Below are 144,179 nucleotides of genomic sequence, written 5' to 3'. Positions count from 1 at the left end.
TCCTGGGCTGGGATTGGAGTTGTATTGTAAAGATATGTTTAACTTTATGAGAAACTACCACACAGATTTGCAAAGTGATCATACCATTCTACATTCCTACCTACAATGTATGAGCCTTCAGATTGATTCACATCCTCACCAACATTATTAGCAATTATTTGGATTCCAGCCATTTCAATGGATGTGATCTCTCATTGTGATTTTAATCCACATTTCCCTAATGGCTAATGACATTGAGCACATTTTTATGCATTTATTGGCCAATCTTATATCTTTTTTTGTGAGGTGTCTGTTTAAGTCTTTTGATCCTTTTTGGTATTGGGTTCTTTCTCTTTTGATCACTGATTTGTAGGCGTTCTTTCTATATTCTGGGTACAAGTCCTTTATCATATATTTGTGGATATTTTTGTGTCGATATTATTGTGGATATTTTATATTTGTGGATATTGTGGATATTTTTTCCTAACTCTTGGCTTGCCATTTCATTTCCCTAGATTTTGTATTTAATTTTATTTCCCACTTCGTTTGTATATTTCAGCATGTTCCTTCAGTTGCCAACCCAAGCTCAAAGTAGAACATACCATTTATTGAGGACTTACTGTAGGTCCTCTCCTGCGCTAAGCTCTTGAATAGAGACTGTTGACCTCGCCTGCTACTCACCACAATTGTGGGAAGTAAATAACATCCACCGCATTGAATCAGTGCAAAAACTGAGGTTAAGTCTCCCAGTATTGCCCAGCCAGCAAATGGCAGGCAGGCTTTAAAGCAGTGCTGTTCAGTGCTGGCTGCTTAGTGAACTACCTGAACGGAGGTAGAATAAAAATGACTGACGCCCAGGTCTCAGCCTCAGGGATCCTGATTTAATTGGTCTGGGGAGGAGCTCGGCATGGGTATGCTTTAAAAGCTCCCCAAGTGACTCTAACATACAGAGCCTCTGATTTCAAATGTGGTCCGTGTTCCCTGCTGACGCTCAGAGCTTGGCTCCTGAAGATTGGCCTGCCCACCGGTGCAAAAAGAGTTAAGTGATAAGGCCTCCCCGGGGCCATCTCTCCGCATCATTTAGGGGCTGTGCGAAGAGAAAGCACGCCTGGCTGAGGCAGTGCTCACTGTGCAGACTGGAGATGATTTGGGTTTTAATTTAGGGAACTCTTTAAAATCTGTTTTCTCCTCCATCCCCTCCCCCTCAGGAGGCAGCATCCAGACATCAGCTCACAAAACCACGTCCAATTTTGGAGGCTGCAGCAATCTGGGAACCATCCAAGGTGTCCTTACAGACAGGCAGTCACAAGTCGGAAATGACGACTGCACAGGGGTTTTAATGTTGCATGCAAATCGTCTCTCTCCTGACAGTTTTCAACTTGCTGTCATTTAATGAGGCTTCCCGCTCTCTGAGGAAAGCTGGTACCAAGTGGGGGAGGATACTGCTTTTCTTTTCAGCATTCTACTTAGCTCTACATAGCTCCGTACTGCTATGGCTTTCAGAAGCTGAGCTGGGGTTCCTGAAAAGCCAACATCTCCGTTAAGTGGGAAAAGAGAGAGAGCCAGGGAGAGATAGGCTTCTCTAAAATAAGATCCATCTTGGTTTTTTTCTCCCTGTGATGTTTATAGCTCATAGCAATAAGCCCAGAAAATCCTTATGTGTTCTGGAATCAGAACCTCAGTGTCACTCAGTTGAGGCTAAGTCAGAGGAGAAATTTAAATGTAATACTTTTGTGGAGCTTTGAAAATTACCATCATCATTTGGGTGTCAAAAACACACCGAGTGTGCAATACAGCATTGGATATTTTTTTTCCTGGCCCACAAGCTTTCACAGAGAGAATATGTAAGACTTGCTGAAGGGAAACAAAATGATCCACATCAGGACAGAATCTCTCCCCAGAGAGCTCAGGGGCCAAGCTCTGCAAAACAGGTTCACGTAAATTTCAGGAGTGGACACTAGGGTCATGGCCACCTCAGGTGGTGGCTGATGCCTAAAGCACTGCATCTAAAGCAGTGGTTTTCAAAGTGTGGTCCCAGGGCCAACAGCACAGACATCACCTGGGATCAACACGGTAGAAACGCAAATTCCTCCGTCCCGTCCCAGATCTACAGTGCCAGAAACTCTGGGGCTGGAGCCCAGTGATCTGTGGTTTAATGAGCCCTCCAGTGATTCTGATGTCCCTTAAAGCTTAAGAACCAGTGATCTAGTCTAGACTCTCAAGAATCATTCTTGGAAAACTTGAGCCCTACTGAATTACAGGCAGGAGGCAGGCTAGAGAGGGCCTGCCTCAAGCATTTGAAGCATTTCCTCCTTGGTGTCAGTGGGAAAGGGGTTGGGTGGATGGTGAGAACTCCACCCAGAAGCAGAAGAAGCAGACTGAGCAAGCAGAGGAGCATCTTTTCTGGGGCTTGGGCCACCTTCTTGCGGATTCTCCCTGCGGAAGGACACATTACAGTGCAATAACAAAGCAGTTCCATAAGTGGGTTCCCACCTTCCGTTTCAGGGATACAAGGTCTGCAACCTATCTAGAAGGGCGCCATGATGGGTTGGCGTTAGGGAGATGGGATGGTGGGAAGGAGGAACAGTATTTCCAGCCCAGAGAAAGGGGCCGCCTCTAGATCCACATGGGGCCAGCTGGATATCAGCCCTAATTGATTGTTGGATACAACCTGCACAACTAGATACAGCGGGACTGCTCAGGAAATAGCTGAACCAAGCAGAAACTTTCTTCTCAGAACAAAGAAGAGATAAGGAGGAGGATGCCAGGGTTGGGGAGGAGGTGGATGAAAGGTGGATGAGCCCCAGAAGAGGGTAGTTTAAAGGTACCAAGATTGGTTTAAATCAGGTTAAGACATACAATCGCGGAAATGACCGTCACGAAGTTTGCTGTACTCACAGTCCGCTAGAAGCAGGAGGAGGGCCGCACCGTGCAAGGGGCCACAGCCAGAAGCACTGGAGACGGTCAGGGAGCAGACGGAAGAGCAAACGTGGACAAGGAACAGCCGTGGCCAGTCCAGCAGGCTTAGGATTGGCTAGTTTGAGTCGTTTCAGGGGGCCCCAGGGCACAGGGATGTCCCTAGCTGTCTGGATCCTGGTAGGTGATTACGGCAGATAAGTAGTGGCCCGGAATGTGAGAGCCCCTCGGAGGAGGTGGTTGGGTGTGGACTCTGGATTGGTTGGATTGTCTAGGAAAGGCACACTTTCAGCGAGGAGTTCGTTGTTTGTTACCTTTGGGAATTGGGAGGGGCAATCCCTCGGGGCTCAAAGCAGAAGAATACAGAGAATAAAAGATGTGGCTGATACACAGGGACAACTGAAGTAAGATCCGCAAAACTTGGCTGCTTAACTGAGCTACCACTCTGTTCCCAATCGTCTCTGACTGTGCTGTGCCGCCCGGCTGCCCCTGGCTCCGCATGGCTATCGAGCACTTGAAATGGGGTCAGTGTGACTGAAGAATTGCATTTTACTTTTTAATTAAATTTTAATCAATATGAATGTTAAAAACTAAAGCAGTATAAAATACTCTCCCCTTAAACAGGCGTAATGTGAGTGTCACATAGCTCAGTTATTTGTGTATTGATCCCGTGTTAAAATGACAAGATTTTGGATATATCGGGTTAAATAAAATACACATTTAAAATGAATTCCACCTGTTTCTTCACATTTTTAAATGTGGCTACTGGGAAATTTAAACTTACAGATGTGGTTTGTGCTGTATTTTTGTTGGACGGTACTCGCCTATACACTTAGCAGTGACTGAAAGCAAAGTCAGTTCTAAACAGCAATAAAAGACTGGGCTGCCCGACAGGTGGGTGGTAACGAAGTAAACAACTGAGTGTGCCTTCCTCTTGCTGGGGGATGCCGCTCTGTGTACTGGGATTGGCATACGCTCATCAGGATGCAGGAGAAAGTGGTGGGGTAGCCGGAGATGTCGATGTGCCTGAAAAAGATTCATGCCCAAGCAATTTCTTGAGAGAGAGAAAACGACCTTCGTGCCTGCAGTCCTACAATATCCATAGGGCCCAGAAGCACTTTGCAGTATTTCCTGGCTGCTGCAGTGCATAAGGGCTGCCAAAGTCCTCCCAAGACCCCCCGCTCCTCTCTCCTGCCTCAACTGACATTCCCTGGACGGTCAGGTCTGGCAGAGGCAAGGAACAGCAAAAAAGGATATGTAGAAGGACCAGATAAAGGCTTCTAAACAGCCTAGTGCCCACTGTGCTGAGTCCCTGCTCCCAAGCAGCCCTCCACCCTGGGTGTTCTTGTGTGGCTGCCAGCCCTGGGAAGGTTCATGACTCACAGATATCCTCAAGGTTAGAATTTGGGGCGTTGTGGTTATAAATTAGTACAAGAGGTTTCTTGGCACTGCATCCAGGAGCGCTGGCTCTGTGTCAACTGCAGGCAATCCTCTCGGCTAATGGGAGGGGGGTGGTGGTTTGGATGGTGGGGATATAAGGGCCAAGGCTTCCTGGGTCAAGGACAGAGGCAGCAAAGGTGCCACGAGGGTCACTAATGGGAATCCAGACCGGCTGGGCAGCAGGCGTGGGGCCACATAGGAAAGGGTGACCTGGCATAACTCCAGAGGGTGAAATACCACAGCTGGTAGCCATCTGAACCCACACATTTTTTCAAGGGGAGAGGAGTACTGGTTCCATGCGTATATCATCTGAAGTTCTGGGTCACATCCTTTATTGAGCTGGGGGTGGGACCCCTTTGTGGGGGGGCTCTCTTAAGATGGGAAAAGAGAGTTCTCTACATGGTCCAGAAGAAGGACTGTTTTGAAAAGGGGAACAACCTTCTTTTTCCCACTGGTAGAAGCAATCCAATTCATTCAGTCCAACAAGTTATATTTTTGTGTCTAATATGTGCCAGGCACTGGCATACAAGGCACTTGAGGTCCCTCCCTGCCCTCTAGTAGCTTAGAAGCAGATGAGGTAACTGTGTAATGATTAAAGTGCAACTGTTGTGGGGTATCTGGCTGGCTCAATCATTAGAGCAATGTGACTCTTGATCTTGAGGTCATGAGTTCAAGCCCCATGTTGGCTGTAGAGATTACTAAAAAAATAAAATAAACTTTAAGAAAGAAGGAAAGAAAGCAAGAAAGTAAAGGAAAGACAAGAAAGAAAGAAAGAAAGAAAGAAAGAAAGAAAGAAAGAAAAAGAAAGAAAAGAAGGAAAGAAAGCAAGGAAGGAAAGCAAGGAAGGAAAGGAAAGAGAAAGAAAGAAGAAAGAAAGCAAGCAAGGAAGGAAAGGAAAGAGAAAGAAAGAAAGAAAGAAAGAAAGAAAGAAAGAAAGAAAGAAATGGAAAGAAAGAAACGAAGGAAGGAAGGAAGAAGGAGCAGGCAAGTGTTGTGAAAAGGAAGTAAAGAAAAGGTAGTCTCACTGGAGAGCCTCATCAGAGAAGGCCTCCTTGAGGAGTGTAAATGTTAACAACCCAAGGGGGAGCTTAGGGCAGAGGACAGTTTTTCTAGCTGAGAGATTTGCACACACAAATGTCTAGATGCAGGAGAGGTCCTGGCCTGCCGTGGATTCAACACATTCAGCTCTAATGTGTGGATTTATTAGCCACACTAGAGCCAGATGTGTTTTGGGCATGATTGTACCATCTTGATCTGCCCCAGAAGTTACAAAGACAATTACAAGCAATAGTTCTCATTTGTTTATTCATATAGCATTCATGGGGCATCCACAGTGTGTCAGGCACAGGACCTTCTGCCTCATAGAAGGCAGCAAAGAGCCAGAGAACCCAAGGGATGGATGTAGGTGCAGAACAGGACAGAGCTGGGAGAGCTGTGGGAAGGAGAGGGAATCGAGGGAGAGGGTGTTCACTTCTGAGACTGTGGCCTTCCTGCCTTGAGAGCATGAAGTGGCAAGCAAAAGGCCCTTGGCAAACAACCCCAAGAGTCTGGAGGAGGAAGATCATAGTATCTCTCCTTTTCTTGCTTCCTACACTTCACCATTTGTCATGTGCTAGAAATGCTGCTTCCTTATCATCTCGTGTCTTGACCCCATCTCCACTGTCAGCTCAGAGTCCCATTAATACCTGACTAGACTAAAACCAAAGCCTAAAGCAGCTTATTAAAACACAAGGATCAGAAGAGACCAAGAAGTATAACCTTGGTCTTGAAAACAGACTGGTTAGTGTGATCACTGCCCAGCAAGGACAGGATGAATGGTTGGTGTGATGGGGCAGATGGTGCCCATGGCATTTAGTTGGCTGAGCTACACTGGAGGAAGGTGGAGGCAACCACTTCGAAGTAAGTGCAGAGAGGAGCACGGAGAGCTTAGGGTAGAGGTGAGGGTAAAGGAAAAGTGAGGGCATCTGTTGGTGTTATGGGAAAAAAAAAAGCAATAAATTAATGAAGAAATCATGGTTTTACAAGTAATTTACAATAGCAACAAAAACCATACCTGGTGATAAGACAAAGAATAAATATGTGAAGATATTTATGGGTAAATTCCATCCAATTGATCCAAGATTCGATACAATTCCAAGCAAATCACCTACAGAGGTTTTCTTAAAAAAACACTGATTCTGAAGTTCATCTGGAAAGAAAAGTTGCAAGAATAACCAAGGTTACTTAGAAAATGCTTTCTTGAATCTACTAAATACCAACAAGTATTAAAAACTATAATTTAAAAAAAAGGTGGGAAGAGGGATTAAAGTTATGTGTTCCAACAATGTTTAAATAATAAAACTAGCAAAGATGGGAAACAGCTGGGAACAAAGGACATCGTGTACAGTAACATAAGCTTAAGTACTTTTAGTATAAAAGGGTAAAAGCAAAGAAGTGAATTACTGACTAAATTGGGTGACGGAGAACAGAGGGTCAGTAGGGCAAGGAAGACACAAGCTAATTAAATTGTATTCATAGTAGGGAACCAATAGGCATTGATTAAAGAAAGAAGGAACTAAGCCTATTATATAAAGACACACATGCAAAGGGAACCACCAAAACAAGAAATGGAAGCCTTACTAAACACAAAGAGAACCACAACAAAAAGAACCAAAAAAAAAGACCACATAATGAAACAAACATATACATGCACAGACATCCATAAACATTCATACAAACATTAAACATAAAATAATATAAAATAACTAAGACAAAACATCTCTCTCATATTAAAACATGTAAATGGACTCAAATTACTCAAAAGCAACGCACAACTCTATGCTGTGGCAAGAGACATACCCAAAACAACGTGAATGATAACGATCGTGAATAAAGAGGTGGGCAAAGCTGAGCTGCCACATGTCAGTGGAAATTGTGAGTGGACAGCTCCAAGGACCCATTCCTCCTTAGAAATGCCAGAAAATTAAGGGAAAATTTTTAGAATCAACCTCGTCAACTATGGAAAACAAAGATTTGCAGGATCCAAGCGAAACTTGTATCAAAGGAAAGGCAACCTAGGTGGCTCAGTCGGTTAAGCATCTGACTCCTGATTTGGGCTCAGGAGATGATCTCACAGTTTGTGAGTTCGAGCCCACGTCAGTCTCTGTGCTGACAACATGGAGCCTTCTTGGGATTGTCTCTCTCTCTCTGCCCCTCCCCTGCTCACACACTCTCTCTCTCAAAATAAATACACTTTAAAAAAGAAAAGAAAAAGGCAACCTAAAATTGGTAGAAAAGCTTTGTGATGTTTTCATTTGCCCTTGTCCCACCCACCTCTGTGGTATATCTATGGACTTGAAGATGGTATGTCGTGTTCCCAGTGTAGGACTCTGGTACCCGGTTCCAGAAGTAGAGCAAATCTTACTTGCAAAGAATTATGTTTGTCTAACCTGTCTGAAGGACTGACACAAGGTGTTTGTTTTGCCTAACTTGCAACTTGCTCAGGGTTGGAAGGGCTGTGGACATTTCTTGAAAATGTCATAACGCAAATCAGTTACCTGCACTGATATGGGGCAAACGATTATGGTTGAAGTATGCAATACAGGGTCAAAAGTCTGGGGTGGACAAGCTGGGGAGAGACTTTCTTTGGGAAATTAAGGGCATTCAAAAGGATCCTTGCATACCAAGGAATTTAGAAAGCCATGTGCATGCCCAAGGCAGAACACATGCCAGAAAAGACCTGAGAAGAACCTAAGTTTTCACCTCTGGCTGATCTCTTGGTTTAGTGAAAAGAGGAAGTGAAGACTTAAAGCAGAGATGTAAATGGACTGGCTAAACTTCAATACCTTATAACAGAACACCTAGACAGAATAAGGGAATAGAGGACTGTAACATTCTATAAATACACTAGACTTACCAGACACCTATAGAACACTCCCCCAACAGCCGAATACACACTTTTCTCAAGTCCACAGGGAACATACACCATAAGAAACCACATATTAAGCCACAAAACACATTTTAATAAGTTCAAAAAGAGTTAAATTGTACAGTGTTTTCTCTGACAACAGTTGAGTAAAACCAGAAATCAGTAACGGAAGGAAAACTGAAAAATTAACCAGGACTTGGAAATTGAACAACACACTTTGGAACACGATAAAACTTTAGCTATGTTGACAAAGAAAACATAGAGAAGACACTAACTAAAATTAGAAATGAAGGGGTGCCTGGGTGGCTCAGTTGGTTAAGCAACCAACTCTTGATTTTGGCCCATGTCATGATCTCACAGTGGTCGGATTGAGCCCTTTGTTGGGTTCCACGCTAAGCGTGGATCTTGTTTGGGATTCTCTCCATCCCTCTCTTTGTCCCTACCTCGCTTGTGTGTGCTCTCTCTCTTCCTCAAAATAAATAAACAAACTTAAAAAAATTAGAAATGAGATAGGACATTACTATTCATCTCACAGAAATCAAAAGGAATGTAAGAAAATACTACAAACAATAGTATACCAACAAATTAGATAACCTACATGAAATGGACAAATTTTTTTGAAAACATTTATTTATTTATTTTGAGAGAGAGAGAGAGAGAGAGAAGGGGAAGGGCAGAGAGATGAAGAGAGAATCCCAAGCAAGCTACATGCTCAGTGCAGAGCCCAACACAGGCTCAATCTTACAACCATGAGATCACTACCTGCACCGAAATCAAGAGCTGGAGGTTCAAGTGACTGAGCCACCCAGGCGCCAGGGACTAATTCTTACAAACACATAAAGTACCAAAATTGACACAAGAAGAAATTAAAAATCTGGACAGATCAGAACAAGTAAGGAGATTGAATCAGTAATAGAAAAGTCTCCCAAAAAAGAAAAGTCCAGGACTACACAGTGTCATTGGTGAATTCTACCAAACATCTGAAAAAGAATTAACACAGCTTTTTTCAACTTCTTCCCCAAACTGGAAGATAGAACACTTCCTAATTCATTCTATAAAGGTATTATTAACCTGCTACCAAAGCTAGACAAAGATACCTCAAGAAAACTGTAAACCAATATACCTTGTGAGTATAGATGCAAAAATTCTCAACAAAGTGTTAGGAAACCCAATTCAACAGTATGTTAAAATGATTGTATAGCATGACCAAGTGGATTTATTTCAATACAAGGGTGGCTCGGCATAAGAAATTCAGTCAACATAATAAACAACATTAATAAAATTACGGGGGGGGGGGAATCTCAACATACGATTATCTCAGTTCACACAGAAAAGGCATTTGACAAACGCCAACACCCTTTCATGATAGAAACACTCAGAAAACTAGGAGTAAGAGGGAACTTCATCAATATCATAAAGGGCATTTATGGAAAACCTACAGCTAATACCACACTCAGTGCTGAAAGACTGAAAGTGTTCCTTTTAAGATCAGGAACAAGATAAAGATGCCCACTTTCTGTTATTCAGCATTGCACTGGAAATTCCAGCCAGACGTAAGTAGGCAAGGAAAAGGAATACAAGGAATTACTTCAATTGGAAGGGAGAAGTAAAACTATCTTTATTCATAGATGACATTATCCTAAATATCGAAAATCTCAAAGAATCTACAAAAATAACTACTAGAGCTAATAAAAAAAATTCAGCAAAGTTACAGGATCTAAAATCAACATGCAGAATCAATTATATTTCTACACGCCAGCAATGAACAACCCATAAAGGAAATTAAGAAAATTCCTATTATAATAGCATTCAAAAGAATAAAATACCTAGGAATAAATTTAACCAAGAAAATGAAAGACTTGAATACTGAAAACTACAAAACATTGTGAAAGAAATTAAACACGTAAGTAAGTGGGAAGACAATCTATGTTCATGGACTGGAAAACTTGATGTTGTTAAGACTGTAATAGTAGCCAAAGAAATCTCCAGGTTCAGTGCAGTTCTTATAAAAATTCCATCACTGTTTTTGCAGATTTGCAAAAGCCAATCCTCAAATCCTCAATTATGGAATTGCAAGGGCCTCAAATAGCCAAAACAATCTTGAAAAAGGAGAACAAAATTGGAAAACTCATTTCCTAATTTCAAAACACATTGCAAAGAAATGTTAATGAAGACATTCTGGTAGTTGTACAAAAGTATATCTATCTATCACCTACCTATATAGATCAGTGGAATAGAACAGAGAATCCAGAAATTAACCCATACATCTATGGCCAGTTGATTTCTACAAGAATGCCAAGACCACTCACCAGGGAAAGAAGAGTTTTTTTAATGAATGGGGACAGGGATAAGTGGATATCACGTGCAAAAGAATTAGGTTTGCCCCTTAACTCACTGCTTACATAAAATTTAACTCAAAATGGATCAATCATCGAAGTATAAGAGCTCAAAACCAAAACCTCGTATTAAAAACACAGGAGTAAATCTTCATGACCTTGGATTTGGCAATGAATTTTTAGATAATACTAAAGGTACAAATAACAAAAGAAAAAATAGATAAATTGGACTTTGTCAAAATTAAAAGCTTTGTGCATCAAAAAATGTTATTAGGAAAATGAAAAGATAAGCTATAACACTAGAGAAAATCTTTGCATATCGTATAAGAGTTTACCATCCAAAATGTATTAAGAATTCTTAACATCTGGGGCACCTGGGTGGCTTAGTCGGTTAAGCATCTGACTCGATTTTGGCTTGGGTCATAATCCCAGGGTCCTGGGATCGATCACCACCTTGGGCTCTGCGCTGATAGTATGGAGCCTACTTGGGATCCTTTTTCCCTCTCTCTCTGTCCCTCCCCCACTCACATGCACATGCTTTCTCTCTCTCTAAAAATAAATAAACAAATAAATAAATAAGAACGCCTACAACACAAAAGGACAAACAACCCAATTTAAAAATGAGGAAAGGACTTGAACAGACATTTCTCCAGAGAAGATATACAAATGGCTGACAGGCACACGAAAAGATGTTTAGTTTCATTAGTCATTAGCAAAATGCAAAATCAAAACAGTGAGATACCATTTCACAAATACTGGGATGGGATTTTTTTTTTTTTTTTTTTTAAGGAAACTAAAGTGTTTGCGAGGATGCGGAGAAATTGAAACTCTTGTACTCACAAAGTTCCACACCGAGTTACCGTATGATGCAGCAATTCCACTCTTAGTTGTACACTCAAAAGCACTGAAAATACGTTCTTGGGGCACCTGGGTAGCTCAGTCGGTTAAGCGTCTGACTTTGGCTCAGATCGGGTTCATGAGTTGGAGCCCCACATCAAGCTCTCTGCTGTCAATGCAGAGCTCACTTTGGATCCTCTGTTCCCCTCTCTCTCTGTCCTTTCCCCACTGTTCTCTCTGTCTCTCAAAAATAAATAAAGATTAAAAAAAATAGGTTCTTAAACCAATACATGTACACACATGTTCACGGCAGCTTTATTCATAGTAGTCCGAAGATGGGAAAAGCCCAAAATAAATACATCAGCAAATGAATGGATAAGTAAATTGTGGTACATACAATGCAATACTGTGCAGCTATAAGAAGGAATGAAGTACTGGTATATATACAACATAGATAACTTTAAAAACATGCTAAGTGAAAGAAGTCAAGCACAAAAGGTCATATATGGTTTCATTTATTTGAAATATCCAGAAAAGGAAAACCACAGAGACAGAAAACAGATAGATGGTTGCCAGGGGCTGGAGGTGGCTTCTTAATGGCTATGGGGGTTTCTTTTGGGGGTGTTGACATGTTTTGAAGCTACATAGAGGTGGTGGTGGCACAAGACTGTGAATTGTGTACTAAATACCACTGAAACACTCACATTATTTATTGTGTAAGTTTTTTAACGTTTATTCATCCTGAGAAAGAGAGATACAGCGTGAGCAGGGGAGGGGCAGGGAGGGAGGAAGAGAGAATCCCAAGCAGGATCCACATTCAGGGTGGAGCCCCATGCGGGGCTCAATCCCATGAACCCACAGACCACGACCTCAGCTGAAATCAAGAGTCAGACACTCAACCGACTGAGCCACCCAGGTGCCCTATGTGAATGTCATCTTAATTTTTTTTTTTTAATTTTTAAAAAATGTTTTTATTTATTTTTGAAGGAAAGAGAGAGATAGAGCATGAGCGGGGGGAGAGGCAGAAAGAGAGAGGGAGACACATAATCAGAAGCAGGATCCAGGTTTTGCGCTGTCAGCACAGAGCCCGACGGGGGGCTTGAACTCACGAACCATGAGATCATGACCTGAGCCGAAGCCAGATGCTCAACTGGCTGAGCCACCAAGGTGCCCCAATCTTAATTTTTTAAAAAGTATGTCTGTAAAATTAAAATGTAAAGAAAGAAGGGGTCACTGCATTAATATTGGTGAGAGAGAATTAAGACCAAAACCACTAAACATGATAAAGAAGGGTACTTTTTTTTTAAATGTTTATTTATTTTTGACAGGGAGAGAGAGAGAGACAGAGCATGAGTGGGGGGAGGGGCAGAGAGAGAGGGAGACACAGAATCCAAAGCAGGCTCCAGGCTCCGAGCTGTCAGCACAGAGCCTGATGCTGGGCTTGAACTCATAGACCACGAGATCATGACCTGAGCCAAAGCTGGACGCTCAACCGACTGAGGCACCCAGGCGCCCTAAGAAGGGTACTTTAAATAGGATGACTTAAAGTTGACTTTGAAAAATAAAACAGAAAAAATATAGGCAGAATAACTCTGAAATAAAAGGAGAGCAATTATAGAAAACTAACTCTATCAGATATTTAAAACACTAATGACACCTGAGTATTAAAACAATAAGATATTGGCAACATGAATAGATAACACCAGTGGAACAGAAACAAACAGAAATAGACCCAAAGAATTTAGAATATGATAAAGGCAGTATATCATCAATGAAGAAAAAAATATCCTTTTTTTTAAAAGATTTTTTTCAAAAGAAATCTCTACACCCAGCATGGGGCTTGAACCCATAACCCAGAGATGAAGCGTCCCAAACTCCACTGACTGAGCCAGCCAGGCATCCCCCCCAAAAATGTACTTATTAACAAAAGTTTGATACAATCTTAGGTAAAGTTGAATTTGTACCTCATATCATTTGCCAGGATAAACTGCAACTGAATCAATATTTAAGTATACAAAAAATGAAATGATTCAAGTTTTGGAAGATAAGAAGGGAGTACATCCTTTATAACTTTTGAGGAAAAGTTGGAAAAAGCCTAAGCATGACTTAATAACCAAAGGCAATAAATATTTGATATATCTGCCTATGTAAATTAAAAAAAAAAAACACCCAAACTCGCATGCTAAAAATTTATAATAAGCCATCATAAGACATATATACTTGTAACTCCTATCATAGAGAAAGGGCTAATTTTTCTGGTTTATAAAGTGAAAAAGACCAATAATCCAACAGAAAAATTGGTGAAGGGACAACATAAAAGTGGCCCTTAAATATATGAAAAGATATTCAATCTCTTTCATTATAAGAGAATTCTAAACTAAACTTACACTGACATACCATTTTTCACCTTTCAGATAGACAAAAATCTTTCTTTTTTTATAGGTAGGCTGTACACCCCTCGTGGGACTCAAACTCATGACTCTGAGATCAAGACCTGAATGTTCTACCCACTGAGCCAGCCAGGAGCCCCAGGAAGAGCTTGCTAATAAAGCAGTCAGAGCAGAAATAGACTGTATTGGGGGCTGAAAGAACCCAAGTCATCACTTGATATTAGCACACTGGGCCTTAAATCTGGGTATAAGTAACAACTGGGGGCGGAGTGGGGGCAGGATTTAAAACCAGATTCTTAGGACTCCTCACAAAACCCCTGGAGGTATAGCCCACAAGTTTGTTTGTTTTTACAGCTTCTCAAGAAATCCTGGCGTAATCAGACTAGCACTGATCATTCACTTATTTATTTGGGAACTACGCACTGAGCCCTTACTACATTCCAGGCTGCTGTGCGAGGTGATGAGGACAGGGCCAGGAATAAGACAGGCATTGCTTCAGCTCTAATGAGACTGACAGTCTAGAGGAGGAGAAAGAGGCAACAAGTAAAGGGACAAACACACAATTCAGGTGGTAATACATGCTATGATGAAAATAAAATAGGGAGAAGTGATGGAGAGTTTAAATTTAGAGTGTAGAACAGGTGGCTGGGAAAGGCCCCTCCCCGCTGAGGAGGCACTTCAGCTGGGAACTATTAGGAAGGAGCTCAAGTCATGCAACTAAGAATGCTCCAGACAAAGGGAGCAGAGCGCAAAGGTTCTGTGGCCACAGGAGAGGACACGGATAAATCAGATCTAAGAGGTGGGCAGGGAGCAGGTCAAGAAGGGCCATGTAGACCAGGGTAGGGAGCTCGATTTTTATTTTAAGAGGATTGTGAAGCCCTGGAGTTTGGGAACCATGTTAAGGGGATTGAAACATCCCATCTGGCAGAATTGGCAGTTGGAACCAAGACCCGGGTCAGCCGATGTCTGTTCCCTCCCTCCTCCAATGGTATAAGTGTGTGTCTTTTTTCCCAGAGGGCCCAAGACTCTTAAAATTTCATATCCCCAACAGCGCCCTAGGGTGTTTTAAATACAGTGAGTGGTCAATGGTTGCTGAATAAAGTGGTAAATTCAGATATTCTGAACAATCGGTAAATAAAATCAAAAGAAGACATCTTGTCCAGATTCCCATACAATCTCCAGTGGATTTCTTGAATGCCATTAGCAGGAGCTCACTACCCTAGTGATTTGCCACTTTCCAGTGAAATTGCTGGTTTGAAATATATATCTAATTTTAATACATGCAAATAATTATCCTTATAAACCAATACAATTAGGCCAAATTAGTGAATTTATGCAAAACTTCTGAAAAGTTGGCTTGCAATTAAAATTTTTTTTAATGCTTATTTATTTTTGAGGGAGAGAGAGAGAGAGAGAGAGACAGAATGTGAGCAGAGGAGGGGCAGAGAGAGAAGGACACGAAATCTGAAGCAGACTCCAGGTTCTGAGCTGTCAGCACAGAGCCCGACATGGGGCTTGACGTGAGATCATGACCTGAGCTGAAGTCAGATGCTTAACTGACTGAGCCACCCAGGCATCCCCATTGGCTTGCAATTTTTAAAAAACTTGTGTAATTTAATGAACTTCTACTTATCTGTAATAATCTTAAGTATTACCTTAAATGCAAAAGGACATTTAGAATACTAATTCCGCAGCATGCCATTTTTAAGGGTCCCTAACCTGTACAATGTGTTATGATGAACCATTTAAATGTTCGTTAGTAACATGGCTATCTAACACTTTCAAACTTAGAACTTATATAAATGAGGTGAAAACCACTGAAACAAGCATTCGGTGGACTAAGGTCATGGATGTTCCAAAGTACACCGGAGTTGGCAAGCTTGTAGGGTCAGTTCCAGATCGGGCACCATCTAGCTGTGGACAGGCTTCTTCACCTGTCTGGGTCCTAGTTTCTTCATATGGAAAATGAGAGGGCTGGACAAGATAATCTGTAGGACTTTTTAGTTATAGAATTAATCCATGCAATATATTCCCCAAGACAAACTGGAAGAAGGTAAAGCCCTTGAGACAAGGATTGTTCATCATTCATAAACACAGAAGCAAATTTCACCTGCAGTATTGGAAGTTGGGGGAGAACAGTACTTTCTAAAGCAGCCGGGACAGAAGGGTTTACAGATGAAAAAGTAACCCCAAGGCAAACCACATCTGGAGGAGAACTGGTGTCATAGGTTAACAGTTGGGTACAAGTGTTACTTGCAAACATCTGATGTGGCTTTGGGGTGAGCAAGCATCCTCCCTCCAAAATAGCTTAAGTGGAAAGCTTTAATAATTCATTACATTCCTGGTAAGTGTGTTGAAATTTGATTTTTTGATAAAAACATACCCAGAAAGCATAATGCATAAGGAAACATTGATTAGTCACAAAACCCAGATATGAGTCTGACAGTAATCAGTAATGAAATATTTCCAGCTCACAAACACAATGACAAAAGCAGCCACTATGCAGTCTGCTCCCGGATTTTCTTATACTTGAGCATGACTGCTAATTTTATATAAATATAAGTAGAAAAATAGCTTTTGGGAATCTTAAATCAAAGCCTATTTTCTGCCACTATCCACCTACAACCATCTGCTGGACTATGGATTAAAGAATATGACAGCAACCCTCTAAGGAAGCTGCACAAAGAAAACCAGTTTCAGAAGCTATAGGTCCATCATTTTAAGCATAATTAAACTATTCAAACCAAACAAGTCTGTTTGGTTAATAAGTCCAAGAGAAATGAAACTATGTATAGTGATCACCACTGCTTGGTTTAAAATAACCAGAAAATTATAAAAAATAAAAAGGAAGTCTCTTGATTCTGTTTGATAGCACTAATTGTTATTCATTCACTTATTTGTTCAACAAATATTTCAACAACTACCACGTACTAGGCTCTGTGCCAAGTGCAGGAGACAAAACTGAGAGCAAGTCCCTGCCACCGTGAGGCTCATGAGGCAGATGAAGGGACTGGTCAGCAGACAAATAATATAATTAAAAATATTTCTTTCATATCATTCGTAGAGAAGGAACTGGGACAGAGAACAACAGAGGATGGCCAGAGAGCATCTCTCTGAGGAGGGGACCCTCGAAGCCTAAAAGATGAGAATAGGCAGAGAGGTGTATTTTATTTAAATTTTTTTTTCAACTTTTTATTTATTTTTGGGACAGAGAGAGACAGAGCATGAACGGGGGAGGGGCAGAGAGAGAGGGAGACACAGAATCGGAAACAGGCTCCAGGCTCTGAGCCATCAGCCCAGAGCCTGACGCGGGGCTCGAACCCACGGACCGCGAGATCGTGACCTGGCTGAAGTCGGACGCTTAACCGACTGCGCCACCCAGGCGCCCCGAGAGGTGTATTTTAGACAGGAGTGTCCGTGTACAAAGACACTGAGGCAGGAAATCATTTATTAAAGTCAGGATTGGATCCACCAGTGGAGCTCAAGTGTGGTGCCGTGAGGAAGTAATACAGGAGGAGTCTGGAGAGTTTGGAGAAGGCAGAACCAGACACGGGAGGGCACCTGGGTGGCTGAGTCGGTCAAGCTTCCAATGCTCAATTTTTGGTTCAGGTCATGATCTCACAGTTCACGGGATGGAACCCTGAGTCGGGCTCTGTGCTGACAGCACGGAGCCTGTTTGGGATTAGAGAATCCCAATTCCGTTCTCTCTCTCTCTCTCTCTGTCCCTCCCCCACTTATGGGTGCATGCGCTCTCTCTTTCTCTCTCTCTCAAAATAAACATTAAAAAATTTATCACCTTCACAGTTTAAAAAAACGAGCAAGACACGGATTATCTTACAGTCCTGGGAGGTATTTGGATTTTAAGTGTAATGGGAAGAAATGGGGAAGGATTTTCGAAGACAACCGAGATAATCTGATGTTTAAAGGATCATATTTGCTACCATGTGAACTGATGGGGAATGAGCAAGGATGGGAGTGGGGAGAAGAGTCATAAGGCTGCGGCAATGCAAGAGATGGCAGTGCTCTGACCAAGGCAGGGGGTGGGGGGGGGGCGGGGAAAGCATGGGCTGCGTACATATTGTTGGAGCTCACGTCAAAAGACTTGTGGATGGATTCTAACAAGGGTCGGGGGAGGAGAGGGAGGAATCAAAATGACTAGGTGCATGAAGGAGCCAGAGCTGAGATGGTGGAGATGGGGTGTGTGGAGGTGGGGGTGGAGAGGTGGTGGAAACCGATCCGGTGGAACCGATGCAGGCAAGACCGTTTGCACACAGTATATACGTGTGGGCATGTCAATGAGACTCGCAAGTGCTGGTGTCAACAAAGCATCGGATGAAGAATGGAATTCGGTGCAGAGTTCTGTGCTAAAAATTAAAATTTTGAAGCCACCAGGATAAAAATATTCAAATCCATGGCAGAAGGGAGTACCGAGAAGCAAAGAGGTCCTGGGAAAGAGAAGCTCCCATGCGGTGGAAATGTCATGCAAGCAAAATTCTCCGAAACAGCTTCTTGAAGACAGTAACTTTGTCCTTGTAGTCAAATACCACAGTAGCAAGATACAGTTGGAAAGGGGATACTGACAGTTGAGGTCTAGAGAGCCTGAAGACCTTTAAAACTGGAATAAATAAACCTTTGAAAAGTTGTTATTAGACCATCACGGGGGAACAATTGTCTCTGAGCACAATGATGTTCTGGGGGCGATTAGCACTTTGCCTGAAATGGGAAAGTGTGAGGTATATTTACAAATCGCTGTAGAGATTTTAAATAACCACAATTTTAATTCATGAACTGTAAGAATTATTTTTTTAGAACATACAATCTCAAAATCTTAAAGTAGGGAAATGCCTTTGTTATAAGGAATTCTTCATTTTCAGCAGTATTTTTTTAAAAAAAATATTTGTTTATTTTTGGTAGAGCACAGGCAGGGAAGGGGCAGAAAGAGGGAGACAGAGATGTGAAGCAGGCTCTGTGCTGACAGGTGGACAGCAGTGAGCCCGATGTGGGGCCTCAACTCATAAACTGCAAGATCATGACCTGAGTCGAAGTCAGACACTCAACCGACTGAGCCACCCAGGTGACCCAGCAGTATTTCTAGTGGCCATGGAGCTTGCTCAGTGAGAGGCATTCTTCGGAGCTAATGAAACTAGGGATTCTTTAACTCTTCTTATTTGACAGCTAAGGAAATCTGTTCTGAGCTTTTCGGCAGTTACTTGTCCATGGTTACAAGTAGTAAACAAAAGATTAGCCTAGATATTCCCAACCTTACCTCTAACCAACAAACACCGTCTGTTGAACTTACAAAAAAATGAACGAACTAACCAATCACATGAACAAAGAGACAAAAGAACTTAAAAAATACTGGTATCTCTACCCACTTTTTGGAGATCTTGATTCAACCAGCCTGGGATGAGATCCCACACATCTATACTTTTCAAAACTCTCCAAAGTGCTTGTGATGGCCAGAAGTGCTGGATAGGACTTGAACTCAGGCTGACTTTTTACCTCACTGCTAAACTCTCATCACCTCTTATTTCCTTACCAACCAAATCACTCATGTCTACCCACTTTCACTCTCTGTATGTTCTTCTGAAGGAAATTAGAAGCCCTTCGATCACCAGCTGCTCCTCCATGATTGCCACCCAAGTCCCTTCTGCCCTCCTCCCCTCTCCTGGCCACATGGGACACTAAGGTTCGGCTGCTCACGTGACTGCTTTTCCTTCTCTTTCTCTACCTAATCTCATCCACTGCAGTGCCACAAGGCTTTCATGCTGCTGCTGATGGCCAGCCATATGGCCAGGCTGGACCTGACCTCCTGCCTATCACCCAGGGTTGTGAAATTTATGATTTATAAAATAACAAAATGTGTGCAACAAGACCACCTTACATTTTATCTATAAAAAATACGTTGTTCTATTGAAGTTATTCCAAGGTACTGAGATGGGGGAAGACTGAGGTGAGTGGTAAGTGGGACAGAGCTAATCCGATCACAGAGGTGTGGCAGACACACCTAAGGCGGCCCTATAATTCCCATCTCCTAGGATCCAGGTCTTCGTGTAATTCCCTCGAATGTGGGCAAGACCTGTAACTTGCTTCTAACTGGAGTAGAGCAAGTGAAAGGATTTTACAGATGTGATTAAGGTCCTTAATCAGTTGACTAAGTTAAAGCAGATCAGGCTGCTTGGGCCTGAGCTAATCAGATGAGCCCTCCAAGAAGACCTAGGCTTCTCTGAGACAAGAGACTTCACATGGCAGAAACAGTCTTCCATTGCCCATGAAGCAGCAAATTGCTATGAATTCTACAGCCATAAGGAAGTGAATTCTGTCTAGTCTGAGGGAACTTAGAAGCGGATCCTTCCCTACTTGAGCTTCCAGATGAGAACACAGAACCATTGCCACCTTGATTTCAGTTTAGTGCTACACTCCTAACCCACACATATGGGTTGTTTGTAATAGTTTATTCCTCAGCAGATTGCACAGAGGTCATGTTGAAAGCTGAAATCCTACATCTTGGCTACCCCTAATTTGGGCTCACGTGGTCACTGACCTAAAGCTACTTATACTTATGGCAGTGAGAAGAGCACACGAGACAGGCATCAGTAAGACAGGAGCCATGTGTGCTCATGACCTCCAGTGGCCCTGGCATCGAGCAGAGGAAGAACACAGTGTTCTTCTACACGCTAATGGTTAGGTTTTCAAATTTGGCAAAAGGAAAATGTCATTGTTGTAGAATATGCTATCGATCAAATCAATAGTTTGTATACTGAAGATGGAGTAAGTTTCTTTTTGTGATTGGAGTCAATCTCTTTTGTTGTAACAATAAAGATAATTGCAGAACCCGGGGCTTTCCTGAGGATAATGTTCACTCTGAGGGAGGGTCAATATTCAGAGACATTTTATCATCTTGACTTGCAATATGATTCTAACCAGTTGGTCAGTGAAACACGGGTTTTGTTCAAAGATGCAATGATCTTATGAGGGAGATTTTATGAGAGTAACACAATATCTCAAGTACACACAGAACTCTTAATAGGACACAGAAGACCTCATTCAGAAGTCGTCCAAGCCTAAAATGTGGTACCAAATAAGTCATTGCTGGAGAAATATGTGGTTTAGTGTTACCTTCTTCTTCCCTGTGTTAAAATTTCAAGCTTTGAAGTAAGCCACAGCTAAAAACGCTTACAGTCCATGTTTGAAATAAGAAACAGTTCCCCTTCTGATAATAGGAAAAGGAAAAGGCATGGTAGGAAGGCATATAGGGTCTGATGTTACTGATCCTTATGAATGGTGCTGGTAAGTTAAGGGATAGTGACAATAGCAGGGAAAGTGACTCTTCTGGAAAGTAAGTGAATCATCTAAGGAAGTGGGAGATTTGATTCCTGCAGTATCAGAGCTGGGGGAGATGTTTACAGGCTAATTTTACCATTTGTCCTATGATCCAAGTTCAGAGATATGAAGATGATGAAATCATCTGCCAATTAAATGGAGAAGGGATTAAAACCACACTCAAGAAATTCTGACATTCTACTGTACTTATCATCTGTCTTGTTTCCTCCATTGACACCTCTGAAAAATACAGAATTCTTGGGACTTTGTCACTGTAGTTGTTTAGAATTGTTTCCATGCAAGTTCAGCTGCATTATACGATAGAATACAACTGTCGTTATGCCGCATGTTAATGATTTAACAAAAAGCAGCTCTGGACTAACTGTATGCTCAGCCTTAGCTCCCACATAATTTACTTCCTTGGTGACAAACCACTGACACACGGGCCACACTTAATCCTTCACCATGCCTGTCACCGGCCTCCCTTCTGGAGTTTTAGGAACTTGCTCATTTTACAGATGGGGAAACCAAGGTCCAGCAAGGGCTAAACTCCACCCCATGTTGGGCCCAGATCCAGCTTCCGCTCGCATGTGCTGATTGAGAGCTTTAAGCACTTACTAGGGAGTCTGGCAGACAGAGGAGGAAAATCTGACTGGCTTGGGCTTCCTTGTCGGATGGCTAGAAGCCAAAGTTGGATCTAATGCACTCAATCTGGGAAACAGAAAACAAAATATTAATTGCCTGGCGGTGTTAAGAGTGGGGGAGGTTGTTTCCTAATTAAGTTTTAGACTCGGCTTGCTACAGATGCTGCCAGTAAGTGGACTGAGAAGTACAGCAAGTTCTCCTTTGAAGGGCACTTCTTCCACTTTAAGGATGGGAGGCAGTGGTTAGAAGTGTGGGGACTACCTAAGTCTAATTCCTGGCTCAGTAACTTTGCAACTAGGTGGCATAGGGCAAGTTATCTAATTTCTCTAAGTTTCATTTTCCTGATCCGTAAAATGGGGAGAATACTGGTACATTACATGGTTGTTAGGACTAAATGAAAAAGTCACTAAGAAAACTACATGCTCCATGAGGTTAGCCATGAGTACACTGCAATTAATAACGAGAAAAAAAAAAAAAAAACCAACCCTCGTCCTACATGATAGAATAGTGAATTATTTGAAATACACTTAACGTTTTGAAATTTAAGTTTGCCAAATTAATTAAAGAATGAAACATTTCTGTTAAAAGTGTACTATTAATGAAAAAAAAAAGTGTCCGAAGTATAGCATTAAATTCAAATATAGCAGTATATACTAGGGATAAGTTTCTGAAATATTAGTCCTCCTTCTTGCTCTTCCCCCCACAAAAAACCACCTTGGTAATAAACACTAAGCACGGGTGCAAATACTGTATTCCCTATTTTTTAAAAAGACAGGATGTGTGTGGGGGTATGAGTGTGTGTGACATATATATTTTTTTTACATCTGCCCTCCAGACAGATTTATTTTTCCTTTGGTCTTTTGCAAAAGAAAGATATGCACCACATCCTCAAATACCTTTAGAGCTACATCACAGTAACTGGTCCTGAACATGATCTTGAATTACTAGGAAAGGCAGGCAGAAAAATGGTTTATAAATATTTCTAACTATATCGAATTACAAGATACCACAGGACATGAGTAGCCCTTTTGCTTAAAACAAAACAAAACAACCCCCCCCCCCCCCCGCCCCACCGAACCCAACCAAACAACCAACCTACTCATCCCATCAAAAAAACCCACATTCTCCAAGAACTCTGGAAGCTTAGTGAACTACAACATCAACATTAGTTTCCTCAGAAAACCAAGATAGGGTGGTACTGCCCAGTGGGGGGCCAGCGCAAAAACAAACTGTTCTTAAAGGTGAAAGGTAAGTCTCTCATCACTTGAAAGGTTTTGAAAAGCACTGGAAAAATGTGTGTGCAAGTAACTGAAATGCCACCTGTGAGACAGTTACAACCACCAAAATAAGGAAGGACTTAGTTTTCTATTTTACTTCGAAAGGAACAAATAAATTGGTCACCAGTCTTTGATAAGGTCTGGGTTTGCCACATCTCCAGAAACTGTACAAATGGATAGTTCTTTTGTTTTACTTAAATTATTTATAACATGTATATCACATAAGGCAAGTTCACTTCATGCTTTACTTAGTAAAATGGAAAAAAAAGCTTTCTCCAAAATTGGCACTAAAGTTAAGTTCTTAATAGCAAGGAGATACATCACTATAAGCAGAATGAACACAGTCATAATACATATCGAATCAAAATTATTTCCTTTATATCATCAGCAGTGAGTTAACTCCAGAGGTAGTATGGCAGAAACGAGCATGGATCCTATCAGGTCACAACCGATGAAGAAATTAAATTTATTTTTCTCTGTGGTTTTGACCATAAATTGCTTTACACATTTAGGACCTGAATAAAAACCACTCTCAGCAGAAATCTTGGCCCATTAATTCAACTGACATATCAATTTTACAACTTTCAGGACTGCAGATATAAAAAATGTAAAGTATAAAATTATGTAAGTTTGAAATGGTTTTAATCATATTCATTAAAAATATTTACATTTCCCGGTACTTACTTGACAAAACCCCCTTGCAATATAATTCTACTCTAAACTTTTATTTATAAAATGAGGCTCATTTATGAGATTTCAGTGAATGTTATACTGCAAATTACTTACATTCCGTAAACTATTTTAAGAACTTTTCATATCAAAGGTAGTTTATATTGGATTATCTGAAACCCAATAGTGCCCACAGATGAGCTTCTTACAAATCTTTTCATTAATGCTTGGAAAGCACTGTGAAAATGAAAAGTGCTGTTAAGTGCTATCGTCTCCCTTAAATTCTCACTTACGCTGTGTGCACATTGTGAAATAAACACATATGCAGCATGTCCATGTTTTGATATGTATTTTTATTTCCCTGCAGTTTTCACTTATCAAGAACAAGTAACAGGGAAAGTTGTCTGAACTAGTGCATAAACAAACATTCTGAAACACCACTACACGTATCTAATTTACAAGAACCGTATAAAAAAAGTCACTAAAACACTACACTATGAAGGTGTCCAACGCTTACAGTCAGACTTTTTCCAACCCGTTACTTGCCTTGTAGCCACAGGAAAACTCTCCAAAATTGAAAAGACAGTCTTGCCACAACCCTCCCCCCCTCCCAACACCTGGGATGGCTCGATATCTAGACTTCCAATAATTATTGCAATGATATGATGCAATACATACCTGGTAAAATATCCTTTATGTGGTGTGTTACAGTTTTAAAGCCAGTTAAAATATGCAGTCTTCAGATAAAATGTAATCCTTGAAAAATTTTCTTATCTGCACAGTTTAAATGTGCTAGATGCATAATTTTTCCTAGTCCGTTTTTCCTGTGTAATTATTTTTTATAAACTGGTATTATAAATAGAAATATACATTCAAAATATATGGAAAAGTGAGTTACTACATTAAATTTGCATGTATCGATCCATCCCTTTCCCCTGCACAGTAATAGAAAATACTATTTTGCCTTGAACTTCATATTTGACAGTGAAATGCCACTAGTATTTACCAAAAAGTCCATCTAGTCAAATTGTGAAACAAAATGAACCAAGTGAAAACTTTACAGTTTCTTTAGAAAAAAATTACAAGAATTTCATTTCCTAGCTATGAATCTTTAACTTTTTAGACACAAAGTTGGATTTATTTTTACAAGATACAAAATGTAAACATGGCAAAATAAATAGTTAAAACAAGTGATGCAGGATCCCATTTCATGCTCATGATCCCATTAAAGAATTATTTTTTAAAATCCATTCAGTTGCAAATTCAAGTGCAAAAGCATGATGATGAATATCTACTATTCAAGTAACAGAAATAATATTGATGATACAAATAAACTATTTTACAAGGTAGTGATTTTCCCAATTTTACAAAATATACATCATATATCGATTTCATATCCGATATACTGTAGTCCATTTAGGTCCATTGTTACGCTCTGTGATCCACAGAGTGTCGCCTTTTGCATTCAGCTGGAATATGAATGACTGCACACCATCAGCACAGGTCAAAGCCACACGTTTTAGGTTATGTCACTTCCATAGCTACTGTTGTCTCTGCTATTCCATTTAAACCCAATCTTTCTGGTTCATGGTTCTCTCTATAATAAGGCAAAGAGTAAAATAAACATTAATACTCTCCAGAATATGATATTATCACTCAGTATTTACAGATACGGTTTTACGTAACTACAACTAAACATGTACTTCACAAGAACATTTCCTACTTTTACAATTGCTATACAGGAATGAGGAAAAGTTTTGTGTATCTAAGAAATTCTATTATTTCCTAATTACTTGATTATAATTGTTTACTTAGGAAACACAGTAATTTAACATAATATTTCGGGGGAAGCCAATGATAAACTACTTATGAAAATATGTAACACAGGACAATCCAAGTTTTTTACAATAGATGAAGCATATGATGCTCAAAAAGAATAATCATCAGGGGTGCCTGGGTGGCTCAGTCGGTTGAGCGTCCGACTTCGGCTCAGGTCATGATCTCACAGTCCGTGAGTTCAAGCCCCACGTTGGGCTCTGGGCTGACAGCTCAGAGCCGGGAGCCTGCTTCAGATTCTGTGTCTCCCTCTCTCTGACCCTCCCCCGTTCATGCTCTGTCTCTCTCTGTCTCAAAAATAAACATTAAAAAAAAAATGATCATCAGAAGCACAACAGTACTTAGATTACTTTCCACTACAGTTTAATTTTATAGGTTTAAGGTCATGCAGTAAGTTATTAACTCATGCACGTCAAGTTTTTTTCTGATTCGTTGCTCTCATGTACTAGTATCACAGAAATATAAAAACATACCCTGAAATACATGATCACAGATTTAGCTAATCCCAGAAGAGTCTCAATTTTAATATATACATAGAATAATTTACTTTCTTCTTATAATGTTGAAGAAAACACAAATTTTGATTTGAAAATTAAAGCTCTGACGTGGGAATCAGTAACAACTCTAACCTCCCCAACTGTCTAAGCTACAAAAAAACAGTAGAAGACTCAAGCTTCTAAAATATCCTTTGATTTATTTTTTGGGCTTGATGGTTCCCAATTTGATGTGCTTTTCCCCCTTGTTTTTTATGCTTCTGGTTGGCACATAAACATCCCACTATTGACCTCAAACAAATAATCTAAGTCACAGAGCTTTACCCTGAGTAGAACTCAGTATGTGTTAAAAGCAAGTCAATCAATAGACATCTACTGCAGTAAAAAATGTCTTTTTCTTCCCATAGGACAGCCAGCAGAAAGGGACAGGATGGTACCAGAAATACACACACACACACACACACACACACACACACACACACACCTTGCTATGCTGCTGATGGCACTGCTGGGAGTAACCTTTGGCACTCTGTCCATACTGGCAGCAACCGTGGCAAGTTTTAAGGCTGTTGGCGATGGTGCTGAAGTCCGTGTATTGATATGCACATTGACTGGAGAAACAACACTGACGTTATTGAGGTGCACTGCATTTGTCAGGCAGGAATTGTTCATGGGAAGTGTTTGAGGACTGCTTGTGCACAATGCTGGGATTAAGTGGTTTGTAGTGGTGTGGCCAACTGTCCTTACAAGTTGTACAGCTGAAATCCCTGGGCTGGATGATAAAGCCATATTGGTGGAGTATAACGTTTTAGAGGTTCCTGGAGGAGAAAAATAACATCATTTAATTCGTATCATGAGACATTAATTAAACTCTCAGAAAATCAGAGTTTAATAAAAATCCGTGCAAACATTTGTATTCTAATTACATACCAAATTAACTTTCCACATAATGGCCTCTCCAAAGAGAGTTCCTGATCACAACATACTTACCTGTTACAACCCAAAGACACATTTTTCTACTAGCCTGCATAAAAGTCTACATTTGGAAAGTAGGAAACAACAGGGCAGAGAGGTCCTCTCTGGAGGTTGAGACCATGTGGCAAAGACAGTCGGATTCCATCACAATTCACGCATGCAAGGAATCAGTAAGGCGGGGTAATCAGGATCATGGGTGTATCTAAAAGCAAGTGGAAAAACCCTAGGGTCTGAGTAGTAGCTGAAGGCTGATAGGAACAGCAAGTCTTTGAGGACTCAGGGTGGTAAGAAGCAGACAAGGTTTCAGAGTAATACTGTATTTCAAGAGGAGGAGTCAGAGAAAGCAGTCCCATGAGTATGTGCCAGTGGGAAGGTAAACCCAATTTCAAACTTACTGACAGACCAACCTGGATTATATTTTGCCTATCAATGCATGGATAATTCCAGCGTGATGGTTAGCGATTAGCTCAGTATGTTTCCTAAGATGTGAGGCAACTGACAGTATGTGGATAAAACCAGGCAGGATGGAGAGTTACACAGGAAGGTATCTAGTGGGAGCAGGAGGAAACAGGGAGCAGGCTCTCCGTGATTTCCAGAAAATATGCAGCTATTCCGCCACACCTATCCTCAGAAATTCTGGAGTCCTGACTTCTTGTACGATTTTTTCCCCTTGTATTTAAAACAAACACCATATCTCCAATCAGTAAGTTACAACCTCGAGCTAGTAAGTATCACATGAAACCACAGGCTTACCTGAAGGCTGGACAACACCGTTTATGTTGTTGTGGCCAGTGTTCTGTTCCTTGGCTACCTCACTGCGACTTGGAACAGGTGCACTGACTACTGCAGATGCAGCAAAGTGGGCGCTGGCTGAGTCAAGTGTTTTAGACATACAGTCAGAGGTGCTTGAGCCCTATAAAATGAACAAAATTAAACTCTCAATTTTTCAAATGTGATTTCATGAATGTGAATATTAAGAAATGGGCAAACCCAAAAGGTGGTTTCCTTTTTCATCTTGAACAGGTGTAAGTGCTAAGATTAAGAGATCCAAGGCTCCACAGACTATTTTTGGCATTTTTAAGCAGGGAGTGACTAAAAATTGGGAAGCAACTATTTCTGAGAAAGAACTAGGGGATTAAAAAACCTCAAACCTTTTATGCTCTATTAATTTTTCCAGTAAGTGTTAAAGAATGCCTTTAAAAATACTTGACAATCTAGATAGTAGGGACAAAATGAAATTTAACCATCCTTTTTGTCACAATGTAAAAACATGTCTTGCCTAACTAACCTCGCAAGTAGGCTAGTTACCCGAGAGATTCAGAAAAAGCAAACAAAGGCAAGTTTAATGGCCATTCCTCTTGATTCTGCATGAAACAGGTCAGCCAATAGCTCCAGAATGCAGGCTAGTCCCAAATCCACCCGGATGCTAGAGGAGTGCTGAGGGCTCCTGGTGTCACTGAGATTTTCATGTTGCTGGATTCAGGATTTCCAAGGTCAGTGTTATTTAGTGACCCTCTGAGAATGAACTGACCTACTATCAGCAGACGCTGGCCTGAGAGCTCACAGAATACAACAAAGATTGAGTTAATCTCAGTTATTACTTCAGAGTTACTTTTGGAATTATGAAGTAACAAAACTTAAGACCTAAAGTATTAGATTTATTTCTTTCAGATGGCTCAAATTTCAAACAAACTTTTCAATTACACTTTTATTTTTAGTGGCTTAACAACAGAAATTTATTCTCATACAGTTTTGGATGCCACAACTTCAAAATAAGTGTTCTAGGGCTCATATCAAGGTGTTTGCAGGGTTTCTTTCTTCCGGCAATTGCAATTTTAGAAAGTATTTTTGTTCTTAACCCCTAACATATTCGTCTAATGGTGCCAATGGAAAACGTCACCTAGTGGCAATTTTTTTCTTCAGGGAAATGTGATTCAAAGAGGCAAGGGACTATGTTGTTTGGATTTAGTGGACAATTCAAGAAAATTACCTCCTAAGTCATGGGGCACACCCAAATGGCACTTAAAAACACAGTTTAGGAAGGGGTTAAGATTGGGGGAAAAAAGTTTTGGAGGCAGAGTAGGGGTGGGGATGATAATTCTAAGAGTATCTAATTCCTTCCACAAATTCTCAATACCCCTCTAAAACAATGTGGTTTCTTTCCTAAATTACAAATACCATATTTGACTCTAGTATTCTCCTCATTAAATATACATTAGTTTATCAAGGTTATCTTTGACTTGACAAAATTGTACAAAACTATGTAATTAAAGAAGAAAAAGGAAACAACCACGATTAAAAGACAGGTTCACCTGTGCTTTTGGGTGCGTCTGTTGCGAGGAATGCTGAGATTGCTGTTTCTGCTGAAGCTGAGCAAGCTGCTGCCTTTGCATTTGAACTAACTGCTGTTGATGTGTCTGAAACTGCTCTTCTGTGATACCCCCTGTTACTGGCAAAGGACATTCAGTTCAGAAGTATGTTTTAAAGTACTTTGCACAACACAAATAGAATACAATATAAAATTATTGCACAATTAAGATAAAAAGCAAGTGCAAATCATACATCAGCAAGAAACTCAATAAAAAGCAAAAGTGGTTTATGTTAATATCCACGATCTTCTAAAATCACATGCCAAAAGAAGTTCCTACATGCAGTGTTTATACTGTACAAAATAGTCCTAATATGAGGATTCTATTACTTATTCAGACTTCGTGTCTTTGGGATCATTCTTAGCTCTCTACATTGTGGAAGTATATAATGAGAAAAGTGATTTATTAATACAAATAATAATGATGATGACTAACTGATAGCCTTATTAAGAAAGCAGGACCATCTGCAGAACTATAAAGGATTCTTACTGCTGGTTCTCATCTAGGACATTTTCCCTGGTTACAAATCAGAGTAGAGGACAAAGGTGTTCACCTTGCACAATCAGTAACTGTAGTTCAAGCCAACAGATTTGATGCTAAAATAAGTCTTATCTATAGAAATATGGGTTAGAAATCAGAGAACTCTTCAGAAAACTAAAGACAGAATATATCCTCAGATGCAATCAAGGGGTGACCAACTGTGTTAACAGTAGATTTCAAGTAAAAATGAGACATCTAAGGGGCGCCTGGGTGGCGCAGTCGGTTAGGCGTCCGACTTCAGCCAGGTCACGATCTCGCGGTCCGGGAGTTCGAGCCCCGCGTCAGGCTCTGGGCTGATGGCTCAGAGCCTGGAGCCTGTTTCCAATTCTGTGTCTCCCTCTCTCTCTGCCCCTCCCCCATTCATGCTCTGTCTCTCTCTGTCCCAAAAATAAATAAACGTTGAAAAAAAAAAAAATGGAAAAAAAAAAAATGAGACATCTAAAACGTTTGTTTATAAGATTAGCCAAGAAAAAGTTGTAAGAGGAAAGCATTTTTCTCAAAGAAATGTAAAAAATTTTCATTAATTTTCAAGTAAATCACTGATAAACTGACTTAGAGGACATAAGCTATTTCCATAGAAGTCAGTACATTATCAAAATCAAGAAGTATTAAATCAGATCAGAATACATGTACTACTAGAGTAAATTTGCTCTATTTTTCTTCATTGCTTTCTTTCTTCTCTCCTATCTCTTTCAGTCAATCAGTATTTACTATTTACGATGATGAAGAGTGCTACATTAAGAGTTAAGTGAATACATGGCAAAATAAAAGGCAAAAGGAGGGTCCCAGCTATAAAGTCCAAAAGTGTAGTTGGAAAGAAAAGATACATATAAAGGAATAGCAACTAATATGAGCCAACCTTTAAATGCAAGTGAGCAATCTCATCAATTGGACCTAAAGTGTCATTAACAGGACCTAAAGGAATTTAGCTAGAAGAGGACACAGCCTGAACCTAGGTTACTCTTGACTACTCCCCCAAGTTTTCCATTTACTACAAAGGAGAAATTTAAAAAAATGTGATGGTAAATTAGACATATAACAAGCTATGAATAAATACAGTCTATTTTCTATTAAAAGGGAGTTAGGTCCCAGAGATGGACAAAACATTAAATATGCCTTCATTTCTGTTCGACAACGTTATCATTTAAAGTTTGTATTGGGCTATGAAGGAAAAAAAGTTCTTAGATAGCAATTTTATTTTTAGAAGATTCAAAGACCTGGGGCTATGATAGTGTGCACTCTAAAATTTTAATATTACCTGCATTTTTGAAGTACACATTAGTTATCTTACTGAATTACCAACAAAATCAAATGTTTTTCTTTGTTTGCACATGTTAAATTCACTGCAAGTGTTCTATTTTTAAATGTAAAAAACATTTTTAATTCTAAATTTACAATCTTCAAAATCAAATGAAAATGTGAAGTATTCATAAATTTCCAGTTGTTTGAAAACCTTGGGAAAGAGATGAAAAATAGTTTATTAGATAAAAGGCAGGAAGGAAAACTCTTAAGTTAAACCCAAATAAATATGTTTAATAAGTCTTATGTGTATAAAGGATTGTGCCAATTCAAATTAAATGAACTTGGTTGGAATCTGGTGTTAGCATGGTCTAGTCCCTCAAATCCAGTGTTAAGTTTATCTGGAGCTAAGTTTTTTGTTGTGGTGAAAAGGTGGGAGTCACAGTGATTAATTTTAAATGAGGAAGAAAATTAAGTGAATACAGTTTTAACAGCTACTTCAAAATTGAGAGAGAAATGAGAACAATGAGAATCTTCTTCTCTAAAATCTTTTAAGCCAGAAAATCATAAAATCTCACTAATTCAGAATAAGTATGTACTTAAATTAGTAGAAAGAACAAATAGCATTCTTTTAATTAAAAAATTGCTTTTGGGGGTGTCTGGGTGGCTCAGACGGTTGAGCACCCAACTTTGGCTCAGGTCATGATCTCATGGTTTGTGAGTTCGAGCCCTGCCTGCATCTGTCCTGCTCTGTGCTGACAGTTCAGAGCCTGAAGCCTGCTTTGGCTTCTGTGTCTCCCTTTCTCTCTCTGCCCATCCCCACTTGCACTCTGTCTCTCTCAAAAATAAACAAACATTAAACATTTTTTTTCAAAAATTAAAAAAATTACTTTTGGTTGGTAGTCCATGAGTAACAAAGTGTTGCCAACTATAGATGGTTCTGCTTGTTTTTTATGAATGGATGATCATTTACGTATATATTAAAAAGGAATGCTGATAAAATTGCCTGTTTTGGGGTGGGGTTATATCTGTTTATTGCCCTGTCTTGTTGAGACCATTAATTTGCTCAGGAACCCCATCTTTTTTCCCCATCAGAAATGCATTAAGGGGCACCTGGGTGGCTCAGTTGGTTGAGCATCTGACTTTGGCTCAGGTCACGATCTCATGGTCTATGAGTTTGAGCCCTGCGTCAGGCTCTGTGCTGACAGCTCGGAGCCTGGAGCCTGCTTCAGATTCTGGGTCTCCCTCTCTCTCTGCCCCTCCCCCGCTCATGCTCTAATAAACATTAAAAAAAAAAAAAAAAAAAAAAAAAAAGAAAAGCATTAAAATCCTAACCAATCAAGGCTCAATCCAAATTATTCAAATTAATGGTCACTGTTTCCTAACCTTTTTAAACCCTGGCTGATTTTAATAATAAAAATGTCACCCCTGATCCCATTACTGGTTAAGAATTACTAATATAGGGGCGCCTGAGTGGCTCAGTCGGTTAAGCGTCCGACTTCGGCTCAGGTCACTATCTCATGGTCTGTGAGTTCGAGCCCCGCGTCGGGCTCTGTGCTGACAGCTCAGAGCCTGGAGCCTGCTTCGGATTCTGTGTGTGTCTCTCTCTCTCTGCTTCTCCCCCGTTCATGCTCTGTCTCTGTCTCAAAAATAAATAAACATTAAAAAAAAAAAGCATTAAAAAAAAAAGAATTACTAATATAAACTCAATTTAACTCTATAATATGGATATGCCTTAAAAAATGACATTTATTTTTTTCTCCTCCCCGTTACTTCAAGCTCAGCATGTTATATCCATTCTTGACCTCTAGCTCTTTCTTTACTATAAAGTTCCTCATTCGGAATTTTCTAGAGCATTATTTCATATCATTTTCAACTCTTTAGACAAAAAGAGCAATTAGTAATCATGACACAGAATTGGAACACATACAAAACACCCTTTCTAACTGACCTCTTTCCTTTTGTTAGGTGGAAAGCAGTAAGAAATGTATGATTTTAATAGCACAGACACAGTACTGAATTATCATTCTTAGAGTTGACCTAATGGTAGGTGGAGACAGGTGTCTGATGGAAAGTACCTTTCCTACTAATTATGTTTCCTTTCATAAATTACTTAAATATTTCCACAAGAAATTTATTTCTTACGTTGACTTACAATCATCAAGAGGCAAAAGTTAAAACAGGTCAGAAAAAGTCATAGTTATAGTGTGAAGAAGACTGTTTAGAAATTAGGGGCCCAGCTTTGAGGTGGGGGGGGGGGGGGTGGTGGTGCGTGTAGTGGCAAAAGGGCAACTGGGAATATGCAAGAAAGAAGCCTTACCTGCTTCTCTTGCTTAGGGCCAAGCCAAGCTCTTTCTACTAGTTGCTTACACGTTGCTAGCTTAAAAGTAAAATTTATGCTGGTCATAATCTACCCTACCCCATGCCCTCCAATTCCTGCCAGTTTAAAAGTAACCACAAAACTGATTGTTTTGTGAAGGTAGCAATATTTCCTTAAAATCCAGATGGATGGAAGTGTCTTTGTACCTGAGTAACTTCCAAATTTCTGTAGTTAACACATGCTGATAGGTATACATATTACTGAATTTTCCTTATTATATATGCAAATATGCCATTCTATACATTAGTGGCATATCTGCATTTCTAAATATTTTGTGTATATAACCAAAACTCTGTTTTTCAGTAAGCCCCTAACCTTCCTGGCTATCTTCTTTATACCTGGCTTATTACCTATCTTAGATTTATCAGTTGCTTTATTTACCAGATGAATCCATGTGGTTTTTGTGAGAATACTTGTTACCATCCTTGGAATGTTGATTTTACTTTCAAAAGTCCTAGGTATTCTTCATGTCATCTTTTACCTTTCAAGGATGTGATTCCTATATGGTGGTCTGCTAGGTTGACCCCTTATCAGCTTTCCCTCCCGTATTTTGACAGATCCACTAAAAATATACTCAAGGTATCTCCCCTAGACTTTATGCTGGTTTCTTAACCTTGGGCCCACAGAGATATTCTTCAGTATGTGTGAAATCTTTACAAGTATTTGCTAACTTTGTATAGTTTTGTTGATTAACTAAAAAGAAAAATCTAATAGAAATACATTCTGGAACTTTTGGATGACCATCTCATAACAGGGTATGAACATATGGTTTTTGTCCTTGTGTGTGCCTTTTTATTTTTTTAATTTTTATTTGAGAGAGAGGGCACCTGTGTGTGTGGGAGCAGGAAAAAGGCAGAGGGAGGGAGGGAGGGAGGGAGGGAGGGAGGGAGGGAGAGAGAGAGAGAGAGAAACCCAAGCAGGCTCTGCACTGCCACCGCAGAGCCCGACTTGGGGCTGGATCTCACCAATGAGACCACCACCCAAGCCAAAATCATGAACTGTCAGCAGAGCATGACAGATGTAGAGGTCGAACTCAAGAACCATGAGATCACAACCTGAGCCAAAGTTGGATGCTCAACCTACTGAGCCATCCAGGTGCCCCTGCGTGTGTGCCTTTTCAAAATTCTCTTTTAACACAGTATTTCTCCAAGTGGGCTAATACAGTGTATTCTTGGGAAGCTATGAACTTTTTAAAACACTAGTCTAGACCAAGTTTTCATAGCTTAATGAAGAACATCTAATATGGTAATAAAGATCTAAAAGTCAAGATGAATATATTATCCATTATTCTCCATCTACAAGGTAGGTCTTTGTTAGAAAAGTCTTAATATACGCTTTATTAAGCAAAGCTGACTATATGCATTTTTGTTTGTCTGTTTTAAAAGACAGATTTGGGGCTGATGGGGGTGGGGGAAGATGGACAACCTATTTTATTTAAAAAAATTTTTTTTAATGTTTATATTTATTTTTGAGACAGAGAGAGACAGAACATGGGCAGGGGAGGGAGACAGAGAGGGAGACACAGAATCTGAAGCAGGCTCCAGGCTCTGAGCTGTCAGCACAGAGGCTAACACGGGGTTCGAACCCATGAACTGTGAGATCGTGACCTGAGCCAAAGTCAGATGCTCAATTGACTGAGCTGCCCAGGCGTCTCTGGACAACCTATTTTAAACCTTGTATGTCTTAGCGAGGAGTCAGGTGAAAGTTCACATAAGCCACTCTGAGCTACTCTGAGGACAAATGCTTCAATCCTTGAAAGTTGACATTGTGTGTCTAGGACTATACACATCCTGTAATGTAACTGTCACAGTTAAAGGCAAACTCATGAATAAACTGCAAAACTGTGGGTAGAAAGGGTGAAGATGGGAGGCGAGGTCAGGAGTGAAGGGTGAGGGGGATAAGGAATAAGGAACAAATGAAATGTGAAAATAAAAAAAATAAAGACCCATTTAAGGGGCACCTGGCTGGCTAAGTTGATGGAATGTGTAACTCTAGATCTTGCGGTTGTAGGTTTGAGCCCCACGCTGGTATAGAGATTTAAAAAAAATAAAATCTTTTTTTTATTTTTTAATTTTTTTTTTAACATTTATTTATTTTTGAGAGACAGGGAGAGACAGAGCATAAGCAGGGGGAGGGGCAGAGAAAGAGGGAGACACAGAATCTGAAGCAGGCTCTAAGCTATCAGCACAGAGCCTGATGTGGGGCTCAAACTCACAAACCATGAGATCATGACCTGAGCCGAAGTCGGACGCTTAACCGACTGAGCCACCCACCCAGGCGCCCCCAAAGATGAAATCTTCAAAGACGCATTTAAACTTCTGACACCCAACCTAAATAGTTACAACTGAAATTTGAATATTATTTCCTTTAGCAATCAAACTAAAATCTTTTTAATTTCTGAAATCTGAATCTATTTCTCACCTTTGGAAGCAATCCTAACTCAAAAAATAAATCCTTGTGAATACCTTAGCTCATTGTTAAAATGTAGTTCTATCTACTGAAGAACTTTTTATACTTGCAAACATTTTATGGTAATTTAAGAAAGAATGGTGGGGGGCATGTGGGTGATTCAGTCAGTTAAGTGTCCAACTCTTGATCTCAGCTCAGGTTGTGATCTCAGGATTCCTGAGTTTGAGCCCTGCATGGGGCTCCACACTGACAGTGCAGAGCCTGCTTGGGATTCTCTGTTTGTCTCCCTCTCTCTCTGCCCTTTCCCCACTCACTTGCATGGAGCTGTGCTCTCTCAAAAACAAATAAACATTAAAAAAAAAAAAAAAAAAAAAGAAAAAATGGAAAAAGAAACAAAAAATCAGGAATTTCTGTTGGAACACTGTTCAAATTGATGTTCTTACAAATTGGTAATGGTAAGATATTTGAAGCTGATCAAAAAGGGTGCTGGTACCTACTCAGTACACTAAGATGAGGAAAAAAAGCATTCATTTGCAACCATGCATTAGTCAAAACCAAGACTGAATGTAAACTAATCCATCTCTTCAAATCTGAACAAAGCTTGCTTCATTCATTCATTCATTCATTCATTCATTCATTTTTAAAGTAATCTCTATGCCCAACATGGGGCTTGCACTCATGACCTCAAGATCAAGTCACATGCTCTACCGACTGAACCAGCCAGGTGCCCCAAGCAAAGCTACTGTTAGATGTGAAATACAATTTCATTTCGGAGTTTGGGATTTAAGAACAATATCTCAAAAAAAAGAGCTAAATAATAGTGCAGTTTCAAATGACTAAAAACTTTGATCTATTTATATAAAGAATGTAATACTTGCCCTGTGCTGTAAGCTCCTTGAAGGTAGGGATTATTGTCTTACAAAATCTCGCAACTTTTAAACACTTAACACAGTGCTTTCCATATAATAATTCTAAATCATTATCTATCCTTGGTTATTCACTTGCCATGTTCAGCACAATCCATCTTTCCTTTCTCTGTCCTACTTCTATTCTTTGAAAAGAGTTTTTCAATTAAGAAAACAGATCTTTATTTTACTTAATAGTTAATAAGATATGTCTTTGCTTTAAAATGAAGTCTTTAGTTCTAGTTCTAATACCTAGGACATACATTTTAATTTGTTTTAAGTCCTTTAAGTATGATATCAAAAATAACAATTAGATATTCTTTAGGACACAGGAATTATGACTTGAAAAAAAATTTTTTTAGATGTGTATTTATTTTTGAGAGAGAGTGTGTGCAAGTGAGTGGAGGAGGGGCAGAGAGGGGGAGAGAGGATCCAAAGTAGGCTCTGTGTTGACAGCAGAGAGCCAGATGTGGGCTCGAATTCACAAACCATGAGATCATGACCTGAGCCACAGTCAGATGCTCAATGACTGAGCCACCCAGGTGCCCCAGGACTTGAAAAATATTAACTGGGTTATTAACAGCATAAAAGTAGGAATATTCTTCGCCACTAGCTCTCAAGTTCAAGTTTTTTTTTCTAAAAACTAAGAAACTTGGGATATAAATAAATATTATGGTCAAAGGTATAGAGTTTATATTTCTTTTTTTTTTTTGAGAGAGAGGAAGAGAGAATCTTTTTTTTTTTTTTTTAACTTTTATTTATTATTGAGAGACAGAGAAAGACAGAGCATGAGCATGGGAGAGGCAGACAGAAGGAGACACAGAATCTGAAGCGGGCTCCAGGCTCTGAGCTGTCAGCACAGAGACTGACATGGGGCTCGAACTCACAAGCCGCGAGATCATGACTTGAGCCGAAGTCAGACGCTTAACCAACTGAGCCACCCAGGTGCCCCAAGAGAGGAAGAGAGAATCTTAAGCAGGCTTCACACCCAGCCCAGAGCCCAATGCAGGGCTCGATCTCACAACCTTGAGATCATGACCCTGAGCCAAAATCAAGAGTAGGACTCTTAACCAACTGAGCAACCCAGGCAGCCGCAGTTTCTACTTCTGATTAAACCCTTTATTTGTTGAGATTTCCCAGCTGTGAAACAGAAAATTCAGTACTTTTAATTGCCAAGATCAGTGACATACTCTGCAACATAAAAATATGGTCCTGTGTCAGTTTTGTTAAACTCTTAAAGACACACATGCTCTCATGACCAGGTCCATTAAGAAGAAGCAGAAGGCAACAGTATTAATAAAGACAAAGATTAAAAGAAATCAAATCTACAAAGATTCAATTCTTTTGTCTCTGTCCATCAAGTATAAAAATGTAACTTTTTAAAAACTCCTACATCCTTCTCTTTAGATAGATGAAAGAATTCTTATCAAAATTTACTGAATTGTAATGGAATACACTGGTGCAAATGGGTACCTAAAATTGTCAGAGCTTTTCAACTTTTTACAAAAATGCTGTTAAAAGACTTGTTCCATTATGCATTTATATACCTGTTCCTAATATTTTGAAACCTAACATATTTATTGAAAACAAAACAAAAACCTTGTGGCCTCCATGACTAGATGGTCACAGCAGAGAAGGAAAATTTCAAACAAAATCCTTTACTCTAGTAACAGATTTAAACATATATTTGACAAATTCTACTTAAAAACACTGACTCTATGTAGCTTAGCTGTTGCTTAAGCCTTGAGATTTGTCAAAGAAAGAAGGAAATGGTACTCTGTTGAGAATACTAAAAAATGTAAGGCAGGAAAAATTAATACAGACCAAAAAGAACACTTTTTTTTTTAATGGTAGGGGAAAGGCAAAAAAAAAAAACCTTACTGTCTATGATGTTAACATCACGTATTTGTCACTTAAGTTACCTAAAAAGTGCACGTATGCCTAAGATACTTTAAAGCTTATTTATTTTGAGAGAGAGAGGGACGGAGAATCCCAAGCAGGCTCCGTGCTGTCAGCACTGAGCCTGACTTGGGGCTCAATCCCACAAACTGTGAGATCATGACCTGAGCTGAAATCAAGAGTTGGAGGCTTAAACAAATGAGTCACCCAGGCATCGCATGCCTAAGATACTTTAAATGCTTATTTTATGCTGATGTATGGTAGTGTCACAAAATTCTACAGGTAGCTATTATGGAATTATTTAAGTTATATTAAGTTGTATTCTGGATCAATACATACAGAGTATTGATGATACTGTAACATACACAACCATACATATTTTCTGGACAAGAGTCAAGTCAAATCCTTCTGGAGTATGTTGGCAATGTACAGCAGAAAGTTGCAAATATCTGGCTATGTTCAAGTTGAGATGAAACAAAATCATTATTTTGCTATGGTACACATTATTAGAGAAGAAACTCAATCCACTGTCAAATCTAATTATAAATGCCTATTTTTAGATGTTTTATTTTTTAAATGTTTATTTTGAGAGAGAGTGAGTGAGCACATGAATGGGGGAGGGGCAGAGAGTGAGGGAAAGAGAGAATCCCAAGCAGGCTCTATGTTGTCAGCATACAGCCCAACGCAGGGCTCGATCTCATGAACCACGAATTCATGACCTGAGCTGAAATCAAGAGTTGGATACTTAAGTGAATGAACCACATAGGAGCTCCAAGATGTTTTTAAACTCCTCTTTTGGCAAAAATTATTTTGAGTAATTTTTGATACAGGAGTTCTAGTTCAGTTAAATAATTTGAACATGGTCTTGGAGTCGGCAGAAATAAAATCTGACCTAATATTCATGAACTTCCTACTACCTTTAGATTTCTAAGAAGCCTGCCACCACAAATCATATTAGGTATTTATTTCGGCTTTGAAAGCTTATTAAACTTCGCAAACTTGTGAACCTTATATAACAGGATGCCATTTTCCTTACCTAAGTTTAAGAGAAAATTAACCAACTAATTTGGAGAAATGACATGTCAACTTCCAATCATTCAAACAAATCCAATTTTCCATTATAATCTTTGAACAGATATATGTCTAGGTCAAGTCTGAAAATAAGCAGTCCAGTAACTAAAAATGACTGAACACTACTGAGACCAAATAAAATGCTTTAAAATCACTTTAAGGAGGTTCAACATAATTTCACTTAGTAAAATGTACATCCAGGAAAGAATTTAGAAATATTCACGTTTTACAAGAAGAAAGGATATCAACAGTGTGAGTCAAGTCACATTTAGTTTTGACTCTGGATACCACGCAGTGTTTGTATATATCATAAGGATATTCAAAATTATACCTACTTATATATGTGATAAAGAGAAGACTATCCACAGATAAAAACAAATCAAAATTACATTTTAGATTTTCTAGATACTATACATTATTTACAATGTACATGTCATAAAAATATTAAATTGAGCACAGTGTTTCTTAAAATGAAAAATGCTTTCTAGTCTCAATCAGAGGTTAGCTACCAGACAAAATTACAACTATTCATAGGGAGACTCTTAAAAAATCATTTTTCAGAAAGAAAGCTTTCAATGGTACTCTGGAGGAGCAATGCCTACATTTGAGCAAAGTTAATATACACAAAAATGAAACTTTTCTTTAACAAATGCACACTATGGTTATGATACTCTGGTAGCAGCTTATAACCACTTTATCCATAGGGAACTCCTATGCATTCTGCCTACACATTCACCATACCACGCCCACACACTCAAAATATAAGTCTGGTTTAATAGGTATCATGACATTGGTTAAAATGTGAACCACAATACTAGGGTTTAGTTTCTTAGGCTGGAAAACAAAAATATAATAGGTTAAGATAAAATTCTTTTCCATGATGGGATTATGAAAATAAACCTTCAAAATTTACCCTGAGCCCTTATTTATTTATTTATTTATTTATTTATTTATTTATTTATTTATTTCAATATATGAAGTTTATTGTCAAATTGGTTTCCATACAACACCCAGTGTCCTGAGCCCTTATTTAGTGGATAACGAAAATTAAGTCGGAAAAAAGAGCAGGATATATTTTTAACAAAGTGACAGCTTACCTGATATGCCATTCTTGCTGGTGTTCAATAAAGCTACAGATGCTGCAGAAACTCTTTTATTGTTCACAGTCTGCCCTGATTTTCTTGAGGTACATTCTTCACTATCACTGTCCTGTAAATTTAGTAGCCTTGGCTGGAAACACTGTAGTCGACATGATCTGATATTGCTTAATATTTCAGAAAGGGACAGTCTGTTTTCACAATGTTTACTGGAAGCATTGGTCCGAGTGAAATTAGAAGAGAAGTCTATAGTTTGGGAAGAGCTTGAAAAACCATTCAGCATTTCAGGGTCTATCTGTTTCAGGACTGGGTCATGTTCTGTGGATATTCGGTCCATTATGACCCTGAAAAGCAATATAAAACCAAATATTATCTGGAAGAATTAGTTCCCTTCTACCTTGTAAAACAAAAATCAGGTCAAGACAAATAGTATACCTTCCACCTCTGCCAATTCGCCTCCTTGCAAATCCTATACATCTTCTTGGGACTGTGAGTGTTGTAAGGCAATGCCTGTATCTCAACTTATCCAAATCTGCCAATTCTGAATTTTCAAAGGAGTGGTTAGCTTGGTCCAAACGAGGCTGCAAAGAAAGAAAAAAAAGAAAATCAAAACCCACAGAATAAATCTGAAAAGAAAAAAGGTTAAATCATGATAAAAATAAAATTCAGCATTAACAGAACAATTAAAATTTAGATATAAAACTGTAAAATTGTTTTATCTGTAAAAAACCAGATAAAATTTTACAAAACTGAATCAAAAGTTCACTCACCAAAGTAACTCAAAGTGTATTTAATATTTTAGGGTATATTTTAAAAGAAATATATCTTTAAAGAATAATATGGCTTTTAACACCTATGGCAGAAAAAGTAGAGATAGGAAAGTTAGTAATTTACAAGCTTCCTATTGAGATATACCAGAAAGAAATGTTTTTTTGGACCAAAAATTGTACTTCAAGCATGTATGGGTCAGGCTGACACTTCTTACTTTTAAGAACATACGGTTCATTTCTCTGCCTTCCTATTCCCTTTATTATTCTATTTTTCTGGGTCTTAACACTTCTCTATCCTTTCATAATATTTTTTTCTTTCTCTCATTAGCGTAACTTGTGAAAAACTTTCTACCTCTTCTACACTACTCTTACACACACACACACATCCTAAATAAGTTGGAAGTGTAGATGTTTACCATAATGCAACACGGCAAATGGTCTCCACAAGCCATACCTCATTTACTCTATAGTTACACTTTATTTGAAAATCTGAGCATCTGGGAATCAGGGTCCCTCCTGATAGAATGTTGCACCAAAACTTAATAACACAAAGCAATTTCTAAGTGTGTCAAAAAGTTATGAATATAATTATTAGATAAAATATTGCCATGAGGAGAGTTTAAAGATGATTCTTTTATGTTTGATACTTACTTGGTATGTACATACAGGATGCGCTTGCTTAAAATAAATTTTAATGAACAGCAACTATCAAAACTTCAATTAGAGATTCTGGGCTTACCTAACTCTAGCAGTGACAGTAAATTTTCATAACTGCTAAACTACAGTTAAAGCCCAAAGTAAAACTAAATTTTTAAAATTTAGAATTCTAAATTATCAATTTCCAAGTAAAGGATTATGAGATTTTTGGATATCCTCTGAAAGGACTAAGTACCTTTTAGCATCTTTTACTGGTATGTGTATAGGCAATATTAAATAAAAAATGTTGATGGACTTCCCATTTTTAGATCAAGACTAAGTTACCCTGACAAGAGTTACCTATGAACATCTGGTTCACAAAAACACTACAAAAAAATAAAATTCTTACAGCGTAATACTGGCATCCTGCTCGCCTCCTGAAAGCACAGGGACCATCAGGATCATTTTCTTCTTCAGGTTCTGATACTGGGGATGGTACCTAAAAAAAAAAGAGGCATGAGACATTCCATTTAGGAGTTATCAGAAGTCAACAGATCAATCTTTGTAATAATCTAAAATCAGAATCTGATCACAAACAGTATGCCTACGTTACATATAGTAGGCAGTAAATTCCCCCCAAACAGCTAAAGGCTAGCAATGATCTTCTATGGTTAAAAATGATTATTTTGAAAGGATTAGTTCTTGCAGGTACGTTAACACAGTATTGTGTAATTGCTTCTGAACACGTTAAGTACTTAAAAAGAATTAGTACAGTTTTTATATATCCCACTTATATTTGCTAAATAATGGATGCGGCCATAAATATTTTTATTTTGACAGTTATGGTTCACCTATATAGGCAGATGTATTTTTCTCCAATAACTTTCTTTCCCTGTAATAAAAGTCAAAAACTAGGAAGTAAAAAAGGTTTATGAATAGTGCCCCCTCCAAGGCCATAAAAGGTCATACGTTTTTCTCAAAGGGAGTCCCTACTCACTTTTTTAAAAACACTTTTTTAGTTTTTAGTTATTTAAATTCCAGTTAACATATAATGTAGTATTTCAGGTGTACAGTTTAGTGAAATCACGTTTTAAACTTGGCAGATGATAAGCAGAAAAATTAGAAAAGGACAGAAGGCTTGCTAAAGGTAAGCAGACTGGTTGCAAAGAGAAATGATAAGCCCATAGCCTGACAGCAAAAGAAAAAAATAAAGACTTTCAAGAAGTCGTCACATAATTAAAATGCACTCTGCCTGGGAACCATGTGATCTTAGGTGAACTATCCCTATAAAACTTGAGTGGACCCCTGGGCAACACTGATACTTTGGAGCAAACTTTGTAAGTGTCATCAAAAACGGAGTAAATTATATACAAATTACTCTAATACAGCAGAGAAATAATATGGTTTAGATAAATTTCTACCCATAATGCTTAAAATTAAAAAAAAAAAAGTTTTGGTACTTAAGTTTCAGTAGTCTCGCAATTTCACTTTGGAGTACATCTCTTTTTCTGACAACGCTGGCTCAACCAAATTTACTTGCAAATTTTGAACCTCACAAATCCCTCTCTTCCTATTTTGAGAGGAAAAATGTGTTCTCCACATTATTTCCAAACTGTGGTAATTACCACTGAGCAGGGTCATCCAGGGGAGAAAGGCATTTGGTGAGGTTCCAATATACCTCCACCAACCCTATGGGGGAGACACAGAAACAGTAAGCTGGGGCTGATTCTTCTTCCCGTGGAACCAAGCCCCAAACCTGAAATTTGAAAGGAAATCCCCAATGTGAATTTTATACTTTGGTTCCTTTGCAAATCCTCTACCTCTTCTAAAATACACACAGGGGAAGTGTCACAAAATCTCAGAAATTCTTTGCATAAAATATACCACCCCTTCCTCCCGACCACCATTCTTCAGGAGTGGATTCGAGGACTTAGTCTGAGACACAGGAAGAGAGAGCTGACATTAGAAGAATCAGAAATGTGATTAAGAAAAGACAGGGCTTTAATTCTGCTCTGTTGCAAATCAGTTGGAGAAGTCTGGTTAAAATGTCTGTTCTCTTAAGTCTCCCTATTCTCTTTTTCCTTGTTTACTGGACAAAGCAGCAGCACATCATTATTTTACAGATCTTTTTAGCAATAAAATCCTGATTTTGTAAGAGTTCCAGCCTAAATAGCTGCCTCACTGAGTAATATCCAACTGTATAGGTAAATACTTATTCTTCAGTGACAGGGGATACCATTATAAAAATTGATGAGAGTTGTCAAAGACCCAGTAAAAGGACTCAAGAGGAACTTAAAAGTTTCAAAATATAATTTGAAATTTTGATGTGGGTTTGAAGGTTGGGGACTATATGAATAAACACAAGAATTTAGAATAGAAACAAAAGCCCCCTAATGCGAGAGGAATATATGACTAATATGTAAGTGTGTCCCACTATCAGGAGGATGGACTGATTCCAGCACTAAAGGAAAAGTTTCCATAGGTCATAATATCCCCTGGTGTCATTCTTAAGAGCTGGGAGTGTACAGCAAAACTTTAAAGGCTCTCTTCAGTACCACCAATATAAGGCTATTATTAATATATACTGAAACCATGTCATCTTCTTACTTAAGATTCTTTAATAATGTTCTAGTGTGTATAATGGTAGATAGAAGTCATCTGCCACCTGGCTACTACTGCAAGCATCATTCTGTTCAACCTCTCTTCCCCTTTGCATTTTATGCTCCAGTAATGCCAAACTGCAAGCAATTCTCACTTACATGCTGTTTCCTCTGCCTAGAAGCCCTCCCTACACTTTCTATCAGAAAACTACTATGTGTTCGGACATTATTTTCCTCATTCCTCCAAAATGGCCACCTAATTAATATCCCATGGCTCTTTAATGCACTGAGTCTAACTGGATGATCCTTTGACAAAAGTAATCAATTATTTCATTAAGTGCTTTTCAAGCGCGTACTAAATTAAAACCTGTATTTGTGCATTTTACAATACATACGAATGCTAAAATATCTGGGATAGAAAAACTAAATTAGTGATAAAAGAGTAAAAAAAACACATAGTCTAGTCAAAGGGAATACATTTTACAATTCTACATTTTAAATAGTTACAACCATAAAGTGTTTTATAAAAGTTTGTTTCCAAATGTCTGTAATGTTGGTTAGAATTTTTTTTTCTCTTAAAGCAATGAAATAAAAATGTTAAAATATAATAAAATGTATTTGTTATAGCATTCTCTTTACATTGACTATACCATATAGACAAGAAAAAAGAGGGTGTTGCCAGACCAGGTGCTAAACTATAAATATGTATTTATCTTTTAAAATTCATCCTTTGATACATAAAGGTCTTTTAAAAACAGCACTTGTGAAAGTGAAATTAAGAATTTAAAATTGCAGGGGCACCTGGGTGGCTTAATTGGTTAAGCAACTTCAGGTCAGGCCACGGTCTTGTGGTTTCATGAGTTTGAGCCCCATACTGGGTGGGCTCTGTGCTGATGGGCGCAGAGCCTGCTTATCATTCTCTCTCTTTGCCCCTCCTATGCTCTCTCTCAAAATAAATGTAAAAACTTAAAAAAAGATTTTTAAAATTGCAAACATCTTGCTATAAACTGTTGCAATATAAATCAAAGAATTATCTTCATGATTTACAATTTGCATTAGTTCTTTGGAATCTTTATAATTAAATGATTATTGCCAGGGGCGCCAGGGTGGCTCAGTCAGTTAGATGTCCAACTCCTGATATCGGCTCAGGTCGTGATCTTGAGCCCTTCATCAGGCTGCATGCTGAGTGTGGAGCCTGCTTCAGACTCTCTCCCTCTCTCTTTAGATAAATAAATAAACATTAAAAAAATATAAATGGTTATTGCCCAAACAAAGTTTACATTAAAAATTGTAAAACAAAATGCTAAAAAATTGTTAAAAAAATTATTGTTGGTTATTGTTGGTGAATATTTACAATTATGTATTAAGTATCTTAAAATATTGATAATCTTTGGGTTCAGTAATTCTACTTTTTTTTTTAAGTTTATTTATTTATTTTGTGAGAGAGTAAGCATAGAGAGAGAGGGAGAGAGAATCTCAAGTAGGCTCTACATTGTCAGTGCGGAGCCTGAAGCAGGGCTCAAACTCATCAACTATTAGATCATGACCTGAACTGAAACCAAGAGTTGGACTCTTAACTAAGCCACCTAGATGCCCCTCAGTAATTCCATTTTTTTTTTTTTTTAACGTGTACTTATTTTTGACAGCCAGAGGGAGGGAGAGTGAGAGAGAGAGCATGCATGTGAATGTGAATGGGGGAGACGCAGAGAGAGAGAGAGAGAGAGAGAGAGAGAGAGAGAGAGAGAGAGAAACAAAAATACCAAAGCAGGCTCTGCTGAGACAGCAGAAAGCCTGATGTGGGGCTCGAACTCATGAACCGTTGAGATCATGACCTGAAGTTGGCCGCTCAACCAACTGAGCCACCAGGTGTCCCAGCAATTTCATTTCTAATAATCCACTTTAAATACAGACGGAAAAAATAGAAACATTCATTTTTATAAAAAGGAACACTGAAAACCACCTAAATATTCCAGAGAATAAATTCTATCCAACTGAGAGAATATAATGGAAAGTAAATACCACATGAGTGGCTACATAAATAATGTGGAAAATGTTTATGCTATACAACATTAGGTGAAGAAAGTAAGAATCAAAACTAAGAGGTCAATTATGTTTTAAAATATAGCAATATAAAAGACTAGAAGGAAATGTCTTTAAAATAGTTTTAAAACAAGCACCTGTGGAAATTCATCTTCATCTGAGCTGTGAAAGTCATATTGCTTAATGTCACTCTTATTGATCACAGGCAATGTCTCAGGAGTGGGTTGCTGAGATGTTATCAAAGCCTCTGCTTTAGGCTTCTTTGGGTACTTCTTCTTTTGACGAACCACATCAGAAGCCTCTTCTTTCAAAGACAAATGATGAGGGTGCTGTTTACATGACGATTTTTCCCCCAAAAGGAAGAAATGAAAATCATTTTAGAAATCATGAAAAACTATACTGCTCTTTGAAAAACATACATTTTTACCCAGGAGGTGATTTTATTTACTGTTTTTAGTATGCAAAAATTGTGGTCATAAATTGAAAAATGTTTTACTTTTTTCAAGTTGTGATTAAAAATAATAATGGTACCTAAATTTGCTTTTTATAGTTATTTATACTTTAACTATGATGTTAGTGATTTTAAAAAAATTACTCTATTATTATGCAATCCAGCATTTAAAAGCACTTACATTTAATTTTAATTTTATTTAAATCCACTGTATTAATGATGATTAATAAATTTATTTGAAAAATAACTTGAATTAGATTATAAATTCATTAATTTGTTTCTACACTTACTTTCAATTTTTAAAAATGTCTATGGCTGGTAATCTTTTTGAGGAAAATGAGTTTATGAACTAGAAAAAAATTCACTTTTTTAGAATTACTGCCTCAACTGAACAGTAATCAAACTGTTCTGAAGTACCCTAGAGTTCTGTGATAGCACTTTAGAGGTCATCTGGCAACCAGACTGACATATGGGGTGGGTTTCCAGCGCCCCCTGCTTTCCACCCCTCAGCAGAGAAGCTCTGTTACTATCTGTTTTGACATACAGAGTGGTATTCCTCTTTAATAAATAGGGTTCTACTACTTAAAAAGTTTGGAAATGATTGTTCTAATAGAGCACCAAAGTACAAGCAATATTGAAGTGAAAAAATATTTAAGAGGTTCTACATTTTCCCGTGTAGTCCACATTTTTGTTAAAACTACTGCAGGGTCAAAAATGGTACATACAATGAAAATGTTGCTTAAATGGCAAATTATTTAGTGATATAGCTAGGTTTCCTACAATGGTTAAATCTATGGCACCAAAAAGAGAACCTCACCCTCTTCGAAACTACCTATATTTTAAGGTGGGATGTGTGACAAGGTAAATAAAGTTAGCTATGTGTAATGGGGTGGATCAACAATGAATGAGCAACCGTATCTCTAACACTAGTAAACATTCTGAGTGTTTTTCCTACAGATGATCTAAAATAAAAACCTAAAATATAGGAAAGGCTGATTCTGTCAGTAATTTCAGGTTGAGATTTTCATCTTCTCTACCAATCATATACTTGGAAAAAGCATTGGTTTATATAAAATGGACTTTAAAAATAACTTAGAAAATAACATTTATTGCACTGATAACATTTTTGGCTATAGAGGCAAGTGTGTTTTAAAAAGAATCAAGTAGGTGGGCTAGATGCCTGTGATTAATAAGAAAGAACTTTTGTGTTTGAATTGACATCAGCTGATTAAAGGAGGAGTCTTCCTGCTCCACATTCTTCTTTGACCTTTAACAACGAACCCAGGAAAAGAATTGTGTACATTTTTAAAAGATGAATTTTCCACAAACACCCTATGTTGCTTTTTAAATCTTGCTATATACAAAGTTCCACTGTCTAAATGCTCAGTCAATACCTATTTCTTAGTTAAATCTAAGCTCCTTAAAGGTTTTATTAATGAATACTCTAATTAATGTACCAAGTGAATACTGAATAAATACAATTTCTTGAAGTCTAAAAGACTTAAATAATCACTGAATCTGGCTCTTTATTAGCGAAGAAAATAGCATCTGGAAGTTACAGGACTTCTTCAAATCACTCAAAGTAGATAGCAGTTGATTCTGGAAGTGATAATGAAACTAAGAATAACTTTCAATAATAAATAGTCTCAATGAAGAAAGCTTTAATCTTAGATTTTGATGCCTGCCACTACAACGCAGGATTTGCTAAGGCTAGTGATAACAACTCAACTTTAATTACCCATATTCTCTAGAGAAGCAGATAGCACAGTGAAAAACACATGGTTTTTGGTGTTAGACCTAGACCTAAATCTCGAATCAGCCACTTATTAGCTATATAATCTAGAAGTCACTCAGAGATAAAATCTGTGTCAATGGGCTGCTATAATGATTAATGAGTTAATATGTATGTAAAAATTCCTAGCAAAGTGCTTGGCTAATAGTAAAAACTAACGCATGTTAATTACTTTCTTCTTTAACCAAACTATACTAAGACAGCTGATGAAACCCCTAATTGTCTAAACAATATTATCATATGTGCTTCTCCCCAGAGGATATTCACCTTAGTTTTACATTCTTGGACTTTGTGATGATTTCCATTATGAAGAGTTGCTGGAGTGGCATATAACTCTTTTTCTGATCTATTGATTTTCACTTCATTAAGGATTTCACCGCCATAGTCTCCCAAATGATATCTTGAAAAGGTCACAAAATATAAGAAAATGTTTTGTAGTTGAAAAATAAATTAGAAAAAAAAAAAAAAAAAACCCAATGATATCGCAATTAACTAGAACACAACTAATTAATTAGTCAGATTATTCTTTTAAAAAAAGATTATTCTTGAAAGAAAATTTACAGGAATAAAGAAGTTCATATTCGGGATATAGTAAGACAAAAACCAAAAACCCTCTAAGGTATACAGAAGACAAATTTCTCATATATTTAATATTTTCAAACAGTGGGAAATGATGTTTAGAATGCTTACCTCAGGAATCACATAAAATTCTGTCAGGTGTAGTTTAGTCTATTTAGTTATGCAGGAAAAGGACTACTGCATTAGAGACACATTTTTAAAATGCGTTGAAACAAAAAATGTTTTCTACCTAGTTAGAAAATAAAATCATTTAAACATTCATTTCCCTCAAATTTTAATAGAAACTTTAATAAAAAGGATGGACAAAATGATCTCTAGATTCTTTTCTAAATAAAACTAAAGGATTCTGAAAAAAAATTAAGTGTATTAGAGGATCTACACATAATACACACAAAAATATACCCCAAATTCGCAATCCAAACTGATAATCTAACTAAAAAAAAACTAGCAATACCCCGATTCTTCAAAAAATGTAGATTTCATTTAAGAATCCATTTTAACTGTTTTAAAGCATGGCAAAAAATAAAACAAATCATTTGGTTATATTCTGACCATCATTTAGCTAAAGCTACCATTAGTATACAACAGCAGCAAGGTTACCTTTTTTCCACAACTTCTAAGGTTAAGTGCAATAATTCTCGTTTTGTTTTCTCTCTTCTCTTAATCATTTCCAAAATTGTTATGGCTCTACTAAACTCTCGTCTCAGTTTCAACATCTTTTCATAAGAGGCTTCATCATTCTTACGATTCTGTTGAAAACAATTTTAGAAGAATAAACAATCCAATCATCATTCCATTTTCATTCAACAAAATCTTATGAGATCCAAAACTGTTTCATAAAGCAAAATGTTAAAAAAGTATTAAATATAAAAATGTTAAAAATCATCTTAAACAGCAACTACATAAGAGAACCTATTTAACTCTGAAAACAGAAGTACAAGCAAGTATCTCTCAAATATTAAAAAAAAAAAAATGCTGCCCACTGTTGAAAAGATGGAATGATAGAAGGGATAATTCCAACGTACACACATTTTTAGAAGACTGCCTGAAACAAAACCTAGTGTATCAATCAGAAAATGCAGTCCACTGAAATTGATGCAAGGCATTTTCCAGTGACAGAAACAGTTCTGTTAAATCAAGGTTACCTACCAAAAAAAAAAAAAAAAAGCCAAAATGGGTCTCTATCATTCACCTCTGTAACTGCTGGTTGGAAGGTTCAATATACCACAATGTAAACACTCACAATGACAATGACAAGCAAAACTTCCTATCAGAAACTCAGATATAAAACTGAAAGTAGGATATAAAGTATCTCAAAGAACTGGACTGTCATGTTTCAAAGTAATAACACCTCACTGCAGGGCAGAAAACAAGTGAAAACTCTAAATTTCAGAGTGTTGTTAAGAAGGTCCCACTGTGAAGCCTGAGATTTAATTTGAACAACTCCAAATCAAAGTCCTGCTTAATAATGAAAGAAGGCTCAGTTGTAATTAGCAACTATTTGCATAAAAGTTACTGTTAATATAAAATATTGTGTTTAATCAAATAATCATAGAATATTTATAGTAGGCATGGAACTATTTGTTTAAAAACAGACCATTACCACCTCTCATTCTATGTATCCAGACACTGCACTTAAGCAATCTTCCCATCCTTGAGTTAATAATACAATGACATTAGAAAGAACCTGAAGCCAGGTTTCATATTGGAGGATTATAAAACAGAAAATAAAACTTAAAGATTCAAAGTTTTACTTTTTTCTTTAATGTATAGTTTCTTGTATTTGAAACTTAATCATCACCTATAAAACATAACCTAAACTAAATCTCATTAAGGTACTGCGTACCAAGTATTTTAAATGTTATATTAGTCATTCTTTTATTTCATCAAAAGGAAATTAATTTTTTTACCCCTTCAGTACTATGTGACAAAAGGCAAAATCTACAGCATGGTTTTAAGCAAGAAAACTAGGCAAGCAGGCAGAAATACCTCCCAATTGAAAAAAAAAAATTAACATTACCAAGAGCAAATATTAAAGTGTCCCCCTGTACAGAGTACTGCACATGTCCCCTATCCTCAAAAGGCTTACAGTCTAGTAAGAATGAGACATACAGATTCAAAAGACGAGTAATAATATAAGGCTACATGCCAGCTGAACAATATTCAAAAGTGCACCAGAACCTTTTAAGATCACCCCCCTCTTCACTAAGTGTTTTTTGTGGACTATATGCTTCTGCCCTATCTTAACCATTCATTTTCTGCTCTCTTTAGGCCCAAATTAACTACCCTTACTAATTTTTCCTTTCTCTAGTCCTCTCTGTTTTTTTACTTTTTATTTTGAAATAATTTCATATTTACATAAAGTTAAAAAAATAGTATGAACAATTCTTCTGTATTTTCATCCAGATTGCTCAAATGTTATTTATTATTTTACATTTGTTTTATCTCTGTCTCTGTATGTATTTATTTAGTCTATGTTGTGAGGAACTAAAATGTTTGTGTCCTCTGAAAATTCATTTTGAAACTCCAAGGCCCCAATGTGATGGTATTTAGAGGTAGGGCCTTTGGGAGGTGATTAGGTCATGAGGGATGAGTCCTCACAAATGAATTTGCGCTCTTATAAAAGAGACCTCAAAGAGCTCTTTCTCTTGCTCCTTCCACCATGTGAGGACACAGTAAGATGATCACTTCTGAATCAGCAAGCAGGCCCTCACCAGACACTGAATCTGCTAGTACCTGTATCTAGGACCTTCAAGCCTCTAGAACTGTGACAAATAAATATTTGTTGTTTAAAGCACTCAGTCTATGGTGTTTTTTGTTATAGCAGCCTAAACGGACTAAGGCACATACACATGAATGTATAATAAACACATACACAAATATGCAAAATTAGCATATTTTTTTAGAGTTTATTTTGAGAGAGAGAGAGACAGAGACAGACAGAGAGAGGGAGGGGGAGAGAGAAAGGGAGGGAGGGAGGGAGGGAGAGAGGGAGGGAGGGAGAGGGGGAGGGGGAGAGAGAGAGAGAGAGAGAGAGAGAGAGAGAGAGAGAGAGAGAGAGAGAATGAATGCGGGGCTCAAACTCACCAACTGTGAGCTCATGACCTGAGCCAAAATCAAGAGTCGGATGCTTAACTGACTGAGCCACCCAGGTACCCCTATTTAAAAAACATTTTTTGAGAATGGTTGGGATGTGTACTGTCCCTTCATCTCTAAGCACTTTAATATGTACTTTCTAGAAACAATGATACTCTCTTATATAACCAGTAACCATTATCGAAATCAAGAAATTAACACTGATGTTATCGTATTATCTAATTTAAACACTTTATTCATGTTTCACTGGTTGTCCTACTAATGTCCTTTATAACAATAAATTGTTAAATATGTATTTTTATATGTTTACGTAATTGATGCTATAAAGGACATTAGCAGGACAATTATTTTTATTACTAAATTCACTCATAACAGTAAATTTTTTCCTGGTCTAGGGTCTGATTCAGGATTACAATTGCACTTAGCTGTCATGTCTCTTTAACGTCCTATAATTTGGAATAGTTCCTTTGACTTTCTATAGTGATCATAGTCTTGACATTTTTAAATAGAGGCCACTTATTTTGTAGGATGTTTCTCACTATGGGTTTCTTCAATGTTTTCCCACAATTAAATTCAGGTTATGTATTCTTCATAGGATTATCACAGAAGTGATCATTGTATCCGTCTCTTGTATCAGGAGTTAAATGATAACTATTTGTCCCATTACTGTTGATGGTAATTTTTATCCCTTGATTAAGATGCTGTCAGGTTCCTTTAGTCAAATTACTATTTTTAATTAAAAAGGACACTGTAGGATTATGTACCTAGTTTCTCACCAAATTTCCTCCCACTAATGTAGTATCCACTGATTCTAACTTTTGCCTGAAACAATTATTACTATCATGGCGGCCAAATGGTGATTTTCAAACTTCATCATTCTACTGAAACTTGGAAATTTTAAAGTTCTACTGTAAGGAAAAGTGTTCCCTTCTCTTTTATCAGTCAATCTACCAACCAACCATCCATTCATCCATCCGTCCCTCCCTCCCACCCTCCATCCATCTATCCATCTACTTATATTAGTATGGACTCATGGGTTACTATGGGTTATTCATTATTTATTTTGACATTTAAAACTTTCCCACATCTGGTCAGTAGAGTCCCCCTTCAAGCTGGCTCTTGAGGCCTTCTGACATGGGTCCAACATGCTTTTATCTTTAATCAACAGTCTTACTTTCTGGCATAACAGAATGTTTCAAGTGTATCTTTATATTTCCCAGCCCTAGACCTGGAAACACTATTTTTCTAAGGATTTCTGGTTCCTTTTGATGGAAAATGGCATTTAAAAATCAAGATCTACATGCTAGGCATGCTCACTGCTACTGAGTATCATTGCTTCTAGACTCAGCGAAGAGAGCTAGAAAATACACCTGTAATATATGTATGTACACATACATTCACAGATCTATTAAAAACAATGAATTCATACTGATATCTTTTCTGTGCTTTTAAGATGGCCCTATCCCTGTTTTCAAATCCATTCACTTCCTTTACCGCTCCTCACAATGGTCTCTGCTCTGGACCAACTCTTTTTTCCCTATTCCCAGTTACATATTATAGTTCTGACCTACTGCCCAATCTTCAGGGAAGTAGTTCTCAAACTGCTGCACTTTAGATTTAACTGGAGACCTTTTTATAACCAAGGATAATTCACAGGAGATTGTTACATGTGGCCAGACTGAGAACAACTACTTTGAGTTTCCTCTCTTGTCTTTCTCGTTTATTCTGGGCCACAGAGAGGGAGGAGAGAAAGCACAGATGTTAACAGTTGTATATATGGGGTTAAACATATTAAACACACATGCTGATTTAAGACTTCCCAATCAGCACTTTCAGACATGTTGGTGCCTTAAGACTGTCTCATTTAAGAATGTCCTAAAAGTACTTAAGCACTCCCAAATTAAATATTAGTTTACCAAATTAAAATTAAATTCTAGCCTGCCAAGCAAATATTTCAGAAGTCCTTTATTTTAGCACCTCTGTATGTAGCTATACATGTGTTTTCAATCTGTGGAGACAAAAAAGTAGAGAACCTTTGCTAGCAGTATTCATTTTTGCAGATCCCAGTGCTTGCCCACCTCTGGAACATCTAGGGGTATTCATTGTTGACTGCGTTCCCAACTTTCTCATTTTGAACCATAAACATTTTGAAGCAGCATCAGTGTGCATGAAGGGGAAAAGTCTTTGGTCCCAAAATTGAAAACAGAGAGGAATAAAAAGACTACTGGAAAAGAAAATGTACCACTCTGCAGAGGAAGGTGAAAATAACAGGCAAGAGAAAGGGTAGAAATCAGAGTGTCAGGAAAAAGCAAAACTAGTTATTGCACAATGAAAGCACCTATACATTGGAATGCACTACTAGCAATTCCCAATATGCACTGGTTAGAAAACAGTGATTTAACCTATTTAAGAATAAAGCTGATTTAAACACTTAAAATGTTGTTTACATGTTAATAAATACTGCCTAGTTTTCAGTTCTTCACACCCACTCACTGAAAGTCTAATGGTATACTTCCTTCTAAAGACACTGCTAAAAATCTGTTTAGGAATGTATCTGAATTAATTACATTTCTTTTAAAAAGCAATTAGTAGTTCATATTTTTCAATGATTCAGGTAAACTTCCCCTTCCTCATGTCTAATTGCCTATATTTACAAATTTACCTCATTCCAATCTTTTCTAAGCAAGATGTTACACTTTCATAAAATATCTCAGACTATCTTATCTAAGAACTAAAACGCCAAATTGAAAACTTAGCCTGGTTTAGGCAATGTCATCTAAACTTGGGACATCTAAGACAGACTTACAGAAACTGGTTATTAACCGGTAGTAGAATTTTTCCTAAAATATACTATTCCTGGCAGCTGTTATGTTTCACAGCTGTTACATTCACAACTGACAAGGACAAGCTTTTCATGTTAGGAGAAACAGGAATCCATAGAAAAGGCTTTGCCTCCCATCATAATTCCTCATGGCTTTTACATTTATATGTTCTAATTTTTTGCAATGCTAGAGAATGTGTTATTGTGTATGGTGTTTACTGTTAATTATGAGAAATAGAAGACAATGAATACCACCTGTACAATAACACTTTCTTCTATAACATATCATTCCACAGCATGAGACCCTGTTTCTCTTATGTAAAATTCTGGCTCACACTGTTTGTGAAAGGCAGATGGGGACAAGTTCATCAATTAGAAATCTGACACAACTGACAACTCAGAAAAGAAGAAAAAGATTCCACTGTTACTTCTGACTATGGGAAGAACAGGCTTGAAAAGAACCTTTCCTTCCTTCCCATGACCCCACAGTAGCTAAAGGGAGTCAAGTTCTTTTTTATACCCAAGAATTAGAATATGGTTTCAAAAGAGCTATAAGCTCTTAAGCTTCCCAAACAAGAGGATATGTATAAAATGTATAGTTTACTGAAGAGCTCAAATTTCTGAGATATATAAAGATATAGAATTCCTTTTACTACTTCAACTGTAAGTCTGAAATGGTAAAATCAGGAGACTATAAAGGGCATGGATATTGGTTATTGTACCAACAGAAGCTACTGAAGAGCAGGATTTCTATCATTTGGTTCAACAATGTTATTAGCTCCTCCTTATGTTCAAGGTATTCAAAATTATTGAAATTATTAGCAGAAAAAAATTGATCTTAAATACTATTAAGGCATACTAATTAAATCTAATTTGCCCATTACCTTTCGAGTTTGCATTTTCTCTGTTCTCCTCCGAAAGGCAACATAAGGGTCATTGTTGGTGGAGCCATCTCTTTTCTCTTGTTTTATCTGAGGAATGAGGGACGGCCCTCTACAGTTTTTACGTTTTCTTACCCAGTAGTCATACACAGCTTTAATAAGGTAATCATCTTCGTTTAGCAGCAGTTTTGCTTCCTGAAGTGTTACAAGCTAAATGAAAAACACAAATTGTCATCAACTATGTTTGAAAATGAGAAATCAAAGTTAAACTATTCCTATAGAAAAAAAAGTGATCAGTCTAACGATGATCAGACATCATGATCGCAGAAAACAGAATTCAATTCAATCTAACAAAGGATTTGTTAATAAGGAGATTCATTCAAAAATTTACATTTTGCCCTAAGAGGTAGTAAGAACCACAACTTAAAATACTTAAGAAGACTGAATGAACAGTAGTTGGGAAGACTGCAACAGATCTACGCCTCAGGTAAGTCTTGGACTAGAAGACACCTCAGGTCCATCAAAAATCTGATAATCTGTGATTCTATACATTTGAAGATCTAGTTTTCAACAGTCTACTAGGTTCTTTCTGTGCTTTTGTTTTCCAACAGAAACCAGAAGATACAGAAAGTTTCTTTCTATATCTATCTACAATGAAAGATTAATATTTTCTAATATATTACAACTAATATAACAACTTTCTTTTGAAACTGTGAAAGAATAAACTTAGCATGTTTCCAGAGGTTTAACATTAAGCAATCTTGAATTTCTTGTATGAATTACATATAAAGGCAATTCTTCTAGTGAAGCTACTTTAGTACTAGAGAATCCTTGTTCTCAACACTCATTCTGCTAATAACATTGTTACGTCTGTGACAGCAGCCCTCAGATGATTCCTTGGAGTTTTGACACAGGTATCTCAAGGATGTCCTTCTCTGTTATCAATACAGTCAACATAATGTTGACATATCTCAAACTAAGGTTTGTAAAAATTTGCTTGGTCACATCTGTTTCCTTTTTCCTTGTGAAGACTGATCAGCTTGAGCAGGATGGATTATGGGTTATCCATACCCATTTACAGGGAACTCTAGAAAAAGATCATGGAGTTAAGGCTGGAAAACGTCAACGAAGTGCTGTTATCACAATCTTTCTACTTTATCACTTTGGAAATGAAGATTCATTTTCAAAACAAGTTGAGATATCTCCTAACAAATGTTTCCCTGAAACTCAGAAATTAAGGGAAAAATTTTCTCAATGAAACTGTAAGATCAACATATGAATCAATATGAGGGTTATATGAAGTCAATGGAAGACGGCATGACCCACCAAATAAATTTGATCTCTGATTTCTCATACTGGTATAACTTCATAGAATAAATGCAATAATCATTTGGATTTCCAGTCCTGTGATGGTGATTACCAGGGTTAATTAATTAGTTGGTTTCTTATTATAATTTGGCTGCCAAGATTGGCCACAGGAAGAGACTACACTGACAATGTCAACTCAAGCATTCTAGTCCATGTAATGATTACTTTTAGTGTAATGAAATTATATGTGGCCATACTTTGGCTTATTCAATGTCTCAGTGGAGTCAGCTTCAACTCATCTGAGAGTCTGAGTAACTTGGTCTTTAAAGTGGAGGGCCACAGCCTGGAATAAGAGACCAAACCAAAAGCAGCAATATTTCCAAACATCACTCTAAATGGGCAACTCTGTTAGCTCAAGTTCTCTGGAACGGCCCAAAGTCTACAAGGCCAGTGGTAGAATAAGAATCAAACTTTCTGGATCCAGTAAAATTCTACCTCAGGACATCTGAGTGGCTCTGTCGGTTAAGCGTCTGACTCTCAATCTCTGCTCAGGTCATGGTCTCACAGTTCATGAGATCAAGCCCTGCGTCGGACTCTGCACTGACAGCGTGGAGCCTGCTTGGGATTCTCTCCCTCTCTCTCTGCCCCTCCCCTGCTCGCTCTCTAAATAAATAAACTTAAAAAAAAAAAAGAATAATTCAAAAAAACACACCTTAATAAAACACAAAAACCAAAAACCAAAAACTCGACCTCATGCTTACAGCATCATAGCATTACGAGCAGCTCTCATGTGCTCTGGGGACCAATGGTGTGATATGCTACACACCTTCAGCTGTTTGTGGTCATTCTGCTTCTGATAAAATTTTGTAACCTTCACTAATTATACTCTAACTCTAGAGTGTGGAGGAGGATAGGTTTCTTTCCATCAAGCTGCAGAGCGGTAATGAGTTTCTTATCCAACATTACTACCAGAATAACACTGCTTCCTATCTCCTGCAGGAAGTGTCATGGGATTAAAACACTGCCTCAGGTCTCCTTCTCTGGTACTTCTTGTTCCTTCTAGGAATGTCCTTCTGCCTGGTTGATACATACCCTCTTTATATCTCAGGTAACAAGAATTCAATACATTGTTTACAGTTAAAGATCCTGACCTTTCTTTCCAGTGTTAACTGTATTTTCTCAGTTGACTGATGTTTTTATGTTGCTATACAGTAAATTTTTATTTTAACCATTCTGTTAAAAGTATCTTTAGCTATTCTAAGGCAATTAGTGTCACTGGCATCATTATGATCACAGTGACAGCATCAGTTTGAGTGGGCAAAAACTATTTGCACAGTCTCAAATTATGACACACTATTAAATATCCACAAAATCAGAATCTTACTACTTTTCTATCTTAAGAAAAAACTTCTGCCATTTAACACTTTCTACCAGAAAGCAGTGGAGACCACTATTTACTTGATGAAAAGGTCTGTGGTAAAATTTATTATTTTTAAGACAGCTCGGAGTTGTTTGGTTTCCTTACTTTGGGGGCCCGGAAGTGAGGAGATTAAAAATTATTCTACTAGTGGGCTTTTCTTCTAGACTATAGCTCCATGAAGACAAAGATCATTTAGTTTGCTTACATACAGATTTATGGCTTAGCAATTTCAATAAACACATTTATAATACACAAATGAATAAATTATGCATAAAATTAATGTTTTTTTAACATAGTCAATTAAACAATAAGTAGTTAATAATCAACTCCTATCAGTCCACCATTGTGTTATATAGCTTGTAGGGAAGACAGGAAAAAAACTGATAAAACCACTACCTACAGAAACTTACAATATGGCAATGGACGCAAGGCAGATACAATTTAAACAATAAGTGAACAATGTAAGAACTTTAGAACTGAGTATTAGTGCATTAAGATATATGAAAGAATCATAAAATACTCCATCTGGGAGTGCCTGTGTTGATAGCTTAAGATACAAGCATAAATTCTGAGGACAGATATTGAGGGAAACAGCAACAAACACGATGTAGAGGAAAAACGGAAGAGAAGATGAAGAAAGAAGACAAGACTCAAGAAATGTGGAGGTCGACAGCACCCACTACTCTAGGGACATTTAGTAGGATACAGGCTGAAATGGATGGATGACAATGAGAAGGTCAATGGTGCCCTGGGTGCAATTTCAGTAAACTGAAATGGATCGTAGTATGGGTAAGAGTTAAACAATACAGCTAATCTTTTAAAAATTTAACTGGTGACAAAAAAAAGAGGAAAGACACAGGGTAGTATTTTATAGAGAAATATGAGGTCGAATGAAAGGCTTCTCTTGGAAATAGGGACCCCATGACATATTTTTGGGCAAAGGTAGAAAGACTGAAGAAGTGAGAGAAGAGATAATTAAAGATGAAATATTCAAGGAATATACAGGTGGAAAAAGAAGAGTGAGAATTAGAAATTTAGGGACCGAAGGGATTAAAAAAAACCCCACATCATTGTGAGTTTTGGGAGTCACTGGAGAGATGAGGAATATAGTACAGGATCATGTGGAGTTAAGAGAGTAAGTCAGAAAAGTTAAACTTGAGAGGTCTGGGGACTATCTAGGTGGAGAAGCCAACAGGCAACATGAAAAGAGAAAAAAGAAAGTCCTGGAGCTTGAGAAGGAAGTCAAGGGTAAAGATATATGTATTATTACCCTCAGAAAAATGCTTGCTAAGGTGATATTATCCCAAAATACATAAGGTAAGAATATCAAGAACAGAATTTCAAGAAACCCTGATGTTTGCAGAAATTAATGAAAAGGACTCAGTAGAAGACGATTAGAAGGAATGGTCAAAGAAAATAATGTAAAAAATCAGAAGAGAACGAAGTATATTCCAAAGAGCAAAGTTGAGGTGTTTCAAGAAATAAAAAGAGCTCAATTAAAATAAATGAATGAGGACTGAAATTAATCACGGCATTTGGCAACAGGAATTTTCAATAATGACTTCACTGCAGTAGTCTCCACAGAATGATGGGAACAGAAGCTTTGTCTCAGTCTATCTTTTATGTCTTTTCTCTGTCAACCTAATAAATATTGCTTTAACCACAAACTTGATTCCTTGCCTTGAGATCTGCTACTATGTTAGCTGCCAAAAAGGAAAAATAAAGAAATCCGTGAATCCATAGTTCAGGTACCTGGAATGAGAAGAGTCTTTGGTATCTTTAATCCTTAGTTCTAATAACAGGACCATTATCTTGTCCCTAAGGCAAACTTCTACCTTTGTCTACACTGCCAAAAGCAGGTGCTACTATGCTCTGAGCCTACCCAATTTTAGGGCTTTGAAGCTTGTCACTGAACAAAAAGAACTAAAAAAGGATAGTGTTGATTGTATGTGGACAGTTAAGTGTATTATTGTTCACGTGTGTTTTGTTTATCCTGCCCCACTTAGATGAGAAGCTCCCCAAGGGCAGAACTTCTGTCACCTCCCTTGTTCACCTAAGCACTAAGTAATTACTGACTGAAATGAAAGAAAGCAAATTACAGAACAGAGCATTGAAGGCTTCTGAGGATATAACTTCAGCCACCAAGAGTAATCTTTGAGCAATCATGAAAAATAGCAGATATACCAAAATAAAGACTGAACCTAAGATTGCTAGAAGTTTGCATATAAAGAAGAAAAATGAACCTATACCTGATGCCAGTAATCAAAATCTTAGGAAAACTGTGAGCACTAATAAGAATATTTTCAATATTCAATTTGATAATTAAAACAAATTTCCAATAAAAAAAGACAGTCTTTCAAAAAACCAACTAAGTTGAATTTTACAACATTCGGTTTCCAATGTACTTTTTTTGATTGCACATCAAATATTACTTTCCATCCAAATGGGGGGAAAAGACTGGAAGAAAGGCTAAATATGCAGCAGGCATTTCACAATGGAAAAGTTTTGAAAAATGTTCTGAATAGCTAGTAATGCCTTAAGGATTTAAAGGACTTTAGTTGGGAGGTAAAGGAAAATAATGAATTTGTAATGGGTAAACTACTGAAAAGTGTTAACAGTCTACTATAAAATGTTTACTTTTATCTCTAACTTCTTACTACATTAATAACAATTAATATATTAATACACCACACAGATACACCAAGCCATTATTTTTTAAAACATTTATTTTTTTTTTTTTAATTTTTTTTTCAACGTTTATTTATTTTTGGGACAGAGAGAGACAGAGCATGAATGGGGGAGGGGCAGAGAGAGAGGGAGACACAGAATCGGAAACAAGCTCCAGGCTCTGAGCCATCAGCCCAGAGCCCGACGCGGGGCTCGAACTCACGGACCGCGAGATCATGACCTGGCTGAAGTCGGACGCTTAACCGACTGCGCCACCCAGGCGCCCCAAAACAATTTATTTTTAAAATCTAATTACAACAATCTATACATGTTCATTATAGTAAATTTGGAAAACAGAAACAGAATAAAGAACATAATAATCACCAATAATCCTACCACTTAAATAGAACCAATAGTGGTATTTTGTTGGATTTTCTTGATCTTTTATTCAATGTGCACATATAAATGTAAACACTTTAAATGAATCTCAGAGTTTTGCATTTAAACAATTCTGTATCCTTTTTTGAAATCTAACATTATATAATGAGCAATTTCTGTTAATATCCAAAATAATTATTTTTAATGGCTATGTGATATTTTACCCTACAGACAACTTGTAAGTTATTCTGAACATCCTTGTTCAAAAATCTGACATTTTTACCAGTTATTTTTTTTGAGAATGACTCCTAGAGGTAGGATTACTAAATCAAAAGGTACACACATTTTACGGTTCCTGACATATGCTGCCTAATTGCTTTCCAAAAAGACCATACCCTTTTAAATTCTCTATACCATATTTAGAATGACCCACTAAAAAAATTACTTCTTTGCGAATAATTTTTTCTTCACTTAAAATTTTAAGTAATATATACATAAAACTAAAATGATAATGAGTACCTTAATAAATCTGAGCTTAACTAAGCCAGATTTGGTATAAGATATTTGCCTTAAAGACCCAACCAAGCAAATTTAGTCCTATGAAAAGGATCGAGAAGGTATTAAATACTATTGCAGCTAGTATTATTTTTATATCCAAACAGTCAGAATAGTACTATTCATACTCCTATTCAAAGAAATTATGCTGAATTATTCAGTTCAAGGAATACTGTAAACAGAAATTCTAAGATGTCAGGGAAATTTAAAAGGCAATATACTCAGGTCTAAAGAAAATGCAAAATAAAGCTACTAACTGGATTAACTTTAAGACAGGAGACATTTTTACAAGGTACAGTACCTGATTAGAACTGGCTTTTTCAAGTCTGTCAATCATAATTTCAAATTGCAAAGGCTTAATTTCCATCTTTCTGTTAAGTCTATTTAATAAGGTCTCATCTTCTGAATCCATATCATAATCTGGTTGCTCGTTGTCTAGATTAAAGGCTAGAAAAGAAAAGAAAAATTCTTCAAACTGAGGAGAAATTATGGAGTTACAGTGTGTTTATATTTGACCACAGAATACTACTAAATCACAACGCATTGACCAAAGAGAAGCTCATGAGCAGACATCTAAAAATTGGTTTCAGAGTACACCCAAAACTAATGTAACATACATCGTATGTCAACTATACTCAAATAAAAAAACAAAAACAAAAACAAAAAATTGGTTTCGGAGACTGGAAGCACAGTGTAAGAAAAAATAAAATCTGAATTCATAGATGTGAATTAAAGTTTAACAGAACAGTAAAAGCAGTAACTAAAATTAATCTATTTTAAAAATAGAGGATCACAACAACCTACTGAAGATATCTGCAAGTGACATATTCAATAAAGACTTAGTATCCAAAATATATAAAGAACTTACACAACTTAACACCAAAAAACCAAATAATCCAATTAAAAAATGGGCAGAAGACATGAACTGATGTTTCTCCAAAGGAGACCTACAAATGTCCAACTGACAGATGAAAAGATGCTTAACATCAGTCATCATCAGGGAAATACAAATCAAAACCACATGAGAGATCACCACACATCTGTCAGAGTAGCTAAAATCAAAAACCCAAGAAACAACAAGTGTTGGCAAGAATGTGAAGAAAAAGGAACTCTCTTGCACTGTTGCTGGGAATGCAAACTGGTGGAGCCACTATGGCAAACAGTACGGAGATTCCTCGAAAAGTTAAAAACAGAACTGCCCTATGATCCAGTAATTGCACTACTGGGTATCTACCCTCAGTACAAAAACACGAATTCAAATACCCCTACATTTATTGCAGCATTATTTACAACAGCCAAGTATGGAAGCAGCCCAAGTGTCCATTGATAGATGAAGAGATAAACAAGATGTGCTATATATATAACAATATTATTCAGCCATAAAAAGAACTGAAATCTTGTCATTTGCAACAACATGGATGGAGCTAGACAGTATAATGCTAACTGCAACAAGACAGTCAGAGAGACAAAAATACCATATGATTTCACTCATATGTAGAATTTAGGGAAAAAAAACCAAATGAACAAAGGAAAAGGGAAAAGAGAAAGACAAACCAAAAACAGACCCTTAACTATAGAGAAAAACAGATGGTTACCAGAGGGGAGGTGGTGGGAGATGGGTGTAAGAGGTGAAGGGGATTAACAGTATGCTTATTTGGATGAGCACTGAGTAATATATGGAATTGGTGAGTCACAATATTGTACACCTTAAACTAATAAAGCACTATATGTTAACTATACTGGAATTAAGACTTAAAAAATCAAATATAGAACATCATGAAATATATGCCAAAATAGTAGCGATTATTAAAAAAAGATGTTATATATTTATCAACATGGTAGTTTGGTAATATAATGAGAAGCTATCTAAGAAAATTAAGAATCTAGAAATAAAAAGTGCAAAGTGTATGTATCATAAGAATGGTATTTCAAATCACTGAGGATAAAGAAGATTATTAATAAAAAGGGATTATACATACTAGTTACCTTTTAAAACTTAAGTTAGAATTCTACCTCATTCCTAATACCAATAAATGATGTATTTAACAAAATTTTATAGTAAAAAATGAAATGCAAAAAATGCTAGAGGAAAATGCAAGGGGAAACATGTTTGGGTAGGTACAAGCTCAGAAGCCATAAAACGAATTAAATAAATGCAAACACAGCAACAAGATATATTTCACTCATCAGACAAAGATCTAAAACTTGATGGTACGCTATTTTGGAATGAATGGAGGAAGGAAATCTCAAACACCATGAAGAGGAAATTAAAACTGGTATTCAGTTCAATTAAAGACACCTACTCCTGGACTTGGCAATTCTATTTCTAGGAATTTATCGCATAAATATACAAACAGACAAATATACATATACAAGAATATTAGATGTGACACTGTAAGAAGTAAAAAATATAAAAACAAGCAATGTATGTGGGAATACAGAAATACTGTATATAATGGTTTGTACATACATGGAATAGACTGAAGCCCTAAAAATGAATGATAATGATGTATGTATACTGATAGGGAAAGACACCTATCTTAACAAAAAGTGAGAAAAGCTAAGGTACAAAATAGTGTATATGTGCACTTATTTTTAAAAAATATAAATAGAATATATATGTATACATATATACTCTTTTAAGTGCACAGATTATTTTTATATAGTGCACAAAGATACGTTTTTATTTATTTTTTAAATTGTTACATATTTATTTTTGAGAGAGAGAGAGCGGGAGCAGGGGAGGGACAGAGAGAGAGAGAGAGAGAGAGAAGGGGGGGGAGAGAGAGAGAAGGGGGGGGAGAGAGAGAGAGAGAGAGAGAGGGAGAATGCATCCGAAGCAGAGCTTTCAGCACAGAGCACAACATGGGGCTCGAACTCACCAACCATGAGATCATGACCTGAACCAAAGTCAGATGCCCAACTGATGAGCCACCCAGGTGCCCCAAAGATACGTTTTTTTTTTTTTTTTAATTTTTTTTTCAACGTTTTTAATTTATTTTTAGGACAGAGAGAGACAGAGCATGAACGGGGGAGGGGCAGAGAGAGAGGGAGACACAGAATCGGAAACAGGCTCCAGGCTCCGAGCCATCAGCCCAGAGCCTGACGCGGGGCTCGAACTCACGGACCGCGAGATCGTGACCTGGCTGAAGTCGGACGCTTAACCGACTGCGCCACCCAGGCACCCCAAGATACGTTTTTAAAAGGGTAAGGAGAGGTGCGCCTGGGTGGCTTAGTCCATTAAGCATCTTGATTTCAGCTCAGGTCATGATCTCACAGTGCATGGGATCGAGCCCCACATTGGGCTCTGCTGCACTGTCAGCACAGAGCTTGCTTGGGATTCATTCTCATTCTCTCTCTCTCTCTCTCTCTCTCTCTCTCTCTCTCAAAAATTGCTTCTGGTTAAAGGTACCTTTCAAAGTCCCTTAGATTACCTTTTACTTGGATATATTCACATGCAAGTATCTGACAGGCATAATTATATAGTGCAATGAAAATATGAAGAATCCAGAAGTAATAATACAAGAAAATTTCTCAGAGCTAATAAATAAATGGCAAGAAGTTTTCAGATTAAAAGACTTTAACGACCACGGTATGAAACGAGTGGCATGCGATTCAATGCGGCACATAATGATGGGCTAGCTACTGCCCATTACTTCATGATATTATTATGAATATGAATATTACTACTACATAATATTATGCCTATTATATATTTTGTGTTAAGGGGAAATATGTGCTCCCCACATTTCCACTCAAATCTTCAGGAGGGAAAAGTACAGGAAAAATACTTTCAGCTTCTCTCTACCCCTGCACTTTCTCCTCAGCCAAGGAAGGCGTGACTTAGGCAGATGAATTTGCAAGGAGGACCTAATCAGTTCAATATCTTTGAGTGCATAATCTCCTGTGCTTCTTCCTTCTCTTGAAGAGGGGCATTCTAGTCAGCCCTCTACTACATAGGGGCCAATTCTGTCCTTGTATGCGGAGGCCTGCTTTGTCTCCAACCAGTGCCCAAACAATGGTGGGTAAGCTTGTCTAATTCAGGGGTTAAATATGAGAAAGTCCACTGAGGTCATGTATCTATGTCTTGTCTTCCAACACCATTTTTATTAGTATCCGTGTCTGTTTCTCAATTGGTTCCAAAGTAGAAAAGAAAAAAGAATGTTGCTTTTTGTCCTCCTAAGCAAAATTTGCAGGCTACACTCAACAATTTATAAGTGGCAATGTTTTTTTTGACTTCAGAACATTCTATCTTCTATACTCCAGTCTCCATCATATGGCCTCTAAGATCATACATATTCTCTGTTCAGTTTATTCCACTCACCCTATTCTCTCTGGTTATTTGCATAACTACGATGCAATAGCACATGTGGTGTAAGTACTCTCTAACACACTGAATATAAGTTAAATGAGAGCGCTTTAAATTCCCAGCCTTGTAAAAACATAGTAAAACAAACATGGATAATTTCCCTATCTCAATTCTGTGAATTTAGAACTCTTCACATAAACCTATCCTTGTTCTTTATAGATACTAATCACGATATCTGTTTGTGAACCCTCCTATGCCATGTTTGATACCATGTGACATTCCATTCCACAGGGTTAGAGTAACTGACCCTAAACACCTAACCCATTGGTAACCAGTGACCTATGAAATAGAACAGGGTTTAAAGCTTTTGTAACAGAAATGTGAACACAAAGACTGCTTCTGGTTAAATAAGGCAGAACGAACACAAATATGTGTCCAAAAATTCCAAAATAAAAGCAGAACAATGTTTTTTTTCTTCAAATGGCATTTATCTTCAGAGGTGATGAGAACAAGGAGGTAAGAATTATCAATCAAATTTTCAGACTTACAAAAGCTACAGCTTAGCAGACAAGAGAACACTGAAATATAAAACAGTCAGGGCAGGGCAGTGGGGGAGGCAGGTGGAGAGAAAACAACTTGAAGCAGGAAAACTGCCCCTATCTATCTAAAGACTTATTAAGAGTTGAGATCAATGGTTTACTCTCTGAAAGAAGGGGTAAAACACTTCTGAAAATAGGAAAATTAGTTAAAAATCTTTATATGGAGAATTAGATCCTTCTCTTGTCCAGTGTAGCTAACCAACTAGTTTTTCTCCCAAATGGTAGAAGCCTGGCAGATTAATCTGCAAAGGCCGATCCAGAGAGCCTGTGGGCTCTGGAGCACCAGGCATATACCGAGGGAAAGTAAAAGGCTCCATACCAAATGAGAAAGGGTAAGCAACAGGCTATGTGTTGAATCATGAAATCTGCCAGCACTGCCATCCACTGCCATCTCACCTTGCCATACCCACCTCCCAACTCAGCTATAAAAACAAAAACAGGGGCGCCTGGGTGGCTTAGTTGATTGAGTGTCCCACTCTTGATTTTGGCTCAGGTCATGATCCCAGGGTCATGGGATCGAGGCTCATGCTGGACTCTGCTGAGTGTGGAGCCTGCTTGGGATTCTCTCCCCCGACCCTGCCCCTCTTCCCTGGTCACACACTCTCTCGCTTTAAAAGAAAAACAAAACAGGAGCACCTGGGTGGCTTCATTGGCCGACTTCAGCTCAGGTCATGATCTCATGGCTTGTGAGTTCTAGCCCCGTGTCGGGCTCTGTGCTGACAGCTCGGAGCCTGGATCCTGCTTCAGATCTGTGTTTCCCTCTCTCTCTGCCCCTAACCCACTCACATTCTGTCTCTCTCTCAAAAGTAAATAAATATTTAAAATTAAAAAAAAATAAAAGAAAAACAAAAAGCCAAAAAAAAAAAAAAAAGTTAGCCACCACATAAATGATCTTATTCCAATATAACTGGAACAGTCAAGTAATCCAGATATTTGAGAAAAGACAGCAAAACAAATATAATGAAAAAAAGAAACTCAGAGCAAAAATGAGAATGAAGAGAAAGAAAAAAATAACCCTTACAGAGATATTACTGCATCCATGAAAGTAGAACAGAAACAGGATACTATATAAAAGGAACAGTTAGAGAACAGAAAATTAAAATTTTAAAGTATAATAGCAAAAATAAATAACATCAGCATTCTCAACAATGCTAGATGTTAAAGACAACAGTGTTCAAAATTCCTAAGTGTTCAAGAGTCAAAACAACCTAAAACCCTCTATCCAGCCAAACTATCAATCAAGCACGAGGCTACAATAAAAATATTATCAGACATGCAAGAACCCCAAAAAATGCACCTTCCAAACATCCCTTCTCAGAAAGCCACTGGAAAGTGTGCTCCATAAGAATGGAGTATATCTAAACATAAGAGAAGTCTGGAATCCAGGAAAGAGGGAAGCAAACACATGAGAGAAGCGAAGAAATTCTGAAGATGATGATGACAGATGACAATCATGTAGTAAGCCTAAGAGCAACCAGTCTAGAATAAAGCAGCAAAATTAATGGTTCCAGGAAAAAATGTCCATGAAAGAAATAAAATTAACAGATTATTTGACTATTTGAACATATTAAAAGAGTTATACTTCTATGGGAGAACTTGCATTGAATTAATGAAAGGCACATAGAAAAAGAAACAGAAACATAAGAAAGTTGTCTCCTTTGAACATAAAAACCTAAGCAAGAAAGGAAATGTAATCATTAAGTACTTGTTTCAGTTGCTAATATTTGCACAATAATACTGTATACACTGAATACTGATTTAATAATGTAATTATAGCCAAAAAAAAAAAAGGGGGGGCAGGGAAAGTGTGTCGAGTAGATAAGTAAAAAGAAGAACATTTTAACGTTTATTTATTTTTGAGACAGAGAGAGACAGAGCATGAACGGGGGAGGGGCAGAGAGAGAGGGAGACACAGAATCGGAAGTGTGCTCCAGGCTCTGAGCCATCAGCCCAGAGCCTGATGCGGGGCTCGAACCCACGGACTGTGAGATCGTGACCTGAGCTGAAGTCGGACGCTCAACCGACTGAGTCACCCAGGCGCCCCAAGAAGAACATTTTAAATAGAGGAGAGAATATATTTTTCTAAAAAGTAGCTATCTCAGGGTGCCTGGGTGGCTCAGTCAGTTGAACACCTAACTTCAGCTCAAGTCATGATCTTGCATTCATGGGTTCGAGCCCTGGTCTCTGTGCTGACAGCTCAGAGCCTGGAGCCTGCTTTGGATTCTGTGTCTCCCTCTCTCTCTGCCCCTCCCCTCCTCAAGCTCGGTCTTTCTGTCTCTCAAAAAAAATAAAATGTTAAAAATAATAAAAATAATAAAAAAAGAGGTGGACATACATTTTTAAAAAGCAGCTATCTCTCAGAATGGGATAAAGACTGCCCTTATTAGGGGAAGAAAATCTCAACTAAGCCTATTGATAAGCGTATTAACCTGATAAAAACATGTGATTTAAAAGACCTAAAAACCCAAACCAACCACCCCCCCCCCCAGAGGCAATATGCGTGTTAATGATGAGAACAAGTGAAAAGGTACCATTTATAATATGGGCCATGGAAGACCAAAGCTGTGAGGTAACAGAAATGAGAAGGAAAAAAGCAAAAGAATTCCAGTTCTAGTTTATAAGCATTAAGAATCCTTATAAAAGGCACTTGGGTGGCTCAGTAGGTTAAGTGTCCGACTCTTGATTTCAGCTCAGGTCATGATCTCACGGCTTTTGAGTTTGAGCCCTGCATAGGGTTCAGCTCTGACAGTGCAGAGCCTGCTTGGGATTCTCTCTCTCCTCCCTCTCTGTCCCTCCTCAACTCGCAATCTCGTTCTCTCTCTCAAAATAAACAAACAATAAAAATTTCTTTAAGAATCCTTACACTAATTCCCTTTTTGCTTTAGTTAATCTGAATCGTAATTGCTAACCTTATAATAAAAAATATCTATTTAATACACTTAATCCTTTGTAAAAAATGTTTCCCCAAGGGTTAGTACAACTTATTTTGAGGTTTTAGGTTTCAAGCAGAACTTTATTTTTCCTTTGATTTGTTTGTAGTCCTAAACATTTCCAGTTAGTATTCAGTAGCTTAATAAAACCCTAATTCAGTTGTTGCTTGTAAGTACTGTGAATTACAATTACTTATAACAATGGTTATCCCTGATGCAATTCCTATTATCCTCAAATGAATGCTTCACATACGTTTTCTCTAATGTTCACAAAACCCGGGAGAGGATGGTATTGTATCTTCACTGCAAAATAAAATTGAGATTTTAGAGGTGTTTCAGTTAGTTTGCACCTTGTCACACAGAATTTGAACCCAAGTATGTTGGATTCAGAAGTACATGCTACTTTCCCTTTACCACAACTTGCCTGAAAGGAGTGCATTTATATGTGCCCCTAGTCTGTGGGTTGTTCTTACGATTCTTTGCTTGTACAGAAATTTTAAGTTTTAATAGAGTACAATTTATTAACCTTTCCCTTATGGTTTCTCTCTTTGCCTTAAGAATTCTTTAAGTCATAAGGTTATCCTTTTTTTTAAAATGTTAATATTTTGTGTTTCATATTTAGTCTTTATTTGGTTGTTCTTCCATATGGATAACCATTGTCCCAGCACTACTTATCAAATATTTTCATTCTTGGGGTGCCTGGGTGGCTCAGTCAGTTGAATGTCCAACTTCAGGTCATGATCTCATGGTTTGCTTCTTGAGTTCAAGTCCCACACTGGGCTCGCTGCTGTCAGTGCAGAGCCCACTTTGGATCACTGTCCCCCTTCTCTTCTGCCCCTCCCCTGCTCACACTCTCTCCCTTAAAAATAATAAAAATTTTTCATCCTTTCCCCACTGACTTGGAATGTCTCTCTGATCACACATCAAATTTCCACATATCTCTAGGTGGGTATGTTTGTTTCTTAGCCTTTTTTCCTTCCATGGGTCTGCTTACCAGTCACTGAATAAAAGATTAATATCTCAAACCATAGAATTTTAAGAAAGCATTGACTATGAAAGGAAAAAATGAAATTGGGGCAGGAGAGGCAGAAAATGGATAGCAACTAGACTTCTTTGAATATGGCTTCTTTTATAGATATGACTTTTAGAACCAATTTTACATAATATGAAACAAAATAAAATCTTGGAACAAAATCCTTAAGAACAAAATTAAATGGAACAAACAAAGCCAACTGTCATTTGGGTTCTATTACAAGTATCTTTAAAATATAGTAAAATGAAATTTCTAGTGGGAAATACTCTTAAGACCAAAAGCAAAAACGAACCAACCAACAAACCAAAAAAACTTCAAACTGTTTTTGATAATTATATTATTGGTACAACGTGTTGGCATTATTATTCTGAGACTATTGTGGTGTAAGGTGGGATAAAACAAGGTAATTATGTGGCCACCCTTGAGAACTGATAGATGTGAAGGTTTTAAGTTTGTAAAATTAAAACCCTGTAGTCTTGATTTAAGTAAGAAATATTAGTAAAAAACTCATATGTATTTTACCTTTCAAATTGTAAAAGTACGTATTTCCCTGTGAGGTCCACTAAAAAGTCTTAGAGAAGCTGGCCAACCCAGTAGCAGTGAACATCCCTAGTGCCCAGATTGTAGTCTCCAACCAGAATATGCCACTAAAAGGAACATAAACTCCCTGGAGAAATGGATGCTTTCAGCTCTGAGCCAGGAAATACAAAAGGTGAGCCTATAATATCTTAGTTTTCTTGCTTTTGGGTACAGTACAGTACAGCCATGTCAAAAGGATTTAAAAGCTAACCTGAATGTTTTTTCCTACAGGCCAGAAATGGATGAATATGAATATAAGGATAATAATGCAATGAATTAAATCATAATAAAAATATATGTAAGTTCATGATCCATAATGACTCTAATAACAATAAACATCCTCACAGTCACTTTTAGAAGGTACTAAGAAACGAACCTCCATCAGGAAGTTCAGAATTTTTGGTTCTCTCCTTTTGTTTTTAGGATCTAGAGAATGAGACCCCACCCCCAAACCCCAGCCCCAGCTACCAGCACATGGATAGGGTGGTACATGCAGTGGAGTCCATATAGGCTGGAGGCATCATGAGGGGTTAAGGGTGGTGAATGGTGCCCCATCCGTCCCTGGACTTCAGTGTAAAGTGACTCCTTCCAGGATGGGGGGAAGGAGGTGGCATTCCAGAGGCAACACAGTGGGGAGGAGACCCGGAATGTGATTTTCTTCATTGTTTGAGCCTCTGGTGGCAAGCAAAGACTGGCCACGGGTCTGACTCGGGCCTCTCCTTGTACCTGCAAGTACTATGGACAAGCTGTTCTGCTGTGGAAGCCCATGCCAGGGCCTGGGAACTGCTTTATCCCAAAATATTTATGAGCATGGGGCCTGTGCCAAAGACCGTTTTTCCTAAATGACTCTGACTGTGGAGGGAGATGCTCATTTTGGTGCCTCTGCAACCCAACTATAGTCTATTTTTGCTTTTCTTTTTTTTTTTCCATATTGTATAATTTTATTTATGTGAAATGTTCAAAAAAGACATATAGAGGAAAAGATTAGTGTTTGCATAAGGCTGGGGGTGGGAAAAGGAAGTGACTCTCAATGGGCATGAGCTTTCTTTTCAGGGTGATGGAAATTACAATTACAACAGGAGGTGCGGGGGCGGGGGGGGGGGGGGGACCCAGGAAATCAGGATGCAACGAGTCAGGTTAGCAAGAAGGTAAGAAACTCTGATCTAGATTCACAGGGAGAGGATGAAGAGATACAGTTTTCAGTCTGGCCAATCACACTGAAATGGCATCATCAGAAAAGTTCTCACAAGTGAGTGTGTTCTGCCTTTTGAAAATAAATCTAGACATTCTGTTTCCCTCCATTTATATAATCTGTTAATTTATTTGTGAACTCAGATCAATTCACAAAAGACTTGTGCCCATTTGAAAAGGGAATAGTGATTAGAGATCTGGGCCAGTGAGTCCTGTGTTTACTTCTTTTTCTTTCAACACCTTTGTCAGGATATCATCTATATACCATATAATTCACATGTCTTTAAGTGAATAATGTATTAATAAAGCATTTAGTGTATTATATCACCATTATACTACATCAGTCTAATTGTAACATCTTTCCTTCTGTGACAGTGGCAACCATTAATGATCACTGCCTTGATCCATTAACTCCTCAGGGGTTGCAAAACAGTGACACTCTATCCTTCCTTCTTGTTTTGCTTTAGCTGGAATACTTCTATACAGAGAAACATCCCTGCTTCAACCACTTAGGGAGCCTGAGATACAGTTCATTAGAAAAAGGCAAGATAAATGCTCAATTTCCAATTATATTAAGAAAATGCTGTTTTTCTTGTAAGGAGTGGTGTGAGAATGGTATTATGTTTATATTTTTAAATTCCCAGATGAAATGACATTGGATTGGCTATATAAAATCATGGGGTAGGGGAAAAATGGTCGTAGAAGAACAATATTACAATGTTGAGTGATGAGTTCAAGGCAGTTCAATGCATGACTTTTTCTACTTATTCATCTTTTTAAAGTTTATTTATTTATTTTGAGAGAGAGAGAGAGAGAGAGAGAGAGAGAGAGAGAGAGAACTGCCTGTGAGTGGAGGAGGGGCAGAGAGAGAGAGAGAGAGAGAGAGAGAGAGAATCCCAAACAGGCTCTGCACTAATAGTGCAGAGCCTGATGTGGGGCTTGAACTCACGAACCGTGAGATCATGACCGGAGCAGATCCAAGAGTCACTGAATGAGCCACCTAGATGCCCCTACTCTTTCTACTTTTGAAGATGTAACTTTTCTATAATAAAAGCTTCTTAAAATATAAATATCTAGGGGCATCTCAGGTTAAATGTCCAACTTCGGCTCAGGTCACGATCTCACGGTTCATGAGTTTGAGCCTTGCATCAGGCTCTGTGCTGACAGCTCAGAGCCCAGAACCTGCTTCAGATTCTGTCTCCCTCTCTCTCAGCCTCTTCCCCACTCACACACCATTTCTCTCCCAGTTTCTCTCTCTTTCTCTCAAAAATACACAAACATTAAAAAAATAAATAAATAAAAAATAAATACCTAAAATATATAAAGAATCTGTAAAAAAGAGTCAGTAAATGGTCCCAAAGATATGAAGAGGTAATTTACATAGCAAAATGCTTAACGTCACTATAATTGGGAAAAGGCAAATTTAAATCAGCAAATACCATTTCATATCCATCCGACTGGGAAAAATTATAAAGCTTAACAATAACAAGTGTTGGTAAAATTATGAAAAACAAGAACTCTTTACACTTCTCGTAAAAATACAGACTAGTATAACCAGTTTGGAGAGCGATTTTGCAATATCTAGTAAAGTTAAACATGCACATTCTAAAAGACCCAGCAATTCCACTTTACAAGTCTATATCCCACAGATGTACTCACAAATGTGGACAAAACAAGTACAAGGCTGTTCACTGCTACATTACTCAGAAGAGCAAAACATTAGAAAAAAAAACAAATCCTAAATGTTCAACAGAACAGAGAAATAGATATATTTACACAAAATTATATTTATAAAATGAAAACTTATGTTGACAAAAAACGTGCACATGAATGTTCATAAGCATCTTTATTCATAATAGCCAAAAATTGGAAACAACAATCCAAACGTCCTTCAACAGAAGGGTTAAACAAACTGGGGAACATCCACACTATGGAATTATATTCAGCAATACATAGGATCAAACTAAGGATACATGCAACACTTGGATTAATCTCAAGGGAATTATGTTGAATGGAAAAAAAAAAAGCCAATTCCAAAGGGTAAGTACTATAGATTCCATTTATATAACATTCTTGAAATGATAAAACTACAGACATGGAAAACACATTAGTATCAGTAAAACAAGGTCAATAAATGCATCTATCTCATAAGATTCTTGTCAGGATTATATAAAATAATTTGTGCAAATCATAGGGCCCAGTACAGAGGAACAGTGCTCAATAAAGGTAGGCTGTTACTATTACTCAACTCCATTTATAGACAGATCAAGACTATCCTGCGATTTAGCAGAAGTGATACTAAAGTAATAGGTAGGTCTTTTTAGTATTAATGCCCTTAATAATCAGGTATATAGAAACGAGGGCTTTTAGTTTAAATTCTTTAAAGCAGGCCCAACTATGAATAACTGAAAACAGATTATTGCAAAAAAGGTACTTTTTTCTATTTCTCTGAAGACTAAGACTTCCCATATAAGAAGAGCTGCTACATCTATTTCTCTGGCTTATTTCCTTAAGACTGATTTGTACCCAATGTATTAAAGTCACAAATACTTTGATAGAATCTGCAAAACTTTTCAAATTAACCCACAGTTTAACCTTGTATCTAGTCATGGTTATACTTGGAAGTAATTTTTTTCTATTATTCTTTAAGTCCGGACATGGGAAATTTTAACTTAAAGCAAAAAAGAAATAACAAACATCCAGGGGTGGGAGCTTGTTAAATGACTGACAGTTATGTCACAAATGACTTCTCCTATATGTTTCACCTATCAAAGGAGAAAAAAATGATTTTAGGTGAGTTACCAGTGGATTTTAATTAGTATTTTAGTTAAAAATAGTTAAATCAAGGAATAGTGAACTATGGCCTACAATGAAATCTGGCCAGCAGTTTGTTTTTGGTAAGGCTGTGAATATGTAAAAACATTTTCACATTTCTACAGAGTAATTAAAACAAACTGTTTTAAAGAGAAGAAAAAAAGAAGTAAAATACGTGGTAGAGACGTATGTGGTACCCAAAGCCCAAAACGTTTACGATCTAGCCCTTCCCAAAAAAAAACTTGCTAACCATGGTTTAGATTAGTAAAGAAGAACGAATTGCTTCTGAAATACTGGGGTATGAAAGATAAGGAAAGATTTACTAGGGAAGTAGTTTTCACAATTTCACTCTCTGGAGTGTGGTTTCTTCTCTCTTGGCTATCTCTCAGGCTCATCACCCACGAACAAAGAAAACAATCAATATGGCAAGTTACTAGGAGATACTCCCTGAAATATTCTTAGGAATGTGAACTAACAGCAAGAAATCTGTTGTTGTTTAAAAAATGAAATCATCCTAAGGACTGTCTAGCTCTGAAAAGCTGAGGTCTGAATTTGGCCCTTACTTCTAGGCCCTTGCAGTCACCTACTTCTTTTTATGAACTGACAAAAATCAGAAAGAACTAGTCACTAATATGCAGAATGGACCACTATAATTTGATTAATATTATGAAAAAGTATAGACAATTCTGCTATAACATGAGTTCCTAAAAAAAAAAAAATCCTCTATGTAAAATTATACACCAAAAATAACAGGCTTACAGAAACACTATATAACTTTATCAGAGACAAAACAAACTGTAACTGTTATATTAGCATATAAGCCACTCAGAGTGGCTGGCTACTACCTCAAGGGATACTGAAAATGCACACAAATAACAGTAAAAATGCACAAAAATAACAGAATAGATTGCTGGCTTGTGGGTGCTGAGACAATACAATCTGGAGTGGGTCTCTGCATTGGGGCTCCAGAGGAAATGTAACCTGGCACTAGCTAAGAGCTGTGCAAGGCTGGGTACACCTCTCTTAGAAGGGAAGCATAGGTTGCAGACACTCTATTTTAAATTTTCTTATGGAGCTGAAAGGGCTCTTGCATGTATAGCAGCCAAGCACTAAAGCCTTTGTGCCTCCCTGTTGAAGATTTTTAATTCTTTTTTTTTTTTTTAAGCTTATTTATTTTGAGAGAGAAAAAACAGAGGGGCAGAGTGAGAGGGAGACAGAGGATCCGAAGGGGGCTCTGCGCTAACAGCAGACAGCTTGATGCGGGGCTGGAACCCTCCAACCACAAGGTCATGACAGGAAGTCCGCCGCTTAACTGACTGAGCCCCCCCCAGCTGCCCGTGAAGATTTTTAATTATTTTCTCACTACTCCAGTCCCCTTTGGCAAGGAAAAATCATAAAAGAATCAGGACGACTTCCACGTAATACTGGGATCATTCCCCCCCACCACCCCACAGTGAGCAATCACTATTGTTGAGCTAACTGGTATTAGAGGAACATGTGCAGCATAAGAGACTGGACAACAAAACTGTATTCCTGAGGACAAAAGAAATAATTTTATCTGAATCACCTGTCCTGATATTATTTTTCCTTACAAGATTCTAAATAATACAGATTGTCTATGCCACAGCTCTTTTTGTAAATAAGTGAGATAAGTGAATAGAGAAATGTGCATGAAAGTATTTCACAAGCACCCATCTACATAATTATTTAGACATCTATGCTATTATTCATGTCCAATTTGTACCCAAAGGATTTTTAAGGGGTGGTGGTGGAGGTTATAAAAAAAAAGTTTGATTTTATTTTTTAATGTGGCAAAATATACATAACATAAATTTATCATCCTAACCATTTTTTTTAATGTTTTGCTTATTTTTGAGAGAGACAGAGCTCTCACTAGAGCCAGAGAGGGGGAGAGGGAGACACAGAATCTGAAGCAGGCTCCAGGCTCTGAACTGTCTGCACAGAGCCTGATGTGGGGCTTGAACTCACGAACCATGAGATTATGACCTGAACCAAAGTCGAACACTTAACCAACTGAGCCACCCAGGCACCCCTCATGTGAACCATTTTTAAGTGTAACAGTCTAGTGGTATTAAGCATATTCACACTGCTGTGCAATCATCACCACCACCCATCACCAGAAGAACCCAAAGGGTTTATTCCATAATTTCCTACTAACATTCCTTGTTATGTTGCCAAAAATAAGGAGATAATTAGTACTACCTAGAAATAATACCTATCTCTTAAGTGTATCACAGGAACCGTTTACAGAGTGAATCAAACGATGTTTGTAAAACATAAAAAATTCATGGCCTAGCACTAATTCTATTCATTAAGTGTTTACTAAATAGATCAGGTAGAGAGATACGTACAGTAGATGAAGATATGTATCCCTGTCCTAGAGGCTTCCACGTCCTTCATTTTAAGTATGATAGTATTGATTATTACTTGCAAACACTCCTGGAGAGGGAAAAGAATTTTTTGTCCACCATGGTTTTCCTCACAAAGTGAACCTTATGGTCACTGGGCTTAGAACACTGTTTGTTCATAGTCCAACAAAGTGTTACCCTATATCCTTTGAATTACTTGATCATATCTAGTTGAACTTTTTTCTATCCTCTGATTCAGATGAGTAGTTTAGCCAAATGTCACCCTTCTTTCAGTTACTTGCAATAAAGAGGTAAATTTAGGTACACATTTCTGAACTTTAGTTCTTTAGAAGGGGCTTATACCACTGCTGGATACTGTGTGCAACTGATGAAAACAATTTAATATCCCTTTCAAAGGAGCAAACCCTTAAAAGAATTTTGTCAATAATCCCTCTTGTTCTTCCTCCTCTACCAGGTCCCATGCAGCGTGGCTCCAGCAAAGAGAAAAAAAAAGAAAGCCGACCACGGGGCGCCTGGGTGGCTCAGTTGGTGGAGTGTTCGACTTCGGCTCAGGCCATGATCTCATGGCTAGGGAGTTCAAGCCCCACGTCAGGTTCTGTGCTGACAGCTCAGAGCCTGGAGCCTGCTTCGGATTCTGTGTCTCCCTCTCTGTCTCTACCCCTCCCCTGTTCATGCTCTGTCTCTGTCTCAAAAATAAACAAACATTAAAAAAATTAAAAAAAAAAAAAAAAAAAGAGAGCTGACCAGAGGATACACTATCAATATTCACAAACATGACCATAGAACACATACCCCACATATTAAGAGACCTAAAAAACTCACTGTGAAGGAGATGGAAATACTAGACGTGTGCACTGCTAACAGGTTCAACAAAGCTGTCTGGTTTGAAGAAACAGGAATGTACCCTACCACATATGGGTATGTTTGTTCAGAAAACACCATTAATATAAAGATTCGCCAAAGAAGCTCTATATATTCGTCACCTATGTACATATCCTCACCTTCAAAAACTTGCAGAGGGATGGACAGGAGTGTATAGCACTGGCTCTGCATTTCTTCTTTCCACCCAGAGTACAGTAATGAGCATTCGTCCAAACAATGAGCAAACTAGGGTCATCTGTGTGGTCTACAATGCATTTAGTAATAAACTGCTCTGCACCAAGACCCAAGAGAAACTGCACTGTGCTCATCAACAGCATACAAAACCTAGCAATGATACAATCCTCACTTGCACTGTCCCTGAACCATTAGGGGCAATGCTGACTCCTGAAGACATTTTAAACAGTATAAACAAACAAACAAACAAAAACAACAAAAAATATAATTAAGAATAAAAACTTCTGGGATGCCTCGGTGGTTCAGTTGGTTTAGTGTCTGACTCTTGATTTCGGGTCAGGTCATGATCTTGTGACTGTTGAGTTTGAGCCCCTCATTGGGCTCTATGCTGACAGCACAGAGCCTGCTTGGGATTCTCTCTCTTCCTACCGCACCCCCCCCCTCGCCACCACCCCTTTCAAAAATAAACAAACATTCAACAAATTTTAAGAACAAAAATTTCTGAAGAAGTTCCTCCTCCAGGGCAGAAAAAGCCTCTTGAGGCCATCATGTTTGAGGGTCTGGCCAACGTGGCCAACTGGCTAAGCTGATAGCTATGTTCTGGAGAGGAAGAAGTTGGGAGTTCGATCTATGGAAGATCAAAGCCCAGAAGAGGGAGACCTCCTCCCTCTCATCTTAGTTGTAATAAAATAGTCTATTAAGGAAAAAATAATCTAACAAAAACCCAATAGTTAATGTGAGTAAAAACTGTTCAAAATAATTACAGTTATAAAACAAGGTGGGAGTGGGGTTGGGGGTAGGCTGTCAAATCCAGCTTGAATACTTCCAGTGAAGGGGCAGACAGATGTATTGCTTGACAGTTGTTTTCAACCTTAAGTCAATATTGGTCTTATATACATTCTTCCCTCACACTTCTAATAGTCACATTTACTTTGAAATTAAAAAAAAAAAGTTTTCACCTAAAAATTCACTCAGGCACACACATATTCTAATTTGATATAGCAGCACACTGTAAGCAAAATTCAGATTTAAAACAGTTTTACAAATGGATAAAGTGATATAAATGAGAAAAGCAATTCCTGATTTAAAATTTTTTAGCATCAAAATTACTCCATTTTTATTAGGAAACATTTTTAACCTAAAGTTCCTTGTGTTCTGGACAGGAATCAAAGAAAATAAAGAGACTGTAATACAAAATATAAAATAAAGAGACTGTAAACACTAAAGGTAGTGAATATGGAGACAGTATTTATTACTACTCTTCCAGAGTCCTTTCCTTACAAGCTGATTTTTCTCAGAACTGAACATGTACTGTTGAGGGTCTATAATTTGCTAGGTACTAAACAATAGAAAGGAGGACAATGGATGCCCAGATTAAATGCTTACTGAGAATTTTTTTTTTAAACCTTTGTGCAATTTGTCAAGAAGAAAAAACTAGAACAAACAGAGATGTGCCGGGATATCTAGACTCTAATTAGCTTTACTCAAATTATATAGCAGTTACTCTTTTCTAGTAAACAGAGGTAAAAGTCTTAAAAATTAACAGTTCCTAAGGGTAGTCACAGACCAGAACCCAGGTGTTCAATTAATCACATGATTCCTTTTCCTCATGTTGGTGGAAAAACACCAGGTGTAGGAGAAAATTATATAACTAAGGTTACTCAAGCAATATTTTAATAAAGTAAAAATCTCAGCATCATAAAGTAAAATCTAGATAGTTTTCATTTTTAGGAAGTTTTTTCTTATTCCTGAAATCTATTCTGAATTTTTTCCCTCTTTCAAATCTTCCCTTTCCTCTTCCCTACCACCTTTTTCTCTTTCTAATAAACCAGTGCTGCAGTCATATTAAAAAACAATACAAAACAAAAAAAGTAAGGTAAAGATCAGATGTATCAGCTAATTTACATGTTAAGACAATTTAAAAAGTAACATAATTTAGAGCAGGAAATACCTTATCTTACAGATCAGAAAACTGTGAGAGGTTAAGAACCTTGGTGAGTTGAGCACAGGTTTTAGGGTTTTGATTCATAGGGCTCAGAACTTACCCCATTACACCACAGACATGAAATTAAACCCTTCTAATCATAACAGCAGTAATGAAAAATTCTTTGAATTTCAAAGGGAGCAAAAATATAGATAAATCAAAAGATTGTTTTTGTTCCACTTTGGACTTAAATGTTTAAGCTTATAAATTACATTTAATAAGCAAATATCATGCATATCAAACCAGCTGTTGTGAACCAAATGTATTAGGTACTCAAGGATTTGTTAAAAAACAAACATTAAAAATTAAAAAGAGAACAAACTCTAGTAGAGTTTTTTACTTAAAAGTTATTTCAGGTCAAGAACACTTCCAACATTTACCTATGAATTATCAATGGTATTTATTGTAAAAGGAAGCAACCCTCATTTGTATAAACTAAGCCCCTACTTTCATGCATCTTTAAACTTCGTAAGTGTTAACTTCTGGAAACTATTTGCCAATATCTGATCCCTTTAGTTCAGGCAACAAAATAAGACCTAGGTACAAGTGCACCTTGTTTGCCAAGGCCCTTCTTTGAAAGTATTAACAACACCACTTTCTAAGAGTGTCATTTACTTATAAACTCATTGGTGTATCTCTTCTTCCAACTCTGCATTTCCTTTCCATACAACTTTCCAAAATTATGTTTATTTATCCAATGAACCCGGTAACAACCAATACTGTCTGTACCTCAAGTACAACATGTATGACAGGCTCCCTTCTAAACTGGAATAAATATCAGTGCCATAAGGCATAAAAAAAGGTAGATACAAGGACATCCCAGAGAGAAGAGCAGAAATATACACAGGGAATATGCTTAACTACAAGAGATAGAAATTATCAATAATGAGTCTGGATAGAGGGCTCTATGATCCAAATCCACCTTTATATAGCAGAATAAGGAGTCAGAACTATACAGCCATGAAGCTGCATGCACATATATAACATGTGTATTATTTTTTTAAAAAAGCAGAATTGAACAGTTTTACAAGTCTTACATCAGCAATGCTATCGTATACCTACCTAAACCTCAGTTAAACAGAACCTAGTATACATTAAAGTGGGCTCTGACTAGGTAGACCTATGAACTAGGAAGCAGTTCAAATAAAACACCTTCCTGGGATTCCATACATACTTCTTAAACCTAAGGAAGTCCAGGGATCTGACAAACGCTCACAAGTTTCTCCTTTACATGAGTATCAGCCAAGCCTTTAAACCAGTGTTTCTCAAACTTTAACATTCACCAGAATTATCTGGATGGCTTGTTAAAACAGATTGTTGAACTTGACCACCAGTTTCTGACTCAGCAGATCTAGAGGAGGGCTTGCTAATTTTCATTTTTAACAAGTTCCCAAGTGATGATGAGCAACTTTATGAGAACCTCTGATCTAAACCCAAGTCCTTGCTCTTAAAGATCATAAACTTTACTTATGCCTAATTTGAAATACGCTGAATTTTTAAAATTTGTAAATTTTTAAGGTCTCAGACTTCAAGTAACTTTCAAAGACAGCTGATGACAGCTTAGTGTATCTCAAAGTTCGGAAGCAACATCGCCTCTGCTTGGAGCTCTCCAAGGTTCTAATAGCCTCCAAGCTCAGCAGTTCTCAATAGAGTACCAAGAGATCATGAATGCAGATATAGCCAGAACTCTTGACTTTAAGTCTCCAAGATTTCCCACAATTATAAGACTCAGCTACAGACCTTACTTATATTCCTTACCCAATGTACAAATAAAACAAAGTGCAGAAGAGTCCAAGACCATTTCTACAAGATCACATGCTGATCCAAGTCTCTCTACTGCCCCCTCCAAAACAAACAAAAAAACCAAACCAGGTTTATACTATAATCAGGATTATTTTTAGTCCTTCCGCTGACTAGCCAACTATATCCCTCTCCCACTCTGAAAAACTTATATTTAAATAAATAACAAGTATTACTAGTCAAAATTAGTACCAAAGATGACAACTATGGGAACCACAAACTATGAGAATGGGAAAGTGGATTCTTTGAGAGTTTCATGGAGAGATTTCCATCATCAGAGAAGGACTACAGCCTAATGATATTAGATAGGACCTAAATGATGTAATGATGGTTTAAAAAGGAAGTCTCCTAGTATTCTCTCTTCTCCTTCAGACCATTCCTCTCTTGTTTTCTAACAACTCAGTAGGCAACTTGGGTAAAGGACAGTAACAATTCAGAAGACAAAAATGTTAATGGCTCCTTTAAAAGTAAGAAAAAACACTCAACCTCATTCATAGTAAGAAATCCAAATTAAAACTATACTAAAAGAAACTAAAGTCTGGATTTTGATCAACAATGATGTTCCAATATTGGTTTCTTAGGTTTGACACCAGGTGCCACAGTAATGCACGATAGTATTAGAGGAAACTGAAACTGGGTGAGAGGTATAAAAGAATACTACCTTTGCAACTTTTCTATAAATCTGAAATTTTTCCAAAATAAAAGGTTTATTTAAAAGAATAATTCACTGAGGTATATCATCTCTCACCTATCAGACTTGGAAAAAATTAAAAAATTCTAAGGCAGTCTTTTGACCAGGCTGTGATGAAATAGCACTATAATGCATTGCTAGTGGAAGTGTAAAACTGTAGAACTCCTATAGAAAGCAACTTGGCAATTTCTGGAATACATATAATCACACCTTTATGAAATTCTGTATGTTCACAGTTCTTCACAGAAGCACTATTTGTAATAACAAAAGACTGGAAACAATCCAAGTTCCCTTCTATAGGAAATGGGATAATAATCTTGCACAACCAAACACAAAGAACTATTATGCAGCAATAAAACAGAAATGAGGACACATTCTACATGTTGATATGGGCTAGTTTCCAGACTATACTCTTACAAAAAAGAAAAAAAAAATCAAGTGCCAAAATGTACACATAGTATGTTAACTTTTGTGTAAAAGGGGTATAAAAATATAAATTCTTAAGTGCTTGAATTTGCATAACAAAACCCTAAAAGAAAACATAGCCTTAAAAAAAGTAGTTTCTTATAAGGGGAGGGTGACTGGAGGCTGTTTTTCATATACTTTCTATTTTGAAATCATCTAAAAGCATTACCTATTAAAAATAAAACCGTATTACTTTGTGAAAACAATTTTGTGTTTTAAAAAAATATTCTGAGTCAGTGATCTCCGCGTTCTACCTGAGATTCTCCCCTACTTTCTGTTCAGACCTCATCTCTTTCTCATTCACTCTCAATGAATCATTCAACAAATACAAAATGAGGGCAAAAGCCTCACTTAGACATCTGGATGCAGACAGTATCTTAGCTTAACCAGTACAAATTAATTCTACAATTATATGTGCAAAAATATACATGCTATTAATAGCTAATAGTATAAATAATAAATAAGTCAAAGAAAAAGAATGTATCTTCATAGCGCACTAAACAGTTGGAAACATGAGAAATTAAATACCAATATTCTTATAGATTTAATTTTAGCAAAGCATTGAGTGGACCAGGAAATTAAACTTAGTACAGATATCATAAAGTTTTGAAATAGAAATCCTAAAAGATTTGAAAAATTCCAAACGTGTAAAACATAAACTGGAGGGCAATGAATAACTAATTTCCTTTACTAGAGAGACTCTTTGCCAAATAAGATTTCACCAAGCTAAATAAGCTTCCGACTCTTGGTTTTAGCTCAGGTCATGGTCTCACAGTTTGTGAGTTCAAGCCCCTCATCAGGCACTGATGGTGCAGAGCCTGATTGGGATATTCTCTCTCTCTCTCTCTCTCTCTCTCTCTCCCTTCCTCCCTCCCTCTCCCTCTCCCTCTCTCTCTCTCTGCCCCTCCCCTGCTTGCGCTGTTTCTGTCTCTCCCAAAATAAATAAATAAACTTAAAAAAAAAAACCCATACATTTCAGATTTCAAAACATATTACAAAACTACAATAATCAAATTAGTGTATAGGCATTAAAAGAGACTTGCAGACCAACGGGATCAGAGAATCATAAAATAAACCCTCACAAGATGATCAAAAAGGGTGTCAAGACTACACAATGGAGAAAGGACAGTCTCATATGGTGCTGGGAAAACTGCAATCCACATGCAAAAAACATTAAGACAAGCCTTCTTACATTATGTACAAATATTAACTCAAAATGAATTAAAGACTTAAACACAAGACCTGTAACTATAAAACTCTTAAAAGAAAATACACAGGAAAAGCTTCATAATACTAGGTTTAGTTATGATTTCTTCCAGATGATACCAAAAGCACAAGCAACAACAAGAAATGGGATTGCATCAAACTTAAAAACTTCTGCAAAGCACAGTTAACAATCAGGAGAGTGAAAAGGCAACCTATGGAATGGGAGAAAATAGTTTCAAACCATATATCTGATAAGAGGTTAATATCCAAAATACATCAAGAACTCCTAAACAACAACAAACCATCCCAATTAAAAAAAATGCAAAGGATCTGAAGAGACATTTCTCCAAAGATATACACATAGCCAACAAGCATATGAAAAGCAGCTCAACATCACTAGCCACTAGGGAATTACAAATCAAAATCACAATGAGATACCATCATTAGGATGGCCACTCTAAAAAACAAACAAAAATCACACTTGGTGTGAATGTGCAGACATTGGAATGTTGCACATTGTTGGTAGGATGGTAAAATACTGTAGCTACTGTGTGTAACACTAGGGAGGTTCCTCAAAAATACAACCACTATGTGATCCAGCAATTACTCTTCCAGGTATATATCCAAAAGAACTGAAAATAGGATCTCAAAGGGATATATATGCGAAGACCCATGTTCACTGCAATATTATTTACAACAGCCAGGAGGTAGAATCAACAGATGAATGGACAAACAAAATGTGATATACACATACAATGAGGTATTATTCAGCTTTAAAAAAGAATGAAATCTTGTCATATGCTACAATATGGATGAACCTTGAGGACATTATGCTAACTGAAATAAGCCAGTCACAAAAAGACAAATACACATGATTCCACTTACATGAGGTAACTAAAGTAGTCAAATTCATTGAAACAAAAAGTAGAATGGTGGTTGTCGGGGGTTGAGGGGAGGGTGTAACAGGGGAGTTGTTCAATGGGTACAGAATTTCAGTAAGGCAAAATGAAAAACTTCTAAAGATCTGTTGAATAACAATGTGCATATAGTTAACAATACTGTGATACAGACTTACAAATTAAGAGAGAACATGTTATATTTTTTACCACAATAAAACCACCACCACCACCACCACCACCACCACCACCCCCATTTTAACCCGAAACAAGTCATGAGGAAACAGGCTGACCCAAACTGAGGAACATTCTACCAAATACCTGGCCCGTACTAAAAAATGTCGTGGTATGAAGCACAAAAACACTAAGGAATAGCCTGAAGAGACATGACAACTGAACGCAAAGCATCATCTGAAGTAAATTAGGCTTTATCTAAAAAGAGTTCACTGTGCACTAGCTTTTTTAAAAAAAAAAAAAAAAAAAAATTAATTTTTTCAAAGCCTAAAATCCTGTTTCTCCTTAAAATGCAAATTATATTTTACTAATGAAATTACTAATTTGCCAAGATTTACTAATACACAAAGTTGTATTTTACTAATAACAAAACCACAAATAATCCTGGGTCTAGAACTCCTTGTTAATTAAAGTGTAAACAAATAAAAACTTTCAGTATTGGCTTGCTTTCTTAGATTCCTGCTGACTACTGAAGGATGTAAAACAAATTCCTTGTAATATTATATAGCTTTGAAAATTATTAAAGCTAGTTAATGACTTGGAAAATGCTTACTGAAAGTAAAAGAAAAAAAAAAGCAAAAACAACAGACCTATACATATATACATACATACACATCACACAAATTTGGAAAAAAGGGAAGACAACTTTTATCTCTGTTGCTTACCTTTGCAAGATGGGATTATTATTATGATTTTTTTTTTTCCAAGTAATCTCTATGCCCAACATGGGTCTCAAACTCAAGACTCTTGAGATCAAGACTCACATGCTCTACTGACTGAGCCAATCAGGCATCCTGGGATTACTATTCTTTTCTGCAATTAACACTTTATTTATTTAATTCTTTTTCATCTTTGTTTATTTTTGAGAAAAAGAGCATGAGCAGGGGAGGGGCAGAGAGAGAGGGAGACACAGAATCCAAAGCCCTACCCAGGGCTCAAACTCACAAGCTGGGAGACCATAACCTGAGCTGAAGTCAGACACTTAATCAACTAAGCCACCCAGGCACCCCAAGCCCAGGATTTCCTTTTCTATCAGCTGACAACCTATCCTCTATCCTGCAATTTATCCATCACATACACACAAAACTAATGGAAAAAACGAATCCTTTACTCCCATTGTTGATTCTATCATCAACCACATTTGAATGGAAATGGATTTGTTTTAACATGTATCAGTATCTGCATCTTAGAACCATGAGCCATGACTGAAAAACAGTATACCAGTTAAACAGGCACACCCTAGAGCCAGAAGGCCTGGTTCCAATTCTGACTCTTCCACTTGCTAGCTCCATTACTTTGGGCTCTTTTTGTAATCTTTCTTTAAAAAGAAAGTACCTCATAAAGTACCTTTGAGGCGTAAGTGACATAATATATGTAAAACACTGACAGGACCTGGGCACAGCAATCGGTACAGGTCAGCTATGTTACTAAGCATTTTACCCATAACTGTGGAAAGAAAAGTTTAGTCTTCTATTAAAATTTTCAGAAAATAAGCATATAAAAAAGTACTTTTATGGGTAGGGAGCCCATTAAATTATACCAGTGGGGTAAAATGGAAGGAAATTTAGTTTTTGGTGGTAGATAGGGAGAGAGACAAAATCCTACAAAGCGCCAACACTCAGGGCAGTGTGGTGTCACTGAAGAATCTTCCGTGGAGATGCTACCTGCTAGGTGAATATGCTGAAAGCTTATTTCTGGTAACACCTATTAACAAAATCTGGTGTGCTGGGTTATATCACAGTATCTTCTTTGTGTGGCCCCACAGGAGGTTCTAAATGCTTCAGTGCCACGAAACATGCACTGAAATATGCACCTTAAAACCAATCTCACTTTTTTGCTTTGTCTATTAATTACATCATGCCTAAAATATGCACTACTATGCATCAAATTTACCTCTTTGTTTTCTCCTGAATCTTTAACCAAGTTCTTTAATCTGTGATGCTGTATTTTACTCAAAGTCACCCCAATTTTTCAAATTTTTTAATAGTGGGCATAAATAAATGCATAAAGGCTCAAGGGGCACTCTCTTTGTACTCATTTTTATCTCTCTACCCAGACCACCAAAGATTATTTTGCTTTTTCCCAAAACACCTGGCATTACTTTAATACTTTTGAGTTTTGGCTTTCTTCCTCCTTCCTAGATTAGTAGCTCTCCAGGTACTGCTCTACATTTCAGCCTTCATGCCCACAGCTTTACCTAAGGAGACTCAGCACAATCCTGAGGAGAAAGATCCTTACAACCAGTTGATCTGAATGTGGGTTGTCCTCGAGGCCTGGCCTGGCTCACTGTCCCTGTTACCATGCCTCCAATCACCTGAACCTGGGATCTAGCTTCACCTGGAATGTGTTCTCCACAATCCACTTCTATACTTGTGGCACTTTTTTTCTAATATTTATTTATCTGAATGCGTGATTCATTTCATGAGATGTGTGCTCAATTTAACTGCTTTACACATACCTGGCAACATTTTTACAAAAAGTGATGTTCCTAGAATGCATCCTTTTCACCAAGAAGTTTTACTGTATAAACAAAGTAGTGCTCTTCATTTGGATTCTCCAATCAAAACATGTTTGTCCCACCAGGGTAAAAGGTCATCATTTTTGTTAAAAGAATAGCAAAGAGCATTGCAAGGATAATGAGACTGAAGTCGAATGTTAGGCCAGCATCTATCTCACTCTTGCTGAAAACCTAGTGGAACATACAGGTCTACTTTCTATTGAATAAGTGGAATTTTTCTTCTTTTCCTAACGTAGACTTGACAATGGTCACCTTTATCAGACTGAGAAGAAGCCACCTTCACGTGTACTAAGGTATATAGGAGCATACACACAACGACAGGCACTTTCCTAGGGCTTTACTATCCTGGCTGCAGATACAAATAGCAGACTTCAATCTCCTTTTGGTGAGTTCCTCTGCCTGCCCAACAGAGAATGAGGAGGTGCTACCTCCCACCTATCCTTCCTCCTGAACTCTCCTCTTTCAGCCAAGAAGCAGCTGAGACGGTCTACTGATCTGTGTGTGTAGGTGCAGTGCAGGGAGAAGAGGAAGAGACCTTTCCTTTCAAAACAAGATAAGGAGTCTTATTTTCAAAGACCATTTAGGTGAGTTCAAAACTAGAGACAAATTAACTTCAGAACACTTATGAAACAATATTGAAACAATATCTCAAGTTCTTTCATGTTCTAAAATTCTGAGATACTTAATGTCAACTATAAAATATTACCATATTAAATAAAAGGAATAACGGAACATCAAAATAACTTACTGCAGTGTAAACAAAGTCATTTCCTTAAGGAGAAAAGTTTGGGTTCTGAATTTGATGAAGTTCTTAAATTCCAAAAGGAATGAAGGAATTATAACATCTGGGTTGAGGTACCCAAAGTAAATCTGTTGTAACAGTAAGTAAAATGGAGGTAGCATCTTATGCATGTGTCACACAACTGACCAGTGAGGGACAGTTTCAGTATCTTAGGTATCAAGACCACATGCCTCCAAGATGCCTCCATCTGTTATGCTGGAAAGACTACTCCAATGTGCTCTGATAACTTCCTCAGATTACCAGTATGGGTCACTATGGAGAACTGGTACCACAAGAGAAAAGGAAGGAACAAAGTTCTTGCATCCATATCAAGACTGGTATCATTCCATTCCCAACTCCTTCTTGGCCTAAAATGACACTGTTGTAAATAACAGAGCTCACTTTTCATTTCTAACTTGGATCCACATGGGTCCTCAATTTCACTACACACACAAATAATTTTATTTTTTTCAATGTTTATTTTTCAGAGAGAATGTGGGGGAGGGGCAGAGAGAGAGAGGCAGACAGAGAATCCCAAGCAGTCTCCACACTGTCAGCACAGAGCCCAACGCAGGCTTGAACTCATGAACCATGAGATCATGACCTGAGCTGAAATCAAGAGTTGGACACTCAACCAACTGAACACCCTGGCAGCCCAATAATTTTGTTCTTATGTTTGATCCTGTGTACAATTTTGAGTCCTACAAGATCAATGTCTCAAAAATACCAACGTGTATATACTTTTACCTTCAATCATCCATTTATTCACTCGTTTACTTATTCAGCAAACATTACACTGCTTACCTAACCACATGCTAGGTACTATACTAGGCAGTGAAATTAAAAGAAAAAAAGTCCCTGCTCTCAATGACTGGTATAGCCTAGAGAGACAGCAGAAGACAAACAATCACAACCAAAGGTAGCTCATGCTACAGTGAGGGTGTGTATGACACAAGAGGGCTTGAGGTAAACAGTGCCAAGAATTCTGCTTGGAGGGGCTCAGGGAAAGGCTGTTAAATGTAATCCTGGAGATGAGATGCAGAGAATAAGTTATATTCTAACAAATGGAAGAGAGAAGTAAAGGGGTATAACATGGAGGTATAACAATATATGGCATAAGTCAGAGAGGTGCAAGGAGCTCATTATTTTGTAGCTGAAAAGTATGAAGGGTCAGGGGAAATGGAAAGAAAATTGTACTAAAACCATATTCTCGGGCTGTATGGTGAGTGAGATGAAATTCTGCTCCTGAAAAAAAACAGACCTTCACTTCTAACAGCTCATTTTGGTAAGTAAGGCTGGTGTCCTAGTGGTAGAACACACAGGGAAAAGTTAGGGGCACCTGGGTGGCTCAGTCAGTTAAGCATCTGACTCTTCATTTGGGCTCGCTTGAGATGGAGCCCAAGTTGGGCTCTGTGTGAAGAGCGTGGAGCCTGATTGGGACTGACTGACTGACTCTTTATCTCTGCCCCTCCTCCACTCATGCTCTCTCTCAAAATAAATAAATAAACTTTAAAAAAATCATACAAAGTTAAAAGTACATCCGATGGACAAAAGAATCTTTGAAAAATTCTAAACGGGTAATAGTCACATTAGTAGCACTGTGGAGTAATAAAGTAAGTTTTCTGCCAAAGCTCAGGGAAACAATGTGATGAACCTGAACTAAGCTATCCTACTGTGGCAATTATGCAATGTCTTTTCTTAGGCAGGCAAATGGAGATTCTTTCAACTCTATCATGTAAAGAAGAAAAGGAAAAAGCCAGAGCAGTATCTTCTGTAATTCCTTATATTTCAGAACTCAAAAAAAATGTTTAAAAGCCCTTCCTTGAGTGCCCGGGTGGCTCAGTCAGTTAAGCGTACGGCTGCGTACGGCAGGTCATGATCTCGCAGTTCGTGAGTTCCAGCCCGCATCAGGGTCTGTGCTGACAGCTCAGAGCCTGGAGCCTGTTTCAGATTCTGTGTCTCCTTCTCTCTCTGCCCCTCCCCTGCTCACGCTCTGTGTGTGTGTGTGTCTCTCTCTCTCAAAAATAAATAAACATTAAAAAAAAATTTTTTTAAATAAATAAAAGCCCTTCCTTGAGGGGTGGGCACCTGGCTGGCTCAACTGGAACAGCCATCTGACTTTTGATCCTGAGGTTGTGAGTTCAGGCCCCACATTGGGTGTAGAGATTACTAAAAACATAAATAAACTTTAAAAAAAAAAAAAAAAAGCTCTTCCCTGAAAAAAAAAATCTCAATGATAACATGAGTTTAAATTTTAGTATAGACAAGTTTAAGGCCAGTAATAGGCATAGAAGTAAGCAAAGTGATAAATATCAATTTGATAGAAAATTAGTAGACACTGAAAATGACAATCACAGACAATATTCAAACGCGGGAAACTTAAAATATAAGTAGAAAAAGGAGTATGAAAATTTATATGTGCAATAGGATCTTATATATAGCATAGCATGTAGAACACATGTTGACAGACTAAAAGAGAAAAAATGAAAGTGAAAATAATTTTCTATTATTTTTATTCTATTTTCTGTGGTAACAGAATAAAATGAAATTTAAAAACCAACACAATTTTAATGTTTACTGTATCTAATGTGCCTGACCCAGATGGGTTACATGCAACTTCTTCATTCCTGGTTTTCTATAATGGTTTTTACATATGGTCCTGATGTCCAGCTGCAGTGTTATTAAAATACAAAACAATAACAAATGGATACTTTGGCTTGAAAAATACTTAAAATTCCTATTATGAACCCGCTCTTTCCTGATACACAGGTAAGACAAATGCAACAAACTAAAGGGATTCAAAGAATACAGAGTCACATAAATAATGGCTGTATCATATTTCTCTCGAATGCTTAAGAGAAAAAAAAATTTCTGGAAATGGTTGTGATACCTAACAGCCTTTTAAAAGCCATTTAAAAACAACTATTTATTGTGCATCTATAAGCCATGCACTTCACTCTAAAGATATGAAGAGAAAATAAAACATAATCCTTGCCCTCAAGAAGCTCCTAGTCTAAAAGAAGAGAAAGAATGGTTACAAATGATTGTAATAAAATATGGCAAGTCCTCTAACAGAGGTATGTACAAGATACTGAGATTAAGTAAAAAACAGAAGTAGGATGACAAAAGTCAGGATAAGCTTCAGAACGAAGTTAGGTGTTCAGTGAGTTGCAGGAGGTGAAAGCTGACTTGACTAGCACATGCAAGGGAGTGTGAAATGTGAAATGTAAAATAACCAGGCAAATATGAGTAATTTCAAGTTAGTTCCTATGGCTAAGAGAGTGTGAGGAAGGGCAGTCAGGAAATGAGGTTAATGGAGTAGACAGGGGAAACAATCACAAAGGGTCTTGTATTCAAAGTAGAGAATTTGCCTATTACTGAACTGTGAAATCTAAACTGCCACCAGCTACAAGGTGCACCATGACTTTATGTACTATTAAAAAGAAAAAAAAAGCTTTCTGCTGGAGTCTATTAACAAGGTTAACAGAATACTCCTGCATAAACATACACTACCAAATGGTAACAATCTCAGTGTAAGATAAAGAAATAAACCAACTATGCAGAAAGAAACAGCAAGGAACTTCATTTCTCAACTTGCCCTTACATGAAAGGAGGAGAGAAAAATCCCCCTGAGAAATGAACTCTAAGCAGGTCTGTAGCCTGAACTAAAGCTATCAGTATGGTCTAAAAACAAACAAAACAAATAGGGAAAACTTTAAAGTGGTCTGATGTTGGTAGTTTCCCTAAATGCTTGGCAGAAACAAATGCAAATTTTCTTTAGATAAACTAGACTTGTATCCAGGACAATAACAATTTAATATGCAATCTTATTTCAAAGATTACCAATAAAAAAATGTGCATCTTAGATGGAAAATAGTCAGTCTTCTAGTCAGTCTTAAATCTGGAGGGGTTTCATAATTACCTGGGAACTTTTAAAAATACTTATTACTAGGATGCTTACCGATGATTCTCATACAGGTAGGCCTGAAGCAGAGCCCTGGAATCTCTATTTTAACAAGCTACCCAAGCTTTTTCTTACACAATCAGACAATCAGCATCTGTCTACACCATCAGCTGAAAACTACTGGAGACAATAAAGAACAGCAGGATTTTAAGCCAGAGAATAATTTGATCAGACTGACACTTTAGGAAGACCACTCTGGTGCTGGTGGACTTTGTCGAGAAGGCATATTAGAAGAGGGTAAGGAAAGGCGATGGAGGGATAGTAAATTTAACAGGAGGTTAGTGAAACAGTTCTAAGGCAAGAGATGGTGATCATTTAAATAGTAACAATGGGGAGAAAAATAAGAGAGTATCAAGGAGGCAGAAACAGAATTTTATAAAAATTAGACGTAGGTAGAGGGATAGAATCTAATTCTAAAAAACTTCTGAAGACTCACCCCTAATCAGCATTATAGCCACCAGGGCTTTAAAAATTAATCTTAAATTTGAGTACAACAATCCACCAACTTTTAGTTGTATAATAAAGTTTAAGTACCACACCAAATCCTAATCTACATAAAACATCAAATGTTCCAAATGCAACTAATGCAAATTCAGATGTTAAGCATACAGAGATTTTATTCTTTAATGTTTTACATTTCTATTAATCAGTGTGCATGAACTGAAAAATTAAAATCTCTTTGGGCATAGAAAAGAAAGGATATTCACTGGTAGATAAACTTAAATTACAAACAGAAAACAATGAATCAACAAACTTACGCTGAATATGAATGAACTGTTTTGGCTGTTTAAACTCTCCTTTGTACAAGCGATTGTAATAGTTGACGTTGCTCTCTGCCTCAGGAACTGGAATGACCATGCTCTCTTTTTTTTCTCTAAATACTTGCTGTGCTGAAATAGCTCGCTGTAAATGATGTTCCTGGAAAATGTAAAGTAGGCAACATAAGTTGTTTTAATAATGTTAATTCAATGCACAATTCTATTTAAAATTTAATAACTGCAAGGTGCTTTAAGAATTACTTATAAATAGTTCCTTCACCACAGAACTATAGAAAACATTGCCATTGATGTCCCTTAATGCTGTACTCATCCTGATATCACCTTAGATATTTATAACTTTAGTAAGTAGAATTTTATTCAAAGGTTAAATATACACATATTCGCAAACTAGAATTTAACATCTCAATTACAAGAAAATTGATCCCGTTTGCTAAATTAACAGAGGTGTCTGGCACCAGTACCAGAAATACGGGAACACATGCAAATGACAGGAAAAGAATTGTGCCACAGGTTTTAATTATCTTCTGCATTTACACACCTGAACTTTAACAGTACAAACTAATTCCAAAAAAAAAAAAAAAAAAAGGAAAGAAAAAACCATGTTCAACAGACTACATTACTATCACAGCAGGAAATATTTCTAAACTAAGGTTAAACAAAAGTTCCTATGAAATACATCTTGATTGCAGTAACTTTTATTGTGCCTCTACCACTTAATGCCTACTTTCTCCCAACCACAAAAGGGACCAATGCCATTCCCAACAAAGCAGTATTACTTTGTAGATGGCAAATTAGGTCAAATCACTCCCCAATAAATCCCCTTCAAACTCAGGTTAAAATTATCACTGACTTACAAGGCCTTGTTTCTCTCTGACTTCTCCCTACCCATCCTTTATCCTAGCCACACTACCTTTCCTTAAGGTTCCTAAATTGCCAACGATGGCTTCTGAAATTCCTTTAAGTCTCAACTTATCAGAGATGGCTTCTGTGATTTCTTTATCTAAAAGATAAAAGAGTACTGGCTAAGAATTTTTTTTATCGGTGTCATTCTTTCAACACTTTTCAGAGCATCTAGTAGACACCAGATACTACTCCTATTACTCAGAATTGTTAAAAGTGGATGAGACAGACTCTGCTATGAAGCAACTTAGCTAGTAGAAGAGAGATATCTCAGTATACAATCATGTTTGGGCTTGACAAGCATGTCTCCTCAATTAGTGAAAGACTGTCTAAGGAGGATAGAGAACTATATCCAAAGAAAGTAAAATCTAAACTAAGACTTTCAGGATCAATAGGGATTTAGCAAGGCAAAAGAGAGAGAGGAAAAAAAAAAAATCCAGGCAGAGAAAACACAGCGTCCAAAATGGACAAAAGCTCAGAGACATTCAATAAAAGGCAAGCAGTTGAGGTAAGGGACAGGCAGGTGGATGCTAGCTTACATTTGAAGAGTTTCTCCATTTTCCATACCAGGAAGAAATACATTTTCTTCATAGGGTGGGATCCCAAGTTGGAACATTAAACACACTTCCCTATACAAATATTACTATCAATTTAGAGTCGATTAGTAACAATTTTTGAGTTAACTAAAAAATTGTGAGAGGATCAAATACACCCACAAACAGTATCAAGAAATTATGAAAGCCAGGTTTTGAAAGAGCAATTTCTGCATTATTTAAGCCTATACTTTTCTATTACCTTGCTGACATTTCACCTCTCCTGGTCAAATAAAGTGATTCAATATGTGATGCCACCTTGTATTTATATAATATTTTATACTTCTCAAAGTATATCCACAATCACATGCTTATTATTATGCTTATGCTTATTAGCTCCTCAAAATTTTGAGACAGGGATAGATACTATTACATTAATGAGATTCAAGAAACAAATGATTTGCTCTTAGTTGTGGTATAAATTACATGAGGGAGTCAAATTTCAGGACTCTGACTTAAGTATTCTTTGATTATTCCATCTTTACTAGAATGGGCTATTAAAAATTAAAAAAAAAATCTTTTAATTCTAGTAATCTAGAAATATGGTTGACAAGAGGAACTGAGCTAACTGGTGACACACATTTTTGATTTGAAGAGATTCTTTCTCCTCTAAGTACAAAACATTTTTAGGTATTATCCAATTACTGAAATACATCTTTAATAGATGAAGATTTAATATTATTTTAATTTTACATGTGAGGAAATTTAAAAATAGACCATAGATGACTCTCTTCTTAACACAGCTGGCAGATGACAGAGCTGCAGCCAGAAATTAAGGAGCCGACCATGACACACTCCCCCATTTTAATTTACAGACCAAATTTAGCTCTAAAAATAAATTCTCAGCTATCATTTCCTTCCCCATATTATCAGACAGCTTCTCAAACTAAAAACTCAGAAAAACACAACAATAATATGGCTTCTAGAGGCCTGTGTTTCATATAATAACCATAGTCAGTGACAAACAGACAAAATCCTGGAAGCAGGTAGAAGAGTTTTCATTTATCGTTATTAGGGCAAGCAGTTGGCAGGAATAATGTTGATTCCCTGTTACATCCTGCATTATATGTTGGTGAGGTTACCTGGATTTTTAAAAGCATATTAAAAACCAAGCATGACTTGATTTCTTTTCCATTAAGAAGGCATTCTTTGACACACCAACTCCACTTTTGAAATTCATCAAAGGCAACAGACAAATGGGAACAATGACTAAATAAAATGTTCATCAGTGGCTCAGTTGATTAAGCGTCTGACTCTGGATTTAGGCTCAGATCATGATCTCTTGGTTGTGAGACTAAGCCCCATGCTGGGCTCTGCACTAAGCATGGAACCTCCCTGGGATTCTCTTTCTCTCTTACCTGGCCCTGTCCCCCAAATGCTCTCTCTCTTAAAATAAGTAAATAATAATAATAATAATGATGATAATAAATGGCATTATTTAAACACCAAAAAAAAAAAACCCATGAAGTCTAAATGGGAATAAGTAGGGAATTATAAAAATTTATAATTTTTATTTTATATTTATGTAACATAATTTTATTATATAATTATATATACTATATATATAATTTTATATATTATAAAATAACATGTATAAATATAAATGAATATGTGTGTAGAGAAAACAGACTGGAAGAATACAGTCTTTTATACACCACAAAATGCTTTTTAGGTGGGTCTTATATTCTTCTGTGTGTGTCTGCTCTCTATTTTCTGAAATAAATCTGTATTAGTTTTTAAGTTTAAACAGTGAAATAAAAGCTTTGCGTCTGAAATTGAAGGGACTCACCACCAAAATACACAAAGTCACTTCTTATGATTACTTTGACATTCTAAAATAACCTTTCAAAACTTACTATGTTATACCTAAATAAACATTTTTTGTTTTTCTAGATATTTACATCCTTTGTACCTTCTGTTTTTCCTAGTTATGTGTGAAATTATACGATAAATCATTAAAAGAAAATGAAAATAAACTAAATAACTCATGACTTTTAGTCATACATAAATACTACCAAGCACAATCTTGCAAAGTGCAGGAGAGAATTTTGTTTTTTCTTTTGGAGAGGAGTAAATTAAAGTTCTATGACTACATCGGCAGAAATCAGCAGTGCTGAAATGTGAATATTTGTATGTGTGTCTCTATTCCATCTTACCAAGCTCAAGCCCCAACTTGTTGGGTCTTAGAATGTATTAATTGAGATAGGCAGCATACAAAATCAAAGATTATTCATTGGTATTTTAAAAATTCACATGCAAAACCCCCAGCAAAAGACAGCAAACTGAATCACTACCTTTATCTACTTCACCACCCTACATTAGTAAACTTACCAGTAAAGGACTAAGATGCTTATAAAGCCACAATAACAAAGAAAATGAAAAATAAGCCATCAGCACAAAACAAAGTGTAGCAAAATCCTAGGAGATCAAAATCAAAAGATCAAGTTTTGAATCCCTGCAGAGAAGGAAAAAAACAAAAACTGAGCCCATCTGTCCTGCAGAAAACAAGATAATGGGGATTTTGAAACACTAGCTAGAAACAGCTAGAATAAGACACGTCCTTCTTTGCCTATTCCTCAAAAAGGAGATCATTCTACACAAACAGAAGAGGGCACCACAGAACCAGTAAAACTGTGAACTACACACTTAACTACAAAAATGAAGAGAAAACCTAGAAGTCTATGTTATTATTAAAAATAAAATTTTAAAAAATGCAACTATGGTTCTAATGATAAATTCTTTCCACTCTGCATGAGGGAAGAACAGAAAAAAACTTCAAGAAAAATACACCAAACTTAAATATGCCCCAAAGAAACATTTAGGGATATGAAAAATATCTTTGAATCAGAAACTCAAAAACTAAGATGAGAGAAGGAGGGTAAAAGACTCAGGAAAAAATGGGAAGAGTTGAGTAACTCAGGAAAAAAAGAAAAGACAATTATCTCAGAGACAAAGACTAAAATTACTAGTAGCCAGGTACAAAATATATGCAAACAAAAACGTGTTGCATAAGTTGTCAAAGGACCAAGAGAATGAAAATCAGGTAAAGAAAGTAGTAAAACGAATAAGAAAGATGGTAAGATGTAAAAAGAGACAAAGAAGGAAAGACAGTCATATAAGTGGAGTCTCTGATGAAGAAAAACAATGCAACAGAACTAATTTTTTAAATTATTATTTATTATTGAGAGACAGAGAGAGACAGGGCATGAGCATGGGAGGGGCAGAGAGAGGAGGAGACAGAGAATCTGAAGGGGGCCCCAGGCTCCGAGCCGTCAGCACAGAGCCCAATGCAAGGCTCTAACTCACAAACCGAGCAAGATCATGACCTGAGCCAAAGTCAGATGCTTAACCAACTGAGCCACCCAGGCATCCTTCAGAACTAATATTTAAAACACCCCCCTACCAAGTGTCTGGAAATAAGATATGAATCTGCATATTGAAAAAGCCCACCAGGGAGCAAGATGGCATACAAAACTCTGCACCACCACAGACACAAACTGACAGTGCTTGGTGCAAACGGGAGAAAACACTCTGCTCACAGCTACCCTCTTGGGAGGGAAAGGGAAGAGTAGAATGCACATCCAACATTCCAGCTTTTGGGGAAACTGCCTAAGGGACTATAACTTCTGTCTCCCCTAAATCAGAGGGCTGAATGAACCAACATTCTTTGGATGCCTGGTAACGGTGGAGAACAAAAGAGAGCTCAAGCTCAGAGCCTTGTTGCAGCACCAAAGAAGGTATGGTACTGCAGCGAGACCAAGGGGAATTAAACACTACAAGCTCCAGAAAACCAGTAACACTCTCTAACTAGGAAATTATGTGCACATGCCCAGAGAAGATGTATCTCCAGAAAAGGTTTGAAGGGCTTCCAGATTCCCTGTCTGGGCTAACGGAAAAAGGTCTTCCCTGGTATGAAGCCAATTTTAAGACACTGGGAGAGGTGGCTATTTTTTAAAATGGACAAATTAGGGGCAGCTGGCTGGCTTGGCAGGATGTGACTCCTGCTCTCAGGGTTGTGGGTTCAAGCTCCACTTTGGGTGTGGAGATTACAAAAAATAAATTAAAAAAAATTTGAAAACTAGGGGCGCTCAGGTGGCTCAGCTGATTAAGTGTCCAACTTTGGCTCAGGTCATGATCTTATGCTTCACGAGTTTGAGCCCTGCTTCGGGCTTTGTGCTGACAGCTCAGAGCCTGGAGCCTGCTTCATATCCTGTTTCTCCCTCTCTCTCTTTCTCTCTCTCTGCCCCTCCCCTGCTCGTGCTCTCTCTCTCTCTCTCAAATAAATAAAAAACATATAAAAAATAAAAAAATTTAAAAACTAAAAAAAATAAAATGCACAAATTATAGCAAAAAACAGGAGAGAAATACAGCTCAAAGAACAAAATATATCTCCCAAAAATGACCCTAAAGAAATGGAGATGTGTGAATTATTTGACGACAAATTTAAAATAATCATCTTTAAAAAATAATAAAATAAAATAAAATAATCATCTTAATAAAGCTCAATGTGCTACAAAAAACCATAAATAGACAACTAAATGAAATCAGGGAAACTGATGCATGGACAAAATGAGAATAGCAACAAAGAGATAGGAAATACAAAAAAGAACCAAACAGAAATTATGGAGCTGAAGATTGCAATAACTAAATTGAAAAATCCACCAGAAGGATTCAAAAGCATTCTTCATCAGGCAGAAGAAAGAATTAGTGAACTCAAAGATCGATCATTTGAAATAATTTAGTCAGAGGAACAAAAAAAGGGGAAAAAAAATGAAGCCTAAGAGATTTATAGGACACTAATGACAGACCAATATATGCATTAATGAACCAAAAGGAGAAAAGAGAAAGGAGCAGTGAGCTTGTTTGAAGAAATAATGCCTGCAAATGAAATCTGGGGAAGAATATGGACATTCAAATTTAAAAAGCTCAAATAATGCCAACAAAGATGAATTCAAAGAAGCCCACACTAAGATACACTGTAATCAAACTGTCAAAAGTTCAAAGACAAAGAAGGAAATCTTGAAAGCAGCAAGGGAACAGCAAGTCATCATGTACAAGGGAACACCCATAAAATCATCAGCAATTTCTCATCAGAACTATTACAAGCCAGAAAGGAGTGGGCTGATATATTCAAAGCGCTGGGGAAAAAAAACTGCCAACCAAGATACTGTATCTGGAAAAACTGCCCTTCAAAAATAAGTAAAGAATAAAAACCCACTCAGGTAAAAAATAGATGAGGGAATTCATCTCTGATAGACCTACCTCATAAGAATTGCTAAAAGGAGTCCCTTCCAGTTGAAACAAAAAGACACTAGAGAGCAACACAAAAATATCCAAAAACATAAAAATCTCTAGTAAAGGTATATATAGACAAATACAGAATCTTGGAATACTGTAATGGTGGTACATAAGTCACTTTTAATTCTGGTATAGTACTTAAAAGATAAAAGCATAAAAACAGGTATTAAACATAAAACTATGTTGATGACACAAAACATAAAAAAAATTTAATTTATGACATCAATAATTTTAAAGCAGGGAAAGAGATGTAAACAGCTTGAGCTTTTCTATGTAACCGAATTTACAAGTTTAAAAAAGACTGTTAGGATCTATACAAAGTTTTATGTAATACTGATGGTTTACTCACAAAAAATACCTACGGAAGATCCACAGAAGAAAATAAGAAAAGAATCAAAGCAGGTCACTTTGTGTTAATGAAACACAAAGGAAGAGTAGCGAAAGAGGAAAAGAGGGACAAAATAACTACAAGATAAATAGAAAACAATAAAATGGCAAGAGTAAGTCCCTCAGTATTAGTAATTATTCTAAATGTAAGTGGATTAAACTCTCCAATCAAAAAACATGGAGTAAATGGGCCACCTGGGTGGCTCAGTCAGTTAAGCAGTTAAGCATCTAACTTTGGCTCAGGTCATGATCTCATGGTTTAAGAGTTCGAGCCCTGTATCAGGCTCTCTGCTGTCAGCACAGAGCCTGCTCTGGATCTTGTCCCCCTCCTCCCCTCCCCTTTCTCTTACTCTCTCTATCTCAAAAATAAACACTAAAAACAAAAACAAAAACAAAACCCAAAGATTAAAACAACAACAACAACAAAGAGAGACTGAACAGACTGCTATACACTGTCTACAAGGCACTCACTGTAGATAGAAGAACATATATAACCATAAATGAAGGGATGGAAAAACATATTCCATGCAAATAGTAACCAAAAAAGAACAGGAGTGACCATACCTAGATCAAAAGACATTACACAATGATAAATCAGACAGCTCACCAGAAAATTATGACAATTATGAATATATATTATATGCACCTAACAGGAGTGCACCAAAATTTGTGAAACAATGACAGAATTAAAGGGAGAAAAAATAAGACAATCAATAGGAGATTTCAATACCCCGCTTTATAATGGATAGATCAACCAGAATATCAGTAAGGAAAAAGAGGACTTGAACAACAGTAGAGAGCAAATAAACTAACATACATATCCAGAACACTCTACCCAACAACAGCAGAATACACATTTTTCTCAAACACACACACAGAACATTCTCCAGGACAGATCATGTGTTAGGCCACAAAACAACTTTCATAAAATTTAAGAAAAGATGAAATCATACCAAGTATCTTTTCCAACCACAATGGAATAAAACTAGAAATCAACAGCAAAAGGAAAACTGGAAAATGCACAAATATGTGGAAACTGAACACACTTCTGAGCAATCAGTGGATCAAAAAGAAATCACAAGGGAATTCAGAAAATACTCAAGACATGAAAACACAACATAACAAAACTTAAGTGATGCAGCAAAGGCAGTATTAAGAGGGAAGTTTATAGCAGTAAATTCCTACTTACATTAGAAAAGAAAGATCTCAAGTCAACAACCTAACTCTACACCTCAAATAATTAGGAAAAAGAACAAAACCCGAAGTTTACAAAAGTAAGTAAATAGTACAGATTAGAGCAGAAAAAAGTAAAATAGAGAATAGAACAAAAAAAATTAATGAAACTAAAAACTGTTTGGAAAAAGCCAAAAAAATTGACAAAACTGTAGCTATGTGAACTAAGAAAAAGTCCCCCAAACCAGAAAAAGATGACATTAAATGAGAAAAAGAATTATAAGAGACTACTACAAATAATTATGCACCAACAAACAGGGCATCTAGAAAAAACAGACAAATTTCGAGAAACATATAGCCTACCAAGACTAAACCATAACAAATAAAAAAATCTAAATAAACCTGTAATTAGGAAGGATATTAAGTCAATCATCAAAAACATCCCAAGGTATTTGAAAAGAAAAGCTCAACACAGATGGCTCCACTGGTGAATTCTGCCAACATTTAAAGAATCAATACCAATCCTTATCAAGCACTTGTCAAATAATTGAGGAAAAACTTCCAAATTCATTTAACAAGGCTAGTATTACCCTCATACCAGAATCAGACAAGTACTACAAGGGGAGGTGGGAAAAATGAGTAAAGGTGGTCAAAAGGTACAAACTCCCAATTATAATCTTAATAAATTCTGGGGATGTAATGTACAGCATAGTGACTATAGTTAAAAATATTGTATTCTCTCCTTGAAAGTTGCTAGGAAAGTAACTCCTAAAAGTTATTCAAAAATGTTCATGGATTGTAATACTTAATAAAAGAACTACCATAACATCCAGCAATCCCACTTACAGGTATATATCCAAAAGAACTGAAAACAGGATTTAGAAGAGATATTTACATATCCACATTCAGTGCAGTATTACACGCAACAGCCAGTGGTGGAAGAAACCCAAATGTTTACTAACAGATGAATGGAAAAACAAAATGTGGTGTACACATATAACAGAACATTAGCTTTAAACGGAAGGAAATTCTGACAGATGCTATAACATGGATGAACCTTAAGGACATTATGCTAAGTGAAATAAGCCAGTCCTGGTCACAAAAAGGCAAATATTGCATGATTTCACTTAAGTGTGGTCTAAAGTAAATTCTTTTTTTTTAAGATTTTATTTTACTAAAAATTCTTTTTATGTTTATTTTTGGGAGAGAGAGAGAGACCAAGCACGCAAGCGGGGGGGGGGGGGGGGGGGGAAGGGGGGGGAGAGAGATGCGCAGAATCCAAAATAGATTCCAGGCTCTGAGCTTTCAGTACAGAGCTCAACGCGGGGCTTGAAATCATGAACTGTGAGATATGACTTGAGCTGAAGTTGGATGCTTAAATTCAGCTCCCCAGGCACCCCTAAAAAGACTCATTTTTAAAGTAATCTCTACACCTCTACACCTAACATGGGGCTCAAACTCACAACCCCAAGATCAAGACTTGCATGCTCTACTGACTGAGCCAGCCAGGTATCTCTAAAGTAGTCAAATTCTTAAAAATAGAAAGTAGAATGGTAGTCACTAGGGACTGGAAGAAGAGGAAAAAATAAACTGTTGTTCAACGGGTACAGTTGCAGTTTTCCAAGAAGAAAAAGTGCTTGATACCTGTTGCATAACACTGTGCATAGTACTGTACACTTAAATATGGTTTAGATGGTAAACTTTAGGTTATGAGTTCTTCACCACAACATTAAAAAAAAAAAAAAAGCTTATTAAGTACCTGGCAAAAGTAATCCAGAACAACCAATTCTGACATATATTTGAATAAAACTATTTCAAAACTAATGAAAAAATCCTCAAGGCTTCTAAATAAACAATAATAGTAACAATAATAGTACTTATTATAAATTAATGTTAGTACAGTAACTCAAATGGCAAAAAAATAAAATCAGACTAAAATCACACTTCAAAAACAACATAATGCAAAGCATCAATGAAGCAACATTTTTAGAAAGCTCAATGAAAGATATGAACCAAGGATTTTATACCCACCTAAGTTGTCCTTCAAGTATCAAGGCAACAGAAGAAACTTAAGAATTCTATTGGGCACTTTTGACAAATCTACTAGAATATCACTGGTAAACAAAAATATAATGCAAGCCACACATGCGAGCCATATCCTTAAATTTTCTAATAGCCACACTTAAAAGAGTAAAAAACAGATGAAAGTAATTTTAATACATTTTATCTAAGCCAATTACACATCTATAACGTTATTGTTTCAACATGCCATCAAAGTTTTTTCTCCCATGCCAAAATCTAGTGTGTATTTTACACATATAGAACATTTAAATTCGAACTAGCCATATTTCAAGTGCTCAACAGCCACAAATGACTACTGGCTACATACTCCACAGTATAATACATCTTCATCTTGGCTTCATCCAACCAAGAGGCAACCAAGAGGCAACTCTAATAAAATTTTACTTACACACACACACACACACACACACACACACACACACACCTCTCATAGATAGTCAAAGGATGAAAGACTAATGTACAAACATCTGCACACTAAAGTGGAAATAATGCAACTAAAAACAGATGGACGGAGTGCCTGGGTGGCTCATCAGTTGAGTGTCCAACTTCGGTTCAGGTCATGGTCTCATGATTCATGAGTTCACACCCTACATCGGGCTCACTGCTGTCACACAGATCCACTTCGGATCCTTTGTCCCCCCCTCTCTCTGCCTCTGCCCCGCTTGCACACTTGTACTCTCTCTTTCAAAAATAAATATTTAAAAAAAAAAGAAGAAGGAAAAAAAGCCTTCTCAAATAGAAAACATGCACTATAACACAATACAAAAAAACTGTTAAATATTATAGTAAGAGTTGGGACCAAATGTATTCAGTCCTATCAATAAATATGAATGGACTTATCTATGAAAACAAAAAAATTTTCTACTTGTTTAATAAGACTCAACTATATGCAGTGTACAACATCCCCCCCCCCAAAAAAAAAGTGGTTGGGGGAAAAAGCAAAATTAAAGGAATGAAAGTTTATCAAGTAATGGAAAACAGTAAGAAAGACAAACAGATCCTCATTATTAGATAAGTAGAGTTCAAGTCAAAGAGCATTAAGCATGACCCAAAACCCACAATTCACAATAAGGGTTTTTAAATTTTTTTTTTCAACGTTTATTTATTTTTGGGACACAGAGAGACAGAGCATGAACGGGGGAGGGGCAGAGAGAGAGGGAGACACAGAATCGGAAACAGGCTCCAGGCTCTGAGCCATCAGCCCAGAGCCTGACGCGGGGCTCGAACTCACAGACGGCAAGATCGTGACCTGGCTGAAGTCGGACGCTTAACCGACTGCGCCACCCAGGCGCCCCACAATAAGGGTTTTTAATATCTACATATCATTCATGAATGTCTGTATCTATAGATTTTGGATATCCATACAGATTTAAGAATATCTATACATCAAATGACACGGCAACCATTTTATAAAGCAAAAGCTACAGGATATGTAAGGACCGATAAATAAAAACACAGTACTAATATTAACTAACTTTACCACACCACTCCCAGCATAAGGTAAGTCAAATGGACAAAGAATAAGCATGGACCTAAGCACCGACCTAACTTTAATAAGGCAGATCTTATAGCCATATATCAAACTTTACACCTAATGCTCCTCAAGTTCACAAGCAACTGATAAATGTAATCATTTATCAGTTAAGAATTACAAAGACTAGGGTATTATGAATGGAGTAAAAGGGATAAGGAAAGAGACAATTCTGAGCAAACCCCTTTGTATGGTTTTGAAGTTTTAAAACCTTATTAATGTTCAACATGCCCTAAAGATAATTAAAATCAACAAGGATGTGGGGAGAAACCAAAATAGTACACAAGGAGAAACAACAAATAAACCTCCCTCAATAGAAATGAATATTCCATACATCCACAATGAAGAGAATGGGAAACAAAGGTATTTAGGTTCCTTTGGAAAATAATGATTTGAAATTCATCTTTAAAACTTTGACAACATGGGGCGCCTAGGTGGCGCAGTCGGTTAAGCATCCGACTTCAGCCAGGTCACGATCTCGCGGTCTGTGAGTTCGAGCCCCGCGTCAGGCTCTGGGCTGATGGCTCAGAGCCTGGAGCCTGTTTCCGATTCTGTGTCTCCCTCTCTCTCTGCCCCTCCCCCGTTCATGCTCTGTCTCTCTCTGTCCCAAAAATAAATAAACGTTGAAAAAAAAAATAAAAATAAAATAAAAAAATAAAACTTTGACAACATATACTTCAAAGGACTGTTGTGATGGTTATGTAAGTTTAAAAGGTGTTCAGAAGAGTTCATGGCACATTCTAAGGGATAAAAGTTTCCTGTTATTAAAACATATCAGAGAACTACAATCCTCGAAACAGTGGCATTTTAAGAAGATAAAAAAAATTTAGAAATTTTGACAATTAAAACCCTTTTTTCAACACCCATTCATAACATAAAATTCCCTGAAAGAAGGAAATGTCCCGAACCTGATAAAAAGCAGGCACCCATGGAAAACCTATACTTAATAACCATACTTAATGGTCAAAGACTGAATGCTTTCCTCAAGTTCAAGTTCAAGCCAAGGAAGTCTGTTCTCACCACTTGTAGCCCACATTTCACCTAAGATTCTAGTCAGTACAATGAGAGAAGAAAAACAAACACAGACATGTAGACTGGGAAAGAAGTAAAATTATTTGTACATGATATGGTTCATGTAGGGAGACAATCCTGGGGTATCTCAAAGGCTCCTAGGGCTAAAAAATGAATTAACAAAGTTGCAAGTCAATATTAAACACTCAAGTAAATTTCCATATATCAGTAACTGAAAAATGTAAATAAAAAGCAATACCACTTACAACAGCATCACAACTACTAAATGCTTAGAGACAGACTTAACAAATTATGTGTAAAACTTACACAGCAACATAAATGTAAATATTACATGTTCCTGGATTGGAGGGTTCAATGCTGTTCCAAAAAATTTTTACTTGGGTAGATTTTCCCCTAAATTATTTAAATTTCTAATAAATCCCTATCAAAGCCCTACCACGTTTGTTCCTTTTTTTTTAACAGAAATGGACAAGTTGATTATAAAATTCATATAGAAAGGCAAAAGAAAAATAGCCAAAATAACTCTGAAAAAGAATAAATGTGAAAGACATACACAATCTGACTACCAAATCATAAGTTTTAAATTATAAAGCTAAATTAATCAACATCACTAGCATATGAGCACATAAAACAACAGAAAAGTCTAGAAATAGACCCACAAACACACAGATAATGAATTTGAGACAAAGGTGTCAATCAATGGGGGAATTAAATGAGGGTAAGGATAGTCTTTTCATCAAATGGTTTGAACATGAGTTTGGGGGAAAAATGAGCCGATACTCTTAACTCATACTTTACACAAAAATTAACTCAAAATAGATCACAGACTCTAAATATAAAGCCTAAACTTATATCTGTAAGAAAATATAGAAGAAAAATTTTAGCAACCCTGGTTTTGGCAAAGACTTCTTAGGACACAAAATGCATTGATTATAAATGAAAGAACTGACAAATTAGACTTCCTAAAAATTCAAAAATTATGCCATTTAAAATACAAGAAAATGAAAAGACATGCCAGACTGAGAAAAATATTCACAATACATATGTGAGCCCTTCTATGCAGAATATATAAAGAACTGTTATATCTCAATAATAAACCAACCCAATTTTGTTTAACAAAATGAGTCCATGATTTAAACAGAAACTTCACAAAGCACAGTAATAACCAATAAGCACTTGAAAAGATGAACATCTTTGTATCAGAAAAATGAAAAATAAACCCATAGAAAGTTTTGATTACACACTCACAAAATGACTAAAATTAAGAAACTGGCCAACACCAACTGTTGGTGGCAATGTCAAATAATATCACCCCTAAGGAAAACTACTGGGTAGTTTCTTATACAGTATAAATATATCCTTATCACATGACCCAACATCTTACTGCTAAGTACGTACCCAAGAAGTGAAACACATGTTCACAAACAACTTGCACATGGATGTTAACTGCTATTTTGCTCACAACAACCAAAAATTGGAAACAATACAAATGTATATCAACAGATACATAGACAAAATGAATACATTCATTCATTGGAATACTACTCAGTTAAAGGGAGGGGAGGGGTCAAACTAATCACACACACACACACACACACACACCCCCATAGGCACAACAATGAATTATATCAAAAGTACGCTGAGAAATAACCAGACACAAACAGCCATATACTGTTATGATTCCATGTATAAGATGTTTGTGGACAGAGTAAACTAACCTATAGTGATCAAAATCAGATCAGGAGCTGACTGAAATGGGGGTGGAGGACAGGACTATAAAAGGGCTCAAAGGGGACTTTTGTAGGGAATGAAAATGTTCTACTTATTTTTTGGAAGGGTGGTTACACAGATATATTTGTTTATTAAAACACAGAACCACACACAAAATAAATGCTTTATGCTGTATGTAAATCACTTCAATAAAGGTGATTTTTAAAATGAAGAAGAGGGGCACTTGACTGGCTCAGTCGGTAGAGCATGCCAATCTTGATGTCAGGGTTGTGAGTTCAAGGCCCACATTGGGCTTTAAAAAGGGGGAGGGGTTTGCAGGAGGAGGAGGAGGAATAATAATAACCAGTGATGAAACAAAAATTTAATGTAAACAGAACATGCTGACAAGGCATTATTTACAAAGCTAGTGAATTGTAGTAAAACAGACACTTTCAAGAATGAGTACTAGTGAATGTGTTAAAGCGTAAATTGGTATGATCTGGAGTACAGTTTGGGAAGATGTTTCTAAGCTTTAAATACATCATCCTTTGAGTCTTCTTAAATAATGACATCTTAAAATATTTATGCATTAAGTAGAAAAAGCAGGAAACAAAACCACATACTGAAGATAATCTAAAATATAGTAAGGTAAACAGAATAAGATGACAGCATGAATAAATGTAGAATTTTTTCAAAAGCTGGTAAGGAATGTGCCAAAGTAAAAAAAAAAAAAAAAGATTCAAAAGTATTAAATAGTGAAATTATAAGTGATCTATTTTCTCCTTTACATTTTCTGAAGTTTACTCAAGTAATATGTATTACAAAAAGCAACCCGTGTCAATCTTTAAAACTACTCATTTGGTATCCCTGTCAGAGTCAAAGAAAGAAGAGACGGAGGAAGACAAAAGGAAAAAAGACTCTAGATAAGTCCTTATCCTATTCTAATTAAACCTGATTCTCTTCTAGCACCTTCTAAATCTGATTCTCAGCCCTAGCAACATATTAAAGTCACCTGGAGAAACCATATATGGACTACATGGGAGATAAAATTGTTCAAAGGATTCAGTAGCTGCCTTTCATTCCAACAAATGTGAAATACATACAGTGGAATATTATTCAGCCAATAAAAAAAAAGTACTGATGTATGATACAACATGCATGGACCTTTAAAACACTATATTTAAGTGAAAATGATCAGATACAAAAGGCCACATATTGTATGATTCCATTTGCAGGAAATGTCCAGATATAGGTAAATCCACAAAGAAAGTGTATTAGTGGTTGCCAGGGAGTGGTAAAGGTAGTAGGATGGAAAGTGACTATGGGTATGGGATTTCTTCTTAGGGTGATGGAAGTGTTCTGCAACAAGATAGTCATCATATTGTATAACACTGAATTTACGACACTGTATAGCACTGAATGTATTAAAAACCACTGAATGCACACTTTAATATGTGAATTATGTTAAATTGTCTTATAATTTAAAAAAATGCAAAGAAAAAAAGATCAAGTGACAAGGAATGAATTCACGCTTCTACCTGAAGCGACAAAAAAATCTGATGAGAGTTGAAACAACGGTTTTCCAGACACTGGACATTAGGCAATGAAGGACAATGATACTTGAGAGAAGTAAAACAACAAGTGGGGTCCTACAATTGCCTCAGCTTACTATTTTGGAAAAGTTTCCATGCCATGGAACATGAAAGTGAACTACGACAGAGCCTAAAAGACTTCAGGAAATGCACAGACAGAAACAAGAGTCTGAGAAGATGAACCTAAGACTACAGTACCAAAAAGGAAAGAATTGCAGAGAGTGAACCTAGGAGATCTGCAGAATTCTCTGAAGTATTCCACATAGTCCTCATCAGCACAGGTGTGTGAACTACCTGACACTGGAGAAAGAGCTATCCCAAAGGATTAGAGGGAAAATTGTCTGTCACTCAGGGCCAAGAAGAGCACCTGTTCCCATCAACTAGCCTGGAAAAAAGACATGCTACACACAGAAGAAAGAAGTAAGGATGGCATTAAATTTCTCATCAGAAACAGTGCAAGTGAGAAGACTAGAGCACCATTTTTTAAATACTAGATGAAAAAAACTATCAAGCTATAATTAAATATCCAGCAAAAATATTTTCAAAAACAAAGGTGACGTCAGACATCTGTTGTACAAAAATGCACATACAGTTAACAATACTGTAATTTATATTTATAAAAATGTTAAGGATAAATTTACTTGCTTTACCACATATAAAAATGGGGAAAAACACTTTTAGACATGCAAAAGCTTAAGTATTCATCACCAGTAGACCTGCACTACAAGAAATGTTAACAGAAGTCCTTTTGGGAAGAAGGAAAATGATACCTAATGGAAGTCTAGATGAAAAGCAAGAGTAATAATAACTACAAGGATAAATACATACATCTTTCTCTTATCATTTACAAGTATGTGAAAAATAATTGGCTGTTTAAATAAAAATAATAAGTATGTACCACAGGGTTTATTACAAGTGTTTAATGTATGAAAACGACAGCATAAGGTCTTAGCAGGGAGAAATGGAAATACACTATTTCAAGGTTCTTACACTATACATAAGTAGTATATCACACGAAGGTAGACTGTGATAAACTAAAGATATACAGATGGTCCTTGATTTTTATGATGGTTCAACTTGCCATTTTTCCACTTTACAATGATTTGAAAATGATATGCACTCAGTATAAACCATACTTCAAAATTTTACTCTTGATCTTTTCCTGGGCTAGCACTATGTGGTACAATACATTCCTGTGATGCTGAGCAGTAGCAGTGAGCTACAGCTCCCAGTCAACCACACAATCATGAGGGCAAACAATCCATACATTTATAACCATCCTGTACCCATAAATCCACTGTGTTGCTCACTTTCAGTATTCTATAAAGTACATCAAATATTCAAAACTTTATCATAAAAGACTATGTGCTAGATGATTTTGCCCAACTGTAGAGTAAGTGTCCTGAGTACTTTTAAAGTAGGTTAGGCTAAGCCATGAAGTGAAGGTTGGGTGCATTAAGTACGTTTCAACTTACAATATTTTCAGCTTACAATGAGTTTACTGGGAAATTAACTCATTTTAGGTCAAGGAACATCTGTATATTATAAACCCTAAATCAGAATTTCTCAATCTTGGCACTAGCGACATTCTAGGCAAGGCAAGTCTGTGTTGTGGGAGGATGGCTTGTGCATTGGAGAATGTTTAACAGTATCCCTGACTTCTACCCATGAGATGTTGGGAACACAAATCGCAACCTCCCCACACTGTGAAAATCAAAAATATTCCTGGACATTACCCAATGTCCTCTGGGAAATAAGAGAGACCCATCTGACAACGATGTCTCTAAAGCAATCACTTAAAGTAAAACAAAAAACAAAAAAAAGTAATAGGAAATAAGCCAAAAGCAGAAACAAAATGCAATCAGAAAAAATAATCTAAAAGAAGGTAGAGTAAGAGAAAAAGAAAACAAGAGAAGAAACAGAAAACACTGTTTGCTTCCACAGCACAGACACTAAATTGGAACAACTGTGCAAGGATGAGATGCAAAATCACGAAGCATTCTATATTTTTTAGAGGCGCCTAGCTAGCTCATTTGGTAGAGCATGCGACTCTTGATCTAGGGCTTGTGAGTTCAGGCTCTACTTTGGGCACAGAACCTACCAAAAACAAAAAACACAGAAAAGAGTAAGATGACAGAGTGAAACCTAACCATATCAAAAATCATATTAAATGTCAGTGAACTAGGAATAGAGGGGAACCTCCTCAACTCGACAAAGACTATTTACAAATTATCATCTAACATCATCATAGTTCATGGTGAGAAAATTGAAGCTGTCCCACTAAGATAACTTACATAGGAAAAATGTCCCCTCTCATCACTTTGTTTCAACACTGGAAGTTCTAGTTAGTGAAGTAAGACAAGAAAAGGAAGTAAAAGGTACACAGACTGAGAAAGAAGACACAAAACTGCTTTGTTTGCAAATGTTATGAACATCCATGTAGAAAATGAAGTATTTTGTCATTTCCTCAAACTAGTAAGTGATTATAAGCAAGGTTGCAGGATTCAAAGTTAATATACAAAAACTAAATCACTTTCCTATACACCAGCAATGAACAAGTAGAATTTGAAATTAAAAACACAGGATCATTTACTTTAGCATCTCCCAAAATGAAAGACTTAGATATAAATCTAACAATTATCTATGAGGGAAAAACTACAAAATTCTGAGGAACAAAATCAAAGAACTAAATAATTTATTCTAGATTCATGGAGAAGAAAGCTCAATTTAAGAAGCCACCTGGGTGGCTCATTTGATTGAGCGTCTGGCCGGCTCAGGTCATGATCTCACGGTTCATGGGTTCGAGCCCCACATCGGGCTCTGTGCTGAGGCTCAGAGCCTGGAGCCTGCTTTGGATTCTGTGTCTCCCTCTGTCTCTGCCCCTCCCTCACTCATGCTCTATTTCTGCCTCTCAAAAATGAATAAAAGTTTAAAAATTAAAAAAAAAAGTCTTCAACAAATGGTGCTTTAAAAACTGGACATCCATATGCAAAATAATGAAACCAGATACAGATCTTACCTCTTTTACAAAATACAAAATGGATCACAGATCTAAATGTAAAATGGCAAACTCTAAAACTCCAATAAGGCAACACAGAAGAAAATCTAGATGACGCTGGGCATAGCAACGACTTTTTAGATACAACACTAAAGGCACCATCCATGCAACAAATTGATAGATTAGACCTCATCAAAATTAAAAACTTCTGTTCCGTGGAAAAAAACTGTTCAATGTCAAAAAAAAAAAAAAGAAAAAGAAAAAAAGAAAAAAGAAAGAAAAGCCAAGCCACAGAGTGAGAAAAAAAATCTAATGAAGAGCTGTTATCCAAAATATGCAAAGAACCTTTAAAACTTAACAATAAGAAAACAAGCAAGCTTATTGAAAAATGGGCCATGGACCTTAACAGACACTTCACCAAAGAATATATGCACATAGCAAATAAGCATATGAAAAGATGCTCCACACTGTATATCAGGGAAAACTAAATTAAAACATACCACTACACCACTATTGCAATGGCTCAAATCCAGAACAGTGGCAACATCAAAAGCTGGCAAGGATGTAGAGCAACAGGAACTCTCATACATTACTGGTGGTAATGCAAAAACATACAGTCACTTTGGAAGAGTTTGGCAGTTTCTCACCAAATTAAAATGCTCTTACCATAAAACACAGCTATTGTGCCCTTGATACTTAAACAAAACGAGCTGAAAACTAGTAACCACATAAAAACCTGCCCACGGATATTTATTCATAATTATCAAAACTTAAAGGACTCAAGATGCCCTTCAGTTGGTGAATGTATAATGTGGCACATCCAGACAACAGAATATATTAATCAATGCTAAAAAGAAATGACTTATCAAGCCATGAAAAGACATAGAGAAACCCTAAATGTATACTACTAAGTGAAAAAAGTCAAACTGAAAGGCTACCTACTATATGATTCCAACTAAATGCTATTCTGGAAATATAAAGCAATGTACACAGTAAAAAGATCAGTGGGTGAGGAGGGTTGGGGGCAATGGCACTGAAAATACTCTGTGTATACCATTATGATAGACACATGTCATACATTTATTTGTTCAAACCCACAGAATGTTAATGTAAACTATGGACTTCAAGTGATTATGATTTGTCAATGTAGGTTCACTAACTGTAACAAGTTTATCACTCTGGTGGAGAATACTGATGATGGGGAAGGCTATGCATGTATGAGGACAGGAGATATATAAGAAATCTCTGTACCTGCCCCACAATTTTGCTGTGAACCTTAAACTGTTCTTCTAAAAGTATAAAATCCTGGGGCACCTGGGCAGCTCCAGTTGGTTAAGTATTGGACTCTTGATTTTGGCTCAGGTAATGATCTCATGGTCCAGGAGATAGAGTCACAGTGGGGCTCTGCACTGAGAGCTTGGAGCCTGCTTGGGATTCTCTCCTTCCCTCTCTGCCCCTCCCCTGCTCACACATGTGCACTCTCTCTCAAAATAAGTAAATTTAAGATGCATGCCTCTAGATATGGAACATTATTTTTAAAAAGTGTAAAATCTTTTTTTTTATGTTTATTTTTAGACAGAGAAAATGAGAGAGCATGCACGTGTTGGGGAGGGGCAGAGAATCCCAAGCAGGCTCCATGCTGCCAGTGTAGAGCCCTACTGTCAGCGTAGAGTTTGACACGAGGCTCAATCTCATGAACCATGAGATCATGACCTGAGCTGAAATTGAGAGTGGGAGGCTTAACCAACTGAGTCACCCAGGGGTCCCAACAATCTCTGTCTTAATAGTGGTGTTAACATCATTTACATTTAACATGATTTTTTAATTAGGATTTTACACTTTTAGGGGCCCCGTGTGTGGTTCAGTCAGTTGAGTGACCGACTCTTGATTTCAGCTCAGGTCATGATCTCGTGGTTCTGAGATCAAGTCCCGAGTCAGGACGCTCCGCACTAGGCACACTGGGCATGGAGCCTGTTTGGGATTCTCTCTCTCCCTCTGCCCCTCCCCCATTCGTGCATGCACACATTCACTTTCTTAAAAAAAGAGACTGTCGGACTAGGTAAAAACAAGACCCTATTATAAGCTGCCTATAAAAAATGCACTTTGAATATAAAGATTTAAGTAAGTTAGAGGTAAAAAAAAAAAAACAAACGAAAAAGATAAACCATGCTAACGCTTAGTCATAGAGATTTAATATGACCATATTAGCATCCAACAAAGATTTCAGAACAAACTACCAAGGATTAAGAGGTTTATTTCATTGGGGAACCTGGCTGGCTCAGTTAGAAGAGCATGCGGACATTGATCTCGGGGTTGTGAGTTTGAGTCCCACATTGGGTGCAGAAATTACAAAAAAAAAAAAAAACCCTAAAAAAAGGAAATTTATATTTTTAATATTTATTTTTATTTTTGAGAGAGTGCACACACAAGTAGAGGAGGGGCAGAGGGAGAAGGAGACACAGAATCCAAAGCAGGCTCCAGGCTCTGAGCTGTCAGCACAGAGCCCAATGTGGGGCTAGAACTCATGAACTGTGAGATCAGGACCTGAACCAAAGTAAGACATTTAACCGACTGAGCCACCCAGGCACCTCAAGAAGTTTATTTCATTATGCTTAAAGAGATCCATCAGTCAAAAGGACATAACAACCCTACTCATTTATGCACCTAATAACAAAGCTTCAAGATACATTAAACAAAAACGAGTATAAATTAAAGGGTAAAAAGGCAAATTCACAATTACAGAGGTTTTAATACCATATTTTCAATAACACATAAAACAAGTAGACAGAAAATCAGCAAAGATATAGTAGTAGACTTTAACACTACTAGCTAACTTGATCTAACTTAAAAAAAAATTTTTTTTTAATGTTTATTTTTGAAAGGGACAGAATGCGAGTGGGGGAGAGGCAAAGAGAGAGGGAGACACAGAATCCAAAGCAGGCTCCAGACTCTAAGCTGTCAGCACAGAGCCTGATGCGGAACTGAAACCCACAAACTGTGAGATCAAGACCTGAGCCAAAATCGGATGCTTAACTGACTGAGCCACCCAGGCACCCCTAACTTGATCTGACTTTTACACAATGCTCCATCCAAGGGCAGCATACACCTTCTTTTCATGTTCACAGGGACCATTTACCAAGACAGAACATACTCTGAAAAGCGTATTACATATTTCAAAAAGTTTATAAGAATTCAAACCATATGTCCTCAGACCACCATGCAATCAAGTTAGAAATTCATAACAGAAAAATCTCTGTGAAACCATTAAATATTTGGAAACTAAATAACACGTTTCTAAATAACTCCAGGGTCAGAGGTATCAAAAGGAAAATTACAAAGTATCTTAAGGTGAATGAAAATTTAAACAAAAAGTTGCAAAATATTGCTAATAGAAAATTTATTGCACTCAATACTTACATTAAAAAGGTCTTAAATCAATAACATTAGCTTCCACCCTAAGAAACTAGAAAAAGAGCATATTAGACCCAAGTAAGCAGAAGAAAGGAAATGATCAAGATTAAAGTGGAAATCAATAAAACAAAACAAAATCAACAGAGAAAAACCAATGAACCCAAAAGCTGATTCTTTAACAAAATCAATAAAATTGATAAGCTTCTAGCCAGACTGATGAGGGGAAAAGTGGGAAGACACAAATTACCAATATCAGGAACATAAGAGGAAACATCACCCTAGAGTGTATTATGAACTTCATACCAGTAAACTTGTCAATAAGTGAAAAGGACAGTTTCCTTAAAAGAAACAAACTTTTGCCAAAGTTCACTCAGGAAGAAACAGATAATTTGAATGACCCTCTATTACAGAAACTGAGCTATAGTTAAAAATCCTTCATACAAGAAAATTCCAGGGACAGATGGCTTCACTGACAAATTCTACAAAATATTTGAGGAGGAAACAGCAATTCTACACAAATTTTTCCATCATACAGAAGTGGAAAGAATACTTATCAACTCATTCTATGAAGCCAGTATTACGATACCAAAACCAGAAAAAGACATTTCAGGAGAAGACAACTACAGATGAATATCCCTTCAGATACAATCATCCCAAACAAAAATTTAGCAAACAGAATCCAACATGTTAAAAGGAGAATACATGACCAAATATGGTTTATCCCAGGAATGCAACATTGATTTCAAAACCAGTGTAATTCACTATATTAATTTTTTTTAAGCCATGATCATTTCTATACACAGAAAAAGCATTTACAAAATCCAACATCCTTTCTAAAAATTCACAGAAAACTAAAAATATATAAGAGAATTTCTTCAATCTGATAAAGGAGATCTACTAAAAACAAAACCCACAACATCGTACTTCAGTGAAATACTGAATGCTTCTCCCATAAAATTAGGAAGACAGGGATATCTACTCTCAATATGCTACCTATCCATTCCTCTAATATTCTAAATACTGCTTTTGTAAGTAAAGTTATATGTATTTCATTAATTTTGCCTCCCAAAGAAATATATTAGCTTTAGCTAAAAAATCAATAAACAGTCACATTACTAAGGTTTCTGTTTTTTTCTATAAAAGTGGATTTAAAGACATTTATCAACTAAACAGGTAAGTGCCCATTTGCAATAAATTCTTTTTAGAATTTAATAACAGGGTAAAGATTTTTCTCTTCTGAAAAACAGCTGTGTTAAATTTTAAATGAATAAGAACTGAATCACCCTCAGTTTCTCTATCTTAACTGCCTGTGGGGATTTGAAGAAGAAAAGAAGGTAAGAGGACTTTAATGGCTGGAGTAACTGATACCTTAAGCAGAAATGTAAAAGTGAAAGTAATCTTATTGTATAGACATATTTTATCACACACGTTATAATTCTAGAACCTGACTTACAAATCCAGTTTTGGAAAACAAGTCAATCAGAAGTTATACAACAGCAACTAGTTCCACTTGATAAAGTAACTAATGATTAATCTTTGTTATCTAATTGTTGGGTTTTTGAAACCTTGTTTTAAATTGAGAATTTCCTGATGCTGATTAAGACCCTGACCTTCAACATCAACACTAATTTAGGAAGGTGATAATAACATCAATGGCTGGCTTGCTCTTAAATATCCACAAACAACAACAGAAATGAGCAGTAGTAGAGAAAATTCAAAACTACGCAAAAATAAATCACTGACACAGGGTTTTAAAAAGCATTATTTGATACTGAGCAAATTCATCTATTGATTAACAAAGTTATTTCCGGTATAATTTTGCATTTCTTGAATACTAAGAGTAGAGAGACAGCTCTTACAGAAAATTTCAAGATACCTATATGTGAAAACAACCAAGAATTTGATCACTGGTTATGCAAAGGAAAAATAAGAACATTAAAAAAAAAAAAAAAAAAAAGCTAGCAAATTGGATTCATTCACCCTAGAAATTACACAGAAAGAAAATAAGTATCTCTCACCCACAAAAAAACTGTGCCAGACTATAGAGCTCTATACTTGGAAAAATGCTTGGAAAGCAATTCTTCCGGAAACCACCAAATCTGAAATGGGCAATAGACAAAAAACACTCTACTGCCACTATGAAGGAAGCAATCACATAGGGGAGGTGGGGGAGGCAGAATACTCTGCATTCATCAATATTATGTTAGATTTTAAAAAACCATCCTCCATCTCCTGGACCCATTTGAGAATTTCATAGAAATGTATCAAAACCCTCAGATGTTACAGGAAAAAAAAAAAAAAAGGTTGAGAACTACTGCTCTAAACCCAAGCTTCTCAAATTCTAATGTGCATATATATGAACCACCTAGCGATCTTTTTAAAATGCACATTTTTGATTCAACAGGTGTAGAATGAGACTTCAAATTCAAGCAATTTTAACAAAACTCCCAAGTAATGCCATATCCACAGACCAAACTGAACAGCAAGGTTCTAAACTATGCATCTCACAAAAGGTATCTTTATGGTATAACCACTCTGGAAAACAGTTTAACAGCTTTTCAAAAAAATTAAACAGTTTTAATATACCCACTATATAATCAAGCCGTTTAATCTCCAGGTATTTACCCAAAACAAATGAAAACAGATGTACACAAATGTTCACAGCAGCTTTATTTGCTCAACTGGTGAGTGGATAAACTGTGGTATATCCATAAAAGAGACTACTCTCAGCAATAAAAAGGAATGAATTATTGATACATGGTATAATTTGTATGAATCTCAAACAATCATGCTGAGTGAAAGAAACCAGACCAAGAAAGAATATATGCTTAATGACTCTATTTATATAAAAATCTAGAAAATGCAAACCACTAATCCACAGTGACAGCAGATTAGTGTTTGCCCGAAAAAAGGAGAGAGGACTTATAAAGGAGCATGAGGAAACAACTTTTAGAGATGGTAAATATGTTCATTATCTTAACTGTGGTAATAACGGTTTTACAGGTGTATATAAATGTCAACAAACTGTACATGTTAAGTATGTGCTGTTCATTCATCAATATACCTCAACAAATCTATTTTAGAAAGACATCTTTCAAATAGAAAATTTGCTATACATAATTAAATTCTAACTTTTGAAAACCCATGTAATACTGTGATAACAAGAAATACACATTCGATGTGAGTCCCAATTCCTGGCACAGAACTCCTAAAACTCTTGGAATTTCCTAAGTGATAAGTGTGACTTGATATTCCTAACAAATCCCTTTCAAGCATATATAGTTTATGTTATGAGGTGACTTTTGGAAAGCATCTAAGCATGGTGGCTGGTTGTCAAGAGAACCAATCATGTGATTAGAGAATTGGAACTTTCAGTCCCAAACCTAATCTCTGGGGAGAGGAGATGGCCTAGAGATTGTAGATCAATCACCAATAGTTAATTAATCAATTATGCCTATGTAATGAAGCCTCCATAAAAAACCCCAAAAGGACTAGGTTCAGAGAGTTCACAGGCTGATAGATACATGGAGGTGGCTGGAAGAGTGGCAAATTCCAAGAGGGTATGGACACCCCGTGCCCCTTTCCCCATATGTTGCCCTATAAATTGCCTTCTCCCTGACTGTTCCCGAGTTTTATCCTTTTATTAATAAACCAGTCATCTACCACGTAAAACGTTTCTCTGAGTTCTGTGAGCCACTTTAGCAAATTAATTGAACCTAAGGAGGGGGTGGTTGGATACGTCGATCTAGAACCAGTCAGTCAGATGCACAGGCGACTACCTGAACTCGTGATTGGCATCTGAAAGTGGAGGAGGGGAACAGTCTTGTAGAACTGAGCCCTTAACCTTTAGGATCTAATGCTATCTCCAGTGTCAGAATTGAGTTGAATTGTAGGACACTCCACTGATGTCAGAGAATTGCTTGGTGTGTGTGTGCGGGGGGGGGGGGGGGGATCCCCCACACTGGAATAGATGTCAGAACTGAATATATACACCTTTACACATATGCTAAGATTAAGAACTTTTCCCCTTGCAGTGGGGTAGGCAGTAGTGGTGAAAGGTGACTCAGAGGGACAGCCATTTAGGATCTTTCTTAACTCCAAGTAACCACTGAAAACGTGTACTGTAGAGTAGATAAGAAAGCCAGTGGTGATCCAATAATAGACTACAATTTAAAAAAGAAATCTTAGTCTGTTTCAGTAAAACCTGGAATTTTGCTAACTATGTAACTATATAAACAGGATTTTGCAAAATACAAAATTATAGTTAGACACCTTTTGAGAAGTCAGTCTCACTCCCACCAATGTCCACTCTCTCAACTACCATTGTCTCCCCAGGAGTGGGTTGCTATCCACCAAGGTAGTCAATCATCTCACCTTACCCCAAACACAATCAACTGAATCAGGCTAGATAACTTACCTGAATTAGGTCAATCATATTATATCTCCTGGGAAGTTAGAAATGAGAGTGAATCACTACTCTCAGCCAGAGATTTCTGCTTAAATAGATATAAATTTAGAAGCTATCGAGTGGCCACCTTGGGCCAACAGGACGCCAAATCTCTGTAAATCCTGTTACAGAGAAGAATGTATTAAGACTAAAAATATTTTAAAAAGAATAATACCTCATCACCAAATGGTGTTCATTCCACAAATGCTGGGGATGGTTCAATATTATAATTCATCAATAATGAACAGATCTGAAGGGAAAATCTCCACAAATTCCAAAAAGGCATTTGAAAATATTCAAGACTCATTTATGGTAGAAACACTGGAGGTTTACATATTATTTTTATGAAATTACATACATATGTATAATATTCTACTGTAAGTACCTATATATTTTTTTAACGTTTATTTATGTTTGAGAGGCAGGGGGTGGGGGAGGACAGAGAGAGAGGGAGACACAGAATCTGAAGCAGGCTCCAGGCTCTGAGCTGTCAGCAAAGAGCCTGACGCGGGGCTTGAACTCACAAACTGTGAGATCACGACCTGAGCCAAAATTCGACCTTTAACCAACTGAGCCACCCAGGTGCCCGAGTAAATACCTATTTTGTTTTCTATGTCTATAAATCAGTCTAGAATAATCTACATCTTATTTAATGGAGAAACACTACCAGCAGTCACACTGAAGTAAGAAACAAAGATGCCCATTATCCTTACTACTATTCAATATGGAATGGAAACAATTTTCCAACAGAAATTTTAAATAATGAAAGGTAATGAGAAGCACACTAGTTAGAAAAGCAGAAATAAACTATCTCTGTAAGTAAGTTACATGATATTTATAGCTCAATAACTCAAGAGAACCCATGCAAAAGTAAGTACAATCAGGTAACTTAAAGTCACAAGATATAAAATTAATATATAAAAATCAATAGTTTTTAAAAATACAAATAATAACAAGTTATAAAGTATAATAGAAAACAAGGTAACATTTACAATAGCAACCAAGTAAATAAAATTCCGAGAAATAAGTTTAACCAAAAACAAAGCAAACAGAAAAAGAATGCTCCTGAAAATAAATATAACTAGACTCTAACAAATGAAGAGACAAATCATGTTCTTGGATAAAAAGTCAACATCACAAAGATGTCAATTATCTATAAGCTAATTTACAAATGTATGGTAAGTGCCAGTAAAACCCCAACATTTTCTTTCTGATTAAAGGTCATATGGAAAAATAAACGAGCAACAATAGTAAGGAAAACTCTGAAAAGGAAAGCAGTAAGAATGTTAGAACTAGCCTCACCATGTATTTTTTAAATGATAAAAATATAAAAATAAAACAATGAAATGATTGATATTACAACAGTATATCTTCAAAAAAACGTGTTTTAAAAAGTCTTCTGCCCAATGAAACAAAATAGAAAATTTAAAAATAAATCCAAATGGCTAAGAAATTTCAAAGATGATGAAAGTGGCATCTCAAACCAGGAAGAAAAGATTTTTTTTAAATGGTGTTTGGACAACTGGACATGCATTTAGATGGAAAAAAAAAAAAGGACCTACAGAGCCATGCGTACTAGAACAAATCAGACAGGTTCTAGAAGAAATCTTGAGGTAAATTTTGAGAGAGGTGGCAAAACGACCTTAATTTTAATTAAAAAACCAGAAGCATTCTTTCATTAAGAAATGAAAATTTTGGCTACATAACAACCAATATCCATCAAGAGGACACTGATTAAATGTACAATGGAACACCACCTACTTATAGTATTTAACAAATCAGAATCAATGCCTATCCCACAGGAATTTTTTTTAACAACTGTATTTATGCCTTAATCCCTTGTTTTGGGGAATCCCTGTTCCTTCCTCCCCAAACTCCCTTTACACCAATGATTAAAATGCAAACTGCCATTCTCTTATACCATCCACTTCTCAGGCTACAGTAACTAGGGTTAATCCAATAATTGACAAGATGACTCAGGCTGGGCCACAGATTTCTCAATCTGAAAGGAAGAGATTAAAAAGCAAATCTCTCTCTCTTGGGGCGCCTGGGTGGCGCAGTCGGTTAAGCGTCCGACTTCAGCCAGGTCACGATCTCACGGTCCGGTCCGTGAGTTCGAGCCCCGCGTCAGGCTCTGGGCTGATGGCTCAGAGCCTGGAGCCTGTTTCCGATTCTGTGTCTCCCTCTCTCTCTGCCCCTCCCCCGTTCATGCTCTGTCTCTCTCTGTCCCAAAAATAAATAAAAACGTTGAAAAAAAAAATTATAAAAAAAAGCAAATCTCTCTCTCTTAACACACACACACACACACACACACACACACACACACACACCCTATACTTATATACCTATAAATACAGAGGGAAAAAAAGCAAGGAAGGAAGTACATCCACAAAGGTCAAAAATGTGGATATCTCAGAATGGTAGGATTGCAAGGGATCTGTATTTTCTTCTTTATACTTATGGGTATATTCTGAATGTTTCACATATAAGCATATATGTATGATGCTGCTACAAAGGAGAGGTGGGTATTTTCAAAAACAGATAAAACAAGCTGGATGTTTTGGGGGTTTGCTTTTCCAATTTACAAAGACATTAGCTACTTCAGACATGCTCAGGTGGCTGAGCACGTTTCCAGTGATCATGTGTACTGCATTACCACTCTATAGAATGAGTATCTTCCTGTGCTGTATCATGCCCTAAAAACAAAAACCATATTAGGCAAATTTTAATTACACCACTGTTTCTAAACACAAATTCACTACAATACAGGCAAACAATTATCTAAATTTTACTTTTGTAAAGTACGATTCAAAGAATCTTCTTTACATTCAGTACATTTACTTTCTTCAGTAACGTGCTTCCACGTAAAAATTCTGCATTTCATAATAACACAAACTCAGTCTAAAGCTTTTTAAATTTTTTAATGTTTATTTTTGAGAGAGAGAGAGAGAGAGAGAGAGCAGGGGAGGGGCAGAGAGACACAGAAACCGAAGCAGGCTCCAGGCTCTGAGCTGTCAGCACAGAGCAGGAGAGATGTGGGGCTTGAACTCATGAACCATGAGATCATCACCTGAGCGGAAGTCAGCCGCTTAACTGACTGAGCCACCCAGGTGCCCCAGTCTAAAGCTTTTTAAATACCTCCTTAGAATTCTCAGAAAATTTAGAACTTTGTGATTCATATACAATAAGGATTAACAATGAAAAAAGCAATCTATACTATCTACTAAACTGTAATTCTTAACCTCCTCTACGTCATTTTCTTCATTAATAACCTGATGATGAGAGGAGTAATCAGGAGACCTACATAAAACTGTGATTAAAAAAAAAAAAATCAGTAAGGGGTGCCTGGGTGGCTCAGTCGAACATCCGACTCTTGATTTCAGCTCAGGTCATGATCCTGGAGTCATGGGATTGAGCCCTGCATAAGGAAGCCTGCTTGGGATTCTCACTCTCCCTCTCTGCCCCTCTCCCCCACTTTTGTTCTAAAATAAAATAATTTTTAAAAATCAGTAAGTTCACAGACCCCATTAAGTCTATCTAGGTACCAGAAATTTCAATTAAGAATCCCTGATATAAAATTAAGACTTAATTGAAATCCCTTAATCCACAAAGCATTCCAATTGTCTTTACTCTGTCACAAATCTGCTGAAAATACATAGCTAGAAATCACATTTCCAGTGCTTTGGCCTTATAACTCGCTTAGTCTCTGTTCTGCCACCTCTGCCACCACCACTATCACTGCTAGCCATGTGCTGCCCTCCACAACCCATCCATCAACAATGATCTTTTACAAATACAAACCTGATGATGCACCCTCCAAAACCACAGCTCCCCATTATCAAGATTAAACCTTATATACTCTACATGAAGGAAACACACAAACACGCATCTATATCTATCTATCTATCTATCTATCTATCTATCTATATATATATAGCAATATCACTTAACTACTTAACACTGCGTAACTAGTAAGTTATATGTAACATGTGTTGCTGTATCAGAACAGTGTTTTTCAAACTATGGGTTGAATCTCTAGTCAATCATAAAATCAGTAACTAGCTCATTTAACAAAACAGAAATAGCTATTTCTATTGGGTATATGTATAGCCAATCCTCAATACTCACAAATTCTGTGTTTGCAAATTCACCTCACACAAATGTGTGATCCCCAAAATCAGTATGTGCAGTACTTTCACAGTCATTCAAAGAATGTGCAAAGCGGCTTTCAAATCATCCCAATCATGTTCCCAGCTGAGGTAAAAGGAGGTGACACTCTTCTTTCAGCTCTTATACTATAAATAAGTGTATTTCTAACATTCTATTTAGTGCCACTTTTTTGCATTTTTATAGTTTTTTGATGATTTCATTGTTTATGGACTCCCCAAATGCAGTAGTGAAGTGCTATAATGTTCTCAAGCACAAGACGGCTGTGATGTAACTTACAGAGAAACTGTGTTAGACAAGTTTCATTCAGGCATGACTTACAGTGCTGCTGGCTGTGAGTTCAATGCCAAGAATCAAATAGTATATGTTAAATAAAGTATCTTCAAAACACAAACATGCATAAAACAAGAATTTGTATTGATTTGTTTGATGAAAATGTTGTGACCAGAGAGGTTCCTGTGAACCAGCCCTGTATTTCCTTTAGAAGCAATGGTTCAGTATTCATTAATCCATTGTTTGTGGCAACTTGACAGAACATAACTACTGCATAAACAAACACCCAACAGTATATTTGTGTGTGTGCATGTCAAGACACACTTTATTTCAGTTTTATTGCAGCTACACACACACACACACACACACACACACAGTGAGTCAATCAAAAGAGTTCAAAAGCCAATGAATAAGAGAAATACTCCTTACTGGAATGGTAAAATGCAAGGCAGACATGCAGGGGACATGGGCATACATAACTAACCGTTTTTTCGACCTAGAATCAGAATCACCCATAACTGTGATTTGGCTGGGAAGTCTAAGGTAAACACATGTACTTTACAAAAGCACCCCAGATTGTTCTGCTATGTGGTCAAGATGAACTGCTATTCTTCCTCCTACAGTGGTAGTTTTCAGAGTGGGGTCACTGGACAGGCAGCATCAGGAACCTGTTAAAAAGTACGAATTCCTAGGTCCCATTCCAGATCCACTAAAAACTACAATGTCAGAATGAAGCTCAGCAATCAGTGTTTTAACAAGCCCTCCAAGTGATTCTGATGCATGACAAAGTTTGAGAATCACTGACCTAAACCTTCTTTATTTCTTTTGGAGGTATTTTGAAAGCCCTGATGAATGTAAGATGGCTGAGCTGGTATTTCAGATAAAGTTGAAGGGGAACTACTGCTGTCTGAAGCACCTATAATGTACAGAAAATCTTCTAAGTCCTTTCTCCATGGAAAGTGTCCTCTGTGTTTTAAAGCAAAATAAATAAAATCTCCACATTACTTGTACAATAAATAAGGCAGCACTAGTTCTTCAGATCATCCTTCATATCACAAAGTTTCTCTTCCCACAGCTCTTTACACAGGAACTGCTCTTAAAACCAAAACAAAAACAAAAACAAAAACAACAGGAAATGCTCTTAACACAAGTTTGCCTATCCTAAAAGGTGACTCTACACTAGACCACAAAAATTCTTTCAACCCTCTAACAACTCTCCAGGACATCACACACTTTCCAATATGAAAAGCAATGAAATGTACCAGGAAAAAAAACATAAACAAAAAACTCATGACATCGTGGCATACAAAATAACTTCAAAACTCATTTGTAAAAAATAATTCAGTAGTATTTTTTTTAAGTTTATTATTTGAGAGACAGAGAGAATCCCAGAGAGACAGCAGAGAATCTCTGCTGACAGTACAGAGCCCAGTGCAGGGCTCAACCCCACCAACAGTGAGATCATGACCTGAGCTGAAACCAAGAGTTGGATGTTTACCCGACTGAGCCACCCAGACACCCCAATTTGGTATCTTCTACTAGCTATTACACGAACTCAGACATACTCTTGTTCAAATCACGTCCTTGTGACACAAATTTCCACAATATAATTTTTACTTTTTACATAACACATTAAACCTTATATGCACTCATCCATGTACAACTCTTTTCTTTGGGACTACAAACTGCTTGAAGACAGGTACCACCTCTATTCCTTTCTGTAACCTAAAGTACATAACAGGCGTTGCTCGTTCCATCAGCAACTATTTAGTAAGCAGCTACCATACATCATTCACTGCACCAGATGACGGATACAAAGGTAATACAGACACAGTCCATGCACTCATGGAGCTACTTAATGAATGAACACAAACAACTGCAATGAAAAGTTTGAAAGAGTGCAGTCTGTGTGAAAGATCCAGCTTACCAATATGATAACCCGAAATAAGATGACTTTCTTCAAAAGGGGAGCCTATTATTGCTCTTCTGACCTAAACTGCTACTTAAGGCCATAAATAATTGGTAAAAAAAAAATTCACCGACAAGACATTTAATAGTTAATCGGACTTTAAAATACTTATTTTATATATAGAAAAATAAACAAAAGTCCTATGCACAATGCAAGGCTTACAGACAGCCAAACTGCAACATGGGAATAAAAGATTAAGGTTTTATGTCTAAACTCCAAACAATCCAATTAGAAAGCTACAATTTGCCAATTCTCAATTCCTCAGAGATTTTTAAATTTAAAATCAAAATTACCTGACTTAATGAATGACTCTAGATTAAGAAACTAACTCTAAGGTCACATATTACTTACAAAATGAATACAAGAAATAAGCATTTGTTTAGCAGTTTTCTAGGATACACATGCATGATGCCAACAACAGCTGCCTCTGTAGAGTGTCTGGGATGTGGGGAGGAAGGACATTTACTTTTCATATATATCATTTTGTGGTATAAATTTTTATCTTTACATCACGTGGGTATATTATTTTCCAACTTAAAAAACGTAGAAAATATCTTACACACAAAAATAACATATTCTGTTTACAGTAACATCTCCTTTATAGTAATAAGAAATAAAATCTTTAGCCTACCTATATATTTGGGACAAGGATGACATGGCAATAAGGTTGCCATTTGGGCCAAAGAAATTCTTCTGAGGGATTCTAAACCTCAGGTCAAAGACCTTCAAAACTTCCAAAGAAAGAATTGAGGGGCCATAAACTTGGGTGAGAAAACAATCATTTCTCTTATTCCACTAACTTCTATCAAATTTAACATTTCCTTCAATTACTAATGTAGGCAAAAGGCAAAATAACAGTACTAGTAATACTCAGGACTAGCAATACAACAGAAATCACAGATCGTTTCATTGTCCTATTACAGTGGTTGCACTTGTCCAAATATTGTTTATACTTATCACTACTTAAAAAGATAATTAGGGGTTAATACTTATCACTACTTAAATATTGTTTATACTTATCACTACTTAAAAAGATAATTAGGGGTGCCTGGGTGGCTCAGTCAGTTAAGCGTCTGACTTCAGACCAGGTCAAGATCTCATGGTTCGGGAGTTCGAGCCCCGCGTCCAGCTCTTTGCTGACAGCTTGGAGCCTGGAGCCTGCTTCGAATTCTGTGTCTCCCTCTCTCTCTCTGCCCCTCCCGCACTCGTGCTCAGTCGCTCAGTCTCTCTCTCTCTCTCTCTCTCTCTCCCTCCCTCTCTCAAACATTAAAACTAAGATAATTAGATTCAACTCTAAATCTTGTCATTAATGTATTACTAAAGCATGTAAATTACAAACATATTATTTTGATAACTTTCAATATAATTGGCTTATGTGATTCTATTTTATGCATTTAAAACCATACTGATTCAGGCTCTCTACCCATTTTTTACTTGATTCTTTTTGGTATTGAGTTGTATACGCTCTTTATATATTTTGGGTACTAGCCCCTTATCAGATACATCATTTGCAAATACCTTCTCCCATTCAGTAGGTAGTCTTGTCATTTTGTTGATGGTCTCCTGAGCTATACAAAAGCTTTTTATTTTAGTGTAGTCCCAATAGTTTATTTTTGCTTTTGTTTCCCTTGCCTCAGGAGACCTATCTAGGAAAATGTGTCTATGGCCCATGTCAAAGAAATTACTGCCTATGTTTTCTTCTGGGAGTTACACGGTTTCAGGTCTCACGTGTAGGTCCTTAATCCACTCTTGAGTTTGTTTTCGTGTACAGTGTAAGAAAGTGTTCCAGTTTCATTCTTTGGCACGTAGCTATCCAGTTTTCCCACTGTATATTCTAGCTTCCTTTGTCATAGATTAATTGACCATATAAGCACAGGTTTATTTCTAGGGTCTCTATTCTATTCCATTGATCTCTGTGTGTATTTTTTGAGCCAGTGCAATACCATTTTGATTACTACAGCTTTCTAGTATATCTTGAAGCCTGGGATTGTGATGCCTCTACCCTTGTTCATCTTTCTCAAGAATGCTTTGGCTATTCAAAGTCTTTTGTGGTTCCATACAAATGTTCATATTATTTGTTCTATTTCTGAGAAAAATGCTATTGGTATTTTGATAGAGATTGCATTAAGTCTGTACATTGCTTTGTAGAACCAACAATATTGGTTCTCCCGATACATGAGCATGGAGTATCCGTCCATTTGTTTGTGTCCTCCTCAATTTCCTTCATCACTGTTTTATAGTTGCCAGAGTACAGGTCTTTCACCTACATGGTTAAATTTACTCCCAGGTATTACATTCTTTTTGCTGCAATAGACATTTTTCCAAAGAAGACCTACAAATGGCCAACCAACACATGAAAAGCTGCTCAACATCACTATTCATCAGGGAAATGCCAATCAAAACACAATGAGACAAAATCAAAACAAATGAGATCACAATCAAAACCACCTTACACCTGTCAGAATGGCTATGATCAAAAAAGACAAGGAAAAACAAATGCTGGAGAGAATGTGGGAGAAAAAAAGGAACGATATGCTCTGTTAGTGGGAATACAAACTGGGGCAGCCACTGTTGGAAACGGTATGGAGATTCCTCAAAAAATTAAAAGTAGAATTACCATATGATTCAGTAATTCCCCTACTGGGACAAAGAACTGGAACAAAGAAAACAAAACCACTACTAAAAAGATACATGCACCTCTATGTTTACTATAGCATTATTTATAAGCCACAGTCAAGCTGTAGAAGCAACCTGAGTGTCCATCAATAGATGAAAGAATAAACAAAACGTGGGGTGTGTGTATATGTGTACACACACACACACACACATATATATAATGGAATATTAGTTGGCCATAAAAAAGAATAAGATCTTGCCATTTTTGCAACACCATGGATAGATTTAGAGAGTAAAATGTTAAGTGAAGTAAGTCAGACAAAGACAAATACTATATGATTTCACTCATATGTGGAATTTAAGAAACAAAACAAATGAACAAAGAAAAAAAAAAGAGACGAACCAAAAAAACAAACTCTTAAATACAGAGGACAAACTGGGGGTTGCAGCAGGGGATGGGAAAAGCAGGAATTTTATCAAGCTGTCAAAAAGTCCCAAGTCACAAAAGGTTAAGAAGCCTTGGACAATGGTTCTTAAATCAGATCCCACAGCCCTCATTTGGAAATCGAGAAAAAAACATTTCAGGGTTATCGCAATTAGCAGGCAGGATATCAATAAACTTCATGATACGCCTGTGACAGTCCCATACACCCAAAAAACTGAATGCCAAAACTATGCCAGTTGAGAAATATCCCAAGGATCAAATGGCAAGATTACCTCTTTGGTACCATGCTTTCCAAAGTTCCAAACTTAAGTGTTCATCCCAGAGTTCATTGGTATATTAGAATGTCTCTCGTCATTTGATTCTCTAATGTATACCACCCACTGAACAGATTTTCATCACTAAAATTTATTTTCCCCATGACCAACTAACAATCAAAAAAATAAAGAAGCGGGGGTGCTGGGTGGCTTTGTTGGTTAAGTGTCCAGCTTTGGCTCAGGTCATGATCACAGTCCAGGAGTTGGAGCCCCACATCAGGCTCTGTGCTGACAACTCAAAGTCTGGATGGAGCCTGCTTCAGATTCTATGTCTCCCTCTCTCTCTGGCCCTTCCCGCCCCTTTCTCTCTCTCTTTCTCAAAAATGAATAAACATTTTAAAAAATTTTTTAAAAAGGAAGAAGAAAAAGAAAGAAAAAAGGAAATCACTTTTAAAAACAAATACAGTATCAATTATTCAGGAGTCAAATATTACTCTGAGGATTAGCTGAAAATTTAGTTTCTTTGCTAATTTTTAAAGTCTTTAATTTTTTAAATCATTTTGATTGTTAAAATGCTCTGCCAGGAAGAGATGGAAGGAGGAAAATATACGTATCAATCTGCTGATGTTTGACAACTATAAAAATATATTTAATTGACTGGAGAAAAAAATGTGAAACTATTCCACAGAATAATGTATGGAGATACTCTGTATATTTTACTCTTCCATATTCCTTCACGTTTATTAGCCTATATAACTGAAGACTGTTATAATAAAAAAAAAAAAGCAGTTGCCTGTATAAGGCACTGACTTAAGTCCACAAAAAGATAATCTTTAAGATTACCTTTCAAGATACTTCTCATTAAACAGATGAAGCAAAGTGGCTTAATGAGATGAAGTAATTTATCTTGCCCAAAGAGAAAGTGACAGAGGCCAGGCCTGGAACCTAAGGCACAATTCTGAAGTACCAATTTCATCAAATTAACAGTACAAATAAGGGCTGCTTGTCAACTCCCCAACCAACAACCTCCTATCCTTTGCCCACATTCCTCCCAAAAAAGGGAAGTGAGAAAGCTGGAAGTAAAGATATGAGTTAGAGAACTAGCAGAGAGGCTGACTCTTTCACTCTGCATTCTTCTGACTGCACGGTGATATTAGCTGGCAAGAAAAAAGAAACCTAAAAACAAATGTAAGAAAATGGTGCTAAGAAGAATCTGGAAGTGGCTGTCATCTTCCTCCACTATTGATCCCACAAAAAAACAGTGGTGGATGACAGACTAGGCAAACCCAAAGTTCTATTTCATGCAAGTGTAAACAAGTCAAAATATCAGCAAGGATCAGTTTTAAGATAAAATCAAATAATCATGATGGACCTACTGCTATCTACATTGGTCTCATTCATGGCTTATTCCTACCAGCTGTCACCTACACATCCATTACTGGTTTTTCTACCTCAACTGTACTTGAAATGAAGATGCAGAGCTGTACGTTTAATAATACAATCAAATCCAATCCCAGTGGCCAGTATTATGGTCAATGCCTGTATCACAAACTTTCTACCACGTAAGAACCTGCATAGGTAATCCAGCCTCTGCTGAGTAAAACAAAGACTTTACACCTTCCTTAAGGCATTTGGTCTAAATGGGAAAACAAGTATCTATCACTCTCTCATGCATATATCCATATCCATACATACACATACATCCCTCAAGTGAGAAGCGGGAGATACTAAAAAATTTATTTTAAAACTCAAATTGTCTGGGCTAAAAGTATACCAAAATTCAGGACATTTACAGTAAGAGACAGTAAAAGAAAATTCCATGAAAAGGGAACTGATCATATCCAAAACATACAGAGGGGACTTCTCTTTTGATCTCTAGGAAAAATCAGTATTAAATAGTGGATAAATATAACTGAACCTCACAAAAAAAGGACTCTAAACCAAATTAACAGGATTACAATAATTAACTCTTTAAACAAAGCTTAACTACTAGTATCTTCCTAATATTTAGTCTTTCGTTTGTTAGTTCTTTTCATCTAATTAACATTCTGGACAATATGCCTAGTAGATGGATATGTGGATTCACAGAAGCAAGTAATTTTTAGACCCAAAGGTACTTTAACGGTCACTCAATCCAATTCTACTTCACAAATGAGGAAACTCAGGGCCAGGAAAGTTAAATAACTTCTTTGAGGTCACACAAAATGCATCCCTTACTATTTGGAAAATTAGTATGAAGGGTATGCTTTCTTTAAAAAGATTCTGGAGACTTCTTTTATAGTCCTTAATTTGAATTTCATTTAAAAAAGGCAATACACATCCTACCATTATATTGTGAAATACGTAAAATATTGTTATCCCATTAAAACACCTTACAAACTTAAGGTCTATAAAAATACCCTAAGTATCCAAATTCACCTTGGATCAAACTATGGATTAAAACAATTTAATTAACAATTTAACTTCATAACTTTTGGTCACAATGTTATATACACACCAGCAGTAAATGTCTAAAGGGCAGCTCCTGACTAAAGCCTCATTCTCAGGAAAGTAGCCCTTAACAGCACTTATGTACTAACCTCCCCTGTCAGACTGTCAGACTTATAGGTACACAGACACCTGATTCAAGCCAAACCAATAATGACCAGGATCTGCAATTCTGAAACAAAAGAAACATAACAATGATGATAACAGCTAATATTTATTGACTGCTTACTGAATGCCACAAACTGTCCCAAGCACAAAATTCATGCTCTCAACAACCCATGAGAACCATTCAGTCTGGCTCAAAGAAGAAGATATGCACTTCACCACTACACTACTACCTCTCAAATGACTGGGAATTGTTAGAGTTTAGTGATATTAATGTCACTTGCTGCTAAAAAGCCCATAGCTGCCCTAGTTCCTGGCATTCTCAAGCCTTGACCGTTCAAGCCTTCTTTGGGGTCTTCAAGGCAACACCTAGGAACCTTAAAGAAACCAGATTTGGTGGGGCGCCTGGGTGGCGCAGTCGGTTGAGCGTCCGACTTCAGCCAGGTCACGATCTCGCGGTCCGTGAGTTCGAGCCCCGCGTCGGGCTCTGGGCTGATGGCTCGGAGCCTGGAGCCTGTTTCCGATTCTGTGTCTCCCTCTCTCTCTGCCCCTCCCCCGTTCATGCTCTGTCTCTCTCTGTCCCAAAAATAAATAAGAAACGTTGAAAAAAAAAAATTAAAAAAAAAAAAGAAACCAGATTTGGTTTCTGTTACTTGAAATCAACCTAATGATCCTACCTGTTAAACATTTTTAGGCTTCGTTTTTAGAGACCTGATACTGATGAAATCTAAACTTACCCCACAGATAAATCATTCCTTAAAAGTTTGTGTTAAAGAAATGTGTTTACCAAAAAAAAAAAGAAAATTAAAAAATTTAAAAAAAAAAAAAGAAAGAAATGTGTTTACAAAAGGCATTCACCTTAAAGCTTCTTTCATATCATTCCCCGAGGCAAAAATTTTTAATGACTCTTCCATGGTAGTATAGAACAATGAAAATGTAATAAACTTAGGTATCATCTAGTTCTCAACCCACTCATTTTACAGATGGAAGCAGTACAGTGGTAAAGGTCAGAGCTCTAGATTCAATCACTCACAGGATTTGAGTTCAAATACTGGCTTTACTATGTTCTAGTCCAAGTAGGAGTGAACTTCGGCAAGATACTTAATCTCCAAAGCCTGCTTCGTCTTCTAGAAAAAGACATAATAGCACCTACTATACATCCTATCGTTATAATGAGTCGTAAACCACCTACTGAGTTTAACAAAGTGCCTGGCATGTACTCAACACACTCACTAACGCACAATAAATGGTAGCTGTGATGGTAGTGATGAATGACCGGAGACTCAGAGAAGGTAGGCAACTTTCCCAAATCATTTGGCCACTAAAGAACAGAAACAAAACTAGAAAGAGACTTCACACTTGCAAGTCAGTGCTCTTTTTTCTACACCATTCTACAAACCCCTGGGCTAACATCTGAAACTATCTGTCATCTGGTATAATTGTACCCCTTTTGCAGCCTTATCTCCACCTCAACTTCTATTCATTAATTCACCAAATATTTAGTAAGTGCCTTCTTTGTTACAAACAGTTTCTAGTTTTGAAGATATAGCACAGAACAAAGTAAGGAGAAGAAGTAAAAGCCATCTGTAAGTCCAAAAAAACCAAAGAGAAAGAGCTAAGAGAATGGCGTGCTCAGAAATGATGCAGTACTACCCTCCTGAAATCTCTATCAGCAGGGGATGATGGATTGAAAAGGGCAGATAAAATACATGCAAAATGAAAGAAACTGCCTTTACTCTACTTAACATCCACAGAAATTGCTGTAAACATTCCTGGATTCCGGGTGCCTCATTCGGTTAAGCGTCCAACTTCCACTCAACTTGAACTTGTGGTTCACGAGTTCAAGCCCACGTCAGGCTCTGTGCTGACAGCTCGGAGCCTGAAGCCTGCCTCAGATTCTGTGTCTCCCTCCCTCTCTGCCCCTCCCCAGTTTGCACTCTGTTTCTCTCCCCCTCAAAAATAAATAAAAACATTAAAAAAAATTTTTTTAATAAAAAAAATAAACATTCCTGGATTCAAGTATTCGCTTCAACACACACCATACAATCAAACCTGAAAGCCCAACTTGTTAAATCTCTCTCCAATCCCTCTATACATTCTAGTAACAGTTTTCTCTAATTCTTAACTATACTACAATTTAACTATTTCTAATGCTCTTTGTCAGGTCAACTTAACCTGGTAGTTTCTGCTAACTTTCCAGATATGTTTTTGACCTCAATGACTCATTTACATTTCCCGAAGTCAAGTTCTGTATCATATTCTTCTTTTAATTTTAATCCTAGCAACACTCCAGCACACAGCCTTACAAATACTCTTATCCATGGTTACCCCTTCAAAAGTTTCCTGATGTCATACTTAGATAACACCGGGCACTCAGATGATAACTGGCTAGTATATGCTTTTGTTCAAAGAATAAATGCTCAGTGTTTTTACAATATCAATTTACGAAATTTTATTTTATACCCTCTCTAGAACTCCTCTATCATGAAACATGAAATGTATTAGTGCCAAAAAAAACTCTGAAATGTAAGAAAAACTGAATATATTCCTACTCTCATTGTTGCTTAAAATATTAAGAGGATATCAAAATTAGGCAACTAAAGCATAAAAGGAGAAATGGCAATTCAAATCAGTCATGATCTTTTTCTTTAAAAATAAGCAGAATTAGGGGCGCCTGGGTGGCTTGGTCGGTTAAGTGTCCGACTTCGGCTCAGGTCGTGATCTCACAGTCCGTGAGTTCGAGCCCCGCGTCGGGCTCTGTGCTGGCAGCTCGGAGCCTGGAGCCTGTTTCGGATTCTGTGTCTCCCTCTCTCTCTGCCCCTCCCCTGTTCATGATCTGTCTCTCTCTGTCTCAAAAATAAATAAACATTAAAAAAAAAAAATTAAAAAAAAATAAGCAGAATTGGACACCTGGGTGGTTCAGTCAGTTAAGCATCTGACTTCAGCTCAGGTCATGATCTCGCAGTTCAAGAGTTCGAGCCCCGCGTCAGGCTCTGTGCTGACAGCTCAGAGCCTGGAGCTGTCTTCAGATTCTGTGTCTCCCTCTTTCTGCCCTTCCCCTGCTCATACTCGGTCTCTCTCTCAAAAATAAATAAAACATTTTTAAAAATTGAAAATAAGCAGAATCACATGCTTCATAGAAATTTTGGTTCACTCTAATACAAAAAGGTATCTTATACAAATCTATATACACCTATGAGAAGGGTAATTAACACAAAATAAAAATATTGCAGCCATACCTATGTGTTCAAAATTGTGTATTTAAAGGGGCCTCTGACTCAAGACGGAAAAAACATATACATTTAGTATTTAGGTACATGTTGTATCAAAGTAAGAAACCAAAAAGAATTCCATGAATAATTTCCCAAAATCTGCTAATGAATTACACACACACGCATGCACGCACACACAGTGTTTCATAAAAACATTGATCTTAGTATAGAAAGAAAAAAAAAGAGGCTCATTCAACACTTAACCAACATTTAGCAAACATATATTATGTTCCAGGCACAGTTTCAGATACTCGGAATACATTAATGAACAAAATATGCAAAGATCCTTGTCCTTACATAGATTATATTCTATTAAAATAAAATCTAAACAAAAAAAATAATAGTTTCCCACAAATTTCTTACATGCTTATGGTAACGTAAACATTCAGACAAACATAATGGTACCACTACAGAGAAGCAAAGTAAATAAACTTCTAAGAAAAAAGGAAAAAGAAACAGAAAATCTGAAAAGCCAAAAGCAAAAATCATACACAATTAAGTGATGAAAAACTACAGTTAGCAATTTACTTACTTATTTGTTTTAATAATTTATTGTTTTTATGTTTATTTACTTGAGACACACACACACACACACACACACACACACACACACACACACACACGCCGGGGATGGGCAGAGAGAGAGAGAGACACGTACAGAATCCGAAGCAGGCTCCAGGCTCTGAGCTGTCAGCACAGAGCCCGATGCGGGGCTCAAACTCTTGAACTGCAAGATCATGACCTGAGCTGAAGTTGGACACTCAACCGACTGAGTCACCCAGGCGCCCCTAGTTAGTAATTTAATATTCCAATCAAATCAATGTCATCTTTCAAAGTTCCCCAATTACAAAAAGTAAAACAATGTTTACAAAACCTGTAATGAACTTAACAGTTCAGAAGCTAATTTGGGATTCTGTAAGAAGTCAACATGAATCACAGTGGTTATAAGAATGGGTTTTGTGATATTAAAACCAAGGGCATGAATTATAGCCCTGCCAGTTACTAACAGTGAGACCCACAGTTTTTTCATCCATAAAACAGAAACAATAATACTACATAGGCTGTTGTTACAAAGATTCAATGAAAACCAAAAACAGGAAGCAATTCAAATATCCAGATGGATGGATGAATATATTACAACAATTCACTAGAATACTGTTCAGTAATAAAAAGGAATGGACTGATACATGTAACAAGGATGAATCGTTAATGCATCATGCTGAGCAAAAGAAGCCTGACACGAAAGAGTATGTGAAATCCATTTAAAAGTAATTCTAGAAAAAACAATACTAAAATCTATAGGGAAAGAAAACAAATGAGTAATTGCTTAGAACTACTGGTGTAGATGCAATGACTTGCAAAGGAGCACAAGGGAATTTTTTGGGTGTTTGAAATGTTGCTTTATCTTGATTGTGGTGGCATTTCCTTGTGTGTACATGTTTGTCAAAACTCATAAACTCTATGCTTTAAATGAGCACATTTTATTGCATATAAATAACTCAAAAAAGTTAATTTTAAAAAGGATTAAATGAACTAATCGTATGTAAAGTTATTAACATAGTATCTGGGACACAAGTAGTAGTCGAAAAATGGTTAAGTACTGTATTATCAAAAAACATCAACTATCTCTATACAACACTCAAGGGGTGTTGTGATGATCACCTGATCATTCTGGTTTAGATTCTAAATAAACACAAGTTAACAGTATTTGACCTAAATCAAGTGTCATGTAGAGCACTATAGAGACCAAGTTTAGGAGGATGCCTACTGGCAGACCTTAGGCAAAAGACAAGGAAAATGAGGAAAGGGAACAAAAGAAGATGCCTACATGTCCAAAAGAAAAGAAAGAGCTAAGAGAATGATGAGAGTGCTACCAATGTCAAAGAATGCCTAGATTATCTCATCTAAGTATTATCAAAATATAACTCAAAACTGAGTCAATGACTATATAAACAAAGTCTAATAATAATCCAATAGACACAGTTTTTAATTTTACCGGGGTGGGGGCGGAGTGAGAATGGAGGTTAAGATTCATGAAGGTGGTTCAAGTGAAGTCAAAAGATTCTGTCAACCAAGCAGGAAAGGAGTCATATTGTGGATAGTTAGAAATGCAAAGCAACAATTATAAATCCACAAGCCAAGGTTGTTATTTTTTTTTTTACAAGTCTATATAATTTAAAAAATACTTACAAAAGTAACTAGAACATGTTGGTAATGGAAGTTGAATTGAAATACAACTCAGGGGCACCTGGGTGGCTCAGTCGGTTAAGGGTCTGACTCCTGATTTCAGCTCAGGTCATGATCTCATGGTTGTGAGTATAAGCCTGCTTGAGATTCTGTCTCCCTCTCTCTGCCTCCCCTGCTTGCGTGAATGCCCTCTCTCTCTCAAAATAAACATACATTAAAAAAAAAAAAGAAATACAACTCAAATGAAACACAAAACATTTATGAAATTTATATTTTACTGCTGCTTAGAACTGCTTTTCAAGGCAGAACAGTTTTTTAATTTTATTTCAAGAGGGAGTGCACATGAGCGAGAAAACGGCAGAGAGAGAGGGAGAGAGAGAGGGAGACAGAGAAACTGTCAGAGCAGAGCCCGACTTAGGGCTTGATCCCACAAACCATGAGATCATGACCTGAGCCGAAATCAAGCGGAAGCTTAACTGACTGAGCCACCCAGGTGCCGAAGGCAGAACATTTTTTTAAAATGAACAAATAATTCTGCTCAATAACAGAAGTCCTGTAAACAGGACCAGAAGAACTGAATCGACTGTCACTCATGTAAGCACAAGTCTTCTTACATGTTAATTTAAAAAAGAGGAAAGAAAAAACGAACACCCCAACTGTACATTCTGGGAAGCAAAAGATAGTTATAAATCTTAACTGTCAGGGTTTGTTCAGTTTTGTTTTGAAGTACCACCACTTGTAACATCAAAGAGGCAGAAAGGACCAAAGAGTCAGAAGTCCTGGGTTTCAACTCTAGTTCCATCATAAATTGGATTTCTTCTTCCCTGGAAGTGGGCAACTGAAGCAGGCTACTGAAAATAATCCAATATAATCTGATTTCCAATCTCCAGATTGAAAATCACAACTGTTACTGAAAAAGTTAACAGTGAAAGGGTTTAATTATTTGTTTTTAATACATCATTAAAAAAATAACTAAACTGCAAGTTTTCTTCCTAAATTCAGGTAAAATACCAAGACACATGTGGCAAACTAAGGACCAAAAGCTGTAAGTATATTGCTGCTCAGTTCACAAAAAGTAACTTATCTTTCGGGTTAATTGTTCATTCTAGAACAAGCTTCTTGATTTTAGTTCTTCTCAAACCCAAATAATTGGATCCAAGTAATTACATCACTACTGATACTTGAAGATTCATAAGCTACTTCTCCTCTTGGGTCAAATCCCATACAATAATATTAACAAAAATTTAACTTTGTGGAATACAAAGTTGTGATTTTTAAAGTCCAATTCAATTCTTGTACATACTATAACTTTATTTTAATTATCGTTCCCATGGAAAATTGAGCTGCTAGAAATAAACTTCATTTTTAAAACAAAACGAATATTCTCATATGACTTAGATCTAAATCTACAGCAAATGTTGGCTTTTCATCTTATTTTTTGGAAAGCTGAATACTTAATGTTCATCCCGATACCGTTGCCATATTCATTTTCTCCTGAAAGTGTAAGACTTCCAAATAATCAAAGACCAAAGAAAAATGTGATTAAATCACAGCAGAAAGTAGTAATAACAGGGTAATATAATGAGGTCAGAACTGGAGCAGCCAATCAAAGGCATAAAAGCATTTCCTGCAATATTAATAGTCAAAAGAGAAAACCAATCACAGAAACCTCGAGCCTTCTTCTGACAGTCACAGAAGCAAGAGAACCAATCCACGCACACCCAGGGTTGACAATAAGGCGGGACCGCAGGTTCATTGAAGAAATCCTTGAGGGTGCAGTTACTATGAACTTCGCACGCAAGTTAACACCACTCCAGAGTCATAAACACAGTCAAGCCAGACAAAATTCAACAGTATGCCAAATTCCATCAGGGAGAAAAGCAGAATCTTTGCAGAAACCGTTGTGTTATCAAAAATGCAACCGTCAATTTGGATGCATTAAATCCTCAACTTCCAAAAGACCACCCTCTATGATGACAATTCCCGGGGACGCGGCGCGGGGACAGGGCAGCGCCAGCGGCTCGTAGGTGAATATCCCTGTTTGCTTTCTAACGCTGTGTGCCGAACCGGTGCCGTCCCGGCTAGGTGGGCAGCGCCGTCCCTCTCGCCGCCGCGGAGCTAGCCGGTCAACGGCTCTCTACCGCTACACCCCGCTGGGTAGTCGCTGCTCCCGCCCTCCCCCGCCGCAGTGCTGCACCGCCTCATCCTGCTGCACCGCCTCATCCCGCTGCACCACCGCCGGCCGGGGAGCCGGGATTACCTTGCTAGGAGGAAGGTGTTTGTTATGAACGCGCTTTACTTTCCACAAGTAATTTCAACGAGAACCCAATGCAAAACTAAATTTGAAAGTGGGAAGAGAAAACCTTTCCTAGCCAAAAGATCCCTCGCCCATTAATTAACCCCGTGCCGGAGGAAGGTTCGGAGTGGAAGGTAAACAGAGGCCGTACGCCAAGTGCGGCCAGAACATCCCCTGCGCCATTCCCGGCCGCCGCTTACGGCAAGGCCCCCTTACGGCAGCGTAAGCGGCGCTGCGAGCTAATCACAACACTGGGACGCAACAACATGGCGGCCGCGGGCGGGCGCTGCGCCGGCCGAGAGGGTTTACGCTACTCCGCCGGCGTAGGGTCCCATGCGTTGGAGCGGCAGCGGCGCCCTCCAGCGAGCGTAAAGCGCTCTGTGAATGGCGAGGCCCGACTGACAAAGGGGAGGGGGGAGGAGGGAAGGGGGGGTAATAAACACTCGAGTCCCTACCGATTCCTCCTCCTTCTCCATCCCGGTGGGCATCTGGGGCACGGCCCGGTTGATGGAGACGCAGTCGTTGAGATCAGGCATGTCCTTGCCGCGGTAGATAGGCAGCGGTTTGGCGGCGTCCAGCGCCCGCGCTCGGAAGGAGAGTTTACTCATTGTCTCCCCGCCTTACAGGAACAGCCCGGGCGGCGGCGGCGGGGCGGGCGGGGAGGGGGGGAGGACTCCCGCCGCCTCCTCCACCTCCTTCCTCAGTGCAGCGCGGCCGGCCCGCTCCTCCTCCTCCTCCTCACTGCCCCCGGCCACAGCATGGGCGCCCACCCCGCCCGAAAACAGACCCCCGCCGCCCGCGGCCGCTTCCACACACTAGATCCGCCGCTCGCCCGCCCGATCCGCTCCCTGCGCCATGGCCAACATGGCGGACATTACCACAGCGGCGGCGAGCGATCCCGGCAGCCCGCGCGAGAGCGCGCCCCCGCCGCGGGGACGCGCCTCGCCCTCTCCCTCCCTCCCTCCTTCCTCTCCCTTCCCCTCCCTCGCCTGCCCACCCACTCTCTCCGCGGCGCTGCCGGCCCGCGGGAGCGTGCTCAGCCTCGGGCCGCTCGGGGGAGAGGGGGCGGCGGTGGCCCTCGGCTCGTTGGTCCGCGTCTCGCCGTGTGGCAGGTGCCAGGTGCGCAAGTTAACCCGCGCCCCCGAGCGTGCACCTTTGCCTCCGCGGCCCCGACACCCCGCTCGCAGAGTGCCCCGAGGGAAAGCGCCGGGCAAAGCTCGGCCGCGCGGAGCAGCGCGTGTCTGCAGAAGTCCGTGAGCGGGAAAGGAAGATGTCAACCAGTGCACAACAGCCACCAGCGAGCCTGTACTTAGCGCTGTCTCCACCGCGCCCCGAACGCCAGCTAATTCGCACATCCCCGTGAGGTGCGAAAGGTCCCCTCCGTCTGCCCACTCAGAGCGGCGCAGATCTGCGGAGTCCCGCCCGCCCCGAAAACGGTCAAGCAGCCCCTCCACCCTGTATCCTCTATTCAGTACCTGCCCCAAGAGCTCTCCGTGGTAATACATCCTCGCTCATCCTTCGCGGGGAGGATGCTAATGGCAGCAGTATGGATTAATGTTTGAGGCTGCCAAATGCAACAAGTGCCCTTGAACCTGTCACCCAAACTTATTAGAGTTATTTAGTGGATGGTAGATATTATTCTGATTTCAAAAGCAGTGTTCTTAGGAGTTAAACTTATGAAAGTTAATCAAGGCAGCACACATTTCCGAAGTGGCAGATGTGTGTGAAATACTGGGTATTATGGAAGACGCAAAGAAGTTTGAAATAAAGTTCCAACCCTCAGAGATCTTTCACGTTAATGAGATGAT

At 37.4% G+C, this 144,179-nt stretch overlaps 1 protein-coding gene across 3 annotated transcripts; it reads right to left on the bottom strand.

Moving 5' to 3' along the window:
* Positions 1-24,053: 24,053 nt before the first annotated feature.
* Positions 24,054-143,269, bottom strand: EPC2 (enhancer of polycomb 2). 3 transcript variants are annotated; one of them, XM_086718544.1, is made up of 14 exons: positions 142,827-143,269; positions 95,126-95,285; positions 63,229-63,374; positions 56,603-56,809; positions 50,402-50,550; positions 49,490-49,622; positions 47,117-47,308; positions 42,749-42,838; positions 41,369-41,514; positions 40,934-41,277; positions 29,337-29,467; positions 27,778-27,937; positions 26,534-26,867; positions 24,054-25,316 (listed from the first exon to the last, which is right to left on the bottom strand). In XM_086718544.1, exons 1-14 carry the CDS (start codon positions 142,977-142,979, stop codon positions 25,244-25,246), a joined length of 2,418 nt encoding a protein of 805 aa, XP_086574670.1. In that variant the 5' UTR covers positions 142,980-143,269; the 3' UTR covers positions 24,054-25,243. The 3 variants fall into 3 exon arrangements, with proteins under 3 accessions (XP_086574670.1, XP_025790966.1, XP_086574671.1); XM_025935181.2 differs by having other exon boundaries at positions 29,337-29,473; positions 142,827-143,268; XM_086718545.1 differs by lacking the exon at positions 47,117-47,308 and having other exon boundaries at positions 29,337-29,473; positions 142,827-143,268.
* Between the last annotated feature and the right edge of the window lie 910 nt (positions 143,270-144,179).

The sequence above is a fragment of the Puma concolor genome, chromosome C1, assembly GCF_028749965.1.
Source record: "Puma concolor isolate L17-30 chromosome C1, mPumCon1.1.hap2, whole genome shotgun sequence".
NCBI classification, from domain to species: Eukaryota; Metazoa; Chordata; class Mammalia; order Carnivora; family Felidae; genus Puma; species Puma concolor.
Note: the sequence above shows the minus strand (reverse complement) of the source record. Positions and strands in the feature narration are given on the sequence as shown.

Bases quoted from the DNA above. Each gene is read 5' to 3' on its own strand.
- EPC2 (XM_025935181.2), bottom strand. From the start codon at position 142,979: ATGAGTAAACTCTCCTTCCGAGCGCGGGCGCTGGACGCCGCCAAACCG. The intron at 56,810-63,228 runs GTACTGTACCTT...TTTTTCATTTAG, and splicing joins AAAAAGCCAGTTCTAATCAG to CTTGTAACACTTCAGGAAGC. The intron at 42,839-47,116 runs GTGCTTGTTTTA...TTTTTTTTTTAG, and splicing joins ATGAAGATGAATTTCCACAG to GTACCATCCCCAGTATCAGA.